At 38.7% G+C, this 144,179-nt stretch overlaps 2 protein-coding genes, 1 non-coding gene and 1 pseudogene across 13 annotated transcripts; 3 read left to right on the top strand and 1 right to left on the bottom strand.

The window, feature by feature from the left end:
- Window positions 1–683: 683 nt before the first annotated feature.
- LOC122678949 lies at window positions 684–3,686 on the bottom strand (annotated as a pseudogene).
- Window positions 3,687–9,677: 5,991 nt separating this feature from the next.
- Window positions 9,678–59,506, top strand: NUP107 (nucleoporin 107). 2 transcript variants are annotated; one of them, XM_043887717.1, is made up of 28 exons: window positions 9,678–9,832; window positions 11,736–11,827; window positions 12,348–12,434; window positions 13,134–13,249; window positions 15,090–15,234; window positions 20,164–20,267; window positions 25,095–25,222; window positions 28,007–28,055; window positions 34,114–34,185; window positions 34,586–34,674; window positions 36,854–36,932; window positions 38,443–38,556; window positions 40,987–41,077; window positions 41,218–41,294; window positions 43,176–43,235; window positions 44,004–44,149; window positions 44,276–44,324; window positions 47,917–47,986; window positions 48,298–48,416; window positions 49,109–49,147; window positions 49,459–49,609; window positions 49,931–50,043; window positions 50,661–50,763; window positions 51,354–51,514; window positions 52,120–52,245; window positions 52,625–52,738; window positions 58,409–58,576; window positions 59,172–59,506. In XM_043887717.1, the coding sequence occupies exons 1-28, from the start codon at window positions 9,825–9,827 to the stop codon at window positions 59,277–59,279; spliced, it is 2,778 nt and encodes a 925-aa protein (XP_043743652.1). In that variant the 5' UTR covers window positions 9,678–9,824; the 3' UTR covers window positions 59,280–59,506. The 2 variants fall into 2 exon arrangements, with proteins under 2 accessions (XP_043743652.1, XP_043743661.1); XM_043887726.1 differs by lacking the exons at window positions 9,678–9,832; window positions 11,736–11,827 and having other exon boundaries at window positions 12,363–12,434; window positions 13,106–13,249.
- On the top strand, window positions 47,038–47,169 carry LOC122686315. Its single transcript, XR_006338699.1, has one exon. It is a non-coding gene; the product is annotated as a small nucleolar RNA SNORA38 (small nucleolar RNA).
- Window positions 59,507–65,023: 5,517 nt separating the features above from the next.
- LOC122683792 (solute carrier family 35 member E3) lies at window positions 65,024–143,931 on the top strand. Of its 10 annotated transcripts, none has more exons than XM_043887639.1 (12): window positions 65,037–65,661; window positions 66,494–66,604; window positions 70,484–70,642; window positions 122,056–122,130; window positions 124,757–124,890; window positions 126,919–126,968; window positions 129,650–129,708; window positions 129,847–129,943; window positions 133,779–133,939; window positions 137,134–137,289; window positions 138,301–138,378; window positions 140,550–143,931. In XM_043887639.1, exons 1-12 carry the CDS (start codon window positions 65,260–65,262, stop codon window positions 141,123–141,125), a joined length of 2,058 nt encoding a protein of 685 aa, XP_043743574.1. In that variant the 5' UTR covers window positions 65,037–65,259; the 3' UTR covers window positions 141,126–143,931. The 10 variants fall into 10 exon arrangements, 9 of the variants coding, with proteins under 9 accessions (XP_043743609.1, XP_043743630.1, XP_043743620.1 ...); XM_043887633.1 differs by having other exon boundaries at window positions 137,134–137,292; XM_043887646.1 differs by lacking the exon at window positions 66,494–66,604 and having other exon boundaries at window positions 65,036–65,661; window positions 137,134–137,292.
- Window positions 143,932–144,179: the final 248 nt, after the last annotated feature.

The raw sequence follows: 144,179 nt of genomic DNA, 5'->3' as shown, positions 1-144,179 counted from the left end.
AATGGCTAAAATGTTAAGTTTTATGTGATATCTATGTCACCACAATTTTTAAAATAAATAAAAGCTAAAAGATCTAGTCAATGTCAAGAAGGAAAAAAATAAGAATAAAACATTGCCAACCAAGCTTTAATATCAGTTTACAAGATCTAACAGCTTTACCTCATAATAGGTTTTTTTTATAGTTTAATGTATTTTAATAGCAAACTTAAAAAAAATAGCAAACTTACAGGAATAGCACAGAAGACAGACAACATTAAAAACATGTACTTGCATGTAGGACAACTCAGAAAAGTATAGTGAATGGATGGAACCTACTGTATGATAAAAATGCTACAAACACCATTTAGTTGCAGTCAATATGAAATTTACTTGTTTTAAAAAAAAAAATCCATGGAGAAGGAAATGGCAACCCACTCCAGTATTCCTGCCTGGAAAAGTCCATGGACAGAGGAGCCTGGCGGGCTGCAGTCCATGGGGTTACATGACTGAGCGTGTGTGCATGAGGGTGGAGGGAGATGGGTTGGTAGCAATAAAATGGTAGAACTAAAAAAAAAAAAAAAAAAAATCCAAATGCTGACATTGTCCAGGAAAATTTAACAGGTTTATTTATAATTGTTATAAAGTTGAACTGCTGAAACTTGTTCACTGAAACATTTTTACTTTCATTAATGCTTTATGTCTCTGCATTTATATTAAAAACACACACACAAATGAAAATGGAAAAACTGCCAATACCTGGTTTCTGTCCCCTATTTTTCCACTTGCAATCATATATTTAGGTACCTTTTGACCCCATGGAAAAAAATATCTAACGTTCAGAACTACCAATAACAGGAAGAAGAGAAATTTTTTTTTTAAAGAATGAAAAATGTTTCCCATCATAGTGGATTCTTAAGCACGTTCTCCACGTATGCGGCGTGCTAGCTGGATATCTTCTGGCATAATTGCTACACGTTTGGCATGGATAGCACACAGGTTGGTGTCTTCAAAAAGGCCAACCAGATAGGCCTCACTTGCCTCCTGCAAAGCACCAATAGCTGCGCTCTGGAAGCGCAGATCTGTTTTGAAGTCCTGAGCAGTTTCCCACACCAGACGCTGGAAGGGGAGTTTGGAATCAGAAGTTCAGTGGACTTCTGCTAACGTCGAATTTCACGGAGTGCCACAGTACCAGGCCGTTAACGATGAGGCTTCTTCACCCCTCCAGTAGAGGGCGCACTCTTGCGAGCGGCTTTTGTAGCGAGTTGCGTCCTCGGTGCTTGACCACGGGTCGATTTGCGGGCAGTCTGCTTGTAGCAGCCATGGTACAGAGACCTCCTTACGTACCCGCCTTCTCCTTCGGCTGGAGCTCGGCGAGCTAGAGGCGGCGCTGGCGTTGGAGAGCGACGGCGGCGCGGCGGCGGCTGCGAACACAATTCTCATGATAGGTTTTGAGACTATTTTAAGAAAATAATGGCCAGATTTTATGACTACAATGGTGATCTAAAATATTTATGTATTCCAAGTTTATTATCAATTAAAGATGTTTGAATAGGTAAGTTTGCATATTAAAAAAAAATCAGCAAATGTCCTTTATCTCCCAATCAATATCTCCCAGGTGCAAACACTGTGCTAGTACATAATAGATACTTTGTAATCATTTGTGAATGGATGAATAAGGATTCTTCAAGATTATGTCTATTGAACTCCTTTATACGGAGAATAAAAGGAAGCTTTGCAGTTATATTTATCAGTGGTGGTGGTGGTTTAATCAATAAGTCGTGTCTGACGCTTGTGACCCCATGGACTGTAGCCTGACAGGCTCCTCTGTCCATGGGATTCTTCAGGCAAGAATACTGGAGTGGGTTGCCATTTCCTTCTCCAGGGAGTCTTCCCTACTCAAAGGTTGAACCTGGGTCTCCAGCAATGCAGGCAGATTCTTTACCGATTAAGCTATGAGGGAAGCACATATTTATCAATAAAAAGTATTAAATATAAAGTATCAGTATAAAGTTTTTTGAGCTCTTTATATAAACAAGGAAAAATGCTTTTGCATCACAAAAAAAAGCATCACAAGAAAAAAAAAAGGATTGGAATTGGTTCAGTTCAGTCTATGTTACTAATGGCTCTATCACTACATCTCAAGTTTGATGGTAAAACAAATGGATAATTATTACCAGAGTAAGAATAAGAAAATTTTAAACATGTATATCATGCCACACATATAATGACTGCTATTATTCTAAGGCTTTACACATAACTCAGTTCAGTTCAGTTGCTCAGTCATGTCTGACTCTTTGCGACCCCATGGACTACAGCACGCCAGGCTTCCCTGTCCATCACCCTGTCCATTGAGTCAGTGATGCTATTCAACCATCTCATCCTCTATTGTCCCATTCTCCTCCTGCCTTCAATCTTTCCCAGCATCAGGGTCTTTTCCAATGAGTGAGCTCTTCGCATGAGGTGGCCAAAGTGTTGGAATTTCAGCTTCAGCATCAGTCCTTCCAAAGAATATTCAAGACTGATTTCTTTTATGACTGACTAGTTGGATTTCCTTGCAGTCCAAGGGACTCTCAAGAGTCTTCTCCAACACCACAGTTCAAAAGCATCCATTCTTTGGCTCTTAGTTTTCTTTATAGTCCAACTCTCACATCCATACATGGCTGCTGGAGAAACCATAGCTTTGACTAGACGGATCTTTGTCGGCAAAATAATGTCTCTGCTTTTTAATGTGCTGTCTAGGTTAGTCATAGCTTTTCTTCTAAGGAGCAAGTGTCTTTTAATTTCATGGCTGCAGTCACCAACTCACTAAATTTTCATAATAACTTTATGATCTTGGTATACTGTTACAACCCAAAAAAATAAATGGAGGCAGACACTTGCACCCAAGGTCATGTAGCTGGTACTTAGAGGATCTAGGATGAAACCCTAGGCAATCCAACTCTCGAATCTGAGCTTTTGACCACTTTGCTCTATTGCTGTTTTTGTGTTTAGTCCTCAACTATCTTAAAAGAATATTTTCATTTTCAGAGGTGAAAGATAGTACAAATAGCTGATAAACTGCAGAACTGAGAATCAAACCTGAGAAACCTGAATTCCAAGACCCCTCTTAACCTCTAGGCAATATTGTCTCCTGAGTCAAGCTAGATCTTAAAACCTACACACAGTTTTGATATACATTCTGACAGCAAATGTGCTGTGTGATAAATCAATTTAGTCGTGCCCAACTCTGCGACCCCATGAACTGTGTAGCCAGCCAGTCTCCTCTGTCCATGGGATTCTCTAGGCTCGAAGGCTTGCTATGCCTTCCTCCAGGAGACCTTCCCAACCTGAGGATCGAACCCATGTCTCTTGTGTCTCCTACATTGGCAGGTGGGTTCTTTATACATGTGGTTTTGTTTCAGCCAAAAACTGATATTTATATTCAATTAATGATTCATTGTTCTTTACTATACTTTTGGTTTGTGATTCAATTTAGTTCAAGTCCATGACCTGAAATAAATCACTTGATCTTTCTGTAATTCTACTTCTTTAGATAAAAAGACTATTAGGAAATTTTAATAGCATGTTGACAATGTTTTGAGCTCAGAGAAGAAAACTGCTCCCCAAATGTTAGAATTAAAACAAAAGCCACCATTATCTAATATCTGAACATCCTGTTAATAACTTACTGTTTTATATAAGCTACAGTGTATCTTCTTGACCGGCATACAGATTTCTCATGAGGCAGGTAAGGTATGCAGGTCAAGAAGCAACAGTTAGAAGTGGACATGGAACAACAGATTGGTTACAAAGGAGTACATCAAGGCTGTATATTGCCACCCTACTTATTTAACTTATATGCAGAGTACATCATGAGAAATGCCGGGCTGGAGGAAGCACAAGCTGGAATCAAGATTGTGGGGAGAAATATCATAACCTCAGATATGCAGATGTCACTACACTTATGGCAGAAAGTGAAGAACTAAAGAGCCTCTTGATGAAAGTGAAAGAGGAGAGTGGAAAAGTTGGCTTAAAACTCAACATCCAGAAAACTAAGATCATGGCATCTGGCCCCATCACTTCATGACAAATAGATGGGGAAACAATGCAAACAGTGTCAGACTTCGTTTTCTTGGTCTCCAAAATCACTACAGATGGTGATCGCAGCCATGAAATTAAAAGACGCTTGCTCCTTGAAAAGCTATGACCAAACTGGACAGAATATTAGAAAGCAGAGATATTACTTTGCCAACAAAGGTCTGTCTAGTCAAGGCTATGGTTTTTCCAGTAGTCATGTATGGATGTGAGAGCGGGACTGTAAAGAAAGCTGAACACCAAAGAATTGATGCTTTTGAACTGTGGTGTTGAAGAAGACTCTTGAGAGTCCCTTGGACTGCAAGGAGATCCAACTAGTCAATCATAAAGGAAATCAGTCCTGAATATTCAATGGAAGGACTGATGCGGAAGCTGAAATTCCAACACAATGGACACCTGATGTGAAGAACTGACTCATTGGAAAAGACCCTGATGCTGGGAAAGATTGAAGGCAGGAGGAGAAGGGGACGACAGAGAATGAGATGGTTGAATGGCATCACTGACTCAATGGACATGAGTTTGAGCAAGCTCTGGGAGTTGGTGATGGACAAGGAAGCCTGGCGTGCTGCAGTCCATGGGATCGCAAAGAGTCGGACACGACTGAGTGACTAAACTGACTGACTGACAGTGTATCTTACAAGTATATTCAAAATTCTTCAATGTTTTGGATATGGCAAAAAAATTTAAGCACCTACCATACTTTAATTCACCTGATTCATATCTGACTCACTGGAATTTTTTTTGTTGTCCCTTTTTGTTTTTTTATTGAATTTTTAATGAATTTATTAAAATATTCCTTTGAATTTCAATTCAACTATCTTATATGTTATGAAAATAAACTACTTTTTTTAAAAAAAAAGGCAAAGTAAACTAGACAATAACAACAATCAAGACAAAGTCATCAAATCTCACCAAAGACAACGACTATCAACATTTTGAAAGGTTGTTTCTGAATCACGCAAAGACACCAGGGTTCTTGGCCTCCGGAGGAGAAGAATTCAATCCGGGGCCAGAGACGAGGCTGGATCGCTCAGAGCTTTTGTGCAATAAAGTTTTATTAAAGTATAAAGGAGATAGAGAAAGCTTCTGACATAGACATCAGAAGGGGGTAGAAAGACTACCCACTTGCTAGTGTTAGCAATGGAGTTATATACTCTCCAATGAATCCAAAGAATGTCTGGACGTTGTAAAGACCTCACCAGACCTACTCCCATAATTAATGTCTTAAGATAACAGAATTAGCCAGGGGGGTTAATCCAAAGACTGTCCTCAGGCAGGATACATTATTGTTATATAATCCTAAGGAATGTAGAGGAAAAAAAGTGAAAAGTTTGTCCTTTCTTCCTCCTTGAATATTCCAGACCTTTCTCTCCTTGGGGACCCCTAGACTTCTTATCAACCTGCCTAGGAAATGACTCTCTCAATTTCGTGTGATCTTTCAGATATTTTTTTAATGACTTCCTTTTTTTTAAGAGCAGTTTTAGGTTCATAGCAAAAGTTAGAGGAAAATACACAAATTTTCCATATCTCCCCCCGATCCCCACTCATACATGTAGTGCCTCCCCCATTATCAACCTGTATCACCAGAGTGGTATATTTTTTTCACAACTGATGAACCTGCATTAGCATCATAATTACTCAAAGTCCATAGAGTTTCCAAAAGGGTTTACTCCTGATATTTACATAAAGGTTCATTCACTCTTTGTGTTGTACATTTTATGGGTTTAGACAAATATATATGATATGTATCCACCATTATATTATCATACAGAATATTTTCAGTGGCCTAAAAAAAACTCTGTGATCCACCAATTCATCCTTTATCACTATCATCCCAGCCCCTGTTTAGTATTTTTACATTGTTTCTGAGCATACTGATGTATAATACATGTTCACCTGCTTCCCTGATTCAAAACAAAACAGAAACATTTCCAAGTTATTATGAATTATCTCTAAACATCTTTTTATGATTGAATAGCATCTGTGATGTGGGCATTGATTAGTCCATTTTTGCCTCTGCTTGGTAGAAGTGGAGAACATATGGCAAGTGGCCACAGAATGTTTGGAATTGTAGTTGAATATGTCTACAACATAGAATTTGAGATAAAGAGAGTGGTGAGATGATGCCAGAAGGCTGAGTCAAGTAGTTTGAAGGTAAAAATTGAGATCACATAGAAACTGAAATTTGAGTGACCCAATCAGACTTATATTTTTAGAAGATCACTCTCCCTGCAAGAGGAAGAAAAAAGTTCAGTTGGAGGACCTACAGTGAAGAGATGAATACCCCTGCCCTGTGAAACTTCCCTCCTACTGAAATCAAACCCCAGCTTTTAGCTTGGGCAACTGCATGTGGCCATTTGCGAAGATGCAAAATACAGGAGGAGAGATAGGGTTGTAGTTGTAGTTGTTTTGGTGGGACTTGAGCAAGAAGGCAGATCTGTTGAGTTCAAGCTTAGAATTAGAACATATTAAATTTCAGATACTCTGTATCCTCAAAGTGGACATGTCCAGTAAAAGCAAGATACGTACTAGAAGTATAGAGTGAGAATCTTGGAGGGGAAAGTTGCTAGTTTAAAGACTGAGGATTGTGCAGTGTTGAAAAAGAGCTTAGGTTAGGATTCTGAAGAAAATGAATCAACATTTAAGGGAAAGGCAGATTTCAAAAGCCCACATAGGAGACTAGTTAAGAGAAGCCAGAGAGGACTCAGACCGGAGAAGCTGATTAGTAAAGTCCTGACACCCATCTATAGGAAGGTGGCAGACAAGAAACTGGTCTACAGGGTCAAATGCACCCAAGATGATGAGAGATGAAAAGTAAACTTTTACTGACAAAGAGATCTTTGGTGACTTTTCTTGGAGCAGTTTTCATTTAGCAGTGAGGGTTGAAGTCAGACTGTGTTAAGCTGTATTGTTAATGTAAATAGAGACAAAAGTTTCCTCTTTCAAAATATGTGGCTAATTCAAGAATGATGGAGATGAGTGATACTTGGCATGATAAAATGTTCACACTGTTAAGTGGAAAAGCAGATTATAAAACAGTGTTATAGTCTCATCCCATTTGTTCCAGTTATCTATGGCTATGTAACAAGCAAGCCCCAAATGTCGTGGTGTAAAACTGAAACAGAACAGAATGGGGCAGGGTACAAGCTTTTAAAAAATGATATCGACTTTGAACTTCCCTGGTGGTTCAGTGGTAAAGAATCTACCTGCCAATGCAGGATACCTGGGTTCCATCCCTGGTCTGGGAAGATCCCAAATGAATAACAAAGCCCATGCATCACAACAACCCAGCCTGTGCTTTAGAGCCCAGGAGCCCCAACTGCTGAAGCCAGCGTGCTCCAGAGCCTGTGCTCCTCAACGAAAGAAGCCACCGCAATGAAGACCCTGCACGCCACAACTAAAGAGCAGTCCCTGCTCGCCACAAGGAGGGGAAATCCCACTCGGCAACGAAGACCCAGCACAGCCAAAAATAAATACATAAAATTATTATTTAAAAAAATGACATAGCCTTTGAGAATATGACATAAACTGTTAGAACCAGTTAGGTCCAAGACGACAGACGATTCAACTTCCAGTAGACCCTGAGCCTCATAAAGTGAAGTGAATGTTGCTCAGTTGTTTCTGACTCTTTGTGACCCCATGAACTATACAGTCTATGAAATTCTCCAGGCCAGAATACTGGAGTGGGTAGCCTTTCCCTTCTCCAAGGGATCTTCCCAGCCCAGGGATCAAACCCAGGTCTCCCACATTGCAGGTGGATTCTTCGCCAGCTGAGCCACAAGGGAAGCCTGAGCCTCATAAGCTTATTGTAACATATTAGTATTTAAATAACAGTTGCCATGACAGTTCTAAGGCCCACCCACCGTAAAAGGCCATCAAGTGGTGGTGGCCCAATTCCTCGAAATCCTCTCGCTTTCCCCAAAATAGTTGAAATAATTCTTCCACTTGTTAGCCGATGAAATTACTGCGGCTGATTAGTTACTAAATCATGTCTGAATCTTTTGGGACCTCATAGACTACAGCCCTACAGGCTCCTCTGTCCACGGATTCTCCAGGCAAGAATACTGGAGTGGGTTGCTATTTCCTTCGCCATGGTATCTTCCTGACCCAGGGATCGAACGCACATCTCCTGCTTGGCGGGCAGATTCTTCACACTGAGCCACCTGGGAAGCCCCAGTCTATGAAATTACCCAGCCCATAAAAATCATTCCTTGGAAAAAAAAAAAAATCATTCCTTGTTTCTGGGCTTGCCTTTCGGATGGGGCACTTTTAATTTTTTTTTTTTTGGGGGGGGGGATGTGGACCATTTTTAAAGTCTTTATTGAATTTGTTACAATGTTGCTTCTGTTGTTTACTTATGGGCTTTTTTTGTTTTTTCCTTTTTGGCTCTGAGGCATGTGGGTTCTTAGCTCCCTGACCAGGGATGAAAACTACACGCATTTCAGTGGAAGGCAAAGTCTTTTTTAAACAAATGTTCCCTCTTTACATATGAACTGAACCTTGGAGATAATCTTTTGCTCCAAACTGCTCTTCCCTTTTACTGTGTGCCTTATCACTGCAAATACATTTTAAGAATAAACCACTTTACAATTCATTTGCCAGGGGACACATGGCAAGAACCTGAAACACTGGTGCCTACTTTGAATAAATCTGATTCCAGTACTGACAAAAAAACATTAAGACCACATTTCATTTTCCATTAAGAGACAAGTACTCTTTTGTACAAGAAAAATTAGAATATGGGAAAAAACGAGGGTACTAGGGTGAGATTCAAATAGTTATTGAAGGAGGAGAAAATTAACATTTCGATGACTACTATGTGCAATGCACATTTGACATCTCGTTTTAATCCTCCCAAGAACTCGGTGATGAACGCGTTATCTCTATTTTACAGGCGAGGAATCTGCAGCGCCGGGGTTTCTAACCTACACGGAGCTCAAAGCCACGTTTTTTCAAAACCCCACGCTGTCTCAGTGGGAATTAGGTATGAAGAAGTCCTCCTGGAACGACGTTTCCCAGGATTAGGGTGGAATATATCAACAAATGCCTACGGAAAACGTAAACCTATTTCTTTAGGGCTAGAATATACAGCTTTTTGACTACTGCACTTTGAACTAGAGGGCGATACCAACACCTTTTATACTTTTAAGACAGGTGATCATTTTCTCCTTAATAGGGAAATATACCAAGTAAAGAATAATTAGCCACTATGGAAAACAGTTTCAAAAACTTAAGGGGTTTACACGACAGCTCAAACAAGGTGAGTATAGTCAGAGACATACAAGCAGACATATGAGGGCAGAGCCGGCACGTCTGAATTCAACGTCCAGGCTGTTTCTCATAGAGTATGAGGAAATGGCTTCACGTTTTTCTATACCATCAACATACACCAGGACCTCCAGCAGAACCCCGGCGCTTGGACCACGCCCACAAATGTCAGTCAAGAAAGTGGCGGCCGCGCAGCACGGCTAAACGGTCAGGCCCCGCCTCCTACCGCTCCTGCCCCGCCCCTGGTCCGACCCTGCCCAGCCCGGCGCCATCAAGCCCCGACTCTACTTTGCGCCTGCGCAGACCGCGCGTGCGGCTGCTGGCGAAAGAATTTGTGCAGGCGCCTAGAGGGAAAGTTGGTTCTTTTTCCCTCCTACCCCTCGCGAGAACTTGAAAACTTGCTTCCGGGTCGAAGGGTTTACTTCCGGAGAGCGGGAAGGCTGAAACGCGGTGGCTAAACTGTAGCTGAATTTGCACCGTTCTCGGTGGAGAAGGCTGTAGCCATGGACAGGTGAGTTCTGGTGGAGACGGCTGAGCTCGGACGCTTTCCTCTTCAGCGTGTTGGAGGAATGAAACGGGTGAAACCCGACTCAGGAAGCAGAGGAGGGCCTGGGTGCTGACCCTAGGCCTCCTTTTCCGGCTGGGAGACTGCAGTTAAGGGAGAAAGGCCGCTTGGGCCGGGGACGGGTATGGTTAATGATAATCTTCTGGTTCCCATGGCAACTCTGCCATCTACTCACTTTCGCGCTCCAGGGGTGGGCGAGGTCGGAGGTGGCCCGGCCTTCGAGATGCTGAGTTACTGCCCGAGATCACAAAGCCAGACAGTGACGGAACGGGCTCTCACCCCAGACTTCCTGATTACAGGTTTCAGCACCAAATAGTTAATCTTTCTGTGACCTCGGAACGATGGTAGGCCCCTGCATAAAGATGAGTTATTCAAGGTTCTTGGCCTCGGGGAATGTATAGTGGAGGAGACGTCGGAGCAGTGCGGAATGACGAGTGTTTTGTACTACTTTGTGGGAAAACAAACGGAGCAATGAAGTCTCCTTGTCATGGAAAGTACCAGGAAGACCTCTCAAAGGAGGATATAGTCTAGGTGGTCTTTGAATAGTGGCAGTAGCCTACATCGACTGCCTTAACCGCTTTAAATGTATTATTGTTGTTGTTCAGTCGCTAAGTGGTGTCCGATTTTTGCGACTCCGTGAACTGCAGCTGGCCAGGCTGCTCTGTCCATGGGATTCTCCAGGCAAGAATACTGGAGTGGGTTGCCATGCCCTCCTCCAGGGGATCTTCCCAACCCAGAGATCGAACTCGCGTCTCCTACTTTGCCGGCGGATTTGTGTGTGTGTGTGTGTGTGTGTAAGCATTTGTGATGGTATATTAGCTATTTTAGTCCTTCTAACAATCCTATGAGGGTAGCTACTGTGATCCTCTTTTCACACATAACATTGAGGCTAAAAGAGGTTAAGGAACTTGATCAGTTAGGAAGCTAACAAAGGAAGCTAAGAAACAAGTTGCCAACCTGGATGTGTGTTTCTAGACTCCAGGAGGCTGTTTGATGAGTAAGTATTCACCAGATAGACCAAAGAGGTGAATGTAGGCCTCTGAAAAGAAGCATGAGTACAGAGGTGTAAGGATATGAAAGTGTAGCTGAGTGGTCACATGCAGTGTGTGTTTGTATGGACGTGACGTTTGTGGCTGAACTGGTAAGCTGGGGTCAGATTATAAAAACCATGGTAGGAAATTTGGACTTGATTCTGTAGGCCAGAGATATCTATCTGAAGATTTTAAGTGGAGGAAATACACATTAGATTCTTAAGATACAGGTCTCATAATACACACAATTTATTTTCTAGACGTTGGGCTGAGAATGTCTGGGACTATAATAGTGCTGAGACAGGAGACACCCTTAGTGTACTCTGGAAAGAAAAGCTTGAAGGATCATTTCTTTCCAATTTATTAGATTTATTTTTTACTTAGCCTCCCAAGTCACCAGCTTAAACAATAGTATCCATGGTTTGAAGTACTTTGGAGACTACAGAACATCCTTTTAAGAGTTCCTGCAACTTTAGGAACCTCCTCAATCCTGCGAAGAAAGGTTTATCTTCACGAAACAATTATTTAAAGCAATGTTAGAATACAGATTTAGATTCCAAGTGTTAAAGTAATTCCAGAGGAGGAAAACATTAACAAGTCAGAGAAGACTTTATGCAGGTAAAATTTGAGCAGGACTTTGAGAGAGAAGCTGGATTTGGAGGCAGAGAAGTATTAGCAACAAGAAAACAAAGACTTGGCAGTTGGGATGATCTGTGCCTTGACTGACTGAGGATCCTTTGCTCCAGTCGTAATGATGAAGGTTTTGCAAATGGTCTGTTCTCATTGCATTCACGTGAATGTGATGATTGCCGTTTTAGGAGTGGCTTTGGAGAGATGTCATCTCCTGTGATCCGGGAGGCAGAGGTGACTCGGACTGCTCGCAAGCAGAGTGCCCAGAAAAGAGCCCTGAGTATCCTTTGCGTATTAAGCGTCAGCATGAACATTGTAACATGTTCGGAATTAGCAGTGCAGACTTTCCATGAGCGATGTTTAACACTAGCTGTAATAATAAAATACTGTGGAAATTAATTTTTTTTTAACTCTCCTGATGTGTTATTTGGCAAATATAATGCTGAAAGTCAGTGAGATTCATATTTCCCTGAAAATAAGGATGTTCCATTTTAATGCTATCCTATTGTGGTTAGCTTTTGCTGAGATTCGATTTTCTCTGTTGTTTGAGATCTAGGAACTCTTAGTTCAGTGTGTGGTAACCTACGACTTGAGCTCTTAGTTCAGGACTGTAGTAACTGCTAACTAGAATTTAAAGGGGAAAGGGAATTATTTACTCCTCGCATAGAAAATATGGTAGCTATAAAATACCTTGTCCTTGAAAAATGTATTCACATATTTTGTATAGTATAAATATGGTTCATTCTAACTTTAATGATGTTTTTTTCTATATGAAAAACTTTCCTTAACATTTCCTGTAGTTCGGGCATCCCAGGATGAAGTTTTTTCTAATACCACTCCAAGAAACCAGGTTATGCCCCGAACTCCCAGCTCATTTCGACAACCTTGTAAGATTTTTTTGCTTTTAAAGCATTTAATAATGATAACAGTAATAGCAGCTAATACTATAATATATATTATATTTTATAAGTTATTTTTAATTAAGAGCAAATAATAAGGATTGCACTTACTATTTGTTGAACTCTTAGCATGTGTAAAGCTTTACATAATTGTGTAATAGCTGTGAAGTAGATATTGTCTCTATTTTGCTGAAACTGTACATGAGACCTAGAGAAGTTGATTAATGCAGATAAAATAGCTAGATAAGTATGTAAGTATGTATGAATTTTGGCAGTTGGGATGATCTGTGCCTTGACTGACTTAGGATCCTTTGCTCAAAATTCAAATCATAATCTGCTTACTTTAGAGCCCATGTCCTCTATCTATAGTATGATTTATAAAATTAGAATTTGATAAGTTCATGAACTCATGAGTGTCTTTTTTTTTTTTTTAATGTTCAGTTATGTTATAATGAAAGCATCTCTGTTTGCAGTAAAGTGTTTTTGGTGGGCTCAGTAGTACCAAAAGTTCGTATTTAGAAAAATAAGTTAAATCTTCATACTATAGAAATGTTAATATTGAAAGTATTTATTTGGTTAGAATCTAAATAATTGAAAATGAAAATTATTTGTTTTTGTTTGCTTGTTTCATTTTCATGATCAATGCTCATACGCTTCAGATTCTCTTTACTAACTTCTTGCTTGTAGTTACTCCACCAAGCCGGAGCCTACTGAGGCAGCCAGATGTATCCTGCATTCTTGGAACTGGAGGGAGGTCTCCCCGGCTTACACAGTCTTCAGGGTTCTTGGGAAATCTGTCTATGGTATGTAGAAAAATGGGGCTGAAATTTTTCCCCTTTTTTAATTATGGTATGATATTTAGCTTAAAAACTTTAATTGAAGTCTTATTTTTAATAAAAGTAACTCAGTTATGTAGGTTGAAATCATTTTTTGGTTAGACTTCCAGAAAACTGAGACCCGTAAGCATCTTACGTCATAGGTGGAAACTGTGACACCAACAGCAGTTAGATGCAGATAAAATGTACTAATCTGACAGTTTACTGATCAGAATAAATAAATTCTGATTGGTTGCTAGTTTCTGTAAAAACTGAGCCCTGTTTTGAAGCATAGAAGAGGAGGCCAAGAGTAATCAATGAAGACTGTCATAAGGAAGAAGAACAAAGCATTAAAGGAGAGAAAAGAGAAAATTTGAGGAAAAGTAAGTTAGACACTCTTTAGGAATCATTATGGTACAGTATTTAAAATAGCAAAAGAAGTGTCATATAGACTGTAAATGCAGAATGACCTGACCTAGGTGCTTAAAATACCCTATAGAGAAAGAAAGAATTGTGTCTAACTGAGAAGATTAAAACAGAATAGTTTTGTTGGACTAGTAGAGTATTATGGTTCATTTAGTTCCAAGAACAAGATGAAAAGGGCTCTTTATTTGGCTCTGTGATTATTGAAAAAACAGTTTTACACACACCAGAAATTGTCTAAATTATGTGTTTTCAAAGGAATGGTTTTGCATATTAAACCTCTCCTTGTCTTAGAAGGTTAACAATCTTTGAAATGTTTTAGAGTGTTAGTATCTAACAGTGATCTAGTCATTGAATAATTTTACTCTGGTTATGAAGCTGGTTTATTTTGGCAACGTTTATTTGTATTCTACTTAGAAACATGAGTGAATTGACTGCTTTTAGGTTTCAGCATAAGATGATGACTTTTATTATTTAGTGCTTCAGAACTGCCAGTTTAATAGTAAAATTATTACTCTTCTAAAGGCCAGGATAGAGTAAATATGTATTGATTATTACAGAATGTTTGGAAATTACTTTGTAGTCAAAAATGTTTTCTTGATTTTGTTTTGCCAATTTTAGTATCAGTTGTGAGAGGTGGTTGAAGGAAGTACAATTATTTGTTAACGTTGGTTGATTTTATCATGTGTCGACCTACAAAACATTTTTCTGAATGCAGAATATCACTGCTGTGTAAGATTTTCAGTTTGACCTGGGTGCTAATGATGATGAGTACCCAGAAGGAAATCAGTCTTTTGGTAGCTGAAGCTAAACTCTGCTCAGCCCATAGTTACTATCTCATTAATATACAGGGTCCCAGCACCCATTAGTTTCCCTTGGGGAGACTAATTTAAAGGTACATTTTTATCGTTGCTCATGCCTGGATTTTTTAACACATTGCATTTGCTTGGTATGTCCCAAGTATTTGAATCTCTTAAGTTTCTAAATCATCCTTTTTTTCTCATTATCATTTATTTGTTTAAGAAGCTGAGTCATTTATCCCATAATATTTCCCAAAATTAAAAACTTGATTTGAAGTAGTCCTAGAGCAGTAAAATTCATGAACAGAGGAGCCTGGTGGGCTACAGTCTATGGGGTCATGAAGAATTGGACACAACTGAGTGATTAACACTTTCACTAGAGCAAAAAGGTATGGAGTGGGGCAAAGAAGAAAAAGCCATAATATCCTTAACAAAATAGTCATGTGGCTATCTTTTTAGTATATGTGCTGCCGAAGCGAGCACATGTGGCTATCTTGTAAAAGTGAAAAGCACATGTTTTTTAAAAAAAATGTTAATAGTTCTGAAGTCTTTATTCACTCAATGGCAATAACCACATTACTTTTCTGTATCTCCTTTATCTTTAGGTGACTAACCTGGATGACAGTAACTGGGCCACTGCTTTCTCATCACAGCGTGCAGGGCTCTTCACAAACGCAGAGCCCCACAGTGTGACGGAGGACGTGACCCTCAGCGCTGTTATGTTACGTGAGGATGATCCTGGAGAAGCTGGTAAAATAGCTTTGGACTTTGTTTGTAGCACAATAGTTTGTCATTTTACTGAGATCAATCAAGGAAATTATCTCCTATTCCTGAATATTAAAAAATATTTTTTGTTATGCTTATTAGTTATGGTAATGGCTCTGCCACTTGATGATAATGGGTTAGCCAAAAGTTTGTTTGGGTTTTTCAGTGGAATTTTTGGCCAACCCAGTAGTAACTCTAGAAAGTTGAGAACCTCACCTTCATTCTCAGTTGGAGCAGCATCTTGCCATTTAATCTTTTCAGTGTAAATAGCTGCCTCTTAGGTTATTAGACTAGTCAGTAATGCTTTTATTCTTTCCAAACTTGTGCTGTTGAGAGAGCTTCTCTTTTTGTTTCATTTTTATCTGACATTGTTGACATGTTTTATTTTGGCCTGAATGCTAATGCTGTTTCTTCAAATAGTATTGTGACCATTCTGACTTTAGGCTGGTTATTACCATTCCCTTTTGGGAAAAAGCATTTGCTTTTAATGTGCTTATACCTGCACATTATGACATAGATTCTTCATTAATTTATCATCATAGACTAACAAGCTAGTCAGTATGCTTACCACTGTATGCACGTTAACTCATTTCATGGTCCATTAAATAGATACAATAACTATTTCATTTTTGTGGAAAGGGAACAGCTGCTCAAAAAAATTAAGTAACCTGTTTGAGCTCACCTGGCTAGGAAGTGATGGCACCAGGATTTGAAACTGAGCAGTCTGATTTCAGCACCCTTCTCCTTAACACTGTGGGGACCACTGCTTTGTAGTATATGCCAGTGATAAGCATTCAAATGAGTAACTCAGAAATGCTTTGTACTTAATATATGAAATATAAGAATTTCATGTTTAGTATGAACCGTGGCTGAGGCCTTAGATATTATACGGTATTATAGTAGGGTGTATATATTTCCCCTGAATAAAGCATGTCATTTTAGAACCTGCTACAACTTTCCCAGTTACTTTGTTATGGTGTACTTAAAATGTAATTCAGGTGTTTTAAAATGTGGCTCATGTTTTTGTAGTAATTGTTGACAGACTAATAACTAATATATCTTTGGAATCTTAAAAGACTTGTAAGTGACAGAAGACTAAATAGATAAATTAGACTACATCAAAATATGGGTCAGAAAATGCAGTCAATAGAATCAGAAAGCCACAGAACGTGAGAATATATCTGCAAGTCATATATCTCAAAAAATTAATATTCAGAATATAAAAAGAACTACAACTCAACAGTAGCACAAGATAGTCCAACTAAAAAGTGGGCAGAGAACATGTATAGATATTTCTCCAAAGAAGATACAAAAGTAGCTATTATGCACATGAAAATTTGCTCAGTATAGCTCAAGTGGTAAAGAATCCCCCTGCAGTGCAGGAGATGGAGATGCAGTCCCTGGTCAGGAAGGTGCCCTGGAGAAGGAGATGGCAACCACTCCAGTATTCTTGCCTGGGAAATCCCATGGACAGAGGAGCCTGGTGGGCTGTAGTCCAGGGAATCACAAAGAGTCGGACACGACTGAGCACTGGATGGATGTAGTAATCATTAAGGAAATGCAAATCAAAACCACAGTGAGGTAGCATCTCACACCCATTAAGATGGCTACTATCAAAAACAAAAAAATCCCCAAATAAACTGGAAATGGTAAATGTTGGCAAGGATATGGGAAAATTGGAACTCTTATATGTTGTTGGTGGGAATGCCAAATGGTGCAGCACTGTGGCAAACAATATGGTCGTTCCTCAAAAAATTAAAAATAGAATTACCTTATGATTTAGTTTTACCTCTGGGTATATTCCAAAAGAAGTGAAAACCATATTTTGAAGAGATTTGTATTTCCTTGTTCATAGCCCTGTGAACAAAAGATAGAAGGAACCCAAATCCCATTGATGGATAGAGGATTAAAATATGATTAATAACTTTTTAGTGGGATATAATTTAGACATATGCTACAACATGAATGAACTTTGAGAACTTTATGCTTGATGAAATAAGCCAGTAGCATAGGGACCAAATACTGTATGATTTCACTTATATGAGACACCTGGAGTAGTCACACTCATAGAAAGTGCAATAATGTTTGCAAAGGTGTAGGAACAGGGGAGAATGGAGAGTTACAGTGTTAGGGTTTTTTGTTTTTGTTTTTTATTTAAATTGACATAACATTCTGTAAGTTTAAAGTGTATGACATATTGCTTTGATACACTTGCATATTGTAATACTATTATTAGTGTTAGCTAACACCTCCATGGTACTTTTGCATTATATAATTATCATTTCTGTGATAAGAACATTTAAGATCTCATCTCTTAGCAACTTTGAACTATGTAGTGCAGATTTATTGACTATAACAATGCTGTGCGTTGGATTTTCAGAATTTACTCATCTTCTTACTGCACGTTTGTACACTTTAACCAACATCTCACAATTCTCTTATCCTCCAGACCCTGGAAACCACCGTTCCAGGCTCTGGTTCTTTGAGTTTAGCTTTTTCAGACTCATCATGAGTGATATAGTACAGTATTTGTCTCTCTGTTAGTTGTTAAATTTATTTTACTTAATGCCTTCAGGGTTTATCTAGGGTCTATCCTGTTGGAAATAGCAGATCACTTTTTCATGGTTGAAAAATATTCTGGTTGTGTGTGTGTTTATGTATGTATTAATATGTTGTTGTTTAGTTGCTAAGTCATGCCCAGCTCTTTTTGTGACCTCATAGACTGTAGCCCACCCGGCTCCTCTGTGCCATTTCCCAGGCAAGAATACTGGAGTGGGTTGCCATTTCTTTCTCCAGGGGATCTTCCTGAACCAGGGATCGAACCCACGTTTCCTGAATCAGCAGGCAGATTCTTTACCTCTGAGTCACCAGGGCAGGCCTATATGTATATATAGGTGTGTATACACACACACCCCACTTTTCTGTTTATCTGGTGGTGGACACTTGGGGCTTTTTCCTGTCTTGGCTGTGGTGAACAATGCCACAGTGAGAATGAGAGTGCCGCTGCCTTTTCCTTTTATTTATTATTTTTGGTTGCACTGGGTCTTCGTTGCTGGGTGTGGGCTCTCTCTAGTTGGGTTAAGGGAGATGGGACTGCTGTTCGTTGCAGTGCACGGGCTTCTCGTTGCGACGGCTTCTCTTGTTGTGGAACACAGGCTCTAGGTACGTGGGCTTCAGTAGTTGCGGCCCACGGGTTTAGTTGCTCCACGACATGTGGAATCTTCCCAAACAAGGGATCAGCCTGTGTCTCCTTCATTGGCAGGCAGATTCCCATCCACTGTATCTATAGGGAAGTTCCTGTAGATACCTTTTTTGTTAGCCTGTTTTCATTTCTTTTGAATATATACCCAGAAGTGGTATTGCTAGATCATTTGGTAGTTCTGTTTTTAATTTTTTAGGAAACCTTCATACTGTTTGCCATAGTGGCTAAACTCATTTACGTTCTCACCAGTAGTGCACAAATGTTCCCATTTCTCTGTATCTTCACCAGCACTTGCCATTTCTTGTCTTATTGACTGATGATAGTTCTTATAGATGTGTGGGGATATCTCACTGTGGTTTTGATTTGTATTTCCCTGCTGATTAGTGATGTTGAGCATCTTTTCCTGTACGTGTTAGCTATTTGTATGTCATCTTTGGAGAAATGTCTGTTCAGTTACTCTGCCTATTTTAAATCGTATTTGTTTTTGAGTTTTATGAATTCTTCTTATATTTTGAAGATTAACTTTTTATGAGATATATGGTTTGCAAATATTTTCTCTCATTCCATAGGTTGCCATTTCATTTTGTTGATTGTATCTTTTGCTGTTGATATACAGCTTTTTAGATGATATGGTCCCACTTGTTGATTTTTGGCTTTTGTTGCTTGTGCTTTTGGTGTCATATCCAAAAATTATTCTCAAGACAGGTGTCAAGAAGTGTTTTCCCTATATTTTTTTCTAAGCGTTATACAGTTTCAGATTTCATGTAAGTCTTTTTTTTTTTCCTCCAAGTTTTGGCTGTGCTTGGTCTTCATTGCTGCTCATGGGCTTTCTCTATTTGTGGGAAGCTGGGGCTGCACTGTAGTTGCGATGCATGGGCTTCTCCTTTCGATGGCTTTGCTTGTTGCAGAGCATGGGTTCTAGGGCCCAAGGGCTCCATCGTTGCAGCACGTGGCCTTCAGAGTGCAGACTTGGTAGCTGTGATGCACAGGCTTAGTTGCCCCGAGGCATGTGGATTCTTCCCAGACCAGGGATTGAATCCCTATCCCCTTCGTTGGCAGGCAGATTCTTAACCACTTGACCACCAGGAAAGTCATCATTTAAGTCTTTAATCCATTTCAAGTTCACTTTTATGAGTTGTGTAAGATAGGGATCCAGTTTTGGTTTTCTGCATGTGATTTTCCAGTTTCCTTGGCACTGTTTACTAAAGAAACTACCCTTTCTCCATTCAGTACTCATGGCTCCCTTGTCAAATAGTTCTTGACTGTATATGTAGGAGTTCGCTTCTGGATTCTCTATTCTGTTCCGTTGATTTGTGTGTCTGTTTTTATGCCAGTACTGTTTTGAATACTAGCCTTTGTTGTAAGGTGTGAAATCAGGAAGTGAGATGCCTCCAGCTTTGTTCTTTCTCAGGATTGCCTTGGCTCTCCAGGGTTTTAGGTTTGCAAAAACCTAAACTCTTTGCAAAGAGTTCTGTGGTTGGATGGTGGTTATGGGGGCACAGCTCTGTGAATGTACTTTCTGCCACTGAATGCTTAAAAATGGTTAAAATGATAAATTTGGTTACGTGTATTTTACCACAATTATGTACTTTTAAAAACACAGTAGTTTCAAAAAAGGATTTAGAGCTATGTTTTAAGTTTTGAAACAAACAGAATGACTTGGAAACATGAGACTTAATTTGTCTGTTCCTCTTCTGTTTATTGTGTTCTAGCATCCATGAGTATGTTTTCTGATTTCCTGCAGTCTTTTTTGAAGCACTCTTCAACTACTGTTTTTGACCTTGTAGAAGAGTATGAGAACATTTGTAGTAGTCAGGTAAGTTATTTCACTTCATTGTTGGTCAGACTTCAGTAATCAAGTTTTTTCTGAACAACATTAGCTTGTGAATTTCTTTCCTGTATTTAAGGAGGGTGTCTTAGAAATATAGCGGCAGGCATGGAATAGTTAGAAAGTCAGCCAGAGCAGATCTACTTTTTACACATTGAGAGTCTTTATAGTATTTCTTTTAAGGACAGAAGGATTCTGCAACTTTGAGAAAGGAAAACCCAAAGTATACAAAGAACTTAAAACTCAACCATAGGAAAATGAACAATCCAATTAAAAAATGGACAAAACATGTAAACAGACACCTCATCAGAGGAGATCTGCAGATGGCAAATAAGTATATGAAAAGATGTTTAATATCAACACAACACTGTAAATCAACTCTACTCCAATATAAAATGAAGATTGAAAAAAAATTTTTAAAACACATCATGTGTCATTAGGGAGTTGCAAATTAAAACAAAATGCTATTATATACCTATTAGAATGACCAAAATCTGAAACACTAACAATACCAAATGCTAACAAAGATATGGAACATGAATTCTCATTTATTATTTTTGGGAATGCAAAATGATAGCACTTTGGACCATAATCTCTCAGTTTCTTAGAAAACTAAACATACTCTTGCCATATAATCCAGCATTCATACTCTTTGATATTTACCCCAAAGATTAAAAAATTTATGTCCACATAAAAGCTTACACATAGATGTTTATAGCAGCTTTATTCATAGTAACCTGAATTTGGAAGCAATCAAGATGTCCTTTAGTAAGAGAATGGGTAAATCAACTGGTTCATCCAGTCTGTGGAATCTTAACGCAGCCCTTGAAAGTAATTAGCTATCAAGCCATAAAGAGTTGAGGATGGACCCTGAATGTATATCTCTAAGTGAAAGAAGCCGCTATGCAAAGGAACGTATGGTGTGGTTCCAACTGTGTGATATTCTGGGAAAGGGAGAACTTAAAAGAATAGAAAGATTGGCAGTTGCCAGAGTTCAGGGAGAGATAAGGATAGAAAGTGAAGCACAGTAGATTTTTAGGGGAGTGATATTTAATGAGTAGAAGTAGGCTAGGTAGGAGATGGTAACCCATTCCAGTACTCTTGCCTGGAAAATTCCAGGGATAGAGGAGCCTGGTGGGCTACAGTCCAGTGGTTTGCAAAGAGTCATATGAGACTGAGCGCATTATAATGATATTATATAGTGGGTGCATCATTACACGTTTCTCACACCCAGAGGATGTACAGCACCAAGAGCGAACCCTTCTGTGAATTATGGACATTGGGTAATAATGACATGTCAGTGTAGTTTTATTGATTGTAACAGATGTACCACTCAGGTACTGGATATTGATAGTTGGGGGTTAGAGTGTGTGTATATGGGGCAGAAAGCAATGAGAAGTTGCTGTACTTTATTCAGTTTTGCTGTGAATCTAAAACTGCACAAAAAGTTGTCTATTTTAAAGAAAAGGAAAACAGCTTCAATAATAATTGAAATAATGGTAATAGCCAACCTTTTTTGAGCATTTAAATCAAGAAACACCTGGAGTAACAGGCAAATTTGGTCTTGCAGTACAGAGTGAACCAGGGCAAAGGCTAATAGATTTTTGCCAAGAGAATGCACTGGTCATAGCAAACACCCTCTTTCCAACAACCCAAGAGAAGATTCTACACCACCATGGACATCACCAGATGATCAACAGTGAAATCAAATTGATTATATTCTTTGCAGCCAACGATGGAGAAGGTATATACAATCAGTAAAGACAAGACCGGGAGCTGACTGTGGCTCAGATCATGAACTCATTATTGCCAAATTCAGACTTAAATTGAGGTAAGTAGGGAAAACCACTAGACCATTCAGATATGACCTGAGTCAAATCCCTTACAATTATACATTGGAAGTGAGAAATAGATTTAAGGGACTAGATCTGATTGACAGAGTGCCTGATGAACTATGGACGGAGGTTTGTGACATTGTATAGGAGACAGGGATCAAGACCATCTCCAAGAAAAATGCAAAAAAGCAAAATGGCTATCTGAGGAGGCCTTACAAATAGCTATGAAAAGAAGAGAAGCCAAAAGCAAAGGAGTAAAGGAAAAATATACCCATTTGAATGAATTCCAAAGCCGAGTTCCAAAGGATACCAAGGAGAGATAAGAAAGCCTTCCTCAGTGATCACTGCAAAGAAATAGAGGAAAACAATAGAATGGGAAAGACTCGAGATCTCTTCAAGAAAATTAGAGATACCAAAGGAACATTTCATGCAAAGATGAGCACAATAAAGGACAGAAATGGTATGGACCTAACAGAAGCAGAAGATATGAAGAAGAGGTGGCAAGAATACACAGAAGAAAAGATCTTCATGACCGAAATAATCACAAAGGTGTGATCACTCACCTAGAGTCAGACATCCTGGAATGTGAAGTCAAGTGGGCCTTAGGAAACATCACTAAGACCAAAGCTAGTGGAGGTGATGGAATTCCAGTTGAGCTACTTCAAATCCTGAAAGATGATGCTGTGAAAGTGCTGCACTCAATATGCTAGCAAATCTGGAAAACTCAGCAGTGGCCACAGGACTGGAAAAGGTCAGTTTTCATTCCAATCCCAAAGAAAGGAAATGCCAAAGAATGCTCAAACTACTGCACAATTGTACTCATCTCACACACTAGCAAAATACTGCTCAAAATTCTCCAAGCCACATGAACCTTGAACTTCCAGATGTTCAAGCTGGTTTTAGAAAAGGCAAAGGAACCAGAGATCAAATTGGCAACATCCGCTGGATCATCCTAAAAGCAAGAGAGTTCCAGAAAAACATCTATATCTGCTTTATTGACTATGTCAAAGCCTTTGACTGTGTGGATCACAACAAACTGGAAAATTCTGAAAGAGATGGGAATACCAGACCACCTGACCTGCCTCGTGAGAAACCTGTATGCAGGTCAGGAAGCAACAGTTAGAACTGGACATGGAACAACAGACTGGTTCCAAATAGGAAAAGGAGTACGTCAAGGCTGTATATTGTCACCCTTATTTAACTTATATGCAGGGTACATCATGAGAAACACTGGGCTGGAGGAAGCACAAGCTGAAATCAAGATTATTGGGAGAAATATCAATAACCTCAGATATGCAGATGACACCACCCTTACGGGAGAAAGTGAAGAAGAACTATAAGAGCCTCTTGATGAAAGTGAAGGAGGAGAGTGAAAAAGTTGGCTTAAAGCTCAACATTCAGAAGAGTAAGATCATGGCATCTGGTCCCATCACTTCATGGCAAATAGATGGGGAAACAGTGGAAGACTTTATTTTTTTGGGCTCCAAAATCAGTGCAGATGGTGATTGCAGCCATGAAATTAAAAGACCTTACTCCTTGAAAGAAAAACTGACCAACCTAGATAGCATATTAAAAAGCAGAGACATTACTTTGCCAACAAAGGTCCATCTAGTCAACGCCATGGTTTTTCTAGTAGTCATGTATGGATGTGAGAGTTGGACTATAAAGAAAGCTGAGCGCCGAAGAATTGATGCATTTGAACTGTGGTGTTGAAAAGACTCTTGAGAGTCCCTTGGACTGCAAGGAGATCCAACAGTCCATCCTAAAGGAGCTCAGTCCTGGGTGTTCATTGGAAGGACTGATGCTGAAGCTGAAACTCCAATACTTTGGCTACTTGGTGCAAAGTGCTGACTCATTTGAAAAGACCCTGATGCTGGGAAAGATTGAAGGCGGGAGGAGAAGGGGATGACAGAGGATGAGATGGTTGGATGGCATCACCGACTCAATGGACATGAGTTTGAGTAAAGGCCTGGCGTGTTGCAGTCCATGGAGTCAAAAAGAGTCAGACGAGACTGAGTTACTGAACCGAACTGAATGTTGTTTCAATAATGAGTTTCTGAATTGTTCCATTATAAAATCAATAGCTTCGTTACATAACAAAAGCAATAATAATCACCTAGTGAATCACTGGAGTTTGGATTCCAATAGAGGATTTATTAAAGGAATGAGAAGTACAGGTAGTACTTTTTTTAAACACTGACCTTAATATAGAAGTAACATTACTTTGTGAATCCATTTTTAGAGGTGGGGAAACCTGTTGTTTCGGTGGTTTTTCTTCATTTTCTGAATGAGACCAATCCTGTTTCTTAATTGCCCTTGATAAAAGGTAATATTCACAACCTTTGAGAAAAGTTTCCTTTACCCTGGGTTCTTAAATCTGTTAAGTAATTTGGTGTGTGTTTGTGGAGAATATCTGTATGTTTCATTAGACTTTCATAGAAAGTCCTCAAGTGGTAAAGAACTGCTGTTTTACAGCAAGGAGGGATTTTGGTTAAGTTTTGACAAAAAAAAAAAAAAAAAGGCAGTGTTTTTGTACCAGTCTTAGGAAAAGACTGGTACCAGTTGGAGAATATTTCTTAATTTTTTGTATATGGTATAAATTTTTCAGATTATTTGAAAGTATCTTATTTTTAATGTTCATTCTGCTGTGTTGGTTCATGATATATGATTTTACCAGGCATAGGTTAGATTTGGCTATCTTCTGGTTGATCTACAGGAAGAAAAATGTACTCATGGCTGTTACTGTTAAATTTGAAATCTCGAGTATGTTAAACTTTTACATACACACTCACCTAGACACACCTTACTTCAAATTAAGGCCCTTTCTAGTGGGAATGTTATATTACATTTAATTAAAAAAGGCAGAAGACAGGAAAGATTTGTAATGTAAATATGTACTTTTGGCACTATGTACTTGAAAAATACGAAGTTGTGACTCAGAGTTACAGAGAACCTCTTTACATTTGTGTCTTTAATTCAGGTAAATATGCTGAATAAAATAGTGAGCCGAGCAACACCTGGACTTCAGAAGTTTTCAAAAACAGCCAGCATGCTCTGGCTTCTTCAACAGGAGATGGTCACATGGAGGCTGCTGGCTTCTTTGTATAGGTAAAGTTGTGTAGTACTCAGAAATAAACTGGCAGTTAACTTAGAAGTTAGAATGAGGTGTGTTTGGAAATAGGTTCTGCCATTTTATGATGCTTACCATGTCTAATGCCTTTAGCTGTCAGAGGTAAGTTAGGAGGAAAGAGGGGAATATTAAATCATAAAGTTGGTAACTACCAAAAATTGAATGTTTGGAAAGATTTAAGTAAAGTGTTAAAAACTCGGCAATATTTAGAAGATAGATTAAGGGAAAAAGTGACAGATACACTTTATGTAATGTAGAAGTCTGAGAGAAGTTAACCAGATTTTTCTTAGATGCTCCTTGGTTTTGGCTCTCATTCTGTTGCTCTTTCATGCCTGTGAGAATACCTCAAGAGAAAATCATATTTTTTCATTTTGGCCATGTGAAAATGTTACATTGAAAAGTTAAGTTTATGCATTAGGTGGCCATCGAAGACTTTGTATTGTGTTTATTTTTGAAAATACTATTTTTGTCAATAAATATGGAGAAAATCTCTACAAAGTGGAGAAAACCACTAGCCCATTCAGGTATGACCTAAATCAAATCCCTTATTACTATACAGTGGAAGTGAGAAATAGATTTAAGGGACTAGATCTGATAGACAGAGAGCCTGATGAACTATGGATGGAGATTCATGACATTGTATAAGAGACAGGAATCAAGACCATCTCCAAGAAAAAGAAATGCAAAAAAGCAAAATGGCTATCTGAGGAGGCCTTACAAATAGCTGTGAAAAGAAGGGAAGCAAAAAGCAAAGGAGAAAAGGAAAGATATTCCCATCTGAATGCAGAGTTCCAAAGAATAACAAGGAGAGATAAGAAAGCCTTCCTCAGCGATCAGTGCAAAGAAATAGAGGAAAACAACAGAATGGGAAAGACTAGAGATCTCTTCAAGAAAATTAGAGATACCAAGGGAACATTTCATGAAAAGATGGGCTTCATAAAGGACAGAAATGGTAGGGACCTAGCAGAAGCAGAAGATACTAAGAAGAGGTGGCAAGAATACACAGAAGAACTGTACAAAAAAATATCTTCATGACCCAGATAATCACAATGGTGTGATCACTTACCTAGAGCCAGACATCCTGGAATGTAAAGTCAAGTGGGTCTTAGAAAGCATCACTACGAACAAAGCTAGTGGAAGTGATGGAATTCCAGTTGCGCTATTTCAAATCATGAAAGGTGATGCTGTGAAAGTGCTGCACTCAATATGCCAGCAAATCTGGAAAACTCAGCAGTGGCCACAGGACTGGAAAAGGTCAGTGTTCATTCCAATCCCAAAGAAAGGCAATGCCAAAGAATGCTCCAACTACCACACAATTGCACTCATCTCACACGCTAGTAAAGTAATGCTTAAAATTCTCCAAGCCAGGCTTCAGCAATACATGAACCCTGAACTTCCAGATGTTCAAGCTGGTTCTAGAAAAGGCAGAGGAACCAGAGATCAAATTGGCAACATCCGCTGGATCATCCTAAAAGCAAGAGAGTTCCAGAAAAACATCTATATCTGCTTTATTGACTATGCCAAAGCCTTTGACTGTGTGGATCACAACAAACTGGAAAATTCTGAAAGAGATGGGAATACCAGACCACCTGACCTGCCTTGTGAGAAACCTGTATGCAGGTCAGGAAGCAACAGTTAGAACTGGACACGGAACAACAGACTGGTTCCAAATAGGAAAAGGAGTACGTCAAGGCTGTATATTGTCACCCTGCTTATTTAACTTATATGCAGAGAACATCATGAGAAACACTGGGCTGGAGGAAGCACAAGCTGGAATCAAGATTGCCAGGAGAAATATCAATAACCTCAGATATGCAGATGACACCACCCTTACGGGAGAAAGTGAAGAAGAACTAAAGAGCCTCTTAATGAAAATGAAAGAGGAGAGTGAAAAAGTTGGCTTAAAGCTCAACATTCAGAAGAGTAAGATCATGGCATCTGGTCCCATCGCTTCATGGCAAATAGATGGGGAAACAGTGGAAGCAGTGGCTGACTTTATTTTTTTGGGCTCCAAAATCACTGCAGATGGTGATTGCAGCCATGAAATTAAAAGATGCTTACTCCTTGGAAGGAAAGTTATGACCAACCTAGACAGCATATTAAAAAGCAGAGACATTACTTTTCCAACAAAAGTCCATCTAGTCGAGGCTATGGTTTTTCCAGTGGTCATGTATGGATGTGAGAGCTGGATTATAAAGAAAGCTGAGTGCCAAAGAATTGATGCTTTTGAAGTGTGGTGTTGGAGAAAACTCTTGAGAGTCCCTTGGACTGCAAGGAGATCCAACCAGTCCAATCTAAAGGAAATCAGTCCTGGGTGTTCATTGGAAGGACTGATATTGAAGGTGAAACTTCAGTACTTTGGCCACATGATGAGAAGAGCTGACTCATTTCAGAAGACCCTGATGCTGAGAAAGATTGAGGGTAGGAGGAGAAGGGGACGATAGAGGATGAGATGGTTGTATGGCATCACCGACTTGATGGACGTGGGTTTGGGTGGACTCCAGGAGTTGGTGATGGACAGGGAGGCCTGGCATGCTGCGGTTCATGGGGACACAAACAGTCGGACACAACTGAGCTACTGAACTGACCTGATTTTTGTCAATATTAGAGTCACAAGGCATTTACTACTTGATTCTTGTTTTTAAAGCATGTTGGCTGAGTTACCCCAGATGGAATGCAGGTTTGTGCATGTATTAGCTTAATGGTGATTTCATTTACTCTTGTGAAATAAGGCATTTTCATTTTGTGTTGTTTTCCCCCAGAGACCGAATACAGTCTGCATTAGAAGATGAAAGTATGTTTGCAATTACTGTAAGTTTTATATTGTTTTTTCCTTTATAAATGCTTAAAAATTTAAATGGTTTTAATAGTAGAATTTGATTTTTGACCCTCCATCTAGAGTTTCTCCATTTTTAAAATTTTATAAGTAAATAAAAGATACAGTAAGCAAAACTGAGGTACACTGTAGAGTGAAAGGTGTAAGTTCTGTTTTAGCCTTCGTACTGTTCAATCTAACAATTTAGTATGTATCCTACCAGACATTTTCTTTGCATCTTTATACATATATATATATATATACACACAGAAGTTTTATGGGTGTTTTTTAAGATCAACTTGAGAATGTCATTTTGAATATTTAGTTAAACCTTGGGAGGAGCAATCACAGTGTTCTAAAAATGCCTTCCTTCAGACAAAGGACCCTCTAAGACAGTGAAGGGTGTGTTTCACTGAACTTGAAGCATTGAATTTCTAGGAAATTTGAAGGAGTTGTCCCTTAGGCCATTCAGCAGAAGCTTTTTTTTAGTGCAGTTTGGGTAGGGTGTTGCAGTGACTTGGTCCCTAGTAAAGGTATTAGTTGTTGTTCAGTTGCCAAGTCGTGTCTGACTCTTTTCAATCCCATGGACTGCAGCAAGCCAGGTATTAGTCACGTTGTTAAATTATGCAGACTTGTCTGCAGTGCTGAATGTATTTTGTCCTCTCCTAGAGACTCCAAGCAGAGAGAAGATAGAGCTTGAAGGGAATGAGTCACCTGACTCTCTCTCATTCTGTAAATCATCTTCTCATAGTTTTCTTCACCTCTCAGCAGACCTGTGGGAACCTAGCCACTTTTCCCCCCTTCAGAAGTCAGCGCTTTCTACAGCTTGCTCTTGAACAACATGGTTCCACTTAATATGCACATTTCTTTTTTCCCACTAAACCCATACTACAGTATTACGCCATCTGCAGTTGGTTGAATTCTCAGGTGCAGAACTTCCAATACAAAGGAACCGGCAGTATAGAGAACCAACTGTAAAATTATATTTGGATTTTCGAGTACAAGGAGGCTGGATAACCCTGACTAACCCTTGCATTGTTCCAGGGTCAAATGTATTTCTTTTTTTCTTTTAAAGCAAAATAATTTTCAAGTACCATAAGTCCAACCTGTCAAAAGTCAAACCCACTCTTATTTTTCAGTGGATAACACCATGACCAATGAACATTCCCTAAGCCAGCACTTATCAAACTTTGTTGTGCACATCAGCCACCTGGGGATCTTGTTAATGTGCAGATTCTGACTAGGTAGGTCTGGGATGGGTCTGGGATGGGCCTGCGAGTCTGCATTTTTAACAAGCTCCCAGATGGTGCTGGTGTAGTTGGTCTGTAAACTGCACTTTGAGTAGCCAGGGTCCAGACTGATGTCTGCCTTGTCTCAGAAACAACTGCACATTGCATATCAGACTTTGCTGACTCTGTCTCCTGTTGCAGTTCTGATCTCTCATCTTGTTTCTGTTGCCACCACTTAAGCCAAAACTTCCATCATTTTTCGTAGGAATTATGGCAGTAACATTTGTCTAGTCTCCCTGGCTTTCGTTTGGCAGGGATAGTTTGGGTGGGGGGAGGGGGAGTTCTCTTTTTTTTGTTGTTTTTTACCATATAGTATACTCTCATTTATACATTATACTGAGAGTTTTTATTTTTTTAATTTAAATTTTTTTAAAAAAAATTATATTTTTGGCTGCCCTGGGTCTTCATTGCTCTGTGCGGGCTCTCTAGTTTCGGTGAGCAGGCTTCTCACTGTGGTCACTTTTCTTGTTGAGACACGCAGGTTCTGAGTGCATGGGCTTCAGTAGTTGTAGTCCGCAGGCTCATTAGTGGCGGCTCAGGGTCTTAGTTTCTCTGTGGCATGTGGAATCTTCCTGGATTCAACCTGTGTCCCCTGCATTGGCGGGCGGATTCTCATCTCCCAGGAGAGTCCACTGAGAGTTGTTATTATTCATCATTATTTTTTAGTTTTTTTCATGTCAATTCATATAAGTTTACCGTAATTTTTTCATAGTACGCTAAAGTATAAATGTACCATAATTTTTTTCAGACATTCTGCTGGACATACTTAAATTGTTCCCAGTATTTTTATTATAGTAATTAGTGCATTGAACATTCACACTTACCTACATATTCAAGGATCTCCTGTATTTCTGGAAGTGAAATCGTTGGGACAGAGTTTGAGAGATTGTTGTGTTGGCTTCCCAATGAAATGTACTAGTTCACACAGTCCTTGTACAAGAACATGTTTGCTCTGCTATCTGTCGTTTGATTTTGCCGGTTGGAGGGGAGTACCTCATTTTAATATGCACACCATTAATCATTAATAAGATGGAGTGTTTTCATTCTTAAGTATTTATATTGTATGAATTCTATTCTTTGCTCACTTGTCTGTCCATTATTTTCTTTTTCTTTCCTCAACATGGTAAAGATAGTCTTTATGTCATTTGTCTTTCACCTTTGTTTCAGGGGTCTTTGTCAAGCAGGCATTTACATCTTTAACTGATCAACATCCGTCATGCTTTCCTTTATCATTCCTTTATCATTTCCTTTATCATTTATTAAGGAAGGCCTTTCTTACCCATGTGAAATTATTCTCAATGTTTTCTTCTACATGTAGGCTTTTTTTCTTATACAATAAGTTAATTTATCTGGATTGTTTGTGAAGGGAGCAAGAGATTTATCTTTTTCCCAATGGACGTCCATTTATCCTGACATCCTTTATCATATTTATGAAAGTGCAAGTCGCTCATTTGTGTCTGACTCTTTGTGACCCCATGGTCTGTACAGTCCATGGAATTCTCTAGGCTAGAATACTGGAGTGGGTAGCTGTTCCCTTCTCCAGAAGATCTTCCCAGTCCTGGATCAAACCCAGATCTCCTGTGTTGCAGGTGGATTCTTTACCAGCTGAGCCATCAGGGAAGCCCAAGAATACTGGAGTGGGTAGCGTATCCCTTCTCCAGGGGATCTTCCCAACCCAGGAATCGAACTGGGGTCTCCTGCATTGCAGGTAGATTCTTTACCAGCTGAGCTACCAGGGAAGCCGTATCATGTTTATACATAGATCTTTTTTGTTTTGATTGCTTTATTTGAAAACCAGTACTACACAACTGAGTCACTCTAGCTCAGGAGTTTTGATATTTTGTAGGGTAAGTCTTCTCTTCATGTTAAAAACACTTGGGAGTTATTTTTGCATACATTTTCCCAGATGAACTTTATCATTTCCTTTTTTAAGAGTCCTTTTGGGAAATTTTTTGAAATAATACTGAATCTGTATATTAATTTGGGAAGACCTGACATCTTTACTATGTTGGATTTTTGTATTCATGAATATGGCATCTCTAATTATTTAGATCTTTTATAGATTATATAGATTTGTCCTCTTCATAAAAGTCATTTATAAAGGATTTACATTAATCCTGTTGAGAATGTTCCTTTCCTATTACATTTTCTAATTAATTATCACTGCCAAATAATGATTTACATGTAAAGCTCATATTTGACCATCTTTTGGACCTCATTAGCTCCAGTAAGTTTTAAATTTGATTTTATTGGGTTTTCCCTGTTGGCAGAAATCATCTACTAATAATTTCTTTTAATCCTTCTACTCTGTTATATTTTTCAGGAACGTTTTACTCTTTATTTTTATTTTTTAGTTTTGTTTGACTGTGCTGGGTCTTCCTTTCTGTGTGCGGGCTTTCTCTGGTTGCAGTGAGCGAGGGCTACTCTTGGTTGCATTGCCTGGGCTTCTCATTGCTGTGGCTTCTTTTGTTGTGGAGCACGGGCTGTAGGCGACTGGGCTTCAGTAGTTGGGGTGCACAGGCTCAGTGGTTGCAGCCTGGGAGCTCTAGCACTCAAGCTTGATAGTTGTGGCACATGGGCTTAGTTGCTCCACAGCGTGTGGAATCTTCCTGGACCAGGGATCAAACCCATGTCCCCTGCATTCTCAGGAAGATTCCTATCCCCTGTACCACCAAGGAAGTTCATAGTCTGTTGTTCCTCTTACTTGCCTTATATCATGCATTGAGAAATCCCTGGCCTTATATCATGGACTAAGAATTCCCTTACAGTTATATCAGTGATAGCAGGTATTCCTCTCTGGTACTTGACTTTTGATAAGAATGATTTTGTTTTTAGTGAAGAATAAGAATTTTTTTTTCTCCTAACTAGCTAAGAGTTGCAGTCAGATGCTTTTTATCTTCTGTAGACACCTGTTTTAAATTTGTTTTATTTCTGGCTGCACTGGGTCTTCTCTAGTTGCAGCGCATGGTCTCTAAAGTTTGTGGGCTTAGTTTTCCATGGCATGTGGAATCTTCCCAGACCAGGGATCAAACCTGTGTTCCTTGCATTGGCAGGTGGATTCTACCTACTGGACCACCAGGGAAGTCCTATAGATAACTGTTTTAATTTATTAGCATAATGGTTTGCATTAATAGTTCTCCTAATGTTCAAACTATCCTGAAACTTTGAGTCATGATATATTCTTAAATGTGCCACTAAATTTTATTAGCTGATTTTTTTTAGAAGTTTCCCAAATATATTTTCTTTTTCAGTGACTTTTTCTTATCTAGTTCTAGTGCCTAGAATTGTGCCAGCTCTGCACATCTTCCGTCTTTGTGTGTGTGCGTGTGTGTGTGTGTGTGCGCGCGCGCGCGCATGCGTGTGCTTTGTTTGAATATTATAGTAATTAACCTGTTCTTTGCATCCTTGGTAAAAATATGCCTTTAAAACCGTAAAGACCAGGTGCTCTTTTAGGGTTTAATTGTTTTTGCGTTCGCATTACAAAAAGTAACTTATGTTTAAAACAACTATGAATAGTCAAAAAAGAAGAAAAGAAGAAAAAAAAAGGAGAGATACTTTTATTTTATAATAAATTATTTCAACCATGTTTGTTAACTTACTTTTTCACTTAAGATATTTCAAAATATTTTTTCAATCTTTTATTTATTCTGCAAATACTTATTTTATTCCCAGCCAATGAGATGCACATCTTGGAAGATTATTTATCTTATATTTGGCTATTTATTGAACTCACTTATACATTTTAATAGTTTTTTGTTGATTATCATGGTATTCTAGGTAAGCATTCCTGTTAATCTCCAAATAGTGATGGCTGTGACTCTTTTTCCATATTTTTAACTACTTAGTGCTTTTTCTGGTTTTATGTATTAGCTAGAACTATCACAGTAAATTTGAATAATTAGAGCAATTCTTATTTTTTCCATCCTCTAAAAGGATTGTCTCTCTTTATAGTTAAGTATATTTGCTATAGGCTTCAACTATTAATAGATACTCCATTACATTGGCAAAATATTCTTTTATTTCTAACTTATGAGGGTATTTTTATCCAATGACATTTTGGCATCTATCAAGATCTCCTGGAGAAGGGAATGTCTACCGACTCCAGTATTCTTGCCTGGAAAATCCCATGGACAGGAGCCTGGAGGGTTACTGTCCATGGCGTCATAAGCAGTTGGACACGGCTGAGCACACATACATGTTCGCAAGTTTCATGTGTTTCTCTTTTCCTTGAACCATGAATAAGATGAATTAATTAATAGATTTGGTCATTGTGTGTTATCCTTTTACTGTATTGCTTGATATAACTTGTTAATATTTATTTCAAGTTGTCTAAGTCAGTCTTTAGAACCTTGGATTGTTTTTAAGTTTTATCATCTGTCAACTTCTGTGTAGAATGAAAAGATTTAAAAATTTTTAAATGTTAATTTCCTAATATGCCTCATGACTGCATCCTGCCCTTTACTATGAATTGTTTCATTTTGCTTTACATTTTATTGTTCTCTAAAACAACATCTCTGGAGAAACAGAACTTAAAAATTTTAAGTGTAACCAAGAATTAAAATATCAAGTAAGAGTAGCTGCTCATTGATCTAGCAGTTTGAAATTTATTTATAAAAAATTTTCAAAGGTGGATATACAGATTTGCTGTCTTAAAATAGTTATGGGTGATGCAATATACTTATTTCAGATTCTCTTTTACCATTCTGTTGAGATAATGTTCCTTGAGTATCTTCTTTTCTTTTTTTCCATCAAATTTTTAAAATAGGCTCTTAATGCCAGTGAAAAAGCAGTTGTGGAAGCATTGTTTCAGAGAGATTCACTTGTCCGACAAAGTCAGGTATGACTAGAGTTTTTACATTTTGGGGTTGAAATATGGAGAAAAGGTAAATGACATTTAAAAAATGAAGTTTTTTAGGTTTGAAACTTTTTCCTTAAATTTTTTTCTTTTTCATCTTTTAATTTATAATTATAAGGAAGTAAGCACCTTGTTTTTTAGGTTTCAAATAATAGCCCTAGCATTTACAGGAATAGTCTGTTAACTGTATTCTTCTAGAAAATTTATTTTGCCATAATATTTATACATCTTTAAAAAGTAAAAATAGTGGTAGAAAAAATTGTTACTTGGTGTTTTTTGAATTAGAAAACTTTTTTTTTTTTTATTGTAGGAGTAGTACTACTTAAAATAAAATCCTTAACAAAATTTATAGTTAATGCTCTTTTTTTACCCCCTTCCCTAGCTGGTGGTAGATTGGTTAGAAAGCATTGCCAAAGATGAAATTGGAGATTTTTCCGATAATATTGAATTTTATGCAAAATCAGTATATTGGTAAGTCACTAAACTTTTATTCCTGAAGTCACTTAATGTTGATTTTGTTGATTCATCTTTCAACAAACACTGATTCACTTCTTGCTAAATTCGGTCTGTGAGCAAAACAGATAAAAGCCCTGCCTTTATGGGATTTATAATTGTGTAAGACAGCAAATAAATATATCCTGTTAGGTGTTAATGGCTTTGAAAGAAAAAGGAATCAAGAGTTGATGGATAGAGGATAATAATGGGAGTTACTTTAAGTAGAAGAGGTGACTGAGGAAAGCCTCTCTGGGGAAATAAGGTTACAGGTAGTAAGAGTGAGAGGCTTTTAAGAAATAAAGGAGGTCAGGCATGCAAAACGTGAGTGACAAGTGCTCTGGGCAAAAGCAGGAACTGCAGAGACTTTGAGAAGGTAAAGTATTTGCACATGAAGGCCAGCGTGAACACAGCAAAGAAAAAGAGCAGTAGTTAATGAGATTGAAGAGAGCCAGCTAGTATAGGACTTTGACACTCAGCCGAGCTAAAGGTTTGGAACTTTATCCTAAATGTGATAGGAAGCCTCAAGAATAAAAGAATGACATGATCATGTTATCAAGCACTCACTTTGTTATATTTTCTAAATAATCATAGTTTGAGCATCAAGAAAATTCTACTGTGTTTCTAGCTACTTATGTGTGTGTTTTTTCCCCCTTTTCCCTATATTCTTCAATGCTTCTAATTTATTGTTAAAACCTTGGAACCAGAAAGCAACCCCCAGGTTAAAGGGACAATTTGAGTTAAAGAAAAAGTTCACTAAATGGGAAGGAACTCGAAAAAGAGGGGATATATGTCCACGTATAGCTGATTTACTTTACTGTACAGCAGAAACTCAATATTGTAAAGCAACTATGCACCAATGAAAAATAATATAAAAAAGAGAAACATTTAGTTTGCCTTTGAATTCAGTAACGTGTGTAAAGTCTGCAAATCAACTTTTTTTCTGCTTAACTAGAAAATTAATGCTACCAAATATATATTTTTAAAAAAATCTTAAATCTTGATTAGTGTTGATTTTTCTGAAGGAAATTTCAATTTTCAGAAAAATTTTTAAAATGCTTGTTTAACTATGTGGCATGTGGAATCTAGTTCCATGACCAGGGATCAAACCCACCCCTGCATTGAGAGTGTGGAGTCTTAGCCACTGGGCCACCAGAGAAGCACCGGAAAAAGTTTTTTTTTTTTAAATATCTGTTAAGATTTTTGCAAGTTTTTACCTGTTGGTCTCCTTTTTTTTTTTTTTTTCCAATCAATAAAAGAGAGTAGAGAATCCTAAAACAAAGCCATACATATATGGTCATTTGATTTTTAATAAGGCATGGAAGCAACCCAGGATGGAAAGAAATGTTCTCTGAACAAACCATACAGAGAAAACTGCGTGTCTGTGTGAACAGAGATTAGCCTTGATACCTCCCTTGCATGCTAAGTCGCTTCAGTCGTGTCTGACTGTGACCCTCTGGACTGCAGCCTGCCAGGCTGCTCTGTCCATGGCATTCTCCAGGCAAGAATATGGGAGTGGGTTGTCGTGCCCTCTTCCAGGACATCTTCCTGACCCAAGGATTGAACCTGCATCTGTTAGGTCTAACCTGCATTGCCAGGTGGGTTCTTTACCACTAGTACCACCTGGGAAGCCCCCCTTGCACTGTACCGAATAGTTAATTCAAGATGGATCATAATCCCAGTTGTAAAAGCTAAAACCTAAAGCTTTTTAGAGGAAAATATAAGAGGACATTTTTGTGACTTGGAGAATAAGTGATTGTCATAGAAAACAATAATAGGGAAAGAGTGATTTGACTTTACCAAAATTAAAAATTCTTATTAAAAGATATAATTGAGAAAATGAATTGGTGGCAAGCCACAGACTGGAAGAAACATAAAGAACCTGTAGTTCATAAAGAACTCCAACTTGTAACAAAGAGATAACCCAATAAAAAAGACAAAGATCTGAAGAGATACCTTACAAAAGCGGATAAATAAATGGTCAATAAGTCATGAAAAAATGTTCAACATCATTAGTTGTCTGAACTAAAATGCCCTTTAGTGTTTAGTGTTTTGCATGTTTTTTCTGAGTTGGTACTCTTGTTGTGACTTGACTTGATTCTTTCAGTAGACCTATACAAATTGTTCTCCTAAAAAGAAGTTGTACATACATTTTCAGGGAAAATACTCTGCATACCTTGAAACAGCGGCAACTATCTTCTTATATAGGAAGTGTCCGTCCTCTTGTCACTGAATTGGTAAGTGTTCTTTGAAATGAAAGTTGCCCTCAAAGTTAAGTGATTTTCTTAAAGACTGAAAATTTTCTTCTCTTGAATCCTTGTTTTAGATTTCTGAAGGACTGCATATACTGTTTAAATCTTAAGAAGTACTAAGTTGCATTTGAATTTAATGGCATGTATTGAGCCCATCTGTGGCCTATGGATTGTAAATTGTAAAAGAGAGTCTAGAAAGTATTTCTGATTTGCCAGCATTAAAACAAATTAATTTTGACCTTATAGTAAGGTTTAACTCTTTAATTATAAGATGGTGACCTGTGAAGGTTCTTCTGTGTAGAAAGCAGGAAGAGAAAATAAAGCTTTGTGAATTAGCTTGAGGTTGGAAAAAAGTGATTCTAGGATATGAGTAATGGGAGTAACAGTGGGTTTGAAAAAAATGAGAGTCTAATAACTGTAGAAATGACAAAACAGCTTTGTGATAGGTGGAGGCATATGAACTGGAAGTTTATAGTGAAGAGTGAGAGAAGTAAGTAAGAACTGAAAAAATGGGTAAAACTCTATTTCGTAACAGAAGTGCGTTTTGATGAAAATTATTTGGAAACCACTGACAGTGCTTATAATAAATTGTAGCAAAATTATCCCACAACAAACAACTAAAAATCATTTATCCTTAACTTCTGGAAAGTGATTTCCTTTTGTCAGAAAGAAACCATCTTCCAAAATCGAATGATTATATCTGCAAAAATATTTGTGGAACTAGCCAGTTGGCCTGTTGTGCATCCCATTTTTTGAACTGATACTCATATTACTCAGTAACATTTGGAATAAGAATTACTTCCTCCTTTAAGTCATATTAAAGTAGCTTTTCATCTGAAATTCATCATGTAGATCATGTGTGTTCTTTGCCTCAGAAGTGAGGCCAGTGTTATCCCTAGTGTTTAAAAGCACATTTGTTTCTATTCGTGAAAGGTAGTTAGGAATAACTGTTGGAGGGTAGAGGTATTTATCAGAAATCTATTTTAAAATTTCTTTTGTTGGACATGGGTTTATTTTTATGTAGTTTCAATCCCATACTGGGCTCTCTTCTCGTACATTCTCAGAAAGAACCAGCTATGCACCTTTGCCTGCAGTCATTGCCTGCATTGTGATTCTTGGAGTTTCTCTGCTCATTCTCCATCTAGGCCTAATTCTACTTAGGATTAACTTGGCCACATAGTTGCTACAGCAGGGTAGAACTCAAGTCTACTTAAATTATGAGTAGAATTTCTAGAGTTTCTGGGCTGGGCTAGTGATATCTCTGCCTTGCCTTGACTGAGGCATGCAGCTTTGTGGACCAGTGGAGTCTGTTTTGAATGGGCAGCAGACAATTATGTCTATTTGGAACACTTACGACTTTTTCATTCCCTTTGTTACCTAATTAAATTAAATTAGTTTATTTCAGTATATAAACTCAGACGTTTATCATGTCTCAATGATGTTTAAATTATATATGCATATAAAGAATTTATAGTTGATTGATTAATTTTTGTAGGACCCTGATGCTCCTATAAGACAGAAGATGCCACTTGATGATCTGGATAGAGAAGATGAAGTCAGATTACTCAAATATCTTTTCACTCTAATTCGTGCTGGAATGACCGAAGAGGTAAATGATACATACCCTGCTTGTCCTATGTCAAAAAGTCAGAGACTAAGTTAGAAGGGATTTTTGTGACAACTTAGTATACTTCCTCAATGCATTCATGTTTTTCACGGTATTTCTGGGTCTAACGCCTAACATTTTCAGTGATAAAGAACACATTATTTCAGAAAGCAGTGCACTTTAGTTTGCATATCTCTGGTAGAAAATTCTTTATAAGAAGTCAAGCTTTGGCTTCCCATGTTAGTACTTCGTACTCTAGGCATAGCCTCATTATTTCTAGTTTGGATTTTTAAGAGTTAAGAATAAATCTGACTCTGATTGCTCTTCTAGTTGACCCTGTGTAGCATTTGAAGACTATGGTGCCCTCAAACTTCTTCCTTTTAACTTCACCTCTTTAAAATGTAACCTCCTTTGTGACAGTTAAGATTTTGCATGTAGGATGTGAAGTATCTAATAACACAGCTTACTGAATGGTTTTGTGAATCCTTTAAATGAGATAGTCTGATGCATAGGTGCTTCAAGCATCAAATATTATGTTGTACCTGTTTTGCTGCACTCTAGATGATGTTCTTTAGATAGAAATATGTTAGTTCAAAGTGTTGTTTGTTCTTCTCTGTTACATACCACCAGCATATATTAAATAATTTCTTATAGTAGTAACCCTTGGATTATTAAACATCATTCTTATTTTTTAATTAAGAAAAGAAGCAACATATATTCATTTATTCAGAAAATATTTAAGGCCCAGCCACTGTGCCAAGTTACGTGCAGGATATTAGGAGTCACAATGGCAAACGAGATGTATTTTTGACAACAGAAAACAAAAATATAATCACATTACTGAGAGGCTTGAAAAACAAAAACTTTTAAGGACCTACTACTTTTGCATAATCACAGATAGTGAGGTTTTGAATAAAAATTTACTTATAGCCCTTTTTCTCTTTTACCTGTTTTTAACATAATTGTAAACATAGTACACCTCCAGGTATTTTTTTTTTTCAATCTTTATGGAGATATAATTCAAATACTGTACTGTTCATCCACTTCAAGTGACTAACTCAGTAGTTTTTTGGTATATTGCATTATTGATTTTTTCATTATGATAAAAGATATATAACAAAATGTGTCATTTTGACCATTTTCAAATGTTGATTTCAGTGGTGTTCAGTACTTTCATAGTGTTGTGCAATCATTACCACTGTTTGTTTCTAAAACTTTTTTGTCACTCCAAACAGAAACTCTATAATCATTATGCAATAATTTCCCATTCTCCCTTTCCCTCAGTATTTGGTAACCCAATCTACTTTCTGTCTCTGTGAATCTGCCTATTCTAGCTATGACATAAGTGGAATCATATAATTGTTGCTCATTTGTGTCTAGCTAATTTCACTTAGACAAATGTTTTTAAGATTCTGCGTTCAGATTTTGTCCTGCCTTTTTTTAGATAACATATCAAATATTTAAAAAATATTTTTCCTTGTTGCTACATTGTAGCTTTAATTATAGCTTTTATAACTTTTATGAGCCATAAATTCAAAATATGTTTGGAGTATGATGCATTTTAACTGGTTGTAGTAATGAGATTCTGTAGGTTCAAATGACAGAAACCTAACTCAGATTACTTACAAGCAGGGAATTGATTGGTTCCTAGAACAGAGAAGTGTAGAGGGTTATATCTGGCAGGATCTAGGGACTCAAAAGATGTCACTAGATAATGTCCAGGCTCTTGACTCTGCTGTCCTCTCAGTGACTTCATTCTTAAGAAGCCATTTGTGTCTTCTCCATCCTTGTATCTTCCTGCAAGTGAGCAACCCCACCCAGCAAAAGGAGTGTCTCTATCCCAGTATCTCTGGCAATAGTCCTGGGAATGATTCTTGTTAGATCATATGCCTGATGGTTGAGTTCAGAGGTGGAATCATATGATCTACTCAAACCATGTGAACTAAATGGGGGAGAGATGGTTCCTGAAGAGACTCTGGACCAACAAGCAGGTGTCTTATCTCAGTGGTACATCAGGTGCCTCTGATTGGTCACATTTAACATAAAGGCATACCGTGTTTATGGCCTGAATGAGTAGAAGCACCCCTGTCATTATAGAGACTAACTGTTTTTACATAAATCAGGGGTCGTCAACCTTTTTAACCCATTTGTCTTTAGCAGAATTAAATGCTTGCGGGCACCATGAGCACCGAGTGGTGAGCCCAGAATCAAAGAGCAAAGGGATTATTAGGGAAAGGAAGATAGGGAGGGACCACAGAAGGACATGCATATGTGAAATGCTGTTACTAATTTGTCCACACCGTCCTTTGTGACATCTGTGCCGTAAGTTGTCTAATCTTTTGTGAAATCATTTATGTTTTTCTACAAAGCGCGTGTATTTCTTTGGTACTGCATTGGTTATATGGCCAACCGCTCTTTTTCTTGTTTCTAAAGGCACAGCGACTCTGCAAACGCTGTGGCCAGGCGTGGAGAGCTGCAACACTTGAAGGCTGGAAACTCTATCATGACCCCAATGTTAATGGAGGTATTTTAATAGATTTTATTCTGAGAGTTGGGATATATTTAACTCTAAATAGCAATTTTGTGAAGTATAGCTTTTGTTTTTAGAAATTGTTGAAGATTTCATTTTAAACTGTAAATTTTATTTCTTTTACTGTTTTATAGGAACAGAATTAGAACCTGTTGAAGGGAATCCATATAGATGCATTTGGAAAATAAGTTGTTGGAGAATGGCAGAAGATGTAAGATAAAATAAAATATTTACTGATACTGATTTTTACTTTTAATACACTGAAGGGCTGCTGAAAATGCTGTGGATATTTGAGTAGTTAAGAACTAAAGTTCCTGTTTTTCAGAACTTTCAATCAGACTGAAGAATAGGGTAGGCTTTACTAATCAGAGTTATTCAGACACTGAGTACCAAGAATTAAGCACTGGAATAAGGCAAAAATACAAAAAAAAAAAAAAAAAAGGAGTAGCAAATGAAGTCACAGAATAAGCACTGGGCTGGGTTCCCAAGAGAGAACTGAATCGATCTTTTAAAAATTTGAGTTGTTGGTCATGAAAAACAGAGGAGGGAATTCTAGATAGGATACCTAGGTTGGGAAAACTCAAGGGAAGGTAGGTCTATCAGGTTGGAGCAGAAGGCTCATGAAAGGAAATATTGTCAGTTCTGTTGTGACATGACCTATGCATTCCTAGCAGTCATTGCAGCAGGACAAATGGTGCAGAAAATCCAGAGCTTTGAGGGAAAATGGAGTTAAGAGCACAACACTCAAAAACCATCAGTAATACTTAAAAAGATAAAAACTTAATAAAAACCACACAGTTTCACTCTGTTACATAAACAGGAAATACATAAGCAACTGCAATAAATATGGCAGTTTACCTTAAAAAAGAACTGGAGTTTGCTTGTGATACTGGATATCAGAGGGTTGCAGCTTATGAGTTACTGAGAAGTGATAGAAAGAGGCTATCTGAAGTCAAACAAAATTGTAACAATTGATGCAAAAGGATTTAGTTTAACATACACCTGGAGAGCCCAGGGGGCTGGTAGATGTTTGAGGAGTCTCAGTTTTGTGTATTTCTTAAGTGGCTTGGTTCAGTTAGGTGTTGTTTCCTGTATTTGACCAGTGTTTCTTGTGGATAAAATTGTGCATAAAGAAATGGGAAGTTTGTATTATGTTCAAATTGTTCCTTGATAAATCAGTTGCATTGGAACAAATTCACATTTTCAAAACAAGCACTGTAGCAGAACTGACTGTAATGGGAAGATGATGAAAAACATTAAGAGCAGGCAGTGGTGGTTCTCAGACGTTGCTCCAAGGAATGGGCACTTTGTACCATAGAGAGTAGTGAACCCTCAAAACCTCGAGGGCCCGTGACAGCGGTGCTCTAAGGTTAGCATGGCAGTGGGAATAGGCTTAAAATTGAATGAACTGAAGACCGAGAAACCAGTTAGAAGCCATCAGGATTATTCAGACACAATAAGGGCCTGTCCTCCATTAACATGGCGAGTAGAAAAGAAAGGAACGAGAAATGATCAGGACCAGAAACTGGAAATAGAAGGCAGAGGAAGACTCAATTATGTAGTGAGAGTCTCTGAAGTCTCTTGTTTGGATGATGAGAAAACAGGAAATCTCATTAATAGAATCCAAAAGTAAAATGGGATAATTTGGTGAAAATAATTGATTCTGCTTAGGAATTTGATGCAAACTGGCACATGACAGGCTCCAAGGGCCTTGTTTTGATGCTGTTCTTAGATTAGTATCAGGTAGTGTTAGGTATTTAGAAATTTTATAGGAGAAAACATCTATGTGGATTCTATCTGGAATAAAATTTGACTATAACATAGTCAAAGCATCCATTAGAGTTGAATCTGCTTTCACTCTGTATTTGAAATTTAGCTGTTTGACTTTTCTGGAAGATTTCAGCATTGACTACATCAAACTAAGGGATCCTTCCTCCTTAGTCCCCCAGTAGGTCTTTTACTAAAGTTTGGAGACTGTTCAGGAACAAATAAGTTCAGCTGAGAAGATACTGCAGAATTCCAGATTATGAAAAAAACTGACATACTGAGACAAAACAGTAGTCCAATTTTATTTATATTCATTGTATTTCAGGAGCTTTTTAATAGATATGAGAGAGCAATTTATGCAGCTCTAAGTGGGAATCTCAAGCAGGTATGCAATATATTTTAATAATTCTTTTTTCCTATGGAATTGAATCAACTGCATGAAATATTCTAATACAGTAATCATTTAAGCTTAAGCTAGTTTCTAAGAATAGCAATGATAGGATAATTATGAAATAGAGTGGTAACTTGAGCTACTTAATTTGATATATCCCATATACCAAATGATGTTTTAATCTGTGCAGACTTCAGTTTCTCAGAATTGTAAATATAATTACAACACACATTTATTTATAACTTTTGTTACCATAGCTTTATCCAGAAATGTACCACTAAGGCACAGTATGGCTGTTAGAATTGTCTCACATATGTGTGCTTCTCACAACTCCCTCTATCCCCTACATTTTATAGTTATTTTGAGGGATGTTATCTTAATTAGTTGAAACACCATCTTATATCAGCATGGAAAATTGATGCTATGAGAGTCCAAACTTCTTAGAAGATGTGGCTTGAGGGATTTCCCTGATGGTCTGGTGGTTAAGACTCTGCGCTTCCACTATAGCAGCTACTGGTTCCATCCCACTGTTTCCATGTGGGAACTAAGATCCCACATGCTGCCCACTGGGCCCCTCCACCAAAAGAAGTTGTGGTTTGGGGAGAAGTTGGAGACACAGGGTTATTTGGTATGATAGATTATAATCCACATGTTTTATGTTGTTATAGTGATTTTATAGTTCATATCAAGAGGTTCAACTGCTTTTTCTTTTTTTTTTTTGTTGCCTATGTCTGCATGTTTCTGTTTTGAAACGGGGTAAAGCTGCTTCCTGTCTGTGATACTTGGGAGGACACAGTGTGGGCCTACTTTAGGGTGATGGTGGACAGTCTGGTTGAACAGGAGATCAGGACATCAGTAATGACTCTGGATGAAACTGAAGAACTCCCTAGAGAGTATTTGGAAGCAAAGTGAGTCTATTGGTTAGTTTTTCATCATGAGGATTTGTAGCATGCTCTGAAGTTTTATTCTGTAGTCCTTGTTCATTTTATATATTAATGTTACTTTATCCATTTTCTTGATTTTTGTTTCAAAAGTTGGACCTTAGAAAAGGTTTTTGAAGAACTTCAAGCTACTGATAAAAAGGTAAATATTAATATTTTAGGATAATTGGAATCAGAAACTAAATGTTACATTGTTGTGTACTATAGCTGAAAGGCACAAAAGTATGTGGAATCTTGTTATATCCTCTCTTCCTTTCCTCACCACTTACTCAAGTAAGAGATATGCTTTAAAAGGAGGAAACTTAATTGCATATTTAAATGATACATCATTTCTGTTTATTTGGTTTAGAATTTATTTCATTGAAATACATGGCATGCATGTATGCTGGTTGATTGATTTCTTCTTGAAAAATTAAAATTGGAATGGAAAATGAGCAAAACTTTATATCCCTAGATCTCAAAATAATCTAGTATTTTTTAAAGTAATATTCTTAAAACTTTTAAAAAATGACCTTAGTATATACTTGTAACAAAATAATCTAAAAATGTATTATATAAGAAAGACCTTTATAAAATTTCCTCCCAGCCTCTTTATGATTATTCTCATTCACTGGGATGATAAAATATGGATATGTATCCTTCATATCCTTCTCCATACTCTTACAAATATATGTAGATATTCCAATATAGGATTTTGTTTTTTTGAGTTTGTTTTTCGTGTCATTCTACCTATATTAGTTTATGGCTCCCTCCTTGGCACGCCCCCCTGCCCTGTTTAATGAGACTGTCTTTGAGTTAATGGATATAAATTTAATAACCTAGCTTATTATTTTTAATAGGTATATAATATTCTATAGAATGATATGTCCTTTTTTAATCATTCCCCTTTTGATAATCATTTGGGTTACTTGTAGCATTGCAGTGAATGTTCTTGTTAGTGTTATTTTAATTCCCTGGTTGTAGCAATTAATTCATATTCCTACAAATAATTTATTAATATGACCATTTCCCTGCCTTCTCACTAGTCCCACATGTCATACTTTGTTTTTGCCAACCCATCAGATGAGGTAGGAAGTAGAAACTCACTGTTCTTCTCATATTTCCCCATCTATTCATAAGGCTGAGCAAGTTTTCCTGTGTTTATTGACCATTTTTGAATTTCCTATTTAGAACTTTCACTTATTTTTCTGTTGAATTTTATCTTTTCCTTTTTATTGTATAAGATCTCTTTATATAGTGGGAAAAAAAGTTAATACTTTCTCTATCAAATTTTTCTTTTTTTTAAATCAGTCTATTTTGGAGATTCTAGCAAATGAAAATAAAACAAATGAAAGTCATTTTATTTTCCAGCACATGAAAGTCACAGAATAGATACAAATCTAGAAAGAGGGGAACATTTACATATGATAAAAGTATAAATCTAGAAAATTGTGACTCAATAAGTTACTATAATTAAGAGAATTTTTAAAGTATCTAAATTCAAGATAAAGTTATGAAAAAATTATAGCCTTTTTGTACTTGTTACAGCTAGTAAGAAAAGGATTTCAGTTCAGTTCAGTCGCTCAGTCGTGTCCGACTCTTTGCGACCCCATGAACTGCAGCATGCCAGGCGTCCCTGTCCATCACCAACTGCCGGAGTCCACCCAAACCCATGTCCATTGAGTCGGTGATGCCATCCAACCATCTCATCCTCTGTCATCCCCTTCTCTTCCTGCCCTCAATCTTTCCCAGCATCAGGGTCTTTTCAAATGAGGCAGCTCTTTGCCATCATGTGGCCAGAGTATTGGAGTTTCAAGTTCAACATCAGTCCTTCAATGAACACCTGGGACTGATCTCCTTTAGGATGGACTGGTTGGATCTCCTTGCAGTCCAAGGGACACTCTCAAGAGTCTTCAACACCACAGTTCAAAAGCATCAATTCTTCGGCGCTCAGCTTTCTTTATAGTCCAACTCTCACATCCATACATGACTACTAGAAAAACCACGTGCTTCACCCAGTCCAGCGTTTCTCATGATGTACTTCTGCATATAAATTAAATAAGTAAGGTGACAATATACAGCCTTGATATACTCCTTTTCCTTACTGCTTGGAAGGAAAGTTATGACCAACCTAGACAGCATATTAAAAAGTAGAGGGTGGTGTCATCTGCATATCTGAGGTTATTGATATTTCTCCCTGCAATCTTGATTCCAGCTTGTGCTTCCTCCAGCCCAGCGTTTCTCATGATGTACTCTGCATATAGTTAAATATCCCCCAAAAGTCTCATTTAAATTACTGACCAAAACTGTAAGATGCCTAGGAATAAATAACCAAGGGTTTGAGTACTTCCATAAAAAAATCTATAGAATCTTATTGAAAGGCACAAATAAATAGATTTAGCACATTCCTGAATGAGATGATTTGTTGTTAATATCAGTCATTCCAAAGTTAATGTTGAAAGCTATTGCTCTGGGATACTATTTCTGAACAGGAAATTTCCAAGTAAAAGAGAAGTGAGAATAGAAATAAGATTAAGAAAAGAACAGTAGTTATGTTGTTCCTCAATAATGAAATCATATAAAGATTTAATAAAACAGAATGGAATTGGCACAGGAATAAATAGATCATCAGAACACAAAAGTCCGTATTAGATTCAGGTATACATGAGAACTTAATAAAGGACAGATGACCTTTCTTTCAAAGAAAGAGGGGTGGTTTATTTACATACATGTTGTGGACATAATTGATTTTCCATCTGAAATAAAACAAAGCTAGATCTCTGCCTCATGACATGCATTACAGTCAGCTCCAGGTGGAGTACATATTTAAAAATGAAAGACTGCTGGAAGAAAATTTAAACAAATGAAAATTAAAGCCCTCCTACAAAGGCGAGTCTATGGTTTCCTATCTTTTGGACACATAAGAATTGGAGGCAAGGAAATGTGGATTTGGAGAAATCTGGTACCAGCTTCCTTGGGGCAGGCTCAACATCAACTATCCCACATAGAAAAAAAAATTGACCAAAAATATAGGAATTATTTTCTTTAGAAAAAAATCTAACAGCAGGTTACTTGTAAATTTGTTCTACTCTGTGCCTAATCACTATTTTGATGGATTTTATTACTCTTAGTGCTATTTGCAGATGAATGCTTTCAAAAACCCAAAGAATGCTTTCAAAAACCACTGTTTATGTTGAAGGAAATCTTACAGCTTATTTTGCTTTGGTCACCTGTGCCCTTCTTTTCTGGTTTACCTTGGACTGTCAAGGAAAACAGTAAAATATATTAAAGATAAAAGTTTCATAACATTCACAGAGATTAAATGTTTTATCACAGTTCTCTGTTTCAAAAATAATGTTCAGCCTTGAGTCCCAATGGCAGTATCTTTCTCATACTTGATTTAGGTTTCCTAATACCCTTCATTTCCAGCCTTTTCTTTGTATGCATGCGTGTCGTGTCTGACTCTGTGTCCCCGTGGACTGTAGCCTGCCAGGCTCCTCTGTCCCTGGGATTCTCCAGGCAAGAATACTGGAGTGGGTTGTCATGCCCTGCTCCAGGGGATCCTCCCGACCCAGGGATCGAACCCCTGTCTCCTGCGGCTCCTGCATTGCAGGGTGATTGTTTTACTGCTGAGCCACTGGGGAAGCCCTTTGTTTGTATATGTTCCTTCAACACTTCATGTTTTTAGCTTACCAATGAGTATATACTATAGAATGACCATAATAAATTTACAGAAAATATAAAACATTTTTCAGAGAGTTCTAGAAGAGAATCAAGAACATTATCATGTAGTTCAAAAATTCCTTATCCTGGGAGACATTGATGGTAAGATATATTTTATTTTACTTTGCTTGAGTTCTTTGGTTTTTTTAAGTAATTTTGTAAAAAGTTATCAAAACAGTGCATATAACTTAACCACATCTTATCATCTCTATAAATATCAACCTGACTGCAACTATATAATTTTTAGAAAATAAAGTTTGAATTTAATCCAGAGGCTGTTTTATGTGGTAGTTCATAACAATAAGACAGTGAATTGATAGAGTGCTATATGAATATAATAAATGTCCTTGGATAGTGTTTGTATCTCTTTTTTGATTTGTATCCATCTAAATCTTTGCTTTAATGACTTGTAGGTTTGATGGATGAATTTAGCAAATGGCTTTCTAAAAGCAGGAACAGTCTACCTGGACACCTCCTCCGCTTCATGACTCACCTCATTTTGTTTTTCCGCACTCTGGGACTACAGACCAAAGTAAATAAAAATGAGCTGTATACTATTCTCTGCAAGGCTGACGCTTTATACACCTGTTGTCAGGAAAACATGCTACTTTCTGGTTTTTGTTTTCTAGAAATGGTGACCATAGTCTCACATTGTCACTCAGTGATAACTCACTGCAGATGACTCATTAGTATTCTAATCTGTGACTGCAGAATGCTGATGGCTACCTGGTTTGGAGACAGTTTATAACTTCAGTCCTCATCAGTACCCAACTCTGAATCAACCAGCTAAGCCAGCTGAACCAGACTGAAGTTTTCTGTGGGATTTTAAACCTTTGTTTTCTTTTTCTTCTGTCCGAAATGATTGGTACCATTTTGGGCAGAGTATGCATGGAAGGCAGAATGACATAGTAGTTGAAAGCTGGGGTTTTGGATTAAGAATCTTGGATTCACATTCTTACTCAGAAGCTTCTAGTGGTGTAAATCTGGGTAAATAAGACCTCTTTAAGTCTTACTTTCTTCTTCTGAAATGTGAACAATAATAGTAATTACCCACAAAGAGTTAGGGTAAGTTAATACAAGAAATTTGTTAAGCAGTTACCCCGGCATGTAGTTATTGCTCAGTGGTAAATACTAAAGTCATTATGGCAGGATTTTATTAGATATATTTGGTGGTACATATAAACAGCTGTATTTATAATTTAATTATATTTTTTTCCTATGAAGGAAGAAATTTCCATTGACGTTTTAAAGACATATATACAGGTAAACTCTGGTAAAACAGGTAAAATCAAATCCACAATTTGATTCTTTTTTTTCCTTTGACCATTTTAATGAAAACATAAGTCAGAATGATAGTATTTTAATATCTAGTGGCAGGAAGGTCATCAAAATGCATACCTTTTAATTATCATAAATACTTTCTTCTGGAATTTAAAATTAATCCTGTTTAGCTGTACAGCTCTGTATGCATCTCTCCTAAATATGTTTAAAATTTTGAATTGAACAGCGCTGCTGTTCCTAGAACTTGCTTTATTATTGACATATTAACATTTTGATCCTTTTCTATTTTTCAGCTTTTAATAAATGAGAAACATACAAATCTCATAGCATTTTATACCTGTCATTTGCCTCAAGACCTTGCTGTTGCCCAGTATGCATTATTTTTGGAAGGTGTTACAGAGTTTGAACAGCGCCACCATTGCCTCGAGCTGGCCAAAGAGGCAGGTAAAAATGAAAGGCTTCATCTGTTGGGCTCTGTAGGCAGATTATCATTTTGTCTTAGTAGCATATATCCTTCTAGTTTTAAATCCTGTTTCTCTTGAGAGGAAAAGAAGGAATGAAGTTTTCAATGAAATTCTCTTTTGGAATGAAATAACTCATACTGTAACTTGTGTAAAATATCTTTTAATTGTGGCATTTTCTTTTATAATTTCTTTCATATTTTAAAAAATTGTTATCCCAGATTTACTAAATCATTGTGATTATTTAAAGAATATTAGTGTGAATGATTAATTCTTGTTTTTGTCCCTTCAAAAAATTCTTTAGATTTGGATATTGCAGCTATAACAAAAACTGTAGTTGAGAATATTCGAAAGAAAGATGATGGTGAATTCAGTCATCATGACCTGTCCCCAGCGCTGGATACGGGTACTACTGAGGTAATATGAGGGTAAAAGAGGTGTGCTATGTAACTCTGAATAATCCCTCATGTTATGCTCTTCTAAATGTCTACTTTAAAATACTCTGGCTTCTTTCTTTTTTTAAGAATTTTTCTTTGTCAGCCAAGTTATGAAAATTGGCAGCAAACTTAAGGTCTTGTGTAAGGAATTGCTTAGTAGTAGTGTTATGTTAAAGGAAGCTTCTTTAATAGTAAAAACCTGAGCATTGAATTTTTACTCATCGGATTATTCTAGATACTTGATCAGTTAACTAATTTTTATGTAGTTTACTTATTCCTTATTTTCAGAAAAGAATAGAAAGTTTTATCAAGGAAAGAAAAAGTTGTAGAATAGCACTTAAAGGAATCAGATAATTAAATTGGTGGCACATCAGATATATAATTCCAGACTGACAGTCCAGTAAGTTTTTTCTGTAATTTAATAGAGAGCTATTAAATGTGAAAATAAACCAAGGAAAGCTATTTTTTCTCATAATTTGTATAACCTGAAGGAAAATATTCATTAGTAGTACAGATGTAAGCCAATTCTATTAATGTGCAGAATATCTTAGGAAAAAAGCACAATTGACATTTCTTTTTTTCCAATGAAATGAATAGGAAGACCGATTAAAAATTGATGTAATTGACTGGTTGGTGTTCGACCCAGCACAGAGAGCAGAAGCACTAAAGCAAGGCAATGCGATAATGAGGAAATTCTTGGGTATGCTCTATTTTATATTCTTTTTTCCAAGTTTTTTTTTCTGTTCTTAAGCTTTGTTGTTCTTCTAACCCTTCCAGTAGGGTAAAGTACAAAATACCCACTCTTATGGCTGATATTGTGAAACAAAACATATTTAATAGTGACCTTTTATGTCCCACTCAATTTTATATATAATCTCAAGGTTTTGAAAAATGGAATTTTTTTTTAAGACATAGTATGTAAAAGTAGCTGCGGGATTTCCTGGTGGTCCAGTGTTTAAGACTCCATGTTCCATTGCAATGGATTTGGGTTCAGTCCCTGCTTGGGGAAGTAAGATCTGTCATGCTATGCAGTGCAGCCAAAAATTGAAATAAATAAATAATGAAAACAAAAGTAGCTACATTTAATTAATCCTTTATGTGACTGTCACACTGAAATAAGGAAACGCCCAGCCATTAGGTAGAAAGATCACCCAAACCTTTAACAGAAGTACCTTGGGACCGGAAATGGTTACAGATCGCTATGAAAGTTGCAAACTAATAATTTGACTCCTTTAGAAACCACTACACAGAAATCCATATATATTGAAAAACTGTATATCTTTTCCACAGCCTCAAAAAAGCACGAAGCTGCAAAAGAAGTATTTGTGAAAATTCCTCAGGATTCAATAGCAGAAATCTATAACCAGTGGGAGGAGCAAGGAATGGACAGCCCACTTCCTGCTGAAGATGATAATGCTATCCGAGAACATTTGTGCATCAGAGCTTACTTGGTGAGATTGTAGAGAAAACCATGAAGTGCCCTTCTTTATGATGACTTTCCTGATTCACTGTCAGACCTTAAACTACTTCTTTGAAAAGTGGTGACTGACTTACTATCTTACCTCCCTTGTGACTGTGGGATTCACTATCCCTAAGAACTTGGAAGTCCTGACCTTGTTTTCATGTGCATGAGCCTCTAATCATTGTTAACCAACACACAGTGTGTTTTCTTAAGATTCTTTGAATTCTTAACTCAACTTTAGCACTTCTGCTTTTGGCAACAACTGAAAAAAAAGCAAGATAATCTGTATTATGACTAAAATAACAGCATACTCATGCAAAATTCATTCAACAAATAATGAAGTGATTAGCTAGGTTTTAGGACTAAGTCTGAATTTCTTTCCTTCCCTCTGGAAGCTAATAGGCTCATCAAGGACACAGATAAGCATGTGAATATCACATATTCGTAATTTTTTTGTATAAAAAAGAAATATTGAACAATTTTATTTCTCACTACTGCAAAATTACTTCTAAGAACCAGATTTTTAAAAATTTTGTTGAACATATGTGAAAAGTTTTCATTTTTTCTATTTTCCTATTTTAATTTATATTTTAGGAAGCCCATGAAACCTTTAATGAGTGGTTTAAGCATATGAACTCAGCTCCACAAAAACCTACCTTGACAACTCAAGCAACTTTTACTGAGAAAGTGGCCCATGAACACAAAGAAAAGAAATATGAAGTAAGTTAAATGTAGATGAGACATGTCTCATTGCATATCAAAAATACAAGTCATATATTTAAGGAGATCATTTCTTCAACCGTTATATTCCTATTATAAGTGTTGATCTTCCTTATTACTGTTCTGCTTTGAAGAAAGAAATCTGTTTAGTTACCTTTTTGTAGATAATTAACCAAACATGAAATGTACCTTTAGGTGACAATAGTGTTCATTTACATGGTAAACATTTTAGTGTATTGAACTGCAGTCTGTTGATGTTTAGTTTATATTTGGCTTACTGAATGTCAGTTCTTTAGAATGATATTCCATATATGTACATCTCTGTACTTTGCAAATATATTACAGTCTATTATATATCTGCCTTATATCTGTTTTCCAGATGGATTATGGTATTTGGAAAGGGCATTTGGATGCCCTAACTGCTGATGTGAAGGAAAAAATGTACAATGTCTTGTTGTTTGTTGATGGAGGGTGGATGGTGGATGTTAGAGAGGTAAGCTCTGAGCATTGTTTATAGCTAAAAGCAAAATCAAACAAGCTACATGTTTTTTTTTAAAGTTCTTTCTCTGAATAGGAGCAGTTACAGCTCTTGTATAACCTTTGTACTATATTATAACTGAACATCCCATAATTTAAGTCTAACCTGAAATACTAGTTAGGGAATATATGAATGTCTGATTCCTGGGTAAACTGTTTCTCCATATTTAATATGTTCACTCAGTGTAGTAAAATCTAATTTTTTAAAATTTTGGACCAAAAATCAATTATTCATGTATTCAACTCAGTCTATCGAGATGAAGATAAGTCTAGTAGAGTGAATAAGACATACATAAAGCGGTGGCTCTCACCTCTCAACTGTATTTTAATGACCTGGAGAACTTTTAAAAAATCCTGGGTTGATTGCACTAGTGGCTACCAGTGGGGAGAGAGAAGGAGGACAACATAGGGGTTGTGGGGAGGTGGGGGTGCAAACCACCGGGTGTAAAGTAGGCTAGGAGGACATATTGTTCAACATGGGGAGTAAAGTCAGTATTTTGTAATAGCTAAATGGATTGTAACCTTTAAACATTGTATTAAAACATAAAAACCTTTTAGAGTCCCAAAAAGACATGACAGTTAAATACAACATGTGATTCTAAACTGTATCCTGTGTTGGAGAAAAAAAGATGCTATTGAAGGACAGTGTTGAGTCAGTGATATTAAGGTATTGTATCATTGTTAAATTTTCTGAAGTCGTTAACTGCACTGTGACTATATTAGAAAAAAATTCTCCTTATTAGGAAATAAACTCTGAAGCATTTAGAGGTAATAGAACATGATTATGCAACTTGCCCTCAAAGGGTTTTAAAAAAAAAATGTGTTTATAGATGCACACACAGAAGCAAATCATAAAGTAGACAGGGTAAAGATTGAGCAAAGAAGGGTAAAGGGTATTGAGATATTCTTTGTACTATTGTTGTAATTTAGTTTGTTTGAAATGATTTTCAATTTAAAAATATTTTTAGATACCAAAAAGAAATACTGGGTTTCACCTCCACAGATTCTGGTTTAATTGGTCTGAAGTAGGGCTGGGCTTTTAAAAAAAAAAAAATTTAAATTACCTGGGAAGCGTGAATGTGTAGCCTGGGTTGAGAATCAGTTACAGAAGTACTAAATGCCCCCAAAAAAGCACATATGAAGTATTTTGTGACTTCAGGAAAAGAAAAAACCTGCTTCTACCCAGAAGAGATCTGGACGGAATGCTTAAAAGGTACAGCATTTGACTGAACCTCGAACGAGGGGTAAATTGGATGAGTAGAAGTGGGGGGAAGGAAGAATGCTGCAAGTAATGATGTTGTGAGGGAGAGGTATTGAGGCTTGCTCCTGGGGAGTGACAGAAACAGTGCATTTAGCTCAGTTCCAAGAATTAGAAATGCTGGATTCTTGGATAGCGTTATTTTGAATAGAAAAATCCTGAGTGTTTTTGGTATCTTTCCTTCTGCATCCCCTGAATCCTAATATAGTCAGTTCTGTCTTATTGTTTGTTTTGTTTTTTGCTACTACATTTTTGTCACTTTATTGGCTTCCATTTTCTGACCAGAAGCAAAACATTAAGGACAATTTGCTATTTAAATACTAAAAAATACTAAAGCTTCCCAGGTAATTTAAATACTAAAGCTTCTTAGGTAATTTAATTAAAAAAAAAAAAGCCCAGCCCTACTTCAGACCAGTTAAACCAGAACCTGTGGAGGTGAAGCCCAGCACTGCTTTCTTAGTTTACCACTACTGGTTGCTACTACTCCTGATATAGTGATAATCTTAAGTCTCCGCATCTTACATATAAATTCATAATAGAACCCTGCTAACTTCATAGCTTTGAACCTTTTTGTGTATGTGTGGGTTCCTTTTATTATTATTATTGAATTAATTCATTAATTGATTCTTTACTTTGCTGGGTCTTCATAGTTGCACGGGCTTTTCTCTAGTTTCGGCGAGCAGGGCCCACTCCCTGGTTGTGCGTCAGCTTCTCATTGCAGTGGCTTCTCCACTGGGGAGCACAGGTTCTGGGTGTATGGGCTCCGTGGTTGCGGAGCACAGACCCAGCTGCTCCGTGGCATGTGGGACCTTCCTGGACCAGGGACCGAAACCCTTGTCTCCGGCCCTGGCAGGCAGACTCCTCACCATTGAGCTGCCAGGGAAGTACAGTAGTTGTGAATCTTTAGCAGGTTCCTTAATGGTAAACTTTTCTCTCCTGATTTATGTTGGTGCTCATGAAGATAAACTGTCAGTGTTGCAAAATGCTGTTGTGTATTTAAGGTTTGAGAAGACTCAATGCCTTATTTATACTTATGTATTTGTTATTCTAAGTATTAGTTAATCTTAGTGAAAGTCACAGACACTTTGGAATATTTTTAAAATGGAGTTGGAATGGAAAATTATGAATGATACCATTTTGCTTACAAACATTTTAAAATCAACATTCTGTGTCAATCACTTCTTCAGATCTAATCCAAACAAGAAGTGATTTCTTGAACTAATTATAAAGGATGATATTTTGAGTTGAGTTTAGCTTAATACTCTTACATATTCAGCGAAGCAGAAAATTATTCAGGGCTCCTGTTAGCACTTAATAACTTGTATAAGAATTAGGAAATGGTACCCATTCTCTTACACAGATAGATTCCATGTCAAGTGCACATGACCTGTAGAATGGAGCATGGATTAGATTTCAGCAGCCACTCATTTACTGTCCAGCACCATTGTGCAAGGCACAGCTGTTCAACACAGCCCTGACCTGATATCTGGCTCTTATATCTGCACCTCACTTTTGACGTAACTGCAGGATGGTCCCATCCACGTTGGAGGCCGGTGGCACACAGGCAGGGATGGCAGAGCGCGTGGAGCAGGCAGGCCACCTCTGTCTACTCTTCACCACCTCTGCCGCGCCACATTCTGCTGGAAGCGCCAGCTGTCTTTGCCTTGCTTCCACTCTTCCGCATGCAGTCCCTTCATATAGATCAGCTAGTAATCCTTTTAAAATCAAAGAGAGAGCACTCTCCTCCTCTGATCCTTGTGATGGCTTCTCATTACACTTTGAATAAAAACCATAGTTCTTTTCTTGACCAACAGAGTCACATACACTGGTCCTGACTGCCTCCCCAGTCTTTGTATCCTACTCTTCTCCCCTCATTTGTTCTAACTTTCTGGCGTCCTTGATGTTCTGCCTGCAGTGCTCTTTCCCTGAGGTATCTGCGTGGATGACTCCCTTACTTTCTTAGCAGGGTACTCCAGTGTTCTCTCTCTCTAGGGACCCTGCTGCAGCCCCACCCCCCATCCTCAATAGGGTACATACATATATATACACATATCAACACATCCCAGTTAATGATTTTTTCTCATATATAAGGCACTGTACATCCCTGATAGAATCTTTTTGTTTTATATATTTACAGGATTTTTCAAAGCTTTTATTTATTCAGATGAGAAAAGTATCATAGGTGGTAGCAGAGCAGTTTGTTCTGTTTTCCTCGTGGCAGACGGCTGGGCCCGTCAGGCGTGATTCTGGATGCTTGATGGCAACCAGTCTGCTGGTGCGGCAGGCCCCTGCGGTCAGCAGAGGAGCTGCCTAATACTCGGCAGCAACAGGATTTAGGAGAGGCAGGTGCCAGAATCCATACTGTGAGACCAGGTTAACAAAAGCCAGCTGCTACTTTGAGTTGGTAGGAGATCTAGGACCGGCAGGTACTCTGCCTCTTCAGCATGGGGGAAAAGAGTATATTGGAGCACAAACGGAATGACCCGGAAAGAAGCGGTCCTCTCATTCTTACTAGGCTCCAAGTAGGAATCACCAATATGAATTATGAGTGAGGCCTTGAGGTGTTTTAAATCTACCTCTGAAGGGAATGAGTGCTTATTTGAGAAAATAAATGAAGATGCTTTCCCTTTTAAAGCTAAGAAAATACAAAGTTTGCATTCCTTAATATTTGCTTCCATGTATCTGTATCTCAAAACAGAACAAAAGATTGATAGTAATTTTTCCTATGTATAGAAACCTGACGTATGTCAAAGTTAGTACAATTATTCTTTGGTATAATTTCCAGATTACATTCTGTTGCTTCACACTTCTACTTATATCTACCTTTGAAAAATGTTTTAACAATTTAATCTCTCATGTGAACACATTTTTAATGACGAATATAATTGTCATAAGGAAAAAAATTTAATTAGATATCTTATTAGGCTTTTCAAAGGAACAGTTGTTATTTTTGTTTGTCCCATTTTCTTTTACACTATTATGCAGGACTTCCCTGGTAGCTCAGCTGGTAAAGAATCTGCCTGCAATGCAGGCTGACCCCAGTTCGATTCCTGGGTCGGGAAGACCCCCCTGGAGAAGCGATAGGCTACCCACTCCAGTATTCTTGGACTTTCCTGGTGGCTCAGACGGTGGAATCCGCCTGCAGTGTGAGAGACCTGGTTCAATCTGTGGGTTGGAAAGATCCCCTGGAGGAGGGCATGGCAACCCACTCCAGTATTCTTGCCTGGAGAATCCCCATGGACAGAGGAGCTTGGTGGGCTACAGTCCATGGGGTCACAAAGAGTCGGACATGACTGAGCGACTAAGCATAGCACACAACATATGATACATGTTATTTTTTGTGTCTTGCTTAGCATGCAGGATCTCAGTTCCTCAAGCAGGGACTGAACCCAGACCATGGCAGTGAAAGCCCAGAATCCTAATCCCTGACGAGGCCACCAGGAAACTCCTTATGTTTTGTTTTACGCTTAGTCCTATGGATTTCCTTTCAAGTTTTAAGATTATTTCAGAAATTTTGGGTACCTTTTTATTATTTGAATTATTTTACTTTCCAACTTTGTTATAAGAAAATATAGTGAACCTAAGAGGTCTATTCTTTTTTCTGTACTCGAGTGTCTACAGAACTTTTTAGAAAGATCCCTGTATACTTATAAAGAAATGCTCATTGTTTCTCTACAGTAAGTTTTCTCATATATGTTAGTTCTGTCCCATTCACTGTATTATTCAGATCTTCGCGTTCTTTTAATTTTTCTATTTTTAAAAAATTATACAAAAGCATCATAAATTCATTCTAAGTATTAAAAAAAGTATTTGCAGTGAAGCTGTCCTCCCTGAGCACCTCTCCCCTCATCCTGACCCTTCTTTCCCAGCAGGGACCATGGGGTGTGAAATGCCCTTGCAGGATGCCCGGTATCTGCCTGTTTCCTTCCATGTATGTCCAGGGGAATAGTTATTATTTTATATTCTGATTTTTGCTCTAGTCTTAACATTTTTCCTTTAATGCAGATGTCTATTTAAGACATAGTAAATACAGTTTCAGAAGCATTTTGTTTTCCTTATCAGACTTGTGACTCCTCTGAAGTGTATTTTGTTCATCTTCATGTTTTTTTGCCAAAAAATCGTGTCTACTTGATACTGTGATTGAAACCTTACCTTGGGAATATCTTCGTGGTCCGGTGTTTAGGACCCCAAGCTTCCACTGCAGGGAGCACAGGTTTGATCCCTGGTCAGGAAACTAATATCCCGCAAGTCGAGTGGCACGACTGAAAAAAAAAAATAGAAACCTCGCCTTGTTTTATTTTTAATGGGCCTAATAAGCTTTACAGAAACTCTTTAGCTTCTACCTGTTGCATTTTGGTTTGTGTGTAGGATGCTGAGGAAGACCATGAAAGAATACATCAGATGGTTCTACTGAGAAAGCTTTGTCTGCCGATGTTGTGTTTTCTGCTTCACACCATATTGCACAGTACTGGTCAGTATCAGGAATGCCTGCAGTTAGCAGATATGGTGTCCTCTGAGCGCCACAAACTGTATCTGGTAAGTGCTAGAGCATTTGCACTTTTCAATTTTAATGATTTGATGTCCTTTGTAGTAACATTTGGGGCGTCCCAGGTAGCATTAGTGGTAAAGATCCCGCCTGCCAGTGCAGGTGACATAAGGGACTCGGGTTTGATCCCTGAGTCAGGAAGATCCCCTGGACGAGGGCCTGGCAGCCCACTCCAGTACTCTTGCCTGAGAATCCCCGTGGACAGAGGGGCCTGGCGGGCTGCAGTGTATAGGGCTGCAGAGAGTTGGAGAAGACTGAAGTGACTCAGCACGCACGCACGTAGTAATATTTAATTTTGTTGAGATGCATATATTCTTTAAATGTTCTTAGATTTTCTTCAAGTAATGATCCAGTTTTAATGTTTGTGCTTTTTTATACAGAATATGTTTACATATCTAAGCAGTTGGAAGTTTATAGACTGGCCCAGAGAAGTAGCTTTGAGCTATGCTAATATACTGACCTCTGGCTACATAAATCTTAAAGAGGAATTTCTTCTTGCATTAAGCTAATCAGGTTGATTAGGTAACTATAAATTTACACTCTTCTTTGTTCTCATTCTTAACATTTTCTCTTTTTTAAAAACAGGTGTTTTCTAAGGAAGAATTAAGGAAATTGCTACAGAAGTTAAGGGAATCCTCTCTAATGCTCCTCGACCAGGGCCTTGATCCATTAGGATATGAAATTCAGTCATAATTCATTCAGTCTTTGTAATCTAGATAATTTCCATGATAAATGGAGTTTTTTTGTAAAATATATGTATTTATAATTACTGGTTTTTTTTCTTTTCCATTACCATGGGGAAAATGTAAAATTTAGGCTTTGAATTTTGTACTTTTAAGAATATTATGGTGAGACTTTGAAAATTTAATGTATTATATCATTTCCCTGTGTTTATTAATAAAACTATATAAAAACTAAAATTTTTGTTCACATGAATTCCAGGAATGCCCCTCTATGATGTAATAAGTTAAATTTTCTATTCTCCTTTTTCCCTCTGATCATAAGTACTCTGAAATCTTAAAATTATAAAAATAGAAAGTCCTGATACATTTTTAAGCCAGATATGTAATTCCTCATCATAAAATTTAGTGGTTTTTAAATATTAGAATTAATTAGATGAACAAAGCAAGAATGTTTTCTAAAATGATATTATGTTGTTATCTTACTTTGAAGCCACTTCTAGTTGATTAATTCTCATTCAGTAAACCTTATCTCATAAGTTGCAGCATGTAAAGACTTAGCATCATATCTGGCACACGGCAAACACTGAATACATTGGGGACTATAAAGTGAGTAAGATCTTATCTAGCCCTTCTAGTAGGGGAAATACAATAAATACGTCTTTTAAATGCCATTAAAAAATGCAAGTAATCTGAGTAGGAAGGAACTATTTCCAGCTAAGAGATTTCTGGGGAAGTAGTATTTGAGCTGGAGTCTGGGTAATGCATTGAATTTGCAAAGACAGATCAAGAAAGGAAAGGCACTACAAGTTTAAGAAATCAGTGAGCAAGGCCTGCAATGATGAGTGCGTGTTTGTGAATCAGCATTTGTGCCAAATTGACTAGCGTGTAGGACTTATAAATAGGAGATAACCAAAAGGGAGAATGTGGCTCTAAGAGGAAACGACATGTAGATTAGCAGCTCCCAAGGCTGGTTGTTCATCTGACTCGTCTGGTGAGTTTCTTATATGTATTTACAGATGCTGCCCCAAGAGCCTAGGATGGGAGTCATAGAATTTGTATTTGGCGTAAATATAATATACCATAAGTGATCTAAGTTCAGGACATTCTGGCTTAAATCAGAAATGGGTATTGATCCTTCTGTATCCAAGGCAAACCGGCAGTAGTTGACTATGAAACTGGCCTGGCATCACTTAGGAAGAGGTGTAGAGGTTTCAGACTCTGCCTCAAGTTTTGATTTTTGCTAGTTCAAGTGTTCCAAAGATGAATTGTTTACCTAACAAAACCTCTTTAATTCTTATACCTAATAAGCATCCATTTAGAAAATGAGGTAGAGCAGTATGAACCGACGTGAAAGTGTAAATCTAACAAAATGTGTACAGGATTTTATTCAGAAAACTACAAAATGCTAATGAAACCAAAGGAGCAAAATAAGTGGGGAGAGATACCATGTTTATTAATCGGAGATTCAACATAGTAAAAATTTTAATTCTCTCCATGTTGGTGTACAGGTTTAACACAATTCCTATGAAATGCTGGCATAAGACAGAATTTGTAAATTGGTACAGTGGAATTAATGCTAATTTTCTTAGGCGTGATACTGGTATTGTGGCTGAGTAGGAGAGTGTTCTGGGTAGGAAACATACTGAAATATTTAGAAATGAAAGGTCATGAAGTCTGTGCTTTACTGTGAAATGGTTTAGCTTTAAAATAAAAGTCTACACAGATGAAGCAAATATGAAAAAATGTTAACCAGTGAATCTATGGACCAGTGAATCTGTGGGAAGGGCATAGGATTTAAATTTTTTCAAATAAAAAATTGGGGTGGAGTTTAGTAAATTATGAGGAAAACAACTGAATATCTGTATGGAAAATAGTCAACCTTGACCCTTAGTTGATACTGTACACAAAAATTAGTTAGATTATAAACCTGAATAAAAACACTAGAACTGTAAAACTTTAAAAAAAATAGAGACTATCTTTGAAACCTAGAGGGTAGGTAGAGATTTACTATACAACAGACAGAAAGCAGTTACATTAAGGAAAAAGATTGATTACTCAGACTTCATCAAAACATAAAATGTATGCTCAGATATGCAGATGACACCACTTTAATGGCAGAAAGTGAAGAGGAACTAAAGCTCCTCTTGATGAATGTGAAAGAGGAAAGTGAAAAACTGGCTTAAAACTCAGCATTCAGAAAACGAAGATCATGGCATCTGATCCCGTCATGGCAAATAGATGAGGAAAAAGTGGAAACTGACAGATTTCATTTTCTTTGGCTCCAAAACCACTGTGGATGGTGACTGCAGCCATGAAATTAAAAGACGCTTGCTCCTTGGAAGAAAAACTATGACAAACCTAGACAGTGTATTAAAAAGCAGAGACATCACTTTGCCAACAAAGATCCATATAGTCAAAGCTGAGGTTTTTCCAGTAGTTATGTTTGGATGTGAGAGTTGGGCCATAAAGAAAACTGCTGAAGAATTGATGCCTTTAAACTGTGGTGTTGGAATAGACTCTTCAGAGTCCCTTGGACAGCAAGAAGATCCAACCAGTCAGTCCTAAAGGGCATCAGCCCTGAATATTCATTGGAAGGACTGATGCTGAAGCTGAAACTCCCAATACTTTGGCACCTGAGGCAAAGAGCCGACTCACTGGAAAAAAAGTCTTGATGCTGGGAAAGATTGAGGGCAAGAGAAGGGGGCGACAGAGGGTGAGATATTTGGGTGGCATCACTGACTCAATGGACATGAGTTAGAGTAAATTCTGGGAGATAGTGAAGGACAGGGAGGCCTGTCATGCTGCAGTCCATGGGGTCACAAAGAGTTGGACATGACTTAGTGGCTGAACAACAAACAACAATGCTCTTTAAAGATACCATTAAGACAATAAGGCACAGAGTGGGAGAAAATATTTGCCAAAGAATAACTGGCCAACAAAAACCTTGTTTCCAGCATATATAAAGAACTTGCAACTTAAGGCAATCTTCTGTTGGTCTCAGTAGTTAGGACTCTGCGCTTCCATTTCAGGGGGCTAGGGTTAGATCTCTGGTGGGGGAACTAAGATCTTACACACCTTGCAGCGAGGTCAAAAAATAAAAAATATAAAAAGGAACTCTTACAACTTAATACAAAGACAAAAAAAAAAAAAGTAAATACTAGAACAGATGATTCTTAAAGGAGGACAAATACCTAGCCAGTGTACCCATGCTCAGATCAATGGTGAACACAGATTAAAACCATGAAATGTCACTACACATCCATCAGAATGGCTAAAATCAAAAAGACTAACAACCAAATATGTGAGAAGATGTGGAGTAACTGACTTGGACACAGTAAAATGGGTAATCTTTGGGGGAACATTTTAACTATTATGATCACTTACTCTTTAACCTAGAAATTTCATGCCTACATATTTACATGAGAGAAATGAAAATAAATTACACAAAAAGACCTGTACAAAATATTCATAGCAGCATTATTCATAATAGCCTCAGATTGGAAATCCAAATGCCTATCAATAGGAGAATGACTAAACAAAGGAGTACTACTCAGCAACGTGAAAAGGAAAGAACTGATCTATTCAGCAAAACCTAGCCACAAATAGTAAATACTATATGATAATTTACATGAAGTTCTAAAACAGTCAAAACTAATCTAAGGTGAAGAAAAATTAAAACAGTGATTTCTTCTTTGGTGTGGGGTGGGGATTTTCTAGGGAATTTGTGTGGTGATGGAAATGTTCTATACCTTGAGAGGGGCGTGGATTACAAAGTGAATCCAAGTGTCAAAAACTGTATAAGATTTGTGCATTTGAATGAATGTAAACTGGCTGTTTAAAAATTAAATGTGGGAGTGGGTATACAAGAAACAAAAATGGCAGTTGGTGAAGCCAGGAGATGGGTACAGGAAGGTTCACCATACTATTTTAATTTTGCATATGTTTGGAATTTTTCATAATGAAAAGGGGGGGAAATGGGCTGGAAGCCATAGAAATTTGGGTTTGAATCTTACTCTCATCTATTCTAACTGCAAGATAACACTCATGACCTCTATTCCAACATCTGTCAATGAGACTAAGGATAATAATCACGTTTCAGGACTAGTAAGGATTAGGGCTCTTGTGCTTTGGTGAAGAAGGTAGAGAAAGCCACTTAACCAACTACATCAGCCTTGGAGATGTACAAAAGTTCTGAAACAATGGGCAACTGGGTGAATGTCAGAAATTGAGGTTAGGCTCATGGATGCCTTGAATCAAGGCAGTTGGAATCCATTAGATATTTTTATATTTTAACCCAAATTTCAGAGTTCATGTTTTAACTTCAAATATTCTAAGAGAAATAGAGGAGTGATAAAAATAAAATTTATCAATCATGTTAAGATTATCAGTCTAAATCTGTTATCACAAGGAAACAGTGAATTGAGTAGACTAAAAGAAGACAGGCTATCTAAGGCTAGGCTCTTAACTGGGGAGCAAATGAGGGTAAACAGCTAGTAAATCACTGGTAGGGTTCTGCAGATCCAAACTGGAAGAGAGGATGGCAGTATAAACATACAATTGAAAAGGCACACAATTCTAGTAAGAAATGGTAGAGTTTGGTGGCATGACAGGAAGAAAAGCGTTATTGGGAACACCCTGTTAGGAAAGCCAGACTTTAGACTTTACCTAATTAACTTCTCATCTTAATTTGAATCATTTCCTTGGGGGAATTCCTTGACCCAAGGAATTCTTGACTTCCTCCCCAAGTTAGATCAGGTTCTCTTAGTACACATTCATAGAATCATATTTTGTTACTTCTTTAGAACTTTCATTTGTCGTGGTTTGTAATTGTATGTCTTCTCTCTCTGACCTCTATGAGAAAGGCTTTTGTCTGGCTTTACTTGCCAGTATCTCCCAAGTACCAAATACAGTGCCTCACACAAAACAGGTGCTCAATATTTGAATAATTCTGAATTCAAAGAGGAAATGAAAACTGTCAATCAAACTAAAGAATTAAGGAAAATGAGAATATTATGTTGTCCTGAAGACTGTGTGCAAAGCTATTCTAAAAGAGGAATCTCATAGCTTTACATCTTTCTATTTTTAAATAAAAATAAATGAATTAAACTTTCTATTGAATAAATCAGGAGAGAAAGAATGAAAAAAGTAATGAAACAAAATCAGAATTTTCGAAAAGGCCAGTAAAATAGTTACCCACAAGGCTAATCAAAGGACAAAGAAAACCAAAATGCATGTTTAGAATAAATAAAGTGATGTAACAACAGATGAAAATAAATGGAAAATATGGTAAAAACACTATGTACAGTTCTGACGAAATACATTAGAAGATCGAAAATGGACACTTTTCTAGGACAATGAAAAGCCAAGCTTTTTTTCAAAAAAATATCTGAATAGTAACTATGATGAGTATATACGTAGGTTCATCCTACAGTCTACTCTTCTATATGTTTAGATTTTATAAATAAAATGTTTAAAAATATGCTTTCAAGAAGTAATGCTTTCCCCTGTCTGATAAGGACTAAATTTGCTCAACACTAACAGTAGCTAACAAGTCGATCCAACCAACACACAGGATATGTCCAATAAAGGGGTCCCAGATTGGTACAGCCGGGTTTGGCTAACGGGTGGTAGGGCAGGGAGGATTCGGCTCGCCTCATCCGGAGCGCCACGCGCCTGCGCAGGTGAGGCTGCTCCGCTAACTGCTGGAGGGCGGAAGCGCGGGTGCCCCGAGCCACGTGACCAGGGATGGAAGGGGCGGGGCGCGCGGGACGTGCCGCCGCGTAGTCGCAGGCTGAATGGGCGGTGGCAGAGCATGTGTGCCTCACTGAGGTTGCTGCTCGGCTGGGACCCGAAGGTTGAATGTCTCTCCGCAGCCGGACCGTGAAGCCCGCGGCTGCGAGAACGTGGCGGCGGAGAAGGCGGCAGAGGGCAGCCGGAGACAGGCCGGGAGCCCCTTTCCGAGGCTGACGGCCCCCGGCTACGCGAGAGTCATGGCATCGCTGGCGGATCGAGTACGGGGCAACGGGCGCATCGCCGCCGGGCTCCTACTCAACCTACTGGTGTCCATCTGCATTGTGTTCCTTAACAAATGGATCTATGTCCACTACGGCTTCCCCAACATGAGCCTGACCCTGGTGCACTTCGTGGTCACTTGGCTGGGCTTGTACGTCTGCCAGAAGCTGGACATCTTTGCCCCCAAAAGTCTGCCGCCTTCCAAGCTCCTCCTCCTGGCCCTCAGCTTCTGTGGCTTCGTGGTCTTCACCAACTTATCTTTGCAGAATAACACCATAGGCACCTATCAGCTGGCCAAGGCCATGACCACGCCGGTAATCATAGTCATCCAGACCCTCTGCTACAAGAAAACCTTCTCCACCAAAATACGGCTCACGCTGGTGAGTAGCTTCAGCCGGGTGACGTGCACCTCTAACAACTCACCTGGACCATCTTTCTCCCCCCGGGGAAGTTTGAATGAGGGAAGTAACCTTGCGCTATCCTCTTTCCCATGATCCTAAAATCCACACTTGAGTCATTTGTGAACTTCACGCTTATTTGGGAAAGGTGAAAAAAGCCATCTTGGCCCTCTGTTGGGCTTTCAGCACAGTAGAATGTACCTGTGTGAGTTTTAGTAACTACTGTTTGATGGAAATCCTTATGCTGTGATTTCTTTCTGAGTAAGAAAGAAAGCTGTATTGAGTGATGCAAATCTGTATCAGGTTAAGTGGAAAATCTCAAACTGACTTTATGATAAACGTCAAATGTCTCTCAGGATATGTTTGCGTTGACATACTGCAGAGGTTTCATAGTCTTTACATAAAAAAGATGGGCTAAAATAATTTTAGTACTTCGTAACTTACAGAACTTAAAATCTTAATGCTTTTGTTATACCCTTGCGTTTATATGTTGTTTAGACACTAGTTTTGTAGTCTATTTACTCCGATGTGCTCGCGTGTGGTATTTTCATGCAAAGTGCAATGCATCGACTCATTGTTTTACTTAGAATTTTAGATAAAATTAAATGTGAACAAAAATATAGAATTATTTTATTCAACTTTGAAGAAGTAGGACTAACAGTTCTTTTTTTTTTCACATGGAAGAATATTTGTAGAGGTTCATTGTTTCCTAGTGACATTTTTATGGTTAACCTTGCAAGACAGTGTGAAAGGAATACTAATTTTATGTCTCATAAATTTAATCTGAACAACGTTTACCTCTTTTTCTTTACAGATTCCTATAACTTTAGGTGTAATCCTAAATTCTTATTACGATGTGAAGTTTAATTTCCTTGGAACGGTGTTTGCTGCTCTTGGTGTTTTAGTTACATCCCTTTATCAAGTGGTTGGTAATTTTTTTTTTTCTTTATGTGCCTTTTAGCAGATTTCATAAATTTTGAAGCTGTGCCTCAAGGTTTAGGCAATACAGTATAGAAACAATAGACTGTTGGGAAGAAAGCATAATTGCATAAATTGTCTGACTCAAGTTGAAGAGAAGAAAGGAGACAGAAACGTGGGTGTATAGTGTTCACCAAGTATCTCCCTACTTGTTTGTAAGTGTATAATACCCACACTTTACAGTCTGAGTTTTGGGTGATGGTATAATGTTTTTTGGGAAATCCTTACAAAATGAGTAATAAGACTTTTTTACTTGAGGATTGTGTTCATGGGTTTTATGGTATTTATCATTTAGTCTTTAATTATGATGTTACTATGAAGGAGTAAGTACAGATCCAAAAAATTGAACAGGAAAGGAAAATTTCAGATTTATAAATCTTTGCCTCAAAAGATATGCTGCTGTTACAGCTTGTATATTCTAATTATTTGTCTCTGTCAGTATTTTATAGCAATGGGTATTTCACTTCTTGCACTAGCCTGATGCCTTGCCTGTGGGAGGCATTTACTGAAAACTTGTTCATAGATTTATTTACTTCATTACTGTAAAATCTCAACAAGTATTTTTTGTTTCTTATATAGTGGGGAAAGAATAATGAATGGCGAAGGGTACAGTGAAACAGTATTTTCTCTATACTGAAGACCTTGGACTGAAAATTCTGGGTGTGCCTGCATGGAGAATCAGAGCCAAATATGTGATCAATTTTACTTTGTTCACAAGCATCCGCTAGTTGTAAACTAAGGCATTTTTATTATGAATGTTAGGAGTTTAATAATGCAGCCTTAGCATATTCTAGTACTGGTTAGTTCAGAAACATTGTTATGTGAAAATTCTGAGGTTGAACAAATTTCTTAGTGGCAGAGAAGCAGTTTAAATACAAGAGAGCAGTGACATGAAAGGATGGAGTACCCACTCAGTCTTGTCACTTGGCCCCAAGATATTCTTCTACTACAGAGAGAAATCAGAGGAAGCTCAGGTTTGTGCTTTAAGAAAACTGCATTTGGGCATACTTCAATGAGTTTAAATTTTTAATTAGATACTGTGTATCTTTTTTTGTTAAAGGGACTTTTTTCATTCAGTATGAATTATTTGTTAGAGCAAGAAATTTTATTTGTTGAACGTTAGAATTTCTTGTATCCTTTATGTATAACTTCAATTCAGAGTACTCACAGTACTCACTGGCCATGCCAATATGACCATTTTTGTTCAGACAAGTTTCAAAATTGCTATAGATTGGAATCAAAGAATTCTGTATTTCTCAGGTAGATATCTGAAATGAGATTGACCAAGGAATGATTGTAGACCAGACTAAGTTATGGGCAAAGTTTTTGATTATTGGTAAGTGGTGAAAGTATGGTTACAGAATAGATATATCCCCCAAAAAATTCATTTTAAGGAAAGTTGTATTTTCCTATTGTATCCTTGTGTAATTTCCAAGTTATTTCTTCTCATACTACTATGGCGTTGAAAGGAATTAAGAGATGAGTTAAGAGCTGAATGAGTTAAGATAAATTAAGAGCTGTTAGATTTAGTTGTAGAAAGACGATCGAGTCTTTCATCCATTCAGCAGACATTTCTTCTGCTTTATACTCAACCTTGATACAGAGATGAAAAGCAGCTATAATCCAGTATCGAAGAAATACATGGAGAAAGCTGATCACAGGTAGTATAGCTCAGGGTATGAGGAAAATTCTGAGGAACACCACGGAAAGAGAGACTGTTCTGCAAGAAGGTGGTGGTGGGGTAAGGCTCTATGGGAAAGTTCAAATTGAAGAACGCATAGGAATTTGCTTAGCAGAGAAATATAGCAAAGGTCTTTCTTTACAATGATGTGTGAAAATACAGAGAATTTTTGGAGAAGTTGGTTCTTTTGGTGAGACTGGACTGTAGTTGCATGGTGGAAAGACAAGGCTGAGAGGTGGGTGAGACCAGATGGCCGAGTCTTGAGTATCATGTGGAGGAAGTGTGCCCTTTATCTTGCAGGCACCAGGACAGGAGTTCAGAGAGGGCAGTGACTTGATCATTCCCTGTGTTCTAGAAACTTCTGGGGGCAGTGAAGGATGAATAGGAGGGAAGACAGGTTGACAGGCAGAGCAGTCAGGAAGTGCTCCATGGTTTAAGGGGAAGACTGGAAGGATGTGAACAAGGACAATGGTCCTGGACATGGAAAGGAAAAAACAAACTCCAGACACCTTTTGGAGAAAGAATTAGTAAGACCCAACTGAATGTGAGAGTGCAGAGCTTACTGAAAATGAGTCTGATCCTTGGAGGAGATTATATCATGAATTATTGGAGCAACACAGGAGGAGCTCATTTGGGGAAAAAAGTAATCAGCTTAATCTTAAATAAGCTCCTGCAGATGATCTAAGTGAAATGGGCAATAAGCTGTTAAAGGAGTGACCTAAAGGATGCTCAAGGAAGAAGGTCAGAGCTCTAGGTGTCAGCGGATAGGAAAAGATAAGTTGGGGAGGTAAAAGGAAAGCCAGACATCTCCCTTCCAGATAGAAGGAAGAGGTGAGTGAGAAAGCCGCACAAACCAGAGGCAAGTTCTTCCAAGGGCAGTTGCAGGTTCTGCAGAGGGCTCCAGCTGGAAGGGGGCCGAGGGCACTCCATCAGCGTGGCCGCTGGAGGTGAAGGTGCCCTGTCCGGGAGCAGTTTCATGAGAAGGGTGACCGCAGAAGCCAGGCTACGCTGCAGTGAGGGCAATGGAGGCCTGAGAGTCCCCACCCTTCCAGGCCTGCTATCTGGTGTCAGACGCGCAGCTGCCCAACGAGGCTGCTAAGGCCACGCAGGGCTGTGCGTACACCCTCTGCATTCATTTTCGCTCACTGTGGTGTCCCAAGCAAAAGAATCAACTCTCTGTCCTTCATGTTCACAACAGACTCTTACTAAGGCTGGCAGGAGTATGCTTCACAGTTCCCGCTCTTCTATTTTTGTCTTGGTGAATTTCTATAGACTTAGCATTTGTGTAACAGGATACCTGGACCTACAGGAAAAAGAATTATGTAGGAGCAGTTCCTCAAAAAAGCCGGGCTGTTCTTGCCAGGTCTTATATTCAGACAGTCCTATCAAACTTGCTTTAAAACCTCTTTTTCAGTTATATTTGTGAAGCATTTTGAGAACTGAAAGGGCTTGAGGCTGTGGAGTGTCTGTTCTAAGGATAGCCTTTTTAGGGGTTGTGATTATCTATAGTTTATTGGGGGGGGATTATTCACAGAAAAGTCAGCCATAGAGAGGGAAGTTCCTTCTACTCTGCCACTGATTGAATTTTCTGAAGTTAACGAAAAGCCCTCACATGCCTTTCTGACCACACACGTTGGTGGCCAGCTGGGATAAATGAGGTTTCTGTTAGTCTCCAGTTAAGAGTCCGCCCTGCCTCCCAGTCTTCATTTTGGGGGCCATTTTTAGAAAGAAATGAAGTCTGACAGTGCATCTGTATTCCTGCTTATCCTGCTTATGAAGATTAGCCTGCTTATTCCTGCTTATAAATATCCATTCCTGCCTAATTTTCCCAAGATCTCTGATACCTATGCATTGATTTTCCATATTTACTAGGATCTGGAGGGAAGAGAGGATTTTTTTCCTCCTTTCATAGTAAGAAGAAAATCGATTATCAGACATGGAATATAGAAATGGAATATAGAAAACTCCTTTTATCCAAGGAGCTTTAAGGATATACATATATATTATTGATCTTTGAAATCTTAGGCATTTCCCCTCCCCTCAGCCCTGCCTGTCATTCCCACGTTTGTGGCCAAAGTTGCGTCTTTGCTTTGTTGAGTGCCTCTATTTTTTTCTGCCTAACTTGTTCTCTCTTCTGAATTTCAGTGGGTGGGAGCCAAACAGCATGAATTGCAAGTAAACTCGATGCAGCTGCTGTACTACCAGGCCCCGATGTCGTCTGCCATGTTGGTGGTCGCTGTGCCTTTCTTTGAGCCGGTGTTCGCAGAAGGAGGAATATTCGGTCCCTGGTCAGTCTCTGCTTTGGTAAGTTCTAATTGTTTGGGTGGGTGTCTAAGAAACAAGGCAGTAATAATTATTAATGCAATTTTTAGTTTTCAGAGTGCTAGCTCAGATCCATTCTCACATTTAATCTTTATAATCACACGTTAAGGGAGGCAAGGTATAAGATTATTCTTTTTTTGTAATTTAATTTTATTATTTAGTTAGTTATTTTGGGGCTGTTCAGGGTCTTTGTTGCTGCACAGGCTTTTCTCTAGTTGCAACAGACGGGGGCTAATCTCTAGTTGCGGTGCGCGGGCTTCTCTTGTTGTGGAGCTGGGCTCTGGGGCGTGCGGCTTCAGCGGTTGTGGATGTCGGCTCAGTAGTTGGGGCTCTCAGTCTCTAGAACACAGGCTCAGTAGTTGTGCATGGGCTTAGTTGCTCTGAGGCATGTGGGATCTTTCTGGACCAAGGATTGAACCTGTGTCTTGTGCATTGGCAGGTGGATTCTTTACCACTGAGCCACCAGGGAAGCCCAAAGATGATTATTTAGATGAAGAAACTGAGGCAGAGAAAGATGAAAGGACTAGCTTAGGGTGCAACAGCTAGTCAGTGGCAAAACCAGGACTAGAATTCAGGTCTTCTGATGCCTGGTTACTATGCTAAGCACGCCTCTTTGTTGTCCAGTAGCTGAGTTGTGTCTGACTCTTTGTGACCCCATGGACTGCAGCACGCCAGGCCTCCCTGTCCTTCACCATCTCCTGGAGCTTGCTCAAAGTCATGTCCATGGAGTCAGTGATGCCATCCAACCATCTCATCCTCTGTCGCCCCCTTCTCCTCCTGCCTTCAGTCTTTCCCAGTATCACATCTGCCCTTCACATCATCAGGTGGCCAATGTATTGAAGCTTCAGCTTCAGCATCAGTCCTTCCATTGAATATTCAGGGTTGATGTCCTTTAGGATTGACTGGTTTGATCTCCTTGTTGGCTGGCCAAGAGATTCTCGAGAGTCTTCTCCAGCACCACAGTTTGAAAGCACCAGTTCTTCGGTGCTCAGCTTTCTTTATGGTCTAACTCTCACATCCATACATGACTACTGGAAAAACCATATTGGCTTTTCCAATATGGCTGCAGTCACCTTCCACAGTGATGCCAGGCCCCAGCCCACAAATATTTTGGGCATTTATTTTTTTATAATGAAAATACAGCTTTGTTTATTTTATTGTAATAATATAAGTAGTTCATACTTTATATATTTTTGAACATACATAAAATTATAAAGTGAAAGTCCCCTTGAATCCTGCCACACTAGGATAGTCACCTTTACGGCTTTGGTAATGATCATTTCATGGATCCTTTTGTATCCACAGATACATGCATGTGTGTATATGTTTAATTTCATTTATATGTAACCATATTACTTATGCTGTTTTTATCCTGGATTCCTTTTCCCCAGCCCCGCTACCCATACACACTTCATCATCCCATTACCCAACCCCTTCTCCTTGAAGTAAGTCATGCTAACATTCTAGTGTTTGTTTTTGCGTATTTTTCTCTGTGCTGTACATGCCCTCATATAAACACATACTACATGCACAAGCATACATACACGCATGTATACTTAAATTATACACTTGTTTCTTTTACAGAAGTGGGATCATATTCCACAGAGTTTCTTTTTTTTAGAAATTCAAACAAGTCCTTACTGGGGCCCCTGCTGTGTTAGCAGGGACTTAGGATTTTCTGTATCTTGCTTTTCTCACCTAACAATGTCTCATAAAAACATCTTCACATCATTCTTTTGATGCCTGTAAAATAGTTCCAGTTCTTAACTACCATGAGCAGTATTGCAGTAAACAGCCTTGTACATGTGGCCTTACAAACTGGTACTTTTTATTCTGTGGAATAGTCTTAGAATGGGATTGCCAGATCAAAGGGGTCTGTACTTTGGGCGTGTTGTTTTAACAAAGTTAGAAAGTATAGTCCCCCTACTCAGGAACTTCTGCTTCCCGTGTGTTAAATGCAGGGCATGGGCATGTCTGTTTTGTTGGTGGTGTTAATTGATCAAACCACTGTAGTTTGGGCACCTTAGACTAGGAGGGGAGAGGCTTTATGTGTCTGGTCCTCAGACATTTAAAAATGAGGACCTCAGCAGAAAGACCATAAATAAAGGTCAAAGGAACTAGAGCACAACCGTCTGAGGCCGCTGAGTGAGGGAGAATCACCTCCCTCTCTTCTCGTCTCTAGAGGGCATCATTGTCTCAAAGGAGCGTGTGACTGTGTCTTTAATGATGTGAAGGTCATCAAGAAATAGGCTTGTGACGTACTGTAAACTCTATAAAATTAACAGGGATACGTTCCTAGAAACAATTTTTAAAATTTTAAGGGGAAAATTTCTCTTAGTTAAAAATTTAATGGGCCTCACTGTTGTTTTAAAAAAAAAAAAAAAGGTATTACTGTTTCTAATTAAAAGACTGCAAATCCAACTCCCCTGATCCAGTTCGAACTGCACTGATTTAAAAACTGAGAAAACCCATAGGGGACAGAGTCTTCAAATATGACATGTTTTCTTTGGAATTTAAACTCCTTAATAATCCAAATTATAACTAATATTTTCTCTAAATTCTATTTCAGCAGTAGATAATGGTTTTATAACCTTTTTTTTTTAACTTTTTATTTTATATTGGAGTATAGTTGATTAACAGTGTTATGTTATTATCAGGTATATAACAGTGATTCAGTTATACATGTATCTGTTGTTTTTCAAACTCTTTTCCCAATTAGTTGTTACAGAATATTGAGCAGAGTTCTCTGTGCTCTACAGTAAATCCTTGTTGGTTATCCATCTTCAATATGGCAGTGGGTACATGTCCATCCCAAACTCCCTAGCTATCCCTCCTCCCCACCCTTCACCCCTGGTAACCATGAGTTTGTTCTCTTAAGTCTGTGAGCCTGTTTCTGTTTTATACAAAAGTTCATTTGTATCTTTTTTTTTTAAAGATTCCGCATATAAGCGATATCATATGATCTTTCTCTTTGTCTGTCTGACTTGTTTTCTAACTTTTAAAATGAAACCGTGGGATATGTGTGGACAGAATGTCATGCGTGTCTCCAGTGGGACAGCCACATTGTCTCCCATCCTCAGCCAAGTGGGCTTACTCATGTCCCATGCACACCCCTCGGCTTTTATTCCTCTGCTTTGACCCATACTGTTTCCTGCCCCTGTTATTTCTTTTTCTAATCTGAAGACTTTTCTTGCTATTCCAGCCCAAAAGGACCTCTCCTGTCTAGAGAAGCCTGCAGAACCTATTGTCTGTTTGCCTACTGATGGGGTTAGAGCTCAAGACTAATTTTCTTTTCTTGCCTGAGCTGAGTGTCTTGTATTGTACTGTTGTTTAGTCGCTCGGTTGTGTCTGACTCTTTCTGACACCGTGGACTGTCCATGGGAATTTTCAGGCAAGAATACTGGAGCGTGTTGTCATTTCCTTCTCCGGGGACTCTTCCCGATCCAGGGATCGAACCCGCATCTCGTGCAAGCCTCCTGCGTCGCAGGCAGGTTCTTTACTGCTGAGCCACTGGGGAAGCTTCATTTGGTTAAGAGGCAGCACAGCAGAGCCAGTTAGGAGCAGAGATTCCAGAAGTGGACGGCTCTGAGTGTAGGTCCTGGCCCTTCGACTTACTAACCATGCGTCTTAGGCAGGTTACTTGACCTCTTTGTGCTCTGTTTTCTTGGCTGTAAAAAGGGAAAATATTTTATTCTGTCATGGCTGTTTGCAACAATTAAGGGAATTAATACATGTAATATATTTAGAATGATTCTTGTTGCTTAGTCAGCACTATGTAAATATAAGCTGTGATTATATTATAAAGATTTGTATGATGTCCTTGAGTGGTTTCTGAAATCTTTGAGGGCAAGAACCCATGGTGTTCCTTATAAGGCCTGGCCTAGTTTTGTGGATATCGAATGAATGCCTGCTGATTGAATTTAAATCAGGATAAAATGAGCAATTCAAAGGAAAAAAGGTGTAAAAGGATATATGCCAATGTATTAACCGTGGTGAGTGGTTGGGATTACAAGAATTCCTTATGAGTTCTCTTCACAGGGAAAAATATTTTTTTCTATATATTTAATTTTGTATATATGTAGATGGTAGATGTTCTCTATTCTTGCTGTGGTAACCATTCCATAATGGCTTATTTATGGTTTAGTCGCTCAGTTGTGTCCGACAGTTGCAACCCCATGGACTGTAGCCTGCCAGGCTCCTCTGTCCATGGATTCTCCAGGCAAGAGTACTGGAGTGGGTTGCCATTTTCTTCTCTGGGGGATCTTTCCCACCCAGGAATCAAACATGGGTCTCCTGCATGGCAGGCAGATTCTTTACCGACTGAGCTACAAGGGAATCCTGTTTGTAATGATGCTGTACGCCTGAAACTTATGCAGGGCTGTGTCAATTACATCTCAGGAAAAGTAGAAGGAAAAAAATGCCTTATGTTCTTTTTGCTCATCTTTATTTTCTAATTTTTCCATAATGAATATATATTACTTTTAAGAAATTATTAGAAAATAATTTTTCACTGGATAGATAAGGAAAACTAACCTGGAAATTTACATTCAGAATCAGCATATTGTTGAAGAATTTTCTATTGCATTTTGTAGACAAAATTGCAGTTTCAAATACTGCTCATTCTGCTTTTTTACCCTCAGTTCTTGCTTTCTCCGAACTTGATTATCTCTTTTTAAAAATCCTATTTTGGGAAATTCCCTGGCAGTCCAGTGGTTTGGATTCCAGGCTTCCACTGCAGGGGGTCCCAGTTTTGGTACCCTGGTCGGGGAACTAGGATCCCACAAGGCACTGTGGTGCGGCCAAAAAAAAAAGTTTTGTTTTTAATGGTTGATAGAAGTGCTTGATGAAGTGTATTTTCACTTGATGATTGTAATTATTGCAGCTCCTTTTCATTAATGATTCTTTTGGTTTATTTGTAGCTGATGGTCCTGCTCTCTGGAGTAATAGCTTTCATGGTGAACTTGTCGATTTATTGGATCATTGGGAACACTTCACCAGTCACGTATCCTTTTCTTAACAGTTCACAAATGCATAGTCTTTTATATTCTCCAAAACTCTGTCATATTGATTTCTTTATTTGAGTCTCACACTTACTGTTGCATGGCCTAAATTGAGTAGAGTGGGTTATTTTTAGTCTTTATGGAGATTTAACAAACTGAACTGGGGAGATGGGTTAGCTTTCTGTATCATAAATGCTTTTGAATTTTCTTAAGGAATAGGTGAGCTTTTCCCTTATCAGAATTAATGCAGAGCACCACTCCTTGCACATAAACATTTGTTGAGTGAATACTGAGGTAAATACTTAGGTTTCCCATCACCTTTCAGTTATTGATAGTTTGATAACAATACAAAGGAGTGGTTAATCTAAGTAAACAATAATTTCAGACCAGTCAGTCTGACTTGTGAGTTTATTTTTGTACTTGTCTGGCTGGGTGTGCCTGCTTTTCTCAATATTACTTCACATCAAGAAGTGAAGTCATGACTTGAAGATCTTAATCAAACGCAGCTGCCCACTTTTAGCATTTCGCTCGTAATGAGTGAACGCTGAGCTGTCCACAAAGTGTAGAAGCAGCCTATTTGACAGCTATCAATAAATAACAGCAGTTCTAATAGTAATAATTCAAAGGAAACAAAAACAACACTTACTAAATGTTTCTTCTGTGCCCGGCACTGTTTGAAACACCTTCTGTGCATTAACATTTAGTTTTTATAGCAGCTCAAAGAAGTAACTTCTGTCTCTATTCTGCAGAAGAGGATGTGGAGGTGCAGAGGGGTTGAATAACTCGTTTGGAGTCACCTGGCCAAGAAGTGTGATGTCCAGGTTTGAACCTGGGTGGTCTAGCCAGGACTTGTGCTGCCAGATCAAGGCATCCAAGTGTGTGCCCTAACTAAGAACATCCATTCATTCATTCAACAAATATTAACTAAATGCCCACTGTAAACCACTCCTTGACTTAGTAAATATTCACGTACTGAGTATCATTGCCTGTATGTCAGGCATTGAAGATACAGTGGTGAACCAAAGAGACAAAAATCTCTGCTCTCACAGGCTTAAGTTCTGGAGAGAAAGGCTATAAAGAAGAAAAATGTGCATGTGCAGTGTTAGATAGTGTTAAGTGATAAGGAGAAAAAGATGAAGTAGCGAAGGGGTTGTGAAATATTGAGTGAAGTTTTACGGAAGATAGTCAGGAGGGCCTCGCAAAACGGATACTTTTGAATGAAGACCTGAAGGAAGTGAGGCTGCTCCACACAGAGTGGGGTGGATAGCATGGCCAGGCAGAGGGAACAGCAGGCGAGAGACTGGAAGGAACAAGAAACCTGTGTGGCTGGAACAGAGAGAGCACAGGCTGGCTTTAGGAGGACTCAGAGTAACAGGGGGTCAAACTGGGCAGAGTTTTTTATGAGATGTGACGCCATTGAGCAGGGACATGACGTGATTTTATGTCTGTTTTGGTAGGATCCCCCTGGGCTATTGTGTTGAGAACAGGCAAGGCAAAGATTTTCAACCTCAGTGCTACTGACCTTTTGATCCAGACAGTTCTTTGTTGCAGAGGCCTGTCCTGTCCATTGGAGGATCTTCAGCAGCATTTCTGGCCTCCACTCACCAGATGCCTATAGTTGCCTTTTCCCCAATTATGAAAGCCAAACACGTGTCCTTGCCCAGATGCCAGAATCACTCCCAGTTGAGAACTGCTGCTCTGGAACGGGCAAGAAACGAAGGGGAGCCGTCTGCTGCCGCTGCAGTACGCTAATGTAGAAACTAAGCTGGTTTGGTACCGGAGCGTCCCAGTGGACGCAGTGAGAAGTGACTGGACTCTGGGTATATTTCCAAGTAGAGCTAGCAGGTTTTGCAGGCAGATTGGATGTGGAGAATGAGAGGAAAGAAGGTAGACCCACCCAGTGCTGAGCCTGAGCCCCTGGTGGAGGAGGTGTGGAGGCGGGGAGGAAGACCAGGTGCTCGGTTTGGGGTGAAACAAGTCTGAGAGTTCAAGATCGAGGTCTTGGCCGCAGGTATTCTGGAGAGAGTTGGCGGTGTCTAGATGTGGTTGAAGCAGTGAGTCTGGCTGACATTCCTAAGCACACAGGTAGAGGAAAAAAAGGTGTCTAAAGACCGGGTCCTGGGTCACTTCGGTGCTTAGACCGCGGAGATGACGGGAGCCAGGCGGACGGGGCAGTGAGGGGCAGTCGAGGCGGAAGGAAGGAGGAGAGGGGGTGGAAACCCAGTGAAGGGCAGGGGAGTCAGCTGTGTCCAGGGCTGCTGCCAGCTCACGTCCAGGTAACCGAGGAAGGGGCTTGGCGAGGTGGAGGCGCTGGTGATTTTGACAGGAACCTCAGAGTGCCCGTGTGGAAGCCGACTGGAAGAAAGTGGAGAATCAGAGGGGGTGGAGATGTTGAATATTGATTGCTTCTGATTGTTTATTTTTTTTTCTGATTTACAAAAGGATTCACTGAAGAATTTCTTTAAATTTGCCTTTCCTCTCATATAAATATCTTTAACAGAGCTTGAGCACTTAAAGGCCGAGGAGAAAGGCAGTGCTGACATGGGGGAGCCGGTGCACTTGAAGATAGGTCAGAGTTGAAAATGAAGCCTGTTTTATTACGGTTATAATTAACGTCCTTGAGAAGGTCCTCTGTCCCACAGGAGAATTACCCCTGTTGAGGCAGGCAGCTACCCCGGTGACCTGGCGTGTGCTCTCCTGCCCAGAAGGAACTTCCTGGTTGCTCAGTTGGGCTCCGAACAGAGGAGGGAACCTGGCCGCTGAGGTGGGGCATGTCCGGGCATGCGGGTGCAGCTCTGCCGCTGCCTCAGCGAGTGGTGGGCGGTCTCTGGTCCCACTCTCATCGTTTATGAAATGGGGGTCATGGTACCTGATGATGAGGCTGCTATAAGTGTCTGAGAGAATATGTGTCCAGCACCTGGCCAGTGCTTATTAGGTGTAAGTACCACTGTTAATGGGCTTCTCTGGTAGCTCAGCTGGTGTAGAATCCGCCTGCAATGCAGGAGACCCCGGTTCAATTCCTGGATCGGGAAGCTCCCCTGGAGAAGGGATAGGCTAACCCACTCCAGCATTCTTGGGCGTCCCTGGTGGCTCAGACAGTAAAGCATCTGCCCGCAATGTGGGAGACCAGGGTTCAGTCCCTGGGTTTGGAAGATCCCTTGGAGGAGGGCATGGCAACCCATTTTTGCCTGGAGAATCCCCAGGGACAGAGGAGCCTGGCAGGCTACAGCCGGTAGGGTCACAAAGAAGGAGACACAATGGAGTGACTAAGCGCAGCGCAGCACTGCTGTGAATAGCTCACATACAGGACCTTGCCGGCGGCTCGAAGCCTTGTGTATGCTCGCTTAGTTAATCCTCACAATGACGCCGGGGCAGGGTGGTAGCTCTTTCTAGTATTGTTACTAGGAAGAGTACATGGGTACGTATCAGACATCTGAAATATAATAAAGTATTAATTCATATAGAAAAAACTATTGAAAATTCAGTAAGAATAATTTGTAAAGGTACCAGTTGTGTCTTTAGTTGGCCTTTTAAGTGAACAGTGATTTGGAAATGCCTTCATCCAGCAGCATGTTACAGGCAGTAAAGTCAACTCAGACATGGACTTTAGAGTTAAACAGACCCATCTATGTTTGACCTCTGGCTCTGCCACTTACTGATTCTGTGATCTAAGCTACTTAAAATCCTCGAGCCTCCACTTTTGTAACTGAGAAGAATGCTATTGCAGTGAAGGGAAATATGATGCTTAAATATTAGAAAACGGTGTTAGATACGCACCTGGGGAGTGCCTGGCATGTCACTGGTGCTCAGAGCTAGCCCGCCCCTGTCCCTGATTCCCTCCCAGACTTAAGCACACTGGCTGTGTTGACCTTGAGTCAGCCCTCTGGTGCCTTACACGGCTCACCTCATTTGCCAAGGGAAGTTTAGAAATGGCTCCATAAAACAGCATCACAAATCGCTCCACGAAAGAGCTTCTCTGTACCTTGTTCTGAATCCCTTTCCCAACTTTGCATCGCAGCCCCTTTTCTCTTCGTTGGGGAGGTCGGCAGGGAGAGTTGAGGGAGTCTCCTGTCTCTGATTAATTATTAAAAGCTACCTGCAGAAACTAGGATTCACCCAGGACTTCACTGAAGCTCCTGTTCTTTAGACTTGGGAGCTGCTCTTCAGTCTGTTTCATGTGCTTCTCTCCAGCCGTAGGAAGCCTTTGCTTCGTGTGTGTGTGTGTGTGTGTAGCGAGAATATAAAACATCTAGCTTGTTATTCCTTTTTATCCTTATCTATAAACCTCAGCTATAACATGTTTGGACACTTCAAGTTCTGCATTACTTTATTTGGAGGATATGTTTTATTCAAGGATCCACTGTCAATTAATCAGGGTCTTGGCATGTTATGTACATTATTTGGCATTCTTGCCTATACCCATTTTAAACTCAGTGAACAAGAAGGAAGTAAGAGTAAATTGGTGCAGCGTCCTTAATGAGGTTTTTGTAGAGAAAAAGTTGCCTGAAGACAACAAAAAAAGTATCAGGTGGGCAAGTTACTTTCAAAGAAGAAATGAAAGTTATGTTGCAAAATTCATTAAATGATCGTTTACAGAAAGTCATGCAAAGAAAATTTTATTCATAACTATGACTTACTTGAGAATTTTCTGGTGGTCCAGTGGTTGAGACTCCATACTTTCACTGCCAAGGGTGCAGGCTCAATCCCTGGTCAGGGAGCTAAGATCCCGCAAGCTGTGTGGCACGACCAAAAAATAATAATAATAAAATTAATTAAAAAGTAAAATAAATATAACTTTCTCTTTTAGAGTACCTTTTAAGAAAAACTTTATCCTCTAAAGCATGGCTCATGCTTCTTTTCCAAGGCTGTTCCATGAAGTATATAGGATGGCTTGGTTATATCAAATGAAGTACCTGAAATTAAAGTTTTATAATGGTGACAAAGGAATTCAGATCACTGTACCACAAATGTGTAATAACTTTTAAGGAAGGACACATAGGATTCCTCTACTTACTCATAGGTGGTCCCCAATATGAGTTCTATTATAATTGAAGCCAAAGTGTTCAAGTCAGAATTTAAAGCTAGCATTTCTATTTTAGTTGTTTTAGTATAACTTCTTGCTTTTTTCATTTACAGAAATGACATATGATTGCTAGAAAGCAAAGTGCAGTAAAGGAGACCATAAGGCAAAAACCAGTTCTAGAAGTATTATTCCTCTAGTAGAAAGTGGATGTAAGAAGTTAATGTTATTAAAAAAAAAAAAACAAAACTGTTATCATAAGCATGGAACAGAAACTTTTATAAAGAAGAATGCATTTCTTATTAAAATTTAATCTTTAAAATTAAAAAAAAAAACACTACAGTTTCTATGGGTGTTCTCTTGATGAGCTCTCAGGGAGCTCTAGAAACTATACATGAAGTTCAAAAATAAAAGAGCTCCATGTTTAAATGGCTCAAAGAAAAGACTACAGGGGAAACTGAGCAGGTTTCTTCTTATCCTGGTGACTGTTCTCCTGGCTTCTTTGAGCAACTCATGTCCATAATTGCTTAAGACTACCTCCCAGCCATCACTCCCCCACACCCACATGTGAGGTGTCTGTGGAGCTTTCTTTGACACTGAAGGGTCTGAAGTGAATTGTGTCAGCCTTTATAAGTGGGCTAAGCAAGTCAAGGTAGATACTATCAGAGATTAAGCAGAAACTTGGGGAAGATATGAGGAAAGATTTGAAAGAGAAGTAGAGAAATAGTCAATATTTAACAAGTTCCATGAATTTTTTTAAAGGGATAATTAAATAAGTTCTAGGGGAAATACATGATTTTACTTAAGAATATAATAGTGTCGCATATTGAACTGCCAAATCTATTACTGGCTTCCCACTCTTGACATTTGAGCACCCAAAGCAGTTGTTGATAACCTCTCACAATAAATTGACTGAGCCAGAAAATCCCTCTTATAATAATTCTTTTTCTAAATGTGAGAGAGACAGCTCTCTGGAGGATGAAACGTCACATGTATAGAAATGCACCTTTTAGGACCATTTTTTTCCCCCTGGCCTATTTGAATGAAAAGCCTCACTGAAAATCGATTTTGACAGAATTTCTGTGTATCAGTCAATCTGTTGTGTGATTTTTATGTGTGGTGTTTTGTTATTGTTTTAAATACTTTTGGTTCTTCTCAGTTTCCAAAGATACAGTTTATTGTGCTAAGAAATACAAAGCAATTTGTCTTGCTAGATGAGCTTCAGGAGTCATGTTTGTCTAAGGAATGTTCTCTGTGTTTTAAATGAACATATAATTGTTTCCCAAAAGCTGGAGAAAAGTACTTCAGTATTTCAGAGGATCATGTGACTTCTGTGCACTAACAGCTGAGTCGATTTGTGCTATTTACAGATTCTTCTTAACTGTAAATACAACTTGGGGGTTATAATAAATGTTGGGGGAGAGTTGTAATAAATGACTGATGTCAATAGGAATTCAAGGAAGGCTGGAGCAAGATAGCGTGGGGTGGGGTGGTTGTGGATCTATAAGTGAATAAAAAAATATATACTACTGGAACTAGAGTCTGATAAACATTTTTTTTTGCCCTGAAGACCGTCTTCCCTTTGAAAAGGAAATTCCTGGGGGGAAAATGTACCAGATAATGAGGACCAACCAAGGAGACAAACCAGAAATTCTGTGCTATGGAAGAAAACATGCTGGCTGGCCTTTTGTTAAGAATGTAATTGCACTTGTTTTTTTATTGTATGTTAGATGACCATACTGCAGTTTTTACCTGTTATAAATAAAGAGAACCTGATGTTTTTACTTTCCAATTGCATGTTAGAACTCGTAGAGGAAGGATGGCATCTGTGTGTATGCAGGAGTGACGCTGGCCTGTCCAGCTCCCAAATCTGCATCCCCTAAGGAAACAGAGGAGAAGGGGAAGACAGAGGATGAGATGGTTGGATGGCATCACTGACTCAGTGGATATGAGTTTGAGCAAACTCAGGGAGATGGTGAAGGACAGGGAGGTCTGGCTTGCTGCAGTTCATGGGGTTGCAAAGAGTCGGACACGATTTAGGGACTAAACAGCAACAACAAAGAAAGTCCTTATTTCTTTTAAAAGAACATAAAGGAGGGACATCCCTGGTGGTCCAGTGGTTATGAACCTGCCTTGCAGTGCAGGTAGTGTGGGTTCGATCCCTGGTCAAGGACCTCAGATCCCACGTGACTTGGGGCATCTAAGCCTGTGCCACACTACTAATCCCGCAGACCACAACTAGAGTCTGCGCCACAAGGGAGATCTGATGTAACCAAATAAGTCAAAAAAATAAATATTTTTATAAATAAAACCACATAAAGAAGAAACTCTCTTCTCTGTGAAACGAAGCAAATTTTCTCCTGTTCATTTTTAAAAATACTTTTTAAACCTGGCTATTTTCAAATCACTAGTCATCTGTTCTGAAAAGTCTATAAACAACTAATGGAGCACTCCACATTGACCTCATTGGTGATTAGTTGTTGGTGAATGAATATGCAGAATGGTCAAAGGAGAAGTCTGAAGAAAAGAATGAAGACCGTATTTATTAGATATATTCTGTTTTGCCTTTCTGTTTGCAAACTTGAACTACATTAGACTTGCTAACATCAGGACTAGGATGATCGTTTCATTCATTCAACAGAGATTTATTAAACATACATTATGTGCCAGGCACTGCGCCACCCACTGTGCAGAGACAGTCCTGTGTTCCCTGTGATCTTAAACATTGCTCCAGCAGAAAAGATAGAAATTAATTAAAAATGTATTATTTCAGACTCTAATAGGAGAAGGCACATGGTTCTCTGGAGCATGTAACAAAAGAGTCTGGCCCAGGATTGGCTGTCAGCAAAGTTGTCCATGAGGAGAGGACAACTGAGTTGAAACTTGATGGCCTGTAGAAGTTAGCTGAGCAATGATGGGGCTGAGTAAAAAGGTGGGGATTGCACTCTGGTAAAAGGTCCTTTGGTTGCAGGAATTTGTAATGAGTTTTAAGCTGCAAAAGGATGGAATGTAGGAACTACATTTAGGGGAGATGTGGTATGACTTGAAATTGGAAAGGAAGGCCAGTCCTTGGACCACAAAATGGCTTATAGACTGTGTTAGGAATCTAGTAAGAGCAAGACAGAGTGTTCTGAGCATCGTCACATCATCATACTCAGCGCCTTTGTTTCGAAACACATGAAAGAGAACCAGACAGAGGCTAGAAGAGGACATGGCTGCAGTGAGATGTGACCGCTTGGAGAGGATGTGGCGAGATGACAGAAGTGGGGAGAGCAGGAGGATCTTGTAGGTGGGATCAAGTGGGCTTGAGATGGATTGGAAATGGAGAGCGTGGGAAGGGATGAAGTCAGGAATCACATATGTATGATTTGGGCAGCTTAAAAGAGGAAGGAAGAGAGTGCTCTTGCGATAGGAAACACGAGAAGAGGTTGGACTGGGGAGTGTGGAAACTGAATTCACACGAAGCTATCTCGACTTTGAAGTGTCTTTGAGGAATCCAGTTAAAGTTATTAAGTAACCACATATATAGGTCTACAAGTCAGGAGTTTTTTTTTTTAAGTTGATATGTAATTGATTTACAATATTAATTTCAAGTGTTCACTTGAGTTTATCAGTTGTGTCCAACTCTTCGCAACCCCATGGACTGCAGTGAGCCAGACCTCCCTGTCCTTCCCCTTCTCCCTGAGTTTGCTCAAACTCATGTCCATTGAGTCAGCGATGCCATCCAGCCATCTCACCCTCTGTCGTCCCCTTCTCCTCTTGCCTTCAATCTTTCCCAGCATCAGGGTCTTTTCAAATGAGTCAGCTCTTCGCATCAGGTAGCCAAAGTACTGGCATTTCAGCTTCAGCATCATTCCTTCCAATGAATATTCAGGACTGATTTCCTTTAGATTGGACTGCTTGTATCTCCTTGCAGTCCAAGGGACTCTCAAGAGTCTTCTCTAACACCAAGTTCAAAAGCATCATTTCTTCAGCACTCAGCTTTCTTTATAGTCCAGCTCTCACATCCATACATGACGACTGGAAAACCATAACTTTGACTAGACAGATTTTTGTTGGCAAAGTAATATCTCTGCCTTTTAATATGCTATTTAGGTTGGGCATAATTTTTCTTTCAAGTAGTAAGCGTCTTTTAATTTCATGGCTGCAGTCACCATCTGCAGTGATTTTGGAACCCAGAAAAATAAAGTCAGCCGCAGTTTCCACTGTTTCCCCATCTATTTGCCATGAAGTGATGGGACCAGATGGCGTGGTCTTAGTTTTTTAATGTTGAGCTTTAAGCCAACTTTTTCACTCTCCTCTTTCACTTTCATCAAGAGGCTCTTTAGTTCTTCACTTTCTGCCATAAGTGTGGTGTCATCTGGATATCTGAGGTTATTGATACTTCTCCCAGCAATCTTGATTCCAGCTTGTGCTTCATCCAGTCCAGCGTTTCTCATCATATACTCTGCATGTAAGTTAAATAAGCACCTTGACAATATACAGCCTTGATGTACTCCTTTCCCGATTTGGAACCAGTCTGTTGTTCCATGTCCAGTTCTCACTGTTGCTTCTTGACCTGCGTAAAAATTTCTCAGGAAGCAGGTCAGGTGGTCTGGTATTCCCATGTCTTTAAGAATTTTCCACAGTTTGTTGTGATCCACACAGTCAAAGGCTTTGGCATAGTCAATAAGGCAGAAATAGATGTTTTTCTGGAAATCTCTTGTTTTTTTGATGATCCAGTGGATGTTGGCAATTTGATCTCTGGTTCTTCTGCTTTTTCTAAAACCAGCTTGAACATCTGGAAGTTCATGGTTCATGTACTGTTGAAGACTGGCTTGGAGAATTTTGAGGATTATTTATTTTGCTGGCATGTGAGATGAGTGCAATTGTGCAGTAGTTTGAACATTCTTTGGCATTGTCTTTCTTTTTGATTGGAATGAAAACTGACCTCTTCCAGTCCTGTGGCCACTGCTGAGTTTTCCAGATTTGCTGGCATATTGAGTGCAGCACTTTCACAGCTTCATCTTTGAGGATTTGAAATAGCTCAACTGGAATTCCATCACCTCCACTAGCTTTGTTCATAGTGATGCTTCCTAAGGCCCACTTGACTTCACATTCCAGGATGTCTGGCTCTAGGTTGGTGATCACACCATCATGATTATCGGAGTCATGAAGATCTTTTTTGCATAGTTCTGTGTATTCTTGCTACCTCTTCTTAACATCTTCTGCTTCTGCTAAGTCCATACCGCTTCTGTCCTTTATTGTGCCCATTTTTGCATGAAATGTTCCCTTGGTATCGCTAATATTCTTGAAGAGATCTCTAGCCTTTCCCATTCTGCATTGATCACTGAGGAAGGCTTTCTTATCTCTCCTTGCTATTCTTGGAACTCTACATTCAAATGGGTATATCTTTTTTTTTTTTTTTCATTTATTTTTATTAGTTGGAGGCTAAATACTCCACAACATTGCAGTGGGTTCTGTCACACATTGACATGAATCAGCCATGGAGTTACATGTATTCCCCATCCCGATCCCCCCTCCCACCTCCCTCTCCACCCGATTCCTCTGGGTCTTCCCAGTGCACCAGGCCCAAGCACTTGTCTCATGCATCCCACCTGGGCTGGTGATCTGTTTCCCTATAGATAATATACATGCTGTTCTCTCGAAACATCCCACCCTCGCCTTCTCCCACAGAGTCCAAAAGTCTGTTCTGTACATCTGTGTCTCTTTTTCTGTTTTGTGTATAGGGTTATCATTACCGTCTTTCTAAATTCCATATATATGTGTTAGTATGCTGTAATGATCTTTATCTTTCTGGCTTACTTCACTCTGTATAATGGGCTCCAGTTTCATCCATCTCATTAGAACTGATTCAAATGAATTCTTTTTAACGGCTGAGTAATATTCCACGGTGTATATGTACCACAGCTTCCTTATCCATTCATCTGCTGATGGGCATCTAGGTTGCTTCCATGTCCTGGCTATTATAAACAGTGCTGTGATGGGTATATCTTTCTTTTTCTCCTTTGCCTTTCACTTCTCTTCTTTTCACAGATATTTTGTAAGCCCTCTTCAGATAACCATTTTGCCTTTTTGCATTTCTTTTTTTCTTGGGGATGGTTTTGATCATTGCCTCCTGTATGAACCTCTGTCCATAGTTCTTCAGGCACTCTGTCTATCAGATCTAATCCCTTGAATCTATTTCTCACTTCCACTGTATAATTGTAAGGGATTTGATTTAGGTCATACCTGAATGGTCTAGTGGTTTTCCCTACTTTCTTCAATTTAAGTCTGAATTTTGCAATAAGGATTTCATGATCTGAGCTACAGGCAGCTCCTGGTCTTGTTTTTGCTGACTGTATAGAGCCTCTCTATCTTTGGCTACTAAGAATACAATCAATCTGATTTCGGTATTGACCATCTGGTGATGTCCATGTGTAGTCTTCTCTTGTGTTGTTGGAAGAGAGTGTTTGCTATGACCAGTGCATTCTCTTGGCAAAATTCTATTAGCCTTTGCCCTGCTTCATTCTGTACTCCAAGGCCAAATTTGCCTGTTACTCCAGGTATTTCTTGACTTCCTACTTTTGCATTCCAGTCCCCAATAATGAAAAGGACATCTTTTTTGGGTGTTAGTTTTAAAAGGTCTTGTAGGTCTTCATAGAACTGTTCAACTTCAGCTTCTTCAGCGTTACTGGTTGGGGCATAGACTTAGATTACTGTGATATTGAGTTGTTTGCCTTGGAAACGAACAGAGATCATTCTGTTGGTTTTTTTTTGTTTTTTGTTTTTCATTCTGTTGTTTTTGAGACTGCATCCAAGTACTGCATTTTGGACTCTTGTTGACTATGATGGCTGCTTCATTTCTTCTAAGGGATTCTTGCCCACAGTAGTAGATATAATGGTCATCTGAGTTAAATTCAGCCATTCCAGTCCATTTTAGTTTGCTGATTCCTAAAATGTTGATGTTTACTTTTGCCGTCTCTTGTTTGACCACTTCCAATTTCCCTTCATTCATAGACCTAACATTCCAGGTTCCTATGCAATATTGCACTTTACAGCATTGGACTGTACTTCCATCACCAGTCACACCCATGACTGTGTGTTGTTTTTGCTTTGGCTCCATCTCTTCATTCTTTCTGGAGTTATTTACCCTTTGATATCCAGTAGCACATTGGGCACCTACTGACCTGGGGAGTTCATCTTTCAGTGTCCTCTCTTTTTGCCTTTTCATACTGTTCATGCGGTTCTCAAGGCAAGGATACTGAAGTGGTTTGCCATTCCCTTCTCCAGTGGACCACGTTTTGTCAGAACTCTCCACCGTGACCTGTCCGTCTTGGGTGGCCCTACACAGCATGGCTCATAGTTTCATTGAGTTAGACAAGACTGTGGTCCATGTGATCAGATTGGTTAGTTTTCTGTGATTGTGGTTTTCAGTCTCTCTGCCCTCTGATGGAGAAGGATAAGAGGCTTATGGAAACTTCCTGATGGGAGAGACTGACTGAGGGGGAAATTGGATCTTGTTCTCATGGGCAGGGCTATGCTCAGTAAATCTTTAATCCAGTTTTCTGTTGATGGGCGGGGCTGTGTTCCCTCCCTGTTGTTTGACTTGAGGCCAAACTATGGTGAAGGTAATGAAGATAATGGTGACTTCCTTCAAAAGGCCCCATGCGCGCACTGCTGCACTCAGCGTCCCCAGCCCTGCAGCAGGCCACTGCCGACCCACCCTTCTCCTGGAGACTCCTGGGCACTCACAGGGAAGCCTGGGTCAGCCTCTCGTGGGCTCACTGCTGCTTGCTTCTGGGTCCTGGTGCGCATCAGCTTTTGTTTGTGCCGTCCAGGAGTGTTTCTTACTGACTTACTTCACTAAACATAATATCTCTAGGTCCATCCACATTGCTGCAAATGGCAGAATTTAATTATTTTTTAAGGCTGAGTAGTTCCATTATGTATTTTTACATATGTGTGTGTGTGGTATGTGTGTATATATATATATGTGTGTGTATATATATATATATATTCATATATACCATATCTTTACCGTTCATCTGTCGATGGACAGTTAGGTTGCTTCCATACCTTGGCTATAGTAAATAGTGTTTCTATGAACATTGGGGTTCGTCGATGTTTTCAAATGAGAGTTTTCACATTTTTCCAGATATATACCCAGGAGTGGAATTGCTGGATCGTATGGGAGTTCTCTTTTTAGCTTTCTGAGGACCCTCCATCCTGTTTTCTATAGTGGCTGCACCAGTTTACATTCCCACCAGCAGTGCAGGAGAGTTCCCTTTTCTTCACATCCTCATCAATACTTGCTGTTTGTAGACTTTTTGAAGATAGTCGTTCTGACAGGTGTGAGATGATATCTCGTCATTTTGATGTGCATTTCTCTAATAATCAGCAATATTGCACATCTTTCCATGTGCCTATCTGTATGTCTTTGGGAAAGGAGATTTTGGGGTGGAGTGGAGATAAACAGGGAGTTTCTGGGCTACATCTGATGAGGATGAGAACACAGATTAGAATGAGTTTACCTTGGAAGAGAGCATAATGCAAGAAGTCTACAGCTGAGCCTCGGGGAAGTCCAGCATATACTGGTAGTGGTAGGTATTTCTACAGAGGAAGCTGAAAATGAAGAGTCAAAGAGCTAGGAGGAAGACGGGGATGGTGTCATGGGAGAGAGGGTGGCCAAAGGTGACAGTATTGCTGGGACGTCAAGGTAGACACGCATAGAAAAACAACCATTGTGTTTACTGACAGTTTACTGTGGACCTTAATGAGGCTGTTTCTGTGGTGTGGAGGCAAAAAGCAGGTTGGAGTAGGCTGAGTGGTCAGTGTATGAGAGAAGAATATGGATCCAAGAGTACAGACAATTCTATTGCTATTGCAGGCAATATTGAATGCTGTTTGACATGAATGGGTTTTGTTTTTTTTTTAATTACAGGATTAAAATTGCAAAGCACCAAATATTCCTGTGTACCCCTAGAAGAGGTGCACATACTTCTGTAACAGAGATGATCTTTTACTCTGAAAAGGAGTTCTATTTTTGGTTATTGAATATATTCTTGAGAGGTGATTAATAAAATCAACAGGTACTTTTGCCAGCTGCTGGCTTACTTGCAAACAATCTTGCAGGCCCACTAAGGGGTGATCAGTTATGCAATTTCTTATCTCTGTTACTGCTGAAGTTAAAAAGGGGGAAATAAACCTGCCACGGAAAGGGCCAGTCTGGGCAGGTGAGTCACTGTGGAGCAGGGCTGGCCTGGACCTCAGAATCATGGCTCCCAGTCCAAACTCTGCCTTTGACCAGGGTGACCTTTGGCTGTGGGGAAGCCCCTTGCCTCTTGTTTTCAGTTTCTTCATTTGTAAAATGAGGGCTTGGCTCTGAATGATTCCCAAGGGACCCTCCATCTCTGAAATCCCCTGAGTGTGCTTTTTCAGATTAAAATTATAATTTCTCATTTGCTTATATTGAGAGTATATTAGATGAAATTAATGAGAAAGATTTTTGTTTGGTCCTCGTGAGAGCTGGTTTCTTGTTCATATGCACTTTGTTACTCATATATTCTGTTTTTAGAAAGTATGCAAAACATTAAATGGATTTATTTTTATAAAATATTAGAAGACATGATTTAATTTGATTTATCAAAGCTGCTTTACACTTAACATGAAGTCGTTGGGAGGTGAATTATTGCCAATTCAATTATTTATAGATATCTAGAGGTTATTTTTGCTATACTGTTTTTAATTTGGAAAACAGCACATCACCCAAACCATAGTAATTCACATTTTTCTATTTAACTAAAATCTCATAAACACTAGGCATGCCACATGAGCAAGCCTGCATATTTATTTAACAAGCCAGTACTATGTCTTTTTTAAAGAGGACTTCAGTTTTTAGAGCCATTTTAGATTCATATTCACTCTAAATTTTGATTTTTTTCGTTACTCATATGAGATTATTTTTCCTTTTAAAATGAAATGATCCGAATCAACCGTATGTCTTCATTTGTTTTCCTGTTTTCATTTTGTCCTTACACTCCCCCCAAAAAATCAGTTTCCTGTTTTCTCGATTCCTGTATTCTCAATTTAAAATTAGAGCCAGCAGTTTGGTGCAGGAGGGTGAGTACCCAGGAGGTGGGAGGCTCAAAATCAGCCAGTCTATTGAGATCTCCTGGGATCTGCAGAGCTGCGCTTTACCACAGGAATGAGCAGACTCTCCAGGTCTTTCTCTGCCCGGAGTTTGAAAGCAAGACTAACCTTGGGACTGGATTTCTTAGAGAATTATGGAATGATACCCTGGCCATGTTTGTTAGAAATAGAAAGCTTTGTACAATTCAGCAAAACACTATAGAGGGGGGGAATGGCAAAAGTGCTATGGAAGATGTAGTTGGTTTCCTAACTGAAACCCATTCCTGTTTTTGTTCACCTTCACTCTAGAGGCTAGAAATGCTAAATTCTCTTATTACCATGTTGCCACACCCCCCAAATGCGGGTGTCTAGAATTGTGCTAATTGATACGGACGAGGGGAGGGAAGCTCGTCCAGAAGAGCTGAGCTGCTTAAGCAGTGCCCTCAGCTGCTTGTCTCTGGTCTTCTTGTTCTCGTGCGAAAGTAAACCCCAGTTTGTTTAATTCAGTTTTAATTGGTCCATGCAGCTAAAGGTATACAGTGAACATTTGAGGGTAAAAAGGGGCAAGAAAGGAAGACTTGATCCGATAGACTTTACAATCCAGAAAGCAATAAGGAAATGTAACTGGTTAAAAGCAAAAATAGACTAGTCAGCTAGCCTGCCCTCGGGCATCCTTGCCTTCCATAGAGTACCAAACCTTAGGAGGTGAGTGAGGTGGGTGAAAGAAAGGGAGTGGTCTGCTGGACGTGGGGCTCACAGGTGGAGTCTACACATGGCACGGCTGGCCTGGGGGGGATGAGCCATTTCCATCCAAAAGCAAACTTTCCAACCAAGTGGGAGGTGGCCTGCTCTGCCCTCCACCGTCCTCTTTGCGCTCCCTAACTGTGGTCATCCCTAATTACCCCAAGCTTCCCTTGCCCCAGCAGCCTTCCATCTATTCAGTCACTACCTCATCTCCACTACTTTTCCCAGTTCTTCAATTTAAGGTGATAGATGAAGGAAGCAGGATCACCAATGACTGCAAGGTCATGCCTGGGTCTTGGAGCTAGGCATCTGTATGAAGGTTCTACAGATACTCAGTAAAGGACATAGGAAAAACTCCCTCTCGTAATGGTCCAGGACCTCCGTAAAACCATGGGAAGGAAGATGGAGCATCACTAAAGGGCCTCCCAGTGCCCACACACACAGGAGTATGGACATTGGCCAGGACCTGTGTGCTGAGAGGAAACATCTCCTTATTATAATGAAATGATTGCCATGGAGAATTCAGCCAAACAGAGGACTGTTCTTCTGAAATCAAAGAACATCTTGAGAACATCCAGTGCTTGTACTCAAACCACATTCCTCATAGGGATGTCCAGCCTGTGAATCTCTTATCCCTCAAAAAAAATCAATGCTTTTTTGAAACTCAGGGATTTTGCCAAGGGAGCAAACTGAAACTTCTGTCTACTCCTCCCCTGACAGAGCACCATGGGGCTCCAGAGAAGCATGGCCTCTCATCATGGATACTTGATGAGTACCCATGGGTACAAATGCTGTTCTGTTTATCTCCATTCTAACCCAGTCTTGGTTGCCGCTGTCCTGCTGTAAAGATGCACGGGTTAAATTATCCAGTAAAAACTGCAGGAATTCTTGTGCTCTGCATCACCCTTCCCATCTCCCTGTCTTTCATTCCTCCTGTCTTTCATTCTTCCATTCTGGATGGGCCAGAACCCAGAGGTGACAGGTAAAGGATAAGGACTTATCCTTTGACAAACTTCTGGACTTGATGCCTGTGATGTTGCCGCTTACCCATTAGTTCATGTTGAAAGTTCTCTGGATGAGCAAGGATCCTTTGTTAAAGGGGAAAAAAAAGCAACATCCTTTAAAGTAGTATTCATATAAGCAGAATCTCATTTGCTGAATAAAACCATAACAGTTACTGTTACAAGAGGATTGTCTCGGCATCTTGGCATGTAGCCCATAACCACTCTGCTTTACTAATAATAAGCAATATTGCTTTGCAGAGATGTTTCTTTAACTGATGCATTTCCTAAGTGGTTTCCTGTTGGCCTCTTTTTCCTTCCTCTTCTCTAGCTTCAGATACACAGCAAACCTCCATCCTGACCTCTTCTCTTTCTTTACTTTCTTAGAAGGTCCTTGAGAGCAGAGAACTTGTCTGTCAGCCATTGGGTATAAACAGTACTTACTAGACATTATCTTTCACTGTCAGCTCTAAGTTGGTAATTCTCAAAACCCCATCTTTAGTTCCATGCTCCTATCCATGGTCCATTGTTCTTTCCACTGAAAATTATGTTCATAAAAAAAAACAATTTACTCAGGAGAGAGCTCTTCCTAAAAATAACCAGCGTATATACAGTGTACAGCTGGAGTGCTTGTGTGTACTTCCCATTTTATCACACAGAATACTGAAATGTCATGTATTCGAGGGTAAAAACTAAATAAAAATAATTTTCATTGCTTCTTCAAGGATATTCTTCACTGACTTCTAAGTGAAACTGGCTTTTTTTTTTCCTGTGAGCGCATGGAACTGGAGAACAACATGATGACGGCTAGCATCGCTGGTTCCATGACTTCATGCTAAGGAGCCGACAGTTTTACCCACTGTTGCCTTTGCACCATCAGAGCAAAAGTCAAAAAGCAAAAGGAGTCTTCGTGTTATTACGAAAAGAGTTTTGACCTTATAAGACCTTTCCGGGGGTTCCATAGACCATACTTTGAGAACTGTGCGTTCAGGATGTCACAGTAAACAAGACAACAGTGGAGCTTACATTCTAATGATGGAAGACAGGTGACAAGGAGTGAGGTAAACAGGGTGGCTTCATCGGGTGATCAGCTCTGTGAAGAGCGTAAACAAGAATGTAGAGGACTTCCCTGCAGTGGTTAGGACTCTGCACTCCCATTGCAGAGGGCACAGGTTGGATCCCTGGTCGGAGAACTAAGATCCCGCATGTTGAGCAGTGCAGCTAAAAAAGAAAAAAAAAAAAAGAACATGATAGACAGTCATGAGGGATGGAGGAGAGGCTGTTTTTGAGAAGGCCCCTCTGAGGAGGCGACATCTGAGCCTAGAGCTCAAAGATGAAAGGAGATCTGCCATGTGCAAAACTGGGGAAGAGGATCCCAGGAAGATTATATATAGCAAAGGCCAACGTCCTGAGACAGGAGAGAGCTCGGCATTTGAAAGAGACAAGAAAGAAGGTAGTCAGGATGGGATAACAGCAGTATTATTTATGGCCCTTAAAATCCCTGTAGGGGAAGTTTCCATGTTATTATCATTAACAATAATAGTATATGTATTAATTTATCAAATCTTTACAATAATCTTGTTATCCCCATTCTACAGATGAAGAAACTGAGGCCTGCAGAGAATGGAAAAGTTGGTGTCAGAGCTAGTGCACCAGGCTGTGTGGCCATGGAACCTATACTTGTAATATTTAGAGCCTGTTTTTGAGAAAACAGTTACTCAATAGGTAAAACTTTTTTGTTAGTTCACATAAACCCTTAGGGGTGTGTGTGTGTATAATATATCTAATGTGTCAACTACAAATTGGCACTTGCCATCTACCTATCTACCTCTGCAAGGATTAAGTGCATTTGCTGCTACAACTACTGACCTTCAATACCCCCTAAAAAGAGTTTGGGGTGAAGGGCCGAAAATGAGGTGCTCTGTGCTCAGGGGACAACAGGCAGGACAGGTCTTCAGATAGTTAGGTATTTTCAGGAGCCTATTTCATGAGGCCAATTCTTGTATCTCTTCATATCTAGAAGAACACTAAAATCCTTAATGGTGATGACTCTTCCTCTTCACGAGACTGGTAGAAACCTTTTGAAAAAATATATGCTTGATTGCATGTATTCCCCCTTCACCAAAACCACATATATATTCACCTTCTCCCTCTCCTCCTGCCTCTTCGGGACAGTTTCTCAGAGCTATCTGAGTTTCTGTCTCCCAGGCCACAGTCCTCATTTTGCCCCAAATTAAACTTAACTCCCAACTCTCACACTGTGCTTATTTTTAAGTTGGTAGATGTATCCCTCTTTTCTTGGAGTCTGGAGAACTTGTGGTGTTGTTCAGTCACAAAGTTATGTCCGACTCTGCAACCCCATGGATCACAGCATACCAAGCTGCTCTGTCCTCCACTGTCTCCTGGAGTTTTCTCAGATTCATGTCCATTGAGTCTGTAATGCTATCTAGCCATTTCATCCTCTGCCACCCCCTTCTCCTTTTGCCCTCAGTCTTTCCCAGCATCAGAACTTTTTCCAATGAGTCATCTCTTCACAGCAGATGACCAAAGTATTGGAGCTTCAGCTTCAGCCCTGTCAGTGAATATTCAGAGTTGATTTCCTTTAGGGGTGACTGGTTTGATCTCCTTGCTATCCAAGGGACTCTCAAGAGTCTTCTCCAGCACCACAGTTCAAAAGCATTAATTCTTTGGTGCTCAGTCTTCATGCTCAAATTTTCCCATCTGTACACGACTACTGGAAAAAACACACTTTTAACTATGTGGACTTTTGTCAGTGAAGTGCTGTCCTTGCTTTTTAGCACACTGTTTAGGTTGGTCATAGCTTTTCTTCCAAGGAGCAAGCGTCTTTTAATTTCATGGCTGCAGTTATTGTCCACAGTGATTTTGGAGCCCAAGAAAATAAAATCTGTCACTGCTTCCAGTTTTTCCACTTCTATTCGCCATGAAGTGATGGGACCAGAGGCCATGGTTTTAGTTTTTTGGATGTTGAGTTTCAAGCCAGCTTTTTTCATTCTCCTCTATTACCCTCATCAAGAGGCTCTTTACTTCCTCTTCACTTTGTGCCTTTAGAGTGGTATCATCTGCATATCTGAGGTTATTGATATTTTTCCTAGCCGTCTTGATTCCAGCTTGTGCTTCATCCAGCCTGGCATTTCGCATGATGTACTATGCATCAATATACAGTCTGGTTGTATTCCTTCCCTGATTTTGAACCAGCTCATTGTTTATGTCCAGTTCTAACTGTTGCTTCTTGTCCTGCATACAGGTTTCTCAGGAGACAGGTAAAGTGGTCTGGTGATATTCCAGTGGTATTCCCATCTCTTTAAGAATTTCTGTTTGTTGTGATCCATACAGTCAAAGGCTCTAGCATAGTCAGTGAAGCAGGTGTAGATTTTTTTTTTAATTCCCTTGCTTTTTCTATGATCCAACGAATGTTGACAATTTGATCTCTGGTTCCTCTGCCTTTTCTAAACCCAATGTGTACATCTAGAATTTCTCAGTTCATATATTGCTGAAGCCTAGCTTGAAGGATTTTAAGCATTACCTTGCTGGCATGTGAAGTGAGCACAATTGTATAGCTGTTTGAACATTCTTTGGCATTGACTTTCTTTGGGATTGGGATGAAAACTGACCTTTTCCTGTCCTGTGGCCACTGCTGAGTTTTCCAAATTTGCTGGCATATTGAGTGAAGCACTTTCAAAGCATCATCTTTTAGGATTTGAAATAGCTCAGCTGGAATTCCATCACCTCCACTAGCTTTGTTCTTAGTAATGTTTCCTAAGGCCCGCCTTGACTTCACACTTTAGGATGTCCAGCTCTAATTGAGTGAACACACCATCATGATTATCTGGGTTGTTAAGATCTTTTTTGTATAGTTCTTCTGAGTGTTCTTGTCACCTTTTCTTAATCTCTTCTAGGGAACTAGAAGCTATTAAAGTCACAGACAGGAATCTATCTCTTGAGAAAGGAACAGTAGCCATCAGCTTGGTGAATGAAGTTTCTCTCAATGTGAGCAGTCATAGAGGCACTGATTCTTTATAAGCTTTTGTTTTGTTCTAAATGACATGTAGACAGAGAGCGGTGAACTGTGAAGCTGAGCAGTCTCCTCTGACAAGTTCCTCTGTGCAGGTTGCTGGTTGAGACTAGTCTAACTTCCATGGTGGTCTGATAGGAATGTTACAAAAGTGTGGTGTCCTATTGCCAAATCTATGCAGAGATGCAGGAAAGTTGTAATTCCCTCTCTAGGAGCAAACCTGGCCTGAGACACCCATCCACTCCCTCATCCCCACCCCAACTCTCAGTGAGGGGACCTCACTGTCAGCTTTGACCAGGAAAGGGCAGCCTTTTGGAAATAAGGATAGTGAGACCACCCATGTCATGTTCTTGAGATGTTTGTGCAGATCTGCAGCGTCTTTAATCCTGTCTTTGTGGAAACTTCTCTGCTTTGCTTCTTCTCGGCTGCATCCCATCTGCAGCCCTGGGTGAGGGATGGAACCTAGCTTCAAGAGTCACTGTCACTTGAAGTCAGACTTACTCTCTGGTTGTGAGCCCTTTGTCCTCTCGTTGGCAACAGAACTGTGTTTCTTATGAGGCCAGCCCCTTTCCATGGCTTCGCCATCTGTACCTTAGCCCAAATAGTATAGTCTGGCTTCTGCTCACTGGGGAGCCCTGCTCTGGGCTTTTAAAACTTACATAGTTCAGTCAAGGTGTGATTCTGTACCTAGCCTCTCTTGATGACAAAGAAAATACAATGTGTGCTGGTTTAATTTTTTCCCTCTGACTTTTGTAATATGTAGACTTAGACGTTCCACGAGGGCAGGGTCTTGTCTGTTTCTGCTCACTTTTATGCCCCCATCCCTGGCACAATGCCTGACACACCCTATTCATTCATTTAATGACTAGCTGAGTGGTTTCCCTGGACACATGGAAATAGATATGTGAATAGAGTAGAAGATTTATTCATCCACTCAGTCTTTTATTCACTATTCCAAAAATATTTATTGAGCACTGATTATGGGAGACACTCTGTTCGATGCTAGGAATACAAAATCCATGGGCGAAGCAGTCTAACCAAGGGACTTTCCCAATTAGGTGGACTCCAAGAATTGGTCCTTTATTCAATGAGTAGCATGAATCAAGAGACCTTTGCGTGTACCACACTGCTAAATCAAGGAAAGTAGAAGGAAGCGGAAAACATTTCCTTTCATCACAGAGCTCTCAATCTAAAGGCCAGAGAATCAAGCCCTATGCAAAATACTAAACTTGTGCAGTGACACATACATGAACAAGAAAATGTTAACATGTCCCAAAATGCTGCGGCTCTCTGAGTAATTGAGTGATCATTACTCACGGTGTCTTTGTCAGTGTTTCTGTCCCGCAAAGCTGTCCCCACCCTCTGCTTGGCTGACTCTCCCTAATATAAATCTCAGGGAGGCTGTGTCTACATCTATGTCCAGATGCCCCGGTTAGTCTCTCTTTTAAGAACCCAGTTCTTTTCCTCCTGATGCTTCATCCCAGTTTGCAGTTACATTTTTCTTTGTTTCTAGCCTTTCCTCTTCACCACACTGCAAGCTCCAGAAAGGCAGGGACTTTGTATGTTTTGATCAGGCTGTCTTTCAAACGTTGTGCACTGTGCCAATAAATATTTGTTTTAAAAAAATAAGGGTCGCAGCCAAATTCCTCCTTAAAATGTTTTGAAACCTGGCTGAGAGGGTTGTAGTGGTAATACCAGAAACTTCTGACACAGCTGGTCACACAGGCTTCATCTTTCCACGTTATTGCTTAATGGCTGTGCTGGGCAAAGTTCTGATCTGGTTTCCTTTTTTAAGGACCTTATTTATTTTTAATTGTGATAAGGACTCTACTTGTTTTTTAATTTGTGTTTAAATTTTAAGGGATATACTTTCACAATATAAGTGATATCAGCTTTACTGACATTTTAGAAAGAAATGTTTTTAAACATCCACTGATGCAGAAACATAACAAATCAAAAAAATTGATACTGTGGGAGATGACATAGGCGGGGCCATTTTAAAAAGAGCTGCAACACGCATTCAGGAGGAACTGCCATCATATCCTATTTTTTGACTTCTGAACTGGACCAAACTGCCAATTGTCTAAGTCAGAAAAGAAATGAGACTATTCTGTTGAAAGGACCAGGACCGATCAATGAACTTTAACCTAGTGGCCTCTAGTTTTTCCTCATCTTTTACCAATGAACACTTGTTGCACATCTTGCACCAACAAACTCCTCTTAAAAAACAACTTGCCTCATCTTCCTCTCTTCTTCCCATAAAAGCCCCGAGCCTTTCTCCTGCAATCAGGACCCTATTTGGTAGGTGCAGAATATTCCCATCTTCCAACTCCAAGTTTTTACCCTTTGACCAATATCTCCCTCAGCCCCACTACCCCAGGTCTACTTTTAAAAATAGTAATTTACTTTAAAATTACTTTATTAATTTTTGTTCCTATTTTTTATGTGATATGTTTAGATTTATATCTCCAAACAACTTAAAGTGATGAGGACATTTTAAATAAGGTGATGAGAGATAGAAAACAGCCTGACCAAGATTTTTAAAAGAAATGACAGCTGGCCTCTAGGCTTGAAAATAAAACCACAGTTAGATTGTAACATTTTTCTGGGCTTAAGAGGGAGCCATTGCTACCCTTGGCTTTTATTTGTAAACTTCCTCTTCTGTTATCTTAAAAGGAAACTCTCTTAAAAGTTGTAAATTTTAGTTCAGTGAATTCCCTTAAATGGGGAAAACTGCTCAGAAGTAGAAAGAAAGAAGTAGTCAACTGACTTATTTTTCAGCATTCAGAAATGCTGCTTATTAAAATTTGAATTCATTCCCAGACTTTTCAGAGAGATTTGAAGGGCCCTGCTATGTTCATTAACAGCACAGTGACCAGTTAGAAGACTGGAGAGGGAACTGCTGAAAAGGAAGGAATGACTAATGTTGGAGGGTCAGAACCCTAAAATCCTTGTGACTTAGCAAGGCGCAACATGCGATTTTCCCTTTGACAAAACATCATTCCCTGATTTCTCATTTTGGCCCCAGTAATTACATCTCAGACTGTTATTATGCTTGCTGTTTCATTTCCTCCTCTGATGATCAAGGAAGCTGCTGTTGCTCAATGTTTCAACTGAAAACATCAGACAGGGCAGCTACACACTCAAGAAACTAGGCAAGCACAGGCAGGGTGCATGGTGGCAGCAGTGAGACCCGCTCATGCCTACATCATTTTCTTTTTCTTTTGCTCTTTTTGTCTCAATTTCCTGTCCTCCATTTTCTTCTTAACCTTTTCCACCTTTCTTCCTTCTAAGACAGCTCTGCCTTAAGCCCACCAGTGCTCTTTAACTGTTACGATTCAGTCTGCTTTGACTCAAGAAACTTTTGTTTTCCCTTGGCTGGGTCATGAGGCATGTGGGATTTCAGTTCCCCAATCAGGGATTGAACCCACGGAAGCAGGGAGTCCTAACCACTTGACACCAGGGAAGTCCCATCAACTCGGAAATATTAATACAAATAAACAAGACGCTAGCAATCATTGCAATACAATATAAAGTGAATTCCTTTTTCTATAAATATAACGGAAGTTTTCCTAACTGATAAAAATAGTTCTGAAATGAATAAACAGAAATTTTTAACATATAAAACTGGAAAACATTTTGTTTTCACTTTCATAGAGACCTAGAACTCCATATCTTTCCAAATCTAGTATAGTCAAGGGTATGGGAAAACAAGTACCCTCTTATATTGCTCATAAAACTGTAAATTGACATTACCTTTGACCCAAAGAATCCACTTGTGGGAAGTTTAGATGTGCAAAAGGATTTTGTCTAGGGAAGTTTATCACAGCACTATTGATAATAGCAAAAAATTGGAAAGCACCTAAATGTCCAACAGTTTTTGGTCCGCTAATCTGTGTGATTCCCCAGTCTTCTGGAAAGACCTGGAGTTTTTAACTTTGTACTTGATATGTGAACCTCAGTTGGGTGAGTGGGACCCTAGAGGTCCAGGGGCCTCTCCAGATAATGACTGCTAATCTTCTCCCATTTCTGAGTACAGATTCCTTGGTTTCCCCAGTGTTTTCAGTCTGCTGCTTAAAACTTCAAGTATTTGCGACTGTAATTCCCTCTGCCTTCCACTCTAGTTAAAGAGAAGAACCCTGGTCATTTTTTTTTTTTTTTTTAATAATTGTATTCCCCAGAGCTTAGCTTAGGTACTTAGTTAATTTTTATTGAATGAGTGAGTAAATGAATGTGGTATTTGTGATCTGCCTTGAATGTGATGAGCTCTACTTCAAGATGTAGGCCTGTACTGTTTTGCAGAAATATATCATTTACACGGTAATACTTCAGGGGGGAAATTACTGTGATTCATAGCATTTCAAATGTTCATCTAACTAAACAACAGTGATGGTTTTAGCCATCCATTCATTCAAGAAATGTACTGAATACTTTCTATATACCAGGCACTATGCAAGCACTAGAGATAAGACCGTAGAATTGAATTCCAGAAAACTGTATGGCTTGAACTGTTTAAACTACACAATTAAAGTCTCTTAAAGGACTTATTTCTATGACGGAGGACATTTTTCAATTCAGAAAGATTGATTTACCCGTTTCTTCCTTATGGATATCTGCTCCTTTGGCATCATAGTACCTATGAAACTGAATAAAGCTACTCAAAAGTTTTATAATGGGCATATAATCAGAGAGGAGGGAGTAGACTAAGTAGAAAGCTATTTCTTTCAAAACATGGAAAGGTCTGGAAATTTTTATGTATTTTTCTGTTTCTCTAAGATCAAATTCTTACTATTTATTTCTCCTTTTTATATACTTCCTGTATATAAATGTAACATTCCCTTACTATATACAGTTGTCCCTCTGTATTCACAGGTTCTGCATCTGGGGATTCAACCAACATCAGATGGAAGAAATTCAGGAAAAAATGTTCAGAAAGTTCCAAAAGGCAAAACTTGAATTTGCCACACACTGGCAACTTTTCACATAGCATTCAGATTGTATTTGCAACTATTTACACATAGTTTATATTAAGAATTATAAGTAAAATAGAGATGACTTAAAGTTATATGGGAGGATACAGTACAGTACAGTTCAGTCGCTCAGTCGGATCTGACTCTTTGTGACCCCATGAACTGCAGCACTCCAGGCTTCCCTGTCCATCACCAACTCCCAGAGCTTGCTCAAACTCATGTCCATAGAGTCGGTGATGCCATCCAACCATCTCATCCTCTGTGGTCCCCTTCTCCTCCCACCTTCAATCTTTCCCAGCATCAGGATCTTTTCCAGTGAGTCAGTTCTTCGCATCAGATGGCCAAAGTATTGGAGTTTCAGCTTCAGCATCAGTCCTTCCAATGAATATTCAGGACTGATTTCCTTGAGGATTGAGTGGTTTGAGCTCCTTGCAGTCCAAGGGGCTCTCAAGAATCTTCTCCAACACCACAGTTCAAAAGCATCCATTCTTTGGCTCTTAGTTTTCTTTATAGTCCAGCTCTCACATCCATACATGACTACTGGAAAAACCATAGCTTTGACTAGATGGACCTTTGTTGGCAAAGTAATGTCTCTGCTTTTTTAATATGCTGTCTAGGTTGGTCATAGCTTTTCTTCCAAGGAGCAAGTGTCTTTTAGTTTCTTGGCTGCAGTCACCATCTGCAGTGATTTTAGAGCCCAAGAAAATAAAGTCTGTCACTGTTTCCATTGTTTCCCCATATATTTGCTATGAAGTGATGGGACCGGATGCCATGATCTTAGTTTTCTGAATGTTAACTTTTAAACCAACTTTTGCACACTCCTCTTTCACTTTCAACAAGAGGCTCTTCAGTTTTTCTTCACTTTCCGCCATAAGGGTGGTATCCTCTGCATATCTGAGGTTATTGATATTTCTCCCAGCAATCTTGATTTCAGCTTGTGCTTCATTCAGCCCAGCATTTCACATGATATACTCTGCATGTCAGTGAAATAAGCAGGGTGACAATATACAGCCTTGACGTACTACTTTCCCAGTTTAGAAACAGTCTGTTGTTCCGTGTCCAGGTCTAATTGTTGCTTCTTGACCTCCATACAGATTTTTCAGGAGGCAGATAAGGTATGGTATTCCCATCTCTTTAAGAATTTTTCACAGTTGGCTGTGATCCAAACAGTCAAAGGCTTTGGCATAGTCAATAAAGCAGAAATAGATGCTTTTCTGGAACTCTCTTGCTTTTTCGATAATCCAGCGGATGTTGGCATTTTGATCTCTGGTTCCTCTGCCTTTTCTAAATGCAGCTTGAACATCTGGAATTTCACAGTTCACATACTGTTGAAGCCTGACTAGGAGAATTTTGAGCATTACTTTGCTAGCGTGTGAGATGAGTGCAATTATGCAGCAGTTTGAACATTCTTTGGCATTGCCTTTCTTTGGGATTGGAATGAAAACTGACCTTTTTCAGTTCTGTGGCCACTGCTGAGTTTTCCAGATTTGCTGGCATAGTGAGTGCAGCACTTTTACAGCATCATCTTCCAGGATTTGAAATAGCTCAACTGGAATTCTATCACCTCCATTAGCTTTGTTTGTAGTGATGCTTCCTAAGGCCCACTTGACTTCACATTCCAGGATGTCTGACTCTAGGTGAGTGATCACACCATCATGCTTATCTGGGTCATGAAGATCTTTTTTGTACAGTTCTTCTGTGTATTCTTGCTACCTCTTCTTAAGATCGTCTGCTTCTGTTAGGTCCATACCATTTCTGTCCTTTATTGTAACCATCTTTACATGGAATATTCCCTTGGTATCTCTAATTTTCTTGAAGAGATCTCGAGTCTTTCCCATTCTATTGTTTTCCTCTATTTCTTTGCATTGCTCACTGAGGAAGGCTTTCTTTTCTTTCCTTACTATTCTTTGGAACTCTGCATTCAAATGGGTATATCTTTCCTTTTCTCCTTTGCCTTTCACTTCTCTTCTTTTCCTCAGCTATTTGTAAGGCCTCCTCAGACAACCGTTTTGCCTTTATGCATTTCTTTTTCTTGGGGATGGTCTTGATCCCTGCCTCCTGTACAATGTCATGAACCTCTGTCCATAGTTCTTCAGTTACTCTGTCTATCAGATCTGATCCCTTGAATCTGTTTGCCACTTCCAATGTATAATTGTAAGGGATTTGATTTAGGTCATACATGAATAGTCCAGTGGTTTTCCCTACTTTCTTCAATTTCAGTATGAATTTTGCAATAAGGAATTCATGATCTGAGCCACAGTCAGCTTCTGGTCTTGTTTTTGCTGACTGTATAGAGCTTCTCCATCTTTGGCTGCAAAGAATATAATCAATCTGATTTCGGTGTTGACCATCTTGTGATGTCCATGTGTAGTCTTGTCTTGTGTTGTTGGAAGAGGGTGTTTGCTATGACCAGTGCGTTCTCTTGGCAGAACTCTATTAGCCTTTGCCCTGCTTCATTCTGTACTCCAAGGCCAAATTTGCCTGTTACTCCAGGTGTCTCTTAAGTGAAGTTGCTCAGTCGTGTACGACTCTGTGATCCTGTGAACTGTGCCCTCCAGGCTCTCCATCTATAGCATTTCCCAGGCAAGAGGACCGGAGTGGATTGCCATTTCCTCTTCCAGGGGATCAAACCCAGGTATCTCTTGACTTCCTATTTTTTCATTCCAGTCCCCTAAAATCTGTCCATTTCATCATAGGGTACTAGAATGCAAAAGTAGGAAGTCAAGAGATATGGGAGGATACATATAGATTATTATGCAAATACACCAATCCCCCATGGATACAGTGGGACAAGATTGTTATTCCAGACAGGCTCTAAAATATGTTGCAGTCTCAATTTTAAGGACACATCCTGCTCACTTAGAAAAATCGGGGGATAGTTGCCTAGTTCCAGCAGATCATGTTTAAGCCTTTTTTTTATTGTGGATTATACCTGCAAATGGCTAGTTCATCAAAGTTGGAGTGTCATGTACAATAGAGATGGAATCAGTTCCAGTGAGGAGGCACTAACAATTCCATAAATGGCTTTGGGAAAATGGATCATTTGTTTTGATAAAATTAGATTCTCTACCTAACACCATTCATGAAAATAAATTCTAGAGGGATTAAAGACTCAAATGTTAAAAGAGGCAAAATCCTAAACATATCAGGAGAAAATGTAGAAAAATGTTTATGACTGGAAAATTAGAAGTCAGACCCTAAATGCAAAAGACATAGGGAATGAGTTGATATGTTTTACTGCATCAAGATTGATAAATTTGAACAGCATGTATAAGTTCTCTATTACAAAAGGCATCATAAGCCTTCAATAACATGTCTAGCATATGTAAGCAAAGTTCAAAGCCAGGTGACAAGCTAGGAGATAATATTTGCCAAACATATAACACAGAAAAGATTAGTATTTAGATCCCTAAGATATTCCAACAAAAATGGAAAACTCAGATAAACCAATGAGAACCTGGAAAAAAATCATAGGATAAATTACTTGTAGAAAAATAAATGTAACTGGCCAGTGAACGTATAAATAGAAGCTGAATGTCACCAATTATCAAGAAAATTTGATACAATACTGAGATAATTTCCAATCATTATAAAAATTAAACTTGTTAATAAAATGTAAAATATGGTAGAATATACATACGCACTGCTAATGGGACTATAAAATTGATATGGCCACATTGAACAGGGTAATTTGGCAATATTGAATAAAATAAAAATACACATATGCTATGAGCTGGCCACTACAGATACAGCATCTCCTTTTTGAAAACACTGGTACTTCTCCACAAGCAAACATGTACAAGCATGTCCATTGCAGAGTTCCTCATAGGGAAGAACAGGAAACACAGAACCATAAATAAAAGAATGGCTAATAAAGTGTACATTCAGACTGTGTCCGTGGTGGTTGGAGGCAGTTAGAAGGGTGTGGTAGGGCTCTGCCAGCCTGGATAGCTCTCCACAGCCTGAGGTTGGATAAAAGTCAAGTTGCAGGGACTTCCCTGGTGGTCCATTGGTTAAGACTTTGCCTTTCAATGCAGGGGATACTGGCTTAGGCTCTGGTTGGGGAACTAGGATCCCACATGCCTTGTGGCCAAAACAGCCAAAACATAAAACAGAAGCAATGTTGTAAAAAATTCAGTAAAGGCTTAAAAAATATAAACAAAGTCTAAAAAAAAAAAGCAAGTTACAGATATATTTCTATGAGGGACGGGAGTGCGGGTAGGACTTAAAAGGGATTTGATCTCAAATGTTGCCCCTTTTTTAAACAAAGATAATGTGTTTATTATTTATTCTATTTTTAAAAAGTTCATTTTCTGATTATTAACTGATGCAGATGAAATATGTGTACTCCCTTTAAACACTTAGAGATGTGTAATACATCAAATAAAATTTAAATACATATAAATTTAAATACACATATATACATATATAGCATAACTTGAAATCAAGAAAGAGATGTTTTCTTTTGTACCAGAAATAAAAAATGAAGTTGCTCAGTCGTGTCCGACTCTTTGAGACCCCGTGGACTATAGCCTACCAGGCTCCTCCGTCCATGGGATTCTCCAGGCAAGAATACTGGAGTGGGTTGCCATTTCCTTCTCCAGGCGATCTTCCCGACCCAGGGATTGAACCCAGGTCTCCTGCGTTGCAGGCAGATGCTTTACCCTCTGAACCACTAGAGAAGCCCCAGAAAAAAAAGGGAGCCCCCAAATCAAAGCAGTAAGTGCTAAAACCAAAGGGGCTCACAGAGCAAGAGAATCAGTTAGACTTTATTAGTAGGGTTGGGGTTATAACCTCTAGATTTTAGCATCAGAAGCTAACAGATTGTGGAGTAACCAGGTGGTTAAAGGGCATCACCTAACTGGAAAGCAAAAGACGTGAGCAGAATTGACACAGAACAACACATGCCCGGACCACCTCCACTCCCACCCCAATACTAGAATATCAACTTAGAAAAGCAGGGGGTGATGGAAATCTAAATGAAAGATGAGCATTTCCATTTATCTATCTATCTACCTATTTAATTTTTAAAACCAGCCTGTTGCTTTGAAATTCATAGGATAAACTGTTAAACACCATTAGCACCTATGAACATTTCTGTTTAAAAGAGACTGGCCACTGCAGCAACGTGGGGGGACCTAGAGATTATTGTATTAAGTGAAGTAAGTTAGACAAATATCATGAAATCACTTATATGTGGAATATATGTATATATACACATGCACACACACAGATGAACTTATGTACAAAACAAATAGACCTAGAGACATAGAAGACAAACTTACGGTTACCAAAGCGGAAAGGAGAGAGGATAAATGAGTTTGGGATTAACATGTAGACACTACTATATATAAGATAGGTAACAAACAAGAACCTATTGTATAGCACAGAGAACCATATTCAATATTTTGTAATAACCTGTAATGGAAAAGAATGAAAACAGAAATATATATATTTGTATAACTGAATCACTTTTTTGTATGCCAGAAACTAACACAACATTGTAAGTCAACTATATGTCAACAATTTTTTAAAAAATTATGACTTATCTTTACCAATAATAAAATAAAAGACATTGGACACTGTTTAAATGATGTAAATAACCAGATATAAATAATATTGGACATTTAATTAATTTTCCTATTAAACTCCAGGTACATCCTTAGGAATAATTATAGCAAAATTAAAGTGTTATTTTTTATTTGCTTGTCTGAGCTGCGGTGTGTTAAATGTGCAACCTCATTATTTGTATAATAATCCATTACAGTTTTGTTTACAGATCTATTTCCCTCATCTTTTCAGCATTGTCAATGGTCAAAAGTAATTAGAGCTGGCAAGGCAGTTGTTTTGTTTGCTCCAGCCAATGAGATTAAGTGTACCATGCTGCCAAGACTCTTAGCCAGTGAGAGTATCCTGAATTCCCCTCTGTTTAGTGTAATGCAAGTGCCTCATTTGTGCTGTTTTGGTTTTAATTTTCTGCTGTTTTTTTGGATTTTAGGGAACAGGTTGACCCAAAATGTCTGATATAACCTATATAAGTGGTAGTGTTGGCTCACAATAAAGAAACAAAAAATGCCATGGCATTTAAAAAAGAAGAAACCCACACGTGTTAGGGTGACCTGAAATAGGAGACAGATAATTAGAAGTTGGCCCCCCTTCTACATTTGGCAACATGAGAAAAAGCTTGGAGATCTGTGTGCCTATGAGGCAGCTCCTCCTCATGAGGAAGGCATAGTGTCTTTGTAAACACTTTCAAAATCAACAGTGGAAACCTCTGGAACCTGTGGTAGATACTAGACAATTCCAAACACCTCAGCGACCAGCAGCAGTTTAAACTGAGTGGTCAGGCAGGGACTCATCTTCAGGGCAGGAATGCTCTGATTCCCTCAAGGCATCCTCTGAACATGGCAGCAACCACTCCAATTTGTCTTGGGAGGATGATTTTAATGCCACCAAAGAGTGCTCCACAGTCCTGCAAGGCAGTACTACTTTTGTGAGACTTTAATTTGAAGTCCATGTGGACCTGCCATTCAGATGCACCTATCCCTTCCTAAGCCAAATTTTCCAGTTCTGGGTTGTACCATAATTTTTCACTCAATACAAAATTACATTAGTCATGATTCTCAGTGGTAAGTATCAGAAACTAACTGTATTAGTTTGCTATGGCTGTCTTGGGAAAGTACCACAAATGAAATTGTCTCAGCACAATATAAATTGATTGTCTCATGATTCTGGAGGTCAGAAGTCTGAAATCAAGGTGTCAGTAGAGCCATGATTATGTTACATCACATGGCAAAAGGGAGATTGTGTGGGTTGGCTAATTCTAATCACAGGAGCCTTTAAACTTAGAGCTTTCTCTGGCTAGTAGCACAGGGGGGAATCTGAGATTCAAAATACAGGCATACCTTGGAGACAGTGTGGGTTCAGTTCTGTAGCTTTGCAGAAAAGTGAATATTGCAATAAAGAGAGTTGCACAAATTTTTTTTTTTTAATTTCTACCAGTTTATTACTACCAACCCATCTCCCTCCACTCTCATGCACGCATGCTCAGTGATGAAACCCCATGGACTGCAGCCCGCCAGGCTCCTCTGTCCGTGGACTTTTCCAGGCAGGAATACTGGAGTGGGTTGCCATTTCCTTCTCCAAGAGTTGCACGAATGTTTTAGTTTCCCACTGCATATAAAAATTGTTTCCTTTATACTGTAGTGTATTAAGTGTGCAACAGTGTTATGCCTAAAAAGCAATGTATGGACTTTAATTTAAAAATACTTTGTTCCTAAAGACACTGACTGTCGTCTGAGTCTCCGAAGAGTTGTAGTCTTTCTGCTGGGGGAGTCTTGCCTCAGTGTTGATGACTGCTGACGGATCAGGGTGGTGGTTGCTGAAGCTTGGGGTGGCTGTGGCAGTTTCTTAAATAATACCACAGGGAAGTTTACCACGTCAGTGACTCTCTTCATGACAAATTTCTCTGTAGCACACAGTGCTGTTTGATGGCATTTTACCTACAACAGAACTTCTTTCAAAATTGGAGTCAGTCCTCTCAAACCCTGCCACTGCTTTATCAACTAAATTTAAATAATACTCTAAATCCTTTGTTTTCATTTTAACCATCTTCACAGCATCTTCACCAGGAGTAGATTCCATTTCAAGAAAGCTCTCACTCTGTTGATCCCTAAGAAGCAACTCCTCATCTGTTCCCCAAGTTTTATCATGAGATTGTTGCAATTCATTCACATCTTTGGGCTCCAATTCTAATTCTAGTTCTCTTGCTATTTCCCTCAAGTCTACAGTTACTTCTTTCACTGAAGTCTTTAACTCCTCAAGGTCATCCTTGAGAGTTGGAATCAACTTCTTTCAAACTCCTGTTAGTGTTAATGTTTTGACTTTGTCTCATGAATTGTGAATGTTCTTAATGGCATCTAGAATGGTGAATTCTGTCCAAAAGATTTTCATTTGGATTTTGTCCAGACTCATCATGAGGAATCACTGTCTATAGCAGTTGAAGCCCTAGGAAATCTAGTTCTTAAATACTAAGACTTGAAAGTCAGAATTACGTCTTGATCCATGGACTGCAGAATGGATGTTGTGTTAGCAGTCTTGAAAACAAAATCAATTAATTAAGTAGTTGTACATCTCTATCAGAGCCCTGGGGTGACCAGGTGCATTGTCAGTGAGCAATAATATTTGGAGAGGAATCTTTTTTTCTAAGCAGCAGGTCTCAGCAGTGGGCTGAAAATATTCAGTAAACCATGTTGTAAACAGAGGTGCCATGGCCTGGTTTGATCATCTGTCTAGACCACTACAACTTTCTCCATCTCAGCAATAAGGCTATTTTGCTTTCTTATCGTTGGTGTGTTCACTCACTGGAGTAGCACTTTTAATTTCCTTCAAGAACTTTTACTTTGCATTCACAGCTTGGCTAACTGGCGCAAGAGGTCTAGCATTTGTCCTGTCTTGGCTTTCAACATGCCTTCCTCACTAAGCTTAAATCATGTTTAACTTTTGATGATGTGAGAGACATAATAAACCAAAATTGTGAGAGACGATGAAGTGAGAGACTTACGACTCTTCCTGTCATTTGAAAACTTAGAGGCCATTGTAGGGTTATTAATTGATCTAATTATGATACTGCTGTGTCCTCGGAAATAAGGAAGCTCAAGAAGAGGGAGAGAGAAAGGAGATTGGCTGATTGGTGGAGCAGTCAGAACACACACAACATTTACAGATTAAGTTTGCCTTCTCATACAAGTGCAGTTTGTGGCACCCCAAAACAATGATAGTATCAGCATCAAGGATCACTGATCACAGATCACCATAATATATGTAATAATGAAACAGTTTGAAATAGTGCCAACATTACCAAAACATTACACTGAGATGTGAAGTGAGCAAATGCTATTGAAAAAATGGTGCTGATAGACTTGGTCTATACAGGATTGCCATACACTTTTGATTTGTTAAAAAAAAAAAAAAAAAAAGCAGCATCCACAGTACAATAAAGCAAAGCATAATAAGATGAGGTCTGCCCCATAGGTGACCCACCACACTGTCGCTGCCTTTAAGGTGAAAGGAGCCATATGTCGGATGCAGGCAGCCTTCAAGAGCTGAGAGCAGCCCCCACGGACAGTTGGCGGGGGGGGGATCACGGTTCTGTAACCAACACAAACTGAATGTGGCCCCACATCTGAAAGAGCAAGAAAGCGGGTTCTTTTCTAGAACCCCCAGGTAGGAGCTCAAGCTTGCCAATCTTGGGTTTGACTTCATGAGACCTGGAGCAGAGAAACCCAGGTGAGTTCACTTATACTGCTCTTTTTCTAAAAAAAAAAAATAATTATTATATTTATTTATTTGTCTATTTTTGACCGTGCTGGGCCTTCTGCTGCGTGGGCTTTTCTCTAGTTGTGGAAGGTGGGGGCTGCTCTCTAAGTTGCCGTGCGCGCGCTTCTGGTTGTGGCGGCTTCTCTTGTTGCAGAGCATGGGCTCCGGGACACTCGGGCTCACTAGTTGCAGTGGGTAGGCCCTATAGTATTTGCCATTCCTGGTCTCTAGAGCATAGGTTCAGTAGTTGTGACGCATGGCCTTAGTTGCCTTGCAGCACGTGGGATCTTCTCAGACCAGGGATCAAACTCATGTCTTCTGCGTTGGTAGGTGGATTCTTTAGCACTGCGCCACCAGGGAAGCCCTCACTTGGACTTCTGATACACAGAACTGTGAGCTAATACATTTGTTTTACTTTAAGCCACTCTGTGATAATTTTGTTACACAGCAATAGAGAACCACTACATTATTCTTTTGATAATGGGTTGCGAAGGTGGAAGGAGGGGAAAATGACCTTCTTTACATCATTGCCTTCCAAATTTGTTTCCCTTTTATGAGTTGTGTATAATCATGGTTCCTTTATTTGAACAATCCCAGCTACATGGTGAAGACATTTCTGTCCCCTTTCTGTTGGTTGTCTTGGATTCTCTGTTTAATACCACTTGGACATCAGTTCCCTCCATGTGGCTGATGTCCAAAAGCTAGCTCTCCAAAGGGATCCTCTGACTTGGTCCTGGTGGGAAGTTGGACAGGGGGGATCTGAATGAAATTCAATTCCTTTTGCAACAACTCAGCATATTCCACCATACACATTCTACAGTCTCTTGCTGCTGGGATTCTATTAAAAGGCAGTGTTCATCTTAGGGGCTACCAGTAAAACTCCTTACACCCTTGTTATCTTCTTAAGGGCCTGTGAGAAACTCCAGCAAGCTTTCCACACGAAGGCAGGAGATACCACTCGAACTCACTAGGTATCTTCTGCCAGTTGAGTGGGTCATCAACTTTCAGACAAGATATGATCAGTTTCAGATTTAGTTGGCGGTATAGATATTATAGAAAAGGCAGAGGAACCAGAGATCAAATTGCCAATATCCGCTGGATCATCGAAACAGCAAGAAAGTTCCAGAAAAACATCTATTTCTGCTTTATTGACTACGCCAAAGCCTCCGACAGTGTGGATCACAATAAACTGCGGAAAATTCTGAAAGAGATGGGAATACCAGACCACCTGACCTGCCTCTTGAGAAACCTGTATGCAGGTCAGGAAGCAACAGTTAGAACTGGACATGGAACAACAGACTGGCTCCAAATAGGAAAAGGAGTACGTCAAGGCTGTATATTGTTACCCTGCTTATTTAACTTATATGCAGGGTACATCATGAGAAACGCTGGGCTGGAAGAAGCACAAGCTGGAATCAGGATTGCTGGGAGAAATAACAATAACCTCAGATATGCAGATGACACCACCCTTATGGCAGAGAGTGAAGAGGAACTGAAAAGCCTCTTGATGAAAGTGAAAGAGGAGAGTGAAAAAGTTGGCTTAAAGCTTAACATTCAGAAAACTAAGATCATGGCATCTGGTCCCATCACCTCATGGGAAATAGATGGGGAGACAGTGGAAACAGTGTCAGACTTTATTTTTTTGAGCTCCAAAATCACTGTGGATGGTGACTGCAGCCATGAAATTAAAAGATGCTTACTCCTTGGAAGGAAAGTTATGACCAACCTAGATAGCATATTAAAAAGCAGAGACATTACTTTGCCAACAAAGGTCCGTCTGGTCAAGGCTATGGTTTTTCCAGTGGTCATGTATGGATGTGAGAGTTGGACTGTGAAGAAAGCTGAGTGCTGAAGAATTGATGCTTTTGAACTGTGGTGTTGGAGAAGACTCTTGAGAGTCCCTTGGACTGCCAGGAGATCCAACCAGTCCATCCTAAAGGAGATCAGTCCTGGGTGTTCATTGGAAGGACTGATGCTGAAGCTGATACTCCAATACTTTGGCCACCTCATGTGAAGAATTGACTCATTGGAAAAGACCCTGATGCTGGGAGAGATTGGGGGCAGGAGGAGAAGGGGATGACAGAGGATGAGATGGTTGGATGGCATCACCGACTCAATGGCCATGAGTTTGAGTAAACTCCGGGAGTTGGTGATGGACACGGAGGCCTGGTGTGCTGCGATTCATGGGGTCGCAAAGAGTCGGACACAACTGAGCGACTGAACTGAATGGGATGTTATAAACCCTCTGTTCCTCCAAAAGGTGACCTGTTTTGTTCCTGGTCCTCCCTTTAAACGCTCAGTGGGTAAAAGTTATCAAACTGGTTGAACCTGTATTGCCCCGGTGGGAACCAGAGTTTCAAGTCAAGAACTGGGCCTAATTTGAACTTAGTCTTGAAGAACTGAGCAACTATTCTTCATAGAACAGCATCCCCAATAAAATCCTGAGGATTATAGCCACTGGTAACCTCTGAGGACAGGATAGGATACCCGTTATGCTCCATATTGGGGCTTCCCTGGTGGCTCAGTGGTAAAGAATCTGCCTGCAATGCAGCAGACTCAGGTTTGATCCCTGGGTCAGGCAGATCCCCCGGAGAAAGAAAAAGTGAGAGTGTTAGTTGCTCAGTCATGTCTGACTCTTTGTGACCCTAAGGACTATAGCCTGCCAGGCTTCTCTGTCCATGGAATTCTCCAGAGAATTGAATGGCAGCCCATTCCAATATTCTCGCCCGGGAAATCCAATGGACAGAGGAGCCTGGCAGGCTACAGTCCATGGGGTCACAAAAGAGTCGGACACGATTTAATAACTAAACAACAACAAATATATATATGCACAAGAAGGAAGGAGACAAACTGATGATTTTTACAGAAGAGATGATTACATAGAATATTCAAAAGCATCTATTGGAAAATTAGTTGTATTTATAAAACAAAATGCAGCAGTGTTACTGGCTCTAAAATCAAAATACAAAAATCAGTAATTGTCCTATATGCCAAGAATAACCAACTAGAAATAAAACAGAAAAAGATACAATTTAGCAATTATACAATAGCAATAAAAATTATAAATTACCTCAGAAAAAAATAGTCAAAGATACTAGAGCCCTAGGGAGAAAATGATAAAGCATTATTAAAGAATGTAAAAGGGAGACCTGAAAAAAAAGGAACAATCTGTTATGTTCTCATTTGGGAAGAATCCAAACTGAAAAGATGTCAGTTTAATCTATTAATCCAATACAATTTGAATCAAAATTCCGATGAGATTCTTTTTTATGAATTAGACAACCTGATTCTAAAAATGACGTTAAAGAAGAGTCAAAAGGATAGTGAAGAAGATAAGGCTAGCTTTCCCTATTAGATGTTGAAACTTCCCATATAGATTATTACCCTATGGCTGAGCAATTTCTCTTACATGTATGTGCATATGGTCTATTGTACTTACTGTTTATAGAGTCAGTGTCTAAAAACATGGAATCAACAGATAAATATCAAGTTGATAATTTTGATTGCCTCAAGAGAGGGAGGGGAATAGGATTAGGAATGAGAATGCGGGAATTTCATTTTTTAATGTTCCGGTTTTAAATATATCTGAAGTAGAAATGACAAATGTGTATTATAGACAGTGGTGACATTGGATAATAATTATTTTGTGAATATTTCTGCACACTTGAATCTTGTGAAAATAAGCAAAAAGTTGATTGTTTCTCCAAATAGAACTAACAATGCTGTATTTATAGACACTGTTTGCTGGGATTTGCCTTTTAAATAACACTATCTTCAGATGTTTGGAAAGATATGAGAAATTTGAACTACTTCTGTAATTATAGATGGTCTCATAAATATTGCAAAACTTTCAGCATTCTAAACATTCTGAGATAAATCTTATTTTTTTTTTTTACCATTCTTTAAAGATTAGTCAGTTATCATTAATAAATGCAAGTAAGAAGTGGCTCTTGGACCAGGATAAAAGTCTATTGTACATGTGTTTGCAGAGCTTAGGTGCCAAAGAAACTCAAGGTATCTCCATCTCTTAGAACAAAAGCGAGTATCAAGAACAATGCTGCTAAATATTAAGCAGAAGGTGCCTCCAGAGAAGCCTCCAGGCAGCACAGCAGGGGCAGAGTAATACAGGACATCCATGGATGGGATGGATGCATGCAGGGAAACAGCAGCAGCTGGTCTGCATTTTTTCCTTAATAGTAAAGTCACAAACAGCAGAAACTGGTTTGTTTTTTTAAAAAAACTTTTTATTTTGTATAGGGATATAGAGGATTAACAATGTTGTGATCATCTCAGATGAACAGCAAAAGGACTCAGCCGTATATAAATGTGTCCATTCTCCTCCGAACTCTCCTCCCATCCAGGCTGCCACATAACATTGAGCTGAGTTATCTGTGCTATACAGTTGGATCTCATTGGTCATCCATTTTAAATACAGCTGTGTGTACATGTCCATCCCAAACTGCCTAGCTACAGTTTCCCCTACAGGAACTGCTTTTAGAGTGAGCAGATCCAGTGTGTTTTCCTTCTTCATTTTCTGTGACTTCTGCAGTTGTCAGTACCATTACTTGGCTCCTCTGGTTTTTGAGACACTGCCATAGAGCCCATTGTTGCTTGGCCTTCTGGTCATTTCTCTCATTTTCTGCTGTTTGTTCCCTTGCTACCTTATCCCAGTCTCTTTCCTTTGAGGAACTCATCAGGTTTTAAGTGTAGAGCTAGCTGATAGGGACAGAGTAAAGGGACAAAGTAAGTGATTAAACTGTTAATCCCACTAGAGGATTGTAAGTAGGAAAAAAAATATGGAGGAGCCCTGTAACAGTTAATGATCATTCAAGAAAGCAGGTTTGCTTCACCACAAAATCAAGCAGGCTTGCTTAGCAATAAAACCATACAACAAAACATGCCCCCAGACAATAAAACAATGGTGGCATGATGCACACCCCCTGCCCAGTGAACTCAGTTAATGATCCCTAGAACGTGCTCTTGCAGATGTAAAAAACAACTTGTGGACCTGGCTTGGCCAGGTTTTGTTGTTGTTTAGTTGCTAAGTCATGTCCGACTCTTGCAGCCATGTGGATTGTAGCCCACCAGGCTGCTTGGTCCATGGGATTTCCCAGCCAAGAATACTGGAATGAGTTGCCATTTCGTCCTTCAGGGGACCTTCCCGACCCAGAGATCAAATCCACGTCTCCTGGATTGACAGGTGGATTCTTGGCTGCTGAACCACCAAGGAAGCCTAGCTTGACCATGTAGGGACAAGAAAATTCCCTTGCTCAGCCTGGAGGAGGAGCTCATAATGGAAGCATGACATCTACTTGAGAAAGACAAAGACGTTCTTCTCTCCCTCCCCACTTTTCCTTTGATTATAAAACTATACCGAGTTCTTGGGGTGTGGCATCCCCTTGCTGTCTGGCTTGTAAGCCTCACAAGAGCCTATCCCAGTATATCACTTCTTATCTATCACTTTGCCTCTCACTGAATTCTTTCTGTGCTGAGACAGAAGGGACTGTGGTCCTGAAACTCTTTGCAGGCCCCAGAAATGACACCTAAACTTGATAGTTCTGTCTTCAGCCTGAGTTTCAGTTCTGTATTTTCTACCATGAACTCTTCATTCTGTGGTGCATCATCCAAAATGCAACAACTTCTGGTCAGCAGTATCATTATTTCTTTGGGCATAAATTCAGAGTCTTCCTGCTAGGTGTTATGATGGTAAGGAGTATGACCATCTTCTTTACCAGCCTTGGAGAGTGCTTGTTACAAAAGGTTAATTTTCAGTCTCTTTTCCCTGAAAGATGCCTCATCTCTTTTTTCCCCCAACACTCCAAATACTATCATTTCATTTTTGCCCTGCTTTTTTCGCTTCCATTAGGGGAAAAAAAAAAAGACTAATCTGATCAGTTCTGCCCTTTGTTTCTGCTCTACTAATTCTGCCAAGAAGATTTTTTTCAAATAGGAGGCCAAAGAGAAGGGGGAAATTTGGTCCAGAGGAGGCTTGCCAGACTATTCATGAATTTGGTCATGGTGATGTTGTTAAAAACAGTTTAAAGCAATTCACCAGTTTACATTCTTCCCCTTTGTCCACTGCCTACCCTGTCCAAAGCCCAAATTTCCTTTGTTGGACATTTAAGGAAGCATCCAAATTCTTAAAATTCTTTTTCTTGTTTTTTATGCAAGACAAACTTGTTGTTTCTGAAGCAGCCCTTTATATTTTCACTTTTGGGCTTTTTGAATATTTTTCTTGTGCCTGGAATATTCTCCTGTCTTAAATATATCACCCTTCAAAGCATAAGATATATCTGAAGGTCTCTGAAGCCTTTGTGGACTTCCTAGTATTCACTGAGCAATCCTGTTTTTCAACTCAGAGCACACACTTGTTCCTTCACTTGGCGTTAACAAATTGCATAACTTATCTTTTTAGGCTGTTTTCTTCATTGCTTGAGATTTTCTGTTATCCTTTGTCAAGCACACACTTTTACAACCAGAAACTTCACTATATTTTATTTGATAAAGATGAGTTCTTTATAAAGCCCGAATAAATCCCTGAAGATCATGTTAGCAATTAGATTAAATGAATTTAGTGACCACTATGTTTAAAAAAGATTACTTTCTAGTAGGTTAGAGGGTGGGAGAAGGGAAAGTTATGACTTTATCAGAAACTTCTTTGTTCACAAGGAACTAATCGCCTCCTGGGCGAAGAAGCTGTTCTTTACTTTTTGGGTTGAGTCAACTCACTTCTCACGTCCTGGCTCATTTCTGAGACGGCCATGCTTATGTGCCAACAGGGGCAAAGTAGGTGAGTCTTTCAGTCCTGAATGCCGAATAAATAAAGATATTTTTAATGGGAATGAATACATTCATATAGAGACAAAATAAACCCACGCTAAAAGCCTAAGGCGTAACCATTCTCTACCCCCGTTCGTCTGAATGCTAACCACCAGTCTTTTATTCCTCCAACTAAAATACTGTACGCATCCCTCAACAAGCCCAAACTGTGCTATTTTTAATCATACTTTTAAAAAGCAAGCCTTGAAATAACTCATTTGTATACAACTCCAGCAGCAGGTAGTGCGGGCTTAATACATCGCACAGCTGTTAATTTTGGTTTCTCTTCTGGTAGCGGCACTTAGATACGCATTTGCCTGAGTTTCCATCGCGGTCTGGAAGTGTAAACACACGAAATACAAAAATAACCAAGGAATAAAGAAGTCCCAAGTTTGGCGCCCAAACTAGGCGGCGGCGGGAAGGACCAGAGGTGGCCTCCACCCGCTGGGCACTCGCGAGCTGGTGCGTTCGCGCGCGCCCAGGACCCTTTCCTCGCTCCCGAAGCCTCACGCGTGCTCCGAAACCGCCCCCTTCGCGGAGGCCGCCGGGTCCAGCCCCGCCCCTACTGGGCGGAGGCGGCGGGGCCTTGGCGCGCGCGCGCGCGCTCAAAAGCCCGGATGGGCCGCGGCTTCCGGCGCGGGGGTCCTCGGACGGCAGGGGGCGCGCATCCGGCGCACCTCGGCCAGCTCGGCAGGTTCGGGGGCCTATGCGGCCCGGTCTGACTGAAAGGAAAATGGAGCAAAAAACCTAGTCTGAGGGGTAGCCCTCACCCCTCTGACCGAGGTCCTGCCGTTTTCACCGCCAGGAGCCTCTTTTTTTCTCCGGATCGACTGCGTTCGAGCGCCCCGCCAGCCAGGGCGCTGCGAGTGGAATGGTCGCCGAGGCCCGGGGCGTCGGGCTTCCGCGTGCCCGGTAACGGAAACTGGGGAGCTTCGGGGGACCCCCCCAACTCCGACTGCAGTCGCGGAAAACCCCAGTTAGTGAGCATCAGGTACCGGCGTGGAAGCGCGTGGGCATTTCGCGGTTTGCTCTGGGACTTGGGTCTCCCGGCTCGCTCTCGGCCCCGCGCGCAGCCTTTAGGTTTCGTGGTGGGGGGCGCGGGGCACGTGGGTTTGTAGAGGTTTCGTTGGAAGCAGGCGAGATTGTCGCCGCCCGGGAGGAGGGCGGGGTCTTAGGGCCGCGCTCCGAGCGGGCGGGGGGTTTGGGAGGGGGCTCCGCGGGCCTCCGGGGTAAAGGTCATGTGTGCGGGGGCAGCTGCCGGGCTGCGGGCAGCTTCTTGACCCGGGGTTGTAGTAATGACAGGTGTCTGTTCGGTAGCTTCTATTACCCAGGCGCTGAGTCTGGGCAAGATTGGACTGGTTCTGTGGGCAGGTTGACTCAGCTTTTCCCGATGGGCTGGTCAAGTTCGGACACGTTCCGAGTCTGCAGTAGAAGGAGCTAAGCCCTGACTTGTCTCCAGCCGGGGCTAGTTAAACCGTGCCTTTTCCCAGCTGTATTCTCTGGCTGTTTGGGAGAGAGAACCTGTAGTCACCTTACGTATAGCACTTACTTTATGCTGATCCAGGTAAGGATCCACTTGCTAACGGCTTTACTTTTAGTAAAGGCCTTATTTGTCTTATTTCTATATGATTTTTGTCTTTTTTTTTTAAACAGGTGTTTTATTATTTCAAGTTTTTATCGTGTGTTTTTTTTCCTACTCTTAGGCAAATGTGCAATACCAACATGTCTGTGTCTACTGATGGTGCTGTAAGCACCTCACAGATTCCAGCTTCGGAACAAGAGACCCTGGTTGGTATTTTTGTCCCCAGTGTAACTTTAACAAAAAGTTACTTTATGAGGTGATCTGCTAAATTCCATAGACCCTTATTATAGCCTGGCTCTTTTAAGTGAAATTGTAGTCCATAGCTTAAATTCTGCCACTCAGCTATAACTGTGGAGCAGAAGTTAATTGTAAGCATCATTATTTATTTTTAGCTTTTTACCAAACTGAATTTAAAAGTCAGTTTCATTATCTTAAGTATGGATGGTGAAGTTAGGGTTTATGTGACTGATTTTTCTATTTTGATCTGTCAATGTTTAACTTTGAAATGGTTTCTGAAAGTCACAGAAATAATTCATGCTTGTTGTAAAGATTTTAGACATTACAGAAAAGTATAAAGTAAAAACTGAAAATTCTGGTCTCTTGATCACATTTACTTTTTAGATCTTCTTGTATGTACATATCCACATATATATGTGTACATGTGAGTTTTAGTTATGTTCAGTTTATTTTGCTAAAATAGGATTTTATGTATATATATTGGGCAAATAACGTGTCAATAAATAAAATCTATAGAATTCTTCTTTAACAGCTGTATGGTAATCCACAGCGTTTGTATACCATTTTAAAAATTTATGCCTTTAGTGAGAGTTTTTTTACATTGCTTTTAGTTTTTGAGTATTACAAATAGCACTTTGTTTATATATCTTAAGGCAAGTGTTATCTCTTTCTGCCAAAACTGAGTATTATCACTTTATTATTTTGCCATTGTTTTGACAAAGGAATTGTATTGTTTAAATTTGTATTTCCCTAATCTTTGGTGAGGTTGGGCATCTTGTCATTTGTTGAATTTGTGTCTTTTGGGATTTGCTTGGTCTTATCAGTATACTTTTCTTTTAGGCTTATTGGTTTTTCTTAATAATTTGTAGCTGTTCTCTGTTTTAAGTGTATTTGGTTTTTATCATTTATAAGTGTTAAAATTAACTTTGCTTATGTGGTCTTTAAAATTTGATTTCTGCTGACATTTGAATTTCATGGCATGCCTTGGACGAACTCTTCCTCCCAAGATGATGCAAATATATTGCTGTATTTTCTTCTAGCGCTTTTTCTTTTCTTATCTAGAATTTTATTTATGTAAGATTAAAGAATGGTATTTTTGTAATTTTCTTATTAATGCATGTCTTTTAAGTCTTAAAAAGCTTATGGCTTTTCATTGCAGATTTTTCATTTTGCATTGTTTTATATAGTTTGAAATTAATATAACAAAATTTTAGAAAAACAACTGTGTTCTCTGGGAGAATTGATTCTTTAAATAACTTGAAAATAAAGCTCATGATGTAAGCATATGGGGGGAAAAACTCATGATGAGAACAATTAATGATTCAATACATTTATTGTGTGTTTAAAATTTTTCAGTTATTAAATAATGTTCTGTTGATTAGCAGGAAACAGGCAGTTTTCTTAATCTAGTTTTGAGAATTAGATCCCAAACTGGGTTGCTGTCAGACTTCAAAGTCAGATAGGACTGGAGCAGACTGAAGGGAGGTGCGGAAGCACCAGCCTGTAGGGTGGTTGTGTAGCTGTGAAGATTTGAAGATTTTAATATAGCAACAGACAGGGAGAAAGAACAAAAACACATTACATCCCTGCCCCGTTGCCGGTTATTTTCTCAATACAACTTGCAAAGCCTCTGGGTCAGAGGCAGCAAACTACAGGCTATGAGCCAAATTTGGTCTGCTGCCTAATTTTGTGAATAGTTTTATTGAAATGCATCCACATGCATTGGTTGCATATTATTTATGCTTCTGAGTCATACTGTCTGGTGAGAAAAGCTTTAGAATATTTACTGTCTGGCTCTTTAAAGAAAAAAATTGACCCTTTCATCTAGTTGGCTGGCTCTTTCAATACAGGTTGTTCATTGTGTTGGTCATTTTTGTGTTTGTGCAATATCCAGCACTGTCTGGTGCATGGCAGAAGCTCAAAAAATGCTTGTCAAGTAGACACGTGGAACGTAGCCAGCTAAAAGACAGCCTGATACTATAGTAGGAGGAAAACGCTGTCTTGCCATTGAGGGTTGTGAGTTGTAGTATTCAGACCTGCTCTTAATTATCCTTATCAGCTTGGTTAAAGTTCCCTAACCTTCACGAACCTAATCTGCAGAAAGAAAAGGTTGGTAAAGGGACTCAGTGTAAATTAGATTTATTTTTTTCTCTCAGATTTTGTAATTTAGCTTACAGTAAGCTCGTTTGAGTATTCAGTTTACAGTTGAGCTTGTAAGGTAGTAAGCAGATGATAGAAATAGCTGGAGGGAAAAGAGTTAAGTTTCACTGCCTTGGTGTGAATGTTGATCACAGCTGATAATGTTTGAGGGTCCTCTGATTACTTGCATAATAATTCCGTGCCAGTATTTTTCTCCCCAAACACAGTTCATGGTATTCAGTTTGCATAGTCTGTTACATTTAGTGAAGACATTATGACTGACTTTTTGGGGTCTAACCTTGTGAGGTTGCTAGACATTGTGTTTGCTACCCTTATTGAAATTCTTTATGGATGAGTTTCCTGCAGGTCTTATGGTTCTGGAATGATTTAAAAGTATAATAGCAACTCTTCGTTCTTTATAGGTTAGACCGAAACCATTGCTTTTGAAGTTGTTGAAGTCTGTTGGTGCACAGAAGGACACTTATACTATGAAAGAGGTATGCTGAACAAGTTTAAAAAAAAAGTCTTCCTGGTTACATACAGCCATGGTGAAGAATTGGCCATATAGAGGGATTTTCAGTAAGCAGTAATATTAAATATTGTGCTCATTTGGACTAGAATTAGAAGCTGAAAATCAGTTTATACTCGAATTTCATTTCTCAGCTGGGAACCTCAGACAAGGGGAAACTCTATAGGAGTTTTTTGCCTTTTTGTGCTGTTAACCCACTTGATGCACTAGTGTAAAGTCTTTTCAGATTGGTAATTCTTTCTCAGAATCATGTTTTTAAATGGATGAAATAAAATATATAGGATTACAGTGGGAAAATAACATTAAAATATAGTTAACAAAATAGTAAACAAGTTTGTGATACATGCTTTTTAGTGAACACTTTAATTCAGCAACAGATCTAATAAATTAATTTGGAAGTTGTAAGTATAATTGGTATTTTGAGATATTTACATCTGTCAGGGAATGTTTGACGGAAGGATTCCTACGTGCTGTCTTCTCATGAGTCCTTTGTCCCTCTTCAAGCGGAACAGCACGCTGCTCCCAGGGACTGAGGTCATTGTGTGAGGCAGGCTTGGGTCTCCTTTAGTAAACATTCTCTTTAGGACAAAACTGCTTAGTCTCGTTCCCCTTTCTTGAGATATGGATTGTGTCCTGACCTTGTGACTAACATTACCCCTTGTTCCCTTGGTAACGGTTGCTGTACGTTTAGTTTTCTGATCTCTATCATTCCCGAAAGAAGTTTCTTGTACCACAGCCTATATATACTCATAGGAAAATCATTAAAGCACCTTTGCTCCATCAGAGCTTAGGTCCCCGGGTCTTTTTTGTCTCTCTCTCTCTTTCTTTCTCTCTCTCTCTATCTCTCTTTCACTTTCTTATCGTCGACTCTGCACCACAAGGTTCCGGTCCATTAAAGGAGCCCAACAACATCAAGCATAGTATGATATGAGAAATGCTTGTGATTTTTTTTTATTGGTGACAAAATCACAGTTATTGTTAATACTTTGTGGTTTGTTGCCTGTATTCATAATTGAAGGAAAAGCTAAATTTCAGTTAAAAGGCAGTGAGAATAAAGATAGACAGTTTTTTTCCCACCCAAGTTAATGGACCCCCTGAATTCTATCCAAGGAGTTTTTGGGCATCCATGGATCCCAGGTTAAGAACTTCTGCACTAGAGATACATGAGTACAGTATACTGATCTTTTCTGGGATAGAGGTGAGCTGATTCGTGAACATGCATTCTGTTTAACAGATAGATTTCAATGTGTTGTTCTCTAGCTTTGAATTTGTGCACAGAAGCATGCTTTTTCACTGAGAGATCGGGCTGTCTTGGGCAAAATTTGATGTGAATGAAATGTGCCTCTTCCCCATCTCTCACAGTTTATGGGGCTCAGATTACTTTAAAATACTGAAGTACCTTATCTATATCAGGATAGTGGGCAAGAGGAGATTTTAGATCCTTTTCATTTTTAGCCACACCAGAAATTTTCTTACAAGATGTTTGGTAGAATGAGTCTAGGTTGTCCTCCTCCTTCCTTTCTCACTGTCTACCATTTCTGATCCACAGTCACATAGAAATATTCCTTTAAGTTTGAAACCTGCTTAGCCAATTAAGTCTATAGATGGTGCTTGCAGGGAAGTATCAAGGTAAATGATGTTTTTAGGGATGTTAACTTGGGTTTGATCTTATGTTATTATATAATCAGTTAAGGAAACAAAAAAATATGACTTTAGAAATAAGGAGAAAATTGATCAAGACCATGATAAAGGCTTAAAATGCTTATGTTAGACCATGTAGAGTGATGTGTATGTTGTCTGATACAGTTTCCAGTTGTAGAATCTTTGTTCTGTGGTATGTGGCAGAGTAATGAAACCTGGTATGGAGTAGTAGAAAGAAAGAAACACTGGACCAAGAGTCAGAAGACCTGGTCAGTTTCTTTACTTCTCATATGGTTTATGAAATATCAGAAGAAAGAGAACGTACTCCTAAAAGTACATTGTAAACTGTAAAATATTTAACCATGTGTGTATGATACAGGGTGATTATTTGGTTACTTACTGTATACATTACATTGGTATCTTTGAGGGCTTATTTCATGCATTGAGCTCTCCCCAGCTGTCACGTAGATGTAATTAATTGATCATTATCTTCCTCATCTGTGATGACCTCAGGTTATTGAGGTATATGGTATCCAGCGCTATTTAGTAAATGACTCCAGGTCACTGCTGTATTTTAATTGATGTTTTTGATTCTGCAGCTTTTTATTGTTATCATCGGTTTTGCATTTTGCTGCCTTTTACTTTCTTCCAAATAAGTAATACCTAGATGTCTGGGCAAAGGAGAAGTCTGCCCTCCCCCACCCCTGGCCGGAGACTCCTTTTAAAGTTTAAGTAAATCAGAAACAGTGTTTCTACTTCCGTCAAATTAAAAGGAGAACATATAAAATCAGCTCTTTTCTTTTTTAAGAGTATAGGATGGTTGTTATTTAGATGTGGTTATTGATGTGGTTGTTGGTTGTTTAACCCTCTTCAGATAAATGAGATGTTACTGAGTGTATTTGAAATTAACATTTAATTTTCTTTAATGCTCAGAAATCGTATTTCTGTTTCAGGTTATATTTTATCTTGGCCAGTATATCATGGCTAAACGATTATATGATGAAAAACAACAACATATTGTGTATTGTTCAAATGATCTTCTAGGGGATTTGTTTGGAGTGCCAAGCTTCTCTGTGAAGGAGCACAGGTAAGTCTTTAGTCTATAAAATGCCAACTGGGCAAATGTTTCAGTTCACCTCCGTCTTCACACCATTTTGTCAGAGAAAATTATTAGAATATGTGTAAAAGATAACTGAAGTTTAATTTCTTAGTATTACAGCATATTGTTTGAGAACCTGAGTTCTGGAATTTTACAGGCTTGGGTTTAAGACCTAGCTCAGTCATTTACTAGCAGATAAATTAGGTAAATTGGGTTAAGCCTTAAGTTTCCCCTGAATATGAAGTAGGAATAATATAAATATCCTAGAGGTTATAAGGAAGCAGTGTGTTAAAAAAAAAAAAAGTGTTTGGCACATGGAAAGCTTAAGTATTAGCTACAAGTTACTGTATATTAAAAAAAATATTCTTGTAATCATTTCCAAAGACAATCTTTATATTATCTTGTGGTTAAAGGCTTAAATTTGAGCTCTAGTTACTTTGGAGATCTTTTTCTTTGTCATATACCATTGTGACCCTTAATCAGCTGCATTTAACCCAGGTAACATTTCTAGAATTGTTCTACTGGGAATTGAAGACCCTTTTTTCAGTCATTCTTACTTTACATTTGGAATTCCTTTCATTTGGTTTAGGATAGTTAGTCTCTTTGCAGTGTCTTAATTAATGGGGTGAATACTTTTCACCTGAAACATTTAACTAGCTTCTAGTATTTAAGGCTCAATAATATTATAGATAAAAAGATAATTAAGTTGGGATATTTATAACTTTAAAACAACTTCACACTTAAAAATATATATTCATTATTAAGATGAGAGAGAGAGAAAGCTAAGGACATTAAGAGAGAAAGCTAAGGACAGGGAAGAAGTGACTACAGTTTGTCACCAAAAGGTATTTTCACTCATCATTTTGATACTATGCACAGACATGTTTGAACTGTTGTGAATATACTTTATTTGATTTCATCTTGCTGTTAAACTAAGGTAAGCATCTTCCCACTGACAAACCATTTATGTTTAATATTTTATTTTATATTTGGTCTTGGCATATAAGCTTTAATTTTATAAAATAAATAACTTGATAATTTTGCACTATATTAAGTTTTGATAATGTTTGGAGCTGTAATTTCTGATACTGAAAGTACAGATTTAAAATTATTTTTGACTTGAAGTCTAATGTGTTAAGGTTAAACACTTGTGAAACTACTGACTTGGGAATGAGATATGAATAGGAATATTGGTTTTTGTGAGTTTAAGGCGCTATATTATTAGTCCCAAGGATGAAAACAATTAGCTGGCATTGGCACTTTCCCCTTAACCTTGAGAATTAGAAATGTCTTGTGACCAATAAATGTTCTGTAAAATCATTAATTGATTTAAAAAAAGAAGTACCATGACTTCATTGAGTACTGGCATAAGTGAATTGTTTCCTTATGTTCCAGGAGAGCAGAGATTTTTATTTCCTTCTTTGTTTTCCCCAGTTTCTAGAACAGTGACTAGTAGTCAGCCTGTATTAAATGACTGCATACTGTTTCATCTTTTAATTTTCAGATCAAGAAAGAAAATCCATTAGATGATTGATCCAAGGTTGATGAAAGTCAAAACTATAAATCAAGTTCCTATGTATTGGGTTTTACATAACCTACTATCTTTTTAAGGCAGTCTGCTTTTATGCCCAGAGCTAGATAATTTCTGTTTGAAAATAAGAATGTTAACCTGCCTTATGTGTTCATACCAGTTTTTGTGGACTTCTGCTAAAGTCTAAACAGTGCATGTTTCAGGAAATGGAGATGGGAAATCTTTGATCTAGGGAGACCTTAGCGATTATTAAAAATGACTGTATATAAATCAGTGTGCAGCTAATTATTTTGGTGCTTTTTAGTGTCTAGGAGTTTATCAGTACTTGAATGTAATAATTTAAAATTTGGGTTGTAGTGTGATAGTTTATACTAATATACAGTTAAAAATCCTATTCAGCCCAGTTTAATATATTTTTATTTTAAAATGTACATTTTTTAAAAATAAATAAATAAATAAAATGTACATCTTTTTTTCTCTATAAGGAAAATATATACAATGATCTACAGAAATTTGGTAGTAGTCAGTCAGCAAGGTAAGTTAATTTTGAATGCCATAAACCATATACTATAAAAATATCTTAAAGACATTTTGTGGATGTGCAGACATTTTATAATTGTGATTCTCTTTAAAAGTTGCTCTAATTGTATATTTAATTATAGTCAGGGTGTGATAAATTTAACAGGAAGATATACATATGAACACAAATAACATAATGCTAAGTTTCTCGTACACATTTGCACTATATCCTATTACATAAATTTAAACCTTGGGATGTGAGGTTAGAATTTATTTTGAAAGGTAGATAATTTCAAAAGATTCTGCATGGTAGACATATAATCTAACCTTGAAACATGTATTCAAAGACTTTGGGAAGTAATCCAGCTACCTAGGTAGGACTATTTGAATGGAAGGGCCCTTTTCTTGTGTGTTTTTTATAATAGACAAAGCTTTGTTTACCAGTTTTTTCAGGTGAGTGCCATTTTACTTCCCTTCCTTTAGATGTAGTTCTTAACTGGTTATGTTTGGGTTACATAACCTGTTGATAATCTGATGAAAGTGCTAGGTTCTTATTCCTTAAAGATATACCTAAACATATAGAGTGATATTCTGGTAAATGTTTAACAGTCCAGTCTCCAGGGAAAGAGCCTTGATTTGTGGTTACTGGTTTTCATGATGTAAATACTCTAACCTTGACCGTTTTCAACTACAAACATGGGGTTAGGAAGAAATGTACATTTGGCTTGGGAGTGCTGGTAGGAGCTGGCTCCAATATACCACAGACTTCTCAAAGCCCATTTTTGGTCTGTAATTAAGAACTGTTCTCAGAAGCTTGTTTACTTTCCAGAATGAACTGACCACCCCTTTGAGCTCCTGTTGTTCCATATTAGATTTTATTGTTATATTACTTTGTTACCTTACTTGCTTATACATTTGTGTTCTATTCTTCTATTCAGGTTTGCGATCTGTGTCACATAGTACAGTGTTTAGAAATAAGGTCTTCTAGTAAATGTGTTGAATTGAACACCTGTTCTTCCAAAGTTAGGATTTAAGACCCAGAAAAGGGCATCACCATCTTATCCTAGAATAGAAGTAATTATTAGGCTGGTAACTTGAGATTTTGTTTTACAGAGCACTTTTTGAAATCAAATGAAGGCAAATAAACAACTACAGTATCTGTTGTAGTATTTTCAGTTTTCTGAAGTATTATCCCTGATGTATTCATTCATTTAAATAAACCTTTGTTGATTGCTAGGAAAATTGTATTAATGAGATGGTAACCTGTACGTTATTTCGATTATGAGTTTGTTTCAGGTTTTAGTTTACCTAATTAACTTCAGAACTCCTTTGTCATTGTTCTCAACCTTACTATACTTAGCACTTCCCTTTTATTATGTCTGTTTTATAACATTTCTTACACTAAAACAAAATGTAACCTATTCATTTGGACAACTTAAAATCAATATACCTTTACCCATAATACAAAAGAGAAACTTTTTAATGATAATGCATATCATTTCAAAATGTTAATACTCAGACCTGGCTTCACTGTTAAAGTGAAATGTTTCCAAGGGAGTAGTGAAGGGTATTTGATTATGATCTTTGGTGATTGTATATATTCCATATCTGAAATTTTGACTTGCACTGTGGGTCTATACATCCACATAACAAACTAAACCTACCTACCTGAAAGTTACCCACTTCAGTTCGTTATTTTCCCATTCACATCTGTTCATCATCTGAAGTTTCTCCTTGGTGAATGATACACCACCCATTTATCCACCCAAGGTAGAATCTTGGAATCTTTCTGGACTCCTTTCTTCCTTGCCTTGTGTATTAGACACCAGGTTTCTGTTGGTTTTTACCTTTTTTAATTTCTCTGGAATTGGCCTTTTTTCCATGTCTTAGTTTAGGCTTTTCATGTATGTAATTGCAGTCGCTAACACTGGTTTCACTGCCCTGTGCTCTTATTTTGGCAGAGTGAGTTGTCACTCCTTTGCTTAAAGTGACCATTTAGGGGTTCCTCATTACTCGTTGGCCAAAATACTTGCTGTGAACTAGCAGATCAAGTTTATTTCTTAGGTTAAACTTTTTTAATGGTGAGTGGCTGCAGCAGTGCCTTAGGGAGGAATGTGAAGTATTAGCTGAAGTATTAGCTGAGAAGGATGCAGTGATTTGCAGTTGGTGGCATGCATACTGCTTGTTGATATCTTTGTGCTGTTTAGCAAGACATGCAGGATCCTTGATGATCCTGCTTACATTCCCATAGTAATGAGTACCTGTAGTTCTACAGCGGACACAGGTGGTTCACTTCTGGATGCTTTTTTCACACAGGGCTCCCTCAGTCTGAAATAGCCTTTCCCAGTTGTATTTCCACATATTCAATTATGAAACCTTTCCTGATTCTTTGTTACTCAGACCTTGCCTTATCTCTGCCAAATAATCATTACTCCATACTCCCATCTTCTCCATTAATTTACTTCTTTTAGTGTGTTTATTGTACTTTATGAGGATTCTTATGTATCCTCTATATTAAAATGAATTGTCTATTTACATCTCTAGTATCCAGCACAGGATGGCACTTGGGAGACTACAGGTTCAATGTTGGTTGAAAGTTAAACCGTATAAGGAGTTTGTCCTAGATAGCATCTACTGCGTAGCCGTTCCTTTCCTAGTTTGTGATTCTTTGTTTTTATTTTCTCTTGGAACCATCAGATTCAGGCACGTCTATGAGTGAAAACAGGTGTCACCTTGAAGGAGGGAGTAATCAAAAGGTAATATTGATACAAACTCATTCTACTATGATGTTTCTTGAAAATTGGGGAAGGTTGTTTAAAACGATGTTTTTCTAGCTTCCTGGTGTTACAAGTTGTGGGTTATTTTGTTTGTTTGTTTCTCCCTTGAATGCTTAGGACCTTGTGCAAGAGCTACAGGAAGAGAAACCTTCATCTTCAGATATGGTTTCTAGACCATCTACCTCATCTAGGAGGAGAGCAGTTAGTGAGACAGGTACATATGAATATTTAATTGGCACTTTCAAACTGCTTTTCGTTTTTCATTTTTTACTGATACTAGTACGTTTAGACTTAAATTGTGCTTTTTTTGGTTTATGTGAATGAATTTCTGAGGTTCTTATTTTTATATGATTTAGTTGGCTTAAAAATTGTTTTCTTAGCAACATGTTTCTGGTTGACTACAGCAGGCACAGTTTACTGTGTCCTGTATTTTATAGTCGGCTCTCTGCTAGTCAACATAATAGAGGACAAGGATTTAAACTGTTTTAGTCACCATTCTTAGTCACCTGAACAGTTAAAGTATTTATTTCTAATAAATAAAACATAGCAATGAGTTTAAAAACAGAAAGTAGCATCTTAGAAATGAAGATGAGGTAAAAATAGCTGAGAGCATTTTTAACAGAGAAAAGAATAGGGGGAGGAGGCTGTTACCCAGTGAAAGTCATAATAACTAAAACTGTGTATTTCAAGTGAAAAAAAAGAATTTAGCAGATCACTGAAGTTATATAGATAAACTCAGGGTAGAGTTTTGTACAAGAGGGCAAAGGGCAGAAAGTGCAGAGGATGTCTTACTAAATACATAGGACTAGAACAGATGGTTAGTTATTTGGGACTGGGAGTGGGGTGGAGTGGGAATCAAATTACATCTGTACATTATGCCAAAATGAATACTCAATGAGTTTAAAAGATAAATTAAAAATTACAACATACTGACATAGATTCACTTTTAAAATTCGACTGTTAATATTTTTATTATATTAAAAGTTTCCAAAAATCAGTAAGAAAAATATTAAAAATCAAAATTGCAAATTTCATAGTAAATACAAATGACTAATAAATATGAGGAGGAATAGATTTTAGTGAGTTAGCTTTATAGACAACAAAAAAAATACAAAAAAGATGTCTTTTCTGGTCTTTCAAATTAGCAAAGATAATTTTTTTTTAAATTCTTGCTAACTTAAATTGTTGACACTCATACACCGGTGGTACATCAGTTAGTATAAATTGGTTGACCTTTATGAATTATAAAAAGGCTTGGGGTCCTTAACATTATCACGGTTAACTCCACTTCTAGGAATCTCTCCTAAGGATATAGTCAGAAATTCAAAGATTATATGTAGAGATACTAATTAAAGCATTATGCATAGTTGAAAACATACATGATGCCAGAGAATGTCATCACTGTAGTCCAGACCATTGTTATCTCTTACCTGGGCCACTGCAGCAGCTTCTGATTTTTTGTTTCTAGTTACTGCTGCTTCTGTCCTTTACCATAGTACCAAAAGGGATCATAAAAGGTAAACTGGATTGTGTGATGCCAGATCCCCGTTAGCTATTTTGAAGCTATTAACCTTCAAATAAAACCCACACTTTTACATTAGCTTGCAAGGCCTGATCTATTTTTATTCTGGTTTTTGGCCTTTTCCCCTACCTTCACTGTGTTTCAGCTGCATTGATTGTTTGGTTCTCAAACAAGTCAAAATTCTTTCCAGCTTGCACCAGTTTTTTTTCTTCAGAAATTCTGTCTCAGCCTCTCAAGACCCAACTCCTCATTTTTAAATTTTTGCTTAGTTATTACTCTGTCAGAGAGGCTGCCTCTAACCACCCAGAAAAGTAGATCCCTTTTTGTTACTGTTTTCCTTGGTACCCACTTGTTTTCCTTGATAGCACTCATTATGTAAATGGTTGTGTTTTGGTTGCCTTGATATTTGAATGTAAACCTCCTCTGGTGGTAGGGATGATGGCTGACTTCACTTTTACACCCACTGCCTAGCACTGTGCCAGACAGAAGCCAGTGCTCAGATTTGTGGACTAAAATAGTTCAGTTATGATGAACATACATTATGGACACTATATTCTCAGGCATTAAAAGTAATGTAAAAGAATATTTAAGAGAAAACAGCTCCTGGTGGTCCTTTTTTAGTGGTTCTGCAGTTCTATTTTAGTGGTGAGGAGTTGATGCTTTCATTGCTAGGGCCTGGGTTGGATCACTGGTTGGGAAACTGAGATTCTGCAAGTCATGCAGTGCAGCCAAAAAAAATTAGAAAACAATCCCAAATTACACATACAGTGAGATATAGGTATGTTTAAGAAGAAATAAATTTTTTAAATGACAGCTGGAAAATTAATGAAGTGTTAATAGTAGTTATCTCAATAGTAATATTACAGATGATTTACCTTTAAATTTCTATTTCTCAAGAGATTTCTACAATAAGTAATATAATACTTTGATAATCAGAAAAAGCCCCAAAGGTTATTTTTTAATAGAGTTAAAAAAAATATTCTGGACTTTGAAAAAATATGGATCAACAGCATGGTTTTAGCCTTCTAGCCCACATCTTTCAGTCAATGTCACCTTTTCTAATAGTATAAACATGATTAAGAACTTCTGTCAGAAACTTGTGATCTTAGAGGATATAAATGTGTTTTGGGAAATCAGAGGAAGAAGAGATTACTTCTGACCAGGAAGGTCAAGAGAGGGAGATGGAATGAGCAGAGGTGTGAGTTGTACCTGTTTCATGCATACAGAATAGGATTATATTTTATTAAATCTCATAACCCTTTTAGGTACTTAACATGTAAGGCTGCAGTGAGCACCCTTGCACATGTGTTTTTAAATGATTGTGCAGGTATTATCTACGATAGAAAAACTGCCATAAAATGTTACACTGTTTTGGATTTTTACCAGTAGTGTATAAAAAGACCTTTCTCCCAAATCTCTTGAGACTGCTTCTCATTTTGGTTTTTGTCATTCTCATGGCTGGAAAATGGTATCTCAGTTCAGTTTGCATTTCTTTGATCACTAGAACGTAAGCCATTTTTTCATGTTTATTAAGCCATTTGTGTTTTTTTTTTTTTTTTTGTCATTTGTGTTTTATGAATTGAACTGTCCTTTGACTTTTTAAAAATTTTGTCTTTTACTTGATTGGCGGGAGGACTTTGTGTAAATGGATATTAACCATTTTCTAATATATATTGCAGTTCCTTTTTAGTCTGACATTGCCTTTTCATTTTTATTTATTGTATTTTATATTGTTACTGAGTTTTAATTAACATAACCTAATCTTGATAATCTTTTTCTTGAGAGCTTTGTAGTGTTACATTATACTTTCCTGCCCTTCCCATTCTTATATAAAAGTAGTTGGATGGTTTTGTTCTTTGTGTTTGATTTTTTAATCCACTTGGAGTTTATTTTTATGTCTGGTATGAGGTAGGACTCTCATTTATATTCCTGACAGATTTGGTAACATGCTGAGTTTAAGTTAATTTCTTATTTAAAATAAAATGGATCAGGGACTTTCTTGGTGGTCCAGTGATTAAGACTATGAGCTTCCACTGTGGGGAGTACAGGTTTGATTCCTGGTCAAGGAACTAAGTTCGTGTGTGTCACCTGGCCCAGTAGATAAATAAATAAGCCACATGGCCAAATAAATAATAAATGGACCAATTTTGCTAATTGTGATTCCTGTTAAAAATATTGGGTACTAAGGAAACTGAAACATTAAGAATACCTTCTAGGTAAATTAAATAATTTCAAAATCTTTTAAAGTTTGACAGAAAAATTCTAAGACTGGTTAGTAAAAACTCTAGATGGATTAAATTAATTGTGACTGGATAAAGTTCTGAAACAAGCTTTAAAAGTTTTTTTAAAATGTAGTGTTCTGCCATCAGTTGGACAGATCCAGTAGGAGTGTTGACTTTTGAAGCATTCATTATTTTTCTGTTTAATTTCATTGAAGCAGTTTTAGTACAGATAGGTAACTTAAGACAGCTCAATGTTTAAATAAATTACAGTATAGCAATTTAATTGTTTTTCTTTACATATTTAGAAGAAAATTCAGATGAATTACCTGGTGACCGACAGAGAAAGCGCCACAAATCTGATAATATTTCCCTTTCCTTTGATGAAAGCCTTGCTCTGTGTGTAATAAGGGAGATATGTTGTGAAAGAAGCAGTAGCAGTGAATCGACAGGAACTCCATCAAATCCGGTAATCCTCTAAAGTCTAGCTCTGGCATTCCTAATAGGCATTCAGGCAGAATGTACATGTATGATGTATGATTGCTGCTCTACACTTGGTAAATTTGTTTTCTTTCAAATGAAACTATAGATCTTCCCTACTCCTAACCCAGGTTTGGCGAAAAAGGTGGAAGATAATGGAGTTGCACTGGAGTGTGTTGCTAAAATTGGTACCAATGTTAATAGTTACTAATGTCACCCTACATATTGGAGAATCTGTGGGCCGCTGCACCAAAGATAATCTTAGAATTCTAAACAATTTTGTCTTGAGTATTTATAGTAAAAACACCTTATTACAGCTCTCAGCTGTAATTTGATCTTCACATTTGCCATATGTAGGTCTAGACATCAGGGAAAGTATTTACTAAGGCCATGAAATATTTGTATATTATTGCATGGATGATGGGAAAATATCAGTACTTTTTGATTACTGATAGAATAATTCCAAAGTATTAGCCAGCATTAGTGTTTTTAAGATACCACTGAAGGAGGGTTTGTAAAGAAGTTTTTGCCAACAGGAACACTTAACAAATGGAATATTTTCTTGTCATTATACATTTGTCTTTAAAATGAAATTAAAATTGGAATCTTTATTTGTGATATGGCAATGTCTCATGGCCATTCTGTATATTAGTGATCGTTTTATAGTTTTATAGAATGTAAGAACTGAACCAATTATTATAGTAATCATGTTCTTTTTATGTATTCTTGTTACTTTATTATCTTTGAATTTTTTTCTTCTAAAGCAGGGATTTTATTGATAGAGATGCACCCTCTAGATTTAATGTTCAGTAGAGCTGTTACTTGTATAGGCCACTAGATGGCATGATGAACTCTCCTCCAAGAGCAAGTTCTTCATTCGGTAGATATTTGTGCCTTTTCTGTGACGGGTTTCTTTTGGCAGTAATGATACAGTAGTAGTCAAGGTAGATATGATCCTTGCCCTTGTTGGGAGATAGGTCATCTGCAATCAAACAAATAATTTAAACAGTCAATAAATGCTGTGAGAGAAGAAATAGATTCTTGAGAGCAAATATGTGTGATTTAAAAATTGAATCCACCCTGGTAGCTCAGACGGTAAAGCATCTGCTTACAATGCAGGAGACCGGGTTCAATCCCTGAGTTGGGAAGATCCCCTGGAGAAGGAATTGGCAACCCACTCGCGTATTCATGCCTGGAAAATCCCATAGACCGAGGAGCCTGGTAGGCTACAGTCCATGGGTTCACAAAGAGTCTGACACGACTGAGTGACTTCACTCACTTAAATTAAACTTGATGTGTCACGAACTTCATGTTTGGATGATTTTATTCCTTACAGATGGTTTTAATACAATAACTATGCCCCATTTAAACTTACAGTCTTTGTTAAAGTTGTTTCAGAATTCTAGCTAAGTGATATTAAAAGGTTTTGTTCATTCTACCCGGAATATTGCCTTGTAACCAAAGCAGTGTAGAGGGTACTTTTTTTGTTAGTCCTATTCTATGCTCTCTTCTAAAAATTCTCTTTATTAAAATAAAGTTGTGTTGTTTTTCAGGTGAAGTCCCGAGTTGTGAAAGCTTTTGGTTGGGTTGATTTTTTTTCTTTCCCTCTTCATTTTGGCTCATCTCACATGAGGTGGTTGTCTGGTGTTGTCATTCATCAGTTTGTGAAGGGAGCTAAAGGAAAGTGCCTTTGCTTCCCATCTTTTTTTTCTTTTGAGTTCAATATATTGGAACTAAGGGCTGTATTCTAGGCTCTATACTAGGCAAATACCATATTTTGTCACCTGAGCAACCTCAAACTCCATTTATAGATGGGAAAACTAAGACTTGGGGTTTCAAATAACTTTAGATCACATAACTAATAATTGTCACAATCGAAATTCAAAAAAACAGATTTTAATATTTTTCCAGATCAAGGCTGTCTGATGCTGTTTAAATACCCAGTGTTTAAAAGTTTCTAGGTTTTTGTTTTATGAACATCAAGTGAAACTTTTGAAAACTGCCTTAAATTTTGCTTTCTTCATAGAACCCCTTGGGTAGGCATGGGCCAACTTTTTCTGTGAAAGGATGGATAGTTACTGTATTCTGATTTGACTTAAGATTTTAGTGTGATTGTTAATAGAGGACCCCCTCACTTTTTTTTTAGGAATTAGAACTGCAATTTGAATGTTACTTTTACTATTTTCCTAACATGATTTAAAATATTTTAGTCTTTTGACCTTAGTGGTTATAAAGTAATATACCTTGTTTTTATAAATGATTAGTGATCATTTAATCCAAACTCATGTTTCGTGGATGAAATCGTTGTGGCGTTTACAAATTGAATATGTCTAAGCTTAAAGGCACTTAATGACAAATCTAAAATAAGAATGTATGTATCCTGACTACTAGACCAAAGTACTTTTTCTGTTTCTAGCTTCTGCTTTATGTATGTTCTTACCCTTAGCCAGTGATGGCAAATATTACAGGACTGAAGGTCTTAGTTTCTTATACTGTTAATCAGAATTTTAAAATAGGAATCACATGAGCAGATACAAAATTTTTAAAATAAATTTTAAAAATTATATATGAAAGCTCTTCCAAAGAAATTCTCAAAGTTCATTAAATATAAATCATAATTATTGTATGTGTTATAACTACTAGCATCAAGATATAAAGATGATTAGAAATTGTCTTAACTCTTAACGTATGTGTAATTCAGATAAACATGCATGCAAAATTATGTTTTGTATAATTTGTGAAAATAATATATGAGTTATTAAAGGTGGGAGTGTTTTTTTAGTTACAGTATTGACAAAGCCTTTGGCAAAAAAGAATGAGCAGGGTTTGAAAACTCAAGTCATTCCAGTTAGGGAGGAATTGTGTGGAAGTTGAAGTTTGGTCTAGAAAACAATCCGGATCTGGCTAATTTTTCATATTTAGTGAAGGGGAAGCAGTGTGTTTAGTTGGAGAAAATATGAAAATGTTAATATAGATGTTACTGTATGTACCTTGAATGCCAAGGGAATTTGGCCTTTTTCTTAAATGGAGTTTTGAACGGAGAAAATATTTATGTAGTCGTAACTCAGAAGCTTAACCTAGTGTAGAATGGGACTGAGGGGAAATTCGGTGCACAGAGGATGAGTTAAGAAGCTGTTACAGGTAATGTCCGTTAAGTCATCTTTTTCTTGCCCCTGATTCTAGGATCTGGATGCTGGTGTAAGTGAACATTCAGGTGATTGGTTGGATCAGGATTCAGTTTCAGATCAATTCAGTGTAGAATTTGAAGTTGAGTCTCTTGATTCAGAAGATTATAGCCTTAGTGAAGAAGGACAAGAACTCTCAGATGAAGATGATGAGGTAGTTTGTTTCTTTTCTCTGATTATATTCTATAATTCTTATATATGTTCCATATTCATTAGCTGAGATTAAAATAATGTTATCAGATTTCACATCACAATTTTTGACTCTTAATTTATTCAAACTAGAATATTGGTTTGTGGACTTGAGGCTTTGTAATTCCTTGTTGTCTTATTTATATTTTTAAAAATACAGTGTCAAGAAATCAGTAGGCCTTAATGAACATTATAATAGTCTGCTCCTTTTAAAATTAATCCATTTCTCCTTTTTTCACTGTTAATTTACTTTTTATAAAAATAATGCATGCAATTAAAGTCACATACTACCACCAGATCTGTTTCCTAGAAATGACCAGCTTGAACATTTCTAGCTATTTCACTGTTACTTAATACTTGCATATTTATAAAACAAAACTGCTTGTATTGAAGTTTTTACTTTATTCATTTTAAACATCCTCTGTGTTGACTTTCTGTGGTAGTGGGTGAGGATTTTATTGTCCTCTATTTCTCTCCCTTTGTATTCACTCATTCCATGTGACCTTTGTCTCAGATTTCTCATATATAGCACAGTTGGACCACAGGTTCCACATCTGCAGATTCAACCAAGTGTAGCTTGGAAATATTCAAGTTAAAAAAAAAGATTTCCAGAAAGTTTCAAAATGCAAAACTTGAATTTGCTGTGACCCATCAACTGTTTACATAGCATTCACGTTGCATTTACAACTTTTTACATAATACTTACATTGTATTAAGTATTATAAACAATCTAGAAATGATTATATTATAGAGGAGAATGTGCATAGGTAGTATGCAAATACTGTGCAGTCCTACACAAGGGACTTAGGTGTCTGCAGATTTGGGTATCCTCAGAGGGTCCTGGAACCAGTCTTCCCATAGATACAGAGGGACGACTGTAGTCCATATTGTTTGTTTAGGACTTACCACTGACAGGTCTTACTGGTTGAAGAAGAAAGGTGGTGAATCGATGCTAATGTTGTTTTGTTTGTTTTAGGTATATCGAGTTACTGTGTATCAGGCAGGCGAGAGTGATACAGATTCATTTGAGGAAGATCCTGAAATTTCCTTAGCTGTAAGTATACATTTATTTTTTTCAAGGAATCAAAAAATAGCTTTGAGATCAAGATTTAAAAAAATATATCTAGTCTCCTACTTCTTGGCATAACTTTTATAAACAAAATTGTGAAGTCTTAATGACTTTTGAAGTATTTTTGTTCTTTTATTGGATTGGAATCTGTTGCTACTCTTTTTAGTTTTTTTGTGTGTGCTGGAATTTGAACTTTTAAAGAACTGTATTATGGAAGATTTTGAGTATATGTAGCATAGAGAATAGTGCAGTGTATCTCCTTTTTACTTATCATTCAGTTCTAACATTTACCGACATTTTGCCAGTCTTACCAAATATAAATATTTTCATATTAATTTGTATTAGAAAAGACAGGATTTTCTATTAAAGAAATTTGGACTTAAACATTTACATTATGCCTCAGAGTTCTTGAGGTATTGAATATGTATTTTTTTAATTAAATATTATTGTTTAATTTTTGTTTTCAATATTGCCTTTTATTTAGGTAGGAAATCTCATTTTTCTCTTTTCTGAGATAGAAACAATTACTAATTATCCAGTTAAAAGAGAAATTGTAAAATTTTAGGAAAATACTATACTATATTAGAAAATAATTCATGTAATTAATTGATTCATTTGATGTCAGGTTGAATTAAATATTTTAGACATAGGTCTTAATTTATCGAACTCCTGAAGTGTGTGTACTCAGTCATGTCCGGCTCTTTGTGACTGCGTGGACTGTAGCCTGCCAGGCTTCTCTGTCCATGGGATTTCCTAGGTAAGAATATTGGAGTGGGTTGCTGATTCCTTCCTCCCGTATTATAAGACCTTTGTCTTTGGTTTGATCATTTAGTAGAGCGCTGCTTTTACAACTTGAAAGAACCAGTGTGGAAGGATGATTGGTCTCGACCTTTATTGCTAATATCTTATGTCATTTGTCAGGCAACTTAAAAATGGTATATTATTCATGGCAAGATAAACAGGACCTCTATGGCAAGTTTTACATGTACAGTGTTTCAAGCAAGAACAGTGCTTCTGTTAAGGCAGGGAGATGAGGATAGTTCAGTGAAGAGGCTTGTGATGTGGAGTTTGTTACCCATATTGCATCATGGGTGGAAAGATTTGGGAAATAAAGTTGAAATAAAGATGAAGCAGTGAGCAGTTACAGAGATGAGAACCCAGAAGAGGATAGACAAGTAAGGGCATGCGTTTTGGCTAGTGACAAGGATGGCAGAGTTCAGCTAGTGGTGATTGCTGAGAACGTTTAGCATTTCCTTTGTGGGTGAAGTTAGGGAACACCCATTTGAGCCCTGGTTTTATAGAACTTCTAAAAGGGATTTAATCAATGGCAAACTGGATAATAGTTTTGTCTAAATTGATATGGTGAACTCTGGGAAAAGTATCAGATTTGAGCTTTTAAGGGAATAGAGTGGGTATAGGCCTCTACAGAGAAGATCTCATAGCATAGCGCTTGGCTTAAACTAAATGAGGTGGTGCAGTGGTAAAGAATCTGCCTGCCAGTGCAGGAGATGCAAGAGATGTGGGTTCGATCCCTGGGTTGGTAAGCTCCCCTGGAGTAGGAAATGGCAACTTGCTCCAGTGTTCTTGCCTGGAAAACTCCATGGACAGAGGAGTCTGGTGGGCTACATACAGTCCGTGGCGTCACAGTGAGTTGTACACAACTGAGCGCACACACACTGTATGTCCGTTTCTTAGGGATTCCCAGGTGGGTCCTGCCAGTGCAGGAGATGTGAGATTGACCCCTGGGTCAGGAAGATCCCCTGGAAGAGAAAATGGCAATCCACTCCAGTATTCTTGCCTTGAAAATCCCATGGACAGAGGAGCCTGATGGGCAATAGTCCATGAGGTTGCAGAGTCGGACACGACTGAGCACACACACTAAATGAACCAACCGTATCTGTAACTTTATAGGTACATGTTAAGGTCATGGTGAATACGTTTTTCATTTTAGAATTTTTCAGCATAGTTTGGCTGGAAAAAATAGGTATTTACAAGATCATGTTTGAGGAAAGACTTATTGTTTTATATAAAACATGAAATGCTGAAATTTGAGTTGTCTGATAAACATTTTGCCTTAGACATATTGAACAAGTTGCTAGCATTGCTGGATTGGTTATTGAAGGGTTATAGAAGCTAACTCTCTTGTTTCCTTGAAGGACTATTGGAAGTGTACTTCGTGCAATGAAATGAATCCTCCCCTTCCACCTCATTGCAACAGATGTTGGGCCCTTCGTGAAAATTGGCTTCCTGAAGATAAAGGAAAAGATAAAGGGAAAATGTCTGAGAAAGCCAAACCAGGAGACTCGATGCAAGAAGAAGAGGGCTTTGATGTCCCTGACTGTAAGAAATCTATGGTCAGTGATTCTAGAGAATCATGTGTTGAAGAAAATGATGATAGAATCACACAAGCCTCTCTTTCTCAAGAAAGTGAGGACTATTCTCAACCATCGACTTCTAATAGCATCATTTACAGTAGCCAAGAAGATGTCAAAGAGTTTGAGAGAGAAGAAGCACAAGACAAAGAAGAAAGCGTGGAGTCTAGTTTTCCCCTTAATGCCATTGAACCTTGTGTAATTTGCCAGGGTCGACCTAAAAATGGTTGCATTGTCCATGGCAAAACAGGACATCTTATGGCATGCTTTACATGTGCAAAGAAGTTAAAAAAGAGGAATAAGCCCTGTCCAGTATGTAGGCAACCCATTCAAATGATTGTGCTAACTTATTTCCCTTAGTTGACTACCTGTAAAAACAGAATTATATATTATAAGCCTAAAAATTTAGACGTGAAATTTATTTTTTTAGCTGTATCAAAGCAAGAAAATACTTTACATGTAGATTTCTTCCCAATAGTGATTATTCCTTTTAGGAAAATGACTATTCTGTTGCTATTTTATATTTGGCTTTCAGTGTAACTTAGATTGGATTTAGTACCTTTCATGTAAAAAAAAAAAAAGTTCCTGTGAAAGATTTAATATTTAAATTTTAGATACTCTTAAAGCTTCCAATCCTTCGTTTCTGTAGTCTTTCAGAGACGCTTAAAATACTGTAAGTCTCTTACATACGATGATTTGGAACCTTTAAGTTGTGAATTTGCTTCTTTTTTTTTTTTCAAGTTGTGAACTTTGAAAGGTGCAGACCCGCACTTGGACACTCAGCCCCTGAGCTCACGAGTCTTTTGTGTGTCTCCGTAAGCGTGCACCCTCTGCGGCTGGTGTACTGTACACGGCTGTGCGGAGCACAGTAGTACAGTGTTTTTTTATTTAAAGCTCGGGATGTCCAGAAGCAAGTGTTAGAGCTGGGGTGATGTAGCTGTTACTGCTGAGAAGCCCCAAGTGAGGAGAAGGAGGTGGCAACCCAGTCCAGTAATCGTGCCTGGAAAACCCCATGGACAGAGGAGCCTGGCAGGCTCCACAGTCCATGGGGTTGCAAGAGTCACACACGACTTAGCAGCTAAACCATCCACCACTACAAAGTGAATATGTGCCTCATAGTGTCTACAAAGGTTATTTGCCATATACAGCAGGAGTAGCTAGTTTTTTGGGGGGAGGGTGGGAGTCAAGGAAGACTTGGGGTTATTTTTTCATTTTATACTTACCCATAATGAGCACTGTTTTGACCAGTCCTGTTAAACCACGGAAATGAATAAAATACTCTAAGTTTCATATGGCCAAGTTAAAGAAAGTACTGAGTGGTAACCGTGGACATGAAAGTGAAAACAGTCGAGAGAGTGGACTGACAAGAGGGAAAAAGTAGCTGAAGAACCAGAGAGGTTCCCGACACAGGAAGTGGCACGGGGCTTTTCTTTGTGGAGGCACCGTCCGTTCTTGAGACCCAGGAGCTAAATGCAGACCAGCACATGAGGCGAGAAGGTTGCCGCTGCCGTTCAGAACGCACTCCAGCGTCACCGTGTCATTTTATGAGGAGGAAAAGCAGCTGCCATCGAGACATCCCTGGGTGGTTCTTCCAAGAGGGCAGACAGAGTTGAGTCCAGTAGGGAACCCGAACCTGTGCCGCCAGCGTCAGGCGTGGATGCGAGGGCAGCTGGCTTCTCTCCTGGTGCTGGCCGTCCTTCGGCTCGACCGGCTCCCGCCCCCTCTCCCTCCAGTCAGTAACTCTCCTTGCCTGGTCACTTGCTGCCAGTCCTGGGTACCGTCTGAAGTGTAACAGTATAGTCTACTGTTGTGGTTTTTTAAGGTACTGCTCTGTAAGATGAAAAGGATTTTATTTTTTTTTTTGTTTTTGGTGTATTATTTGTGTGAAAAGTATTATAAACCTATTACAATATAGTGCTATGTAGCCAGTTGTGTTAGTTGGGTACCTAGGCTAACTCAGTTGAACTAAGGAACATATTGGACTTAACAAATGTGCTCTTAGAACTTGTTTGTATGTAGGGGACTTAGTGCACTCTTTCTAGATAAAAGAAATATTGGTGCTGCATAAGTAGCACTTACATTACTCACTCTCCAGTCTCTTTGATATGGTCAAGGATAGAATAAACAGAAGACTTTGTTTTTATACCAGCTGAAAATGTCATAACCTCTCTAAATTGTCCAAAAATTATACATTATTTTAAGAATGACAGAATCAGAACAAAATTCTAAAATAACTCTCAAACTGTATAGAGTAACATCTTGATCTATATTAAATCTTCAACAGACTAGTGAAAGTAACTTTGATTTACAAGGTCCCAGTGGTTTTCTCCTATATATGATAGTTGTACATAATCGAGTGAGGATAACAAAATCAACTGAACTGTGAGTTTAGGGTAGAACTGAGGGATAGTTTGTACAGCAGTTACAGAGCGTGGTATTAAACTTTAAAAATAACTCCCCTTCACACACACATACGACTTACCCATGTGTAGATAGGTAGGAAATGGCTGAATGGATCAGTACTTTAGCCAGAGTGTTCCTCAAATAGAGTAAAGCTTAATTTGGGGTTTATAATACATAAGCTAGGACTAAGTAGGATTGATCTCTGAGGAGAAAAAGATTATGAACACTGTATAGTCTTCTCCGTAGCTGTGAGTTCCACATCCATGAATTTTAACTTGGTTGGGAAATAGGAAAAAGATTCCAGAAAGTTTCAAAAAGAAAACTTGAATTTGTTGTACACTTTCAACTACATAGCATTTGTGTTATATTAGGTGTTATAAATAATCTAGAGATCTAAAAGTATATGGGAGAAGAACTTTTGCAAAAGTTATGTGCAAAACCATAGTAGTTTTTTTTTTTTTTTTTGTGGTTTTTTTTTTTTTTTTTAACCATAGTATTTTATATAAGGGACTTGAGCTGCTTCAGATTTTGGTATCCCAGGGATCGGGGGGAATCTTAGAACCAATCCCCTGTGGATACTAAAGGACAGCTGTACATTCAGGATGTATTAGTCAAAAAGTGGTATTTACAAAACATTCGAACTGTTGCAAATAATTTCATTCAACATACACATGCATTACTAATGCAGTCTAGATTGCCTAAATATTTTGATGTAACATATGTATTTATTGATTTACAAATAAAAGATCTACTAAGTGCTTAAGAATTGTTTAAAAAATGTGGTTATTGGCTCTTATAAGCAGTTTTCCCATAATGAGTTTTTTATTCCAGTTTTATTGAGATATAGTGGATATATATGTATCCATACTGGATATATATATATCCATATAATGGATATAATGGACCTTGGAAGGACTGATGTTGAAGCTAAAACTCCAGTACTTTGGCCACCTCATGCGAAGAGTTGACTCATTGGAAGAGACCCTGATGCTGGGAAGGATTGGGAGCAGG

Source organism: Cervus elaphus, chromosome 3, assembly GCF_910594005.1.
Source record: "Cervus elaphus chromosome 3, mCerEla1.1, whole genome shotgun sequence".
In the NCBI taxonomy this organism is placed as follows: Eukaryota; Metazoa; Chordata; class Mammalia; order Artiodactyla; family Cervidae; genus Cervus; species Cervus elaphus.
This window is presented reverse-complemented; position numbering and strand designations above follow the sequence as displayed.

What these genes read in the sequence shown, in the direction of transcription:
- NUP107 (XM_043887717.1), top strand. An exon ending in GTCCTCTTGTCACTGAATTG is followed by an intron (nt 36,933 to 38,442) that starts GTAAGTGTTCTT and finishes TAATTTTTGTAG; the next exon opens with GACCCTGATGCTCCTATAAG. An exon ending in CGAGCTGGCCAAAGAGGCAG is followed by an intron (nt 49,610 to 49,930) that starts GTAAAAATGAAA and finishes AAAATTCTTTAG; the next exon opens with ATTTGGATATTGCAGCTATA.
- LOC122683792 (XM_043887633.1), top strand. Translation starts at nt 65,260, where the DNA reads ATGGCATCGCTGGCGGATCGAGTACGGGGCAACGGGCGCATCGCCGCC. An exon ending in CCAAAATACGGCTCACGCTG is followed by an intron (nt 65,662 to 66,493) that starts GTGAGTAGCTTC and finishes TTTTCTTTACAG; the next exon opens with ATTCCTATAACTTTAGGTGT. An exon ending in GAGAGCAGTTAGTGAGACAG is followed by an intron (nt 129,944 to 133,778) that starts GTACATATGAAT and finishes TTACATATTTAG; the next exon opens with AAGAAAATTCAGATGAATTA.